This window comes from Podarcis muralis, chromosome 1, assembly GCF_964188315.1.
Source record: "Podarcis muralis chromosome 1, rPodMur119.hap1.1, whole genome shotgun sequence".
NCBI classification, from domain to species: Eukaryota; Metazoa; Chordata; class Lepidosauria; order Squamata; family Lacertidae; genus Podarcis; species Podarcis muralis.
Genome location: NC_135655.1, coordinates 85,256,322 through 85,373,891, shown reverse-complemented (window position 1 = coordinate 85,373,891; position 117,570 = coordinate 85,256,322). Strand labels below are relative to the sequence as shown.

General features: G+C 45.0%; 1 protein-coding gene across 5 annotated transcripts; it reads left to right on the top strand.

Annotated features, from left to right (window-relative positions):
- Nucleotides 1–402: 402 nt before the first annotated feature.
- Nucleotides 403–110,171, top strand: LOC114603139 (non-homologous end-joining factor 1). Of its 5 annotated transcripts, XM_077934174.1 has the most exons (10): nt 418–687; nt 1,256–1,374; nt 2,706–2,796; nt 3,280–3,469; nt 4,993–5,202; nt 7,851–7,989; nt 10,720–10,778; nt 101,859–101,976; nt 105,046–105,170; nt 107,089–110,171. In XM_077934174.1, the coding sequence occupies exons 4-10, from the start codon at nt 3,281–3,283 to the stop codon at nt 107,167–107,169; spliced, it is 921 nt and encodes a 306-aa protein (XP_077790300.1). In that variant the 5' UTR covers nt 418–687; nt 1,256–1,374; nt 2,706–2,796; nt 3,280; the 3' UTR covers nt 107,170–110,171. The 5 variants fall into 5 exon arrangements, with proteins under 5 accessions (XP_077790309.1, XP_077790297.1, XP_077790306.1 ...); XM_077934171.1 differs by lacking the exon at nt 2,706–2,796 and having other exon boundaries at nt 413–687; XM_077934176.1 differs by lacking the exon at nt 1,256–1,374.
- The last annotated feature ends 7,399 nt before the right edge of the window (nt 110,172–117,570 follow it).

Genomic DNA, 117,570 nt, shown 5'->3' with positions numbered 1-117,570 from the left:
CTTAAGCTGATATTTTAACCCTACCAGACAGGGATAGCCAGGCTTCAGTTGCTCATAGGTTTCACACCCCTTCAAACAGCAATGTAGGCTGCAGTTCTTGCCTCACTTTTACCTGCAAGCCCTACTGAATTCAATAGGACTGAGTCAACATGTAAACTATTTTTGTGGGGTTTTTTGTGTGTGTTTTTTTACAATCAAGCGCTGTGTGATTTTTACGAAATAAATAAATAGACAGACACAATTAAGATAGAATAAATAGGTAGACACTGTTAGGATCGCAAAGTCTTATTGTAAGCACCCTGAGGCAGAGAGCTTTTCGTTTTCGTTTGGACACTCTTTTGAAACGCCATGTTCACTGAAAGTGGCAAATATAATAATAATCTGTCAATTGTGTTATTTATATTCACATGATAAACAGCATTGCGTTTTATATTGCCACGGATATTTGGCTCTTGAAGCTTCGCTCTGTTTTTACTGCGATACTTCAGGAGCGGATGTCGCGCGCGCACCCACACGAGGGAAACTCCCCCGCTTTCAACGGTCGCCGACGGATTTAACGTAAATTAAATAGGTGGGAAACGGCTTCTGAGGAACAGCAGCCACAGGAGAGTTTCCGGCGCCGTCTGAATCTCCTCCCCCTTCCTCGGCGCGGCCTCACTTTCCTTGCTGTGGGAGCCGGAGGTCACGGTAAGGCGGGAACTAAATGGAGACAGAAAATATAATAAGGTTTTCCCCCAGCCTGTTTTCTACCGCTGCCCCAGTTACCTGAGGGATGAAAGACGGGAATTCCCGTCTTGGCCTAATTCCGGCCGGCGGCAGGCAGGCATTTCCATGACTACATCATCCGGCATGCCTTTAGAGACGAGAATGGCACGCTGGGAATTGTAGTTTACATGTGCTGTACTGGTCAGCGAGGCTATATATCGTGTTTATACCTATGAGGGACGAGGGTTGGGCTTGGAAAGGAGCTTAGAATTTCGAAGCGCCAAAGGCGGCCCTTTCTCTCCCGGGCCGAGCAAAACTGGTTGTGGGAGTGGAGTCGGAGCAGCAGGGCTGTTGTTGTTGCTAAATGCCTTTGGGTTCCGCCTTTTCATTGTATGACGGTGCTGCCAGTAGGCTTCCCCCTGCTTTTCTCTCTCTCTCTCTCTCACATTCACTCACTCTCTCTCTCTCACACACACTCTTCCTCCCTCCGTTATCCATTTACGCGCCAGCTACCGTTGCTATTTTTCTCGCCCCTATTTTGCCTTTGCAGGAGAACCGACCCCGATTTTCAGTTCAGTGGGATTTAGTCAGGGTTGGTTCCAAGGTGTAGCGCTGGGCTTTCCTCAGAACATTTCTCGCCTCCACAGCTTCCAGTCACAGTATGTTAAGGTACTTCGTAGCCCGGATTCAATTATTGTTCCCCTGATTCAGGTTGGAATCCTTACCCGCGGAAAATTCCGAGGAAGACCCCAGAATTTTGAGGCTCTGGAAGGAGGATACCAAATGGGACAATGCCTTCTCTTTTTGTATTCATAGGGTATTAAGCAACAAGCCCATTAGTAAATCAACAAACATACTCTTTTTTTCCTTTTATGCTTTAAAATGTTTAATAACAGGATGCTTGCAGCTGGAGCCTCTTCAGATTTATGCAGAAGTAAGAAAGAGGTTTTGAGCCACCCCTCTGCCCTCTCAAGACAAGTACAGTCATCATAACTACAGCCTTATACAATTAATTGGGGCTAATTGATGAGTGACTCCTGAAGAACTAGATGCAGGAAGAGGGGAGCGAAAGGGCAGCAAAGCATTGACTTCACTCTCCCTCTGTTTTATCCCACGTAAGAAAAGCCCTGCTAGCAAAAGAATATTGGTTTATAGTTTTTAAGGAAATAGAGGGAATGACAAGACAGACCATAGATATCGCCCCACAGCTTGCCTTACTGGATATATACATTGCATATAATTAGACCAAAAAAGTCAAGAACTTAAAGGACATTTGTTGATGGCAGCTTTTTAAACAGTGGCCAGGTGCTGGTGAAGCCTGAAGGGAGCCATGATAGACAATTGACTTGGAAAAGTTTGGTAAATGGGACTTTGTCGAAAACCTGGCTTACAAACTGAAGCAGGTTAAAGGTCACAACTGGATAGATGTATGCCAGTCTGGTATAATTTCCATCACCTATATGAACAAGAAAGAAGAACAGAAAGCCACTGAAACAGTATGGGAAGCCTGCAAACAAGATTTGAGTGCAACAGCATTCCTTCCACTTGTGATTCCCAGCAACCAGTATTCAGAGGCATACTGCCTGTGACCGTGGAAGTAGTATATAGCCATAATGGTTGCTAGCAATGGATAGTCTTATCCTCCACAAATTTGTCTGATGCCCTTTAAAACGACTGGTGACTATCACTACGTCTTGTGGTAGCAAATTCTATAATTCATCTATGAACTGTGTGAAAAAGTACTTCCTTTTCCCCATCCTCATCTTTTCCAACATCATCCAGCAACACTTTAATCCCCCTCATCTCATGAGAGTAACTGTAAACAGAAAGGCTGCCACATTCTTCACCTAGTACCCCTCCTCACCTTGGGCAGTAGAGGACCCAGGCGCCTAAGTTAGTTAAAGAAAGTGTTGGTTCTTCTATTCTGTTCTCTTCTCTTGTTAATCTTTTGTGCAAAATGTCAACAACAGATAAACAAAATGCCTTTTCTGCTTTCCCAGTGGCATTATAAGAAGGGAGAAGTAGCTTACAATCCACCTGAGAAGAAAGAGAGGAAAAGAAACTCTTCCACATTTGGCTGCTGTGGTGTAGGTGGGTACACACCTGGAATTCTTTTCATAGCAAATCACTCCTGGTTCACATGCTCTTTTTCCAGCCATCCAGCATGTTCTCCTGCCAGTGCTGCACTGTTAGAAGCAGTATGCCTCTGAATACTCATATTTTGAAATCACAGGTTGGGAGAATGCTGTTGTGTTCAGGCTTTGCTTGGAGGTTTCCCATGCATCTGGTTGGCCACTATGAGGACAGGATGCTGGACTAGATGGCTTTGGCCTGATCTAGCAGTCTGTTCTTATGATTGAGGTTCGTCTGCCACACTAGGAATGTTACATATGCTAGCTGATGAAGGGCCAAACTTGATCTTATGTGGGAGTTCCATGACTCAGATGCCCCTCATTTTTTTCTTTCTTAAAAAATGAGGATTAGGCATCACAGAAGGGCTTCAATTTGTTTACCATGTAGAAATAAGAAATAATGTGATTAAGTGTATAAAAGTGTATTTCATTATTGTTATAGGATGGAGAGCACTGAGGACCCAGAAAACAGACTCCTCCTGCAGCCCTGGACTTCAGTCTGCTTTGATGAGTCCACAAAACTGATGACTAAGGTTTGGTTTGGAGATGCTGGCTATGCCTTGCTCCTTTCTGACCTTAGCAGTATGTGGTACGAAAAGGTAGATACTGAGGTGATACAACAGAGATCAAAGGTAAGTAAAGAATTAGGGTTGTGAAATGTGCACATGGTATATCCGCCTTCTATCAGCTTGGGCTTAAAAGAAACCTTAACAAGGCAATTCTGCACAGACAATACATTCTTGTTTGTCACTAGCCCTGTTTTGTAAATGTTCTGCATTCTTACACTGTGACTGCTATCCTATCAGTAGGCACAGCCTCCAAATCAGTAGAAGCCTCACCATCCTTCACTAAAACTAAAAAGAATCTCAAAGTGGCATAGAGGGCTCATCCACACTTCTGTTTGTCTCATGATTTCTAGTCATGGGCCTAAGAGGTTCTTTTTTTTTTTGTCCCACTGCTTTCCGTGGGAGAACCTGCTGTTTACTTCTGAATTGGAACAAACATCAATTGGATTTTATGTGAGTTGACTTTCATTCCTAGGGAAAGTGGCAGGACAAAAAAAGAACCTCTTGGACCCATGACGGGAAATCACAGGACAAATACTGTAGGTGAAATCATGGGACAAAAGGAAGTGCAGATGAGCCCAGAGTGTGATTGGGGATTTTGTGTGGAATCATCACTTTTCGTAAATTTTATTTTTCATCTAACATTGCATTTATATCCCACCTTATCTCCAAGGAGCTCAAAGTGATGTTTATGGTTCTTTCTTTTCCCATTTTATCTACAAAACAACCCTATGATGTAGGTTGGGCTGAAAGAGAGTGACTGGCCCAAGGTTATCCAATGAGCTTTATGACTGAGTGTGGATTTGAACGTTAATCTTCTGGATTCTAGTTCAATGCTCTTAATGACTTCACCACAACCCATATGCAGTAGGTGTCTGTTAGCGCTCATACTTCCATATTCCAAGTTGCCAATGAGTAGAGTTGAGTTTTCTCAGGTACAGGTTATTGTACATTGAATTTTTGGAATATGCAATATCCTTGCAACAAGGGAAAGTGCTGCAGCTCAGTGGCAAAGCATCTGTTTTGCATGCAGAAGCTGCCAGGTTCAGTCCCCAATGGCTCCCCGTAGAGATGGGAATATTACCTGTCTGAAAACCTGGAGGGCTGCTTCCAGTCAGTGTACACAATACTGAGTATCTGGATCCAATGGTCTAACTCAATAGAAGGCAGCTTCCTAGCTTCCTGACAAAACTATTAGGAAATATGTGTAGTCTGTACAAAAGCAATTTTTGCAATATTAGGTCTTCCGTTTTTATTATGTATTTTCCCCCCAGTTTTCTTACTCATTCCATATCTCTAGAGATGGGGCACAATAGAAATAAACAGGAAACAAATAAGCCTCAGATGCACACATATTTTGCAGAAATGCCTTTAGTGTGGTTTCTGGGATCTTCTGGACAGCAGGTGTGTGCACACACCTTTCAATGGTATCCACTGGCAGGGTGGGGGTGGGGAAGAGGGAGGAGATAGTGGGGAAACTCCTGACCAGTCTTCTGTGGGCATAAGTAATTTTGCCCCATCTCTTTTTTTAAAAAATATAACTTTATTGAATAATACAATCTCATTGTATTTTTTGAAATCTAATCCAGGAGCTAAATAAGCGTTTGACAGCTCATGTATCCTCCTTCCTGAGTCGCCTGCGCAGTCTGATATGTCCCCTTCTGGAAGGAGAAAAGAGCAGTTCTACCATTTTCTCCTGCCAGCTCAGCTCCAGCACACTGACTCTTCGTGTGAAGAGTGAGCTCTCAGGGCTACCCTTCTACTGGGATTTCCGTTGTTCAGCAGCACCTGTTAAGATGGTGAGTTGGCTCTTGGATTGAGAAGGAAGGTCAGTGCTTCAGTGGAGTACTTCTTGGTTTCTGGATCTTCCAGGGAAGGGATAAAGATATTTGAGTGGCAGACGATAAGAAACTCAGAAATGTTTCCTAGATCTAAGAGGATTCTAGGCACAGACCAGCCAAATGGATCAATGGAATAATTCTTAGCTATTAGCTGAGATGTTCTGAGGATATAGCTTCCCCTTCATAGTCATGGTTTTGGTTTTGGCCCTGCTTATCAGTTAATTGGCAGATGCTCTGGATCTGCTTGTTATTAATGTGTAGGATTGTGTACAGTGGTACCTCGGGTTACAGACACTTCAGGTTACAGACGCTTCAGATTACAGATTAAGGTTAAGAACAGTTTCAGGTTAAGAATGGATCTCCAGAACGAATTAAGTTCTTAACCCGAGGTATCACTGTCCTTTCATCAACCATCACCTGCCAAAAAGCAGATCCTTGTAGTAGAGTGTGAGACCTAATACAATCTGAGAATTGGAGCCAATTTCTTGAACACCTTAATGCAGGGGTAGCCAATGTGGTGCCCTCCAGAATTTGTTGGGCTCAACTCCCATCAGCCCAGGTCAGCATGGCCAATGGCCAGAGATGATGGGAATTGTAGGCCAGTAAATATCTGGAGGACACCATGTTGGCTACCCATGCCTCACTTAAGGTGTTATGCTGGTGACACTACCACCAAGCATTTAAATGGTAAAACATTAACAAATGAGTCCATAATGAATATTTGGCTGAAAGTGGGCCCCAGGTTTGAAAATATTAGACTACTGTTTTTTAGGCTGCCTGGAAACTAGAAAATTGCATTCTGTTTTTTTAATGTTTGCTTTAGTGTCTCTGGATGGCATCTCATCCTATGCCATCCTCTGCTCAGTTGCAGAGTGCTGCCTTCCTGCTCTGTATGTTTTGTCTGTCTGTTTACATAATACTACTTAGAATGTGGAAGCAGATGTCGTCTTAGGACCAGCTTTGCTCAGATAAATGCCTAAATGCTCTGCTCTCATATAGTTTTTAGCTGACTGGTTACAGTTTTGCAGTGTGTGCACCAGGGGGCACTGCATACCCAGGTAACAGTCTCTTCTGACTGGCCTAGAGATACAGAATTTAGTTGTGTTATTTCACTTGAGATTTGTTATTACTTGCATCTCAGAGAGCATGAGAGACATACTTTTAAAAAAAGTAAAATAACAGGCAGCTGTATAGAACCTAAACACCTTTTTGAGATAATGTAGCTTTCTAGGCTGTTGCTATTTCAGAAGAGCACTAGCACTTGGGAGTTAATAGCTATTTTATCTATTGCTTATGCATCATTCTGCATCACTTGTCAGCTGTCAAGTGTTTGATGGACCTTGCACTTTTAGATATTCTACTGAGTTATGCTACTGGGTTACTAACTCAAGTATTTGTTTTTTGCACTTTTATGCTGTGAAATGTAACAGCTCTGCCTGGGGAAAGCTGCCTGGGCAGGTTGATTGAGTTCCCCTATGTGGCATATCTCTTCTTTCTTCCCTGTCTGGCAGGCATTGGTCCCTAAATGTTAGAATCAGTTGAGAACTGAGTGATCCAGGGCTGCCCAGCTGCATGCCATTGCTCTTCCACATCTAATTTTAGCTTTTTCACCACTTACTTTATGTCTCGGATGGTGTATGCAACCAGTATTTTGGCTGACAGTTGAGGTTCTTGTTTCCCAAGGTGGGCAAATTTTCTTTTATTCTGATTAAAACAGAGCTAATTAGGACTTTTTAGGGAGCAAGCATATTGTTCCAAAGTCCATATTCCATGATGGCAAGTGCAGCTCAGGAATCCATAGAGTATTTCAGACCTTGATGCCATAATGCTTTGAGGGTAAATATTTATTCTGCATCTTGATTTTAACATCTCTCTTTTCAGCTACAGTGTGAAATATATGTTTCATGTGCCTTGCTTTTTCTCATGCAGCTTTCTGGGAGGTGCTGGAACAGCAGAGACTAGGGGCTCATATAGACTTGCGCTTGCCCCATGCCTAGAAAGCATGGGTTTAGGTAGTTTTCTGCTTGTCCCAAGCTTTCTAGTCACGGATCCAAACAGTTTTGCCCTTGTCCTACTGCTTTCTCCCGGAAAATCCATTCTTTTGCAGTAAATCAGAGCAAACATCATCCAGAAAAAACTTGAAAGACGTTTGCTCTGATTCAGCACTAAACATCAGATTCACTCAGGGGGGAAGTGACAGGGCACAGGCAAGTCTGGATGAGCTCTAGGTCTGAATTGCACGTCCAGCATGAGCTTTTATTTTTAAATGACCATGTTGAAAACCTTGTTGCAGAGCCCTCTTGTGGCAAACAACAAAAAAGGCAGAGAACTCTGCTACTGTAGTCTGAGGACCGTTATTGATCATGGCAGTGTCCCAAATAGAGATTATGGCACATGGCGGAGTTGTTCCTTCTCATTTGCAAATATACATTTGCTGGTTCTTATAGTGTCCCTCTCTGAAGGGGATGGAGCGGAAGATAGTGTTTGGCTTCATTGGCACTTTTGTCATCCCTGTGCTTGGTTTAAATGACCATGGCTGGCACCAGGCCCTTTACTCTCATTGCTGCTTGTTGACCCTTACCCTTCTTTTCTGTGCCCTATGACAGGTGTTCCACCACCTTGTGCAGCCCCTGATGGCGATGAGCTTGGTGTTGCAGAGTCAAGTGCAGGAGCTGGCATCCTTGTTGCTCCGAAAGGATGCTGAGATCGAAGACTACCGGGAGAGTGGGGCTACTCTCAGTCGAGGTAAGGAGGGAGGGTGCTGCCTGCACTCTGCTCCTCTTTGGGACACAAGCTTCTTTCCTTCCTTCCTTCCTCATGGCTGGCACCGAGCATGCAGTCTTTGGCCATTAGCCATCCTGACCTGGATTTCACACACAGCTGCTCCAGACTATTAACCAGAAGCTTTGGGGTCAGTGCCCTGAAGGTGGAAAGAGCTGGACACTGACCAGTAGCTGAAATGCTTGGGGGCTAGCCAAAGGGCTCTTTCCTTTCCTTTGAGCATCTGGCTGCAACCCAGGAGGCTGGGGCCAGTGCCAGCTTGTAAAGGAGCTTGAGTGAAGTCAGGCTGTTCTTTCTGCTCTGTAGAAGCTCTGCAAGCATTTGGAGCAAATGGGGGCTCCACTGCTCTTGGAATCATAGAATCAAAGATCGGAAGGGACCACAAAGGGTCATCTAGTCCAACCCCCTATAATGCAGGAATCTCAACTAAAGCATCCAACCTTTGCTTAAAAAACCTCCAATGAAGGAAAGTCTACAACCTCCCAAGGGAGTCTGTTCCACCATCAAACAGCTCTTACCATCAGTTCTTGATGTTTAGTTGGAATATCCTTTCTTGTAACTTGAAGCCATTGGTTCATGTCCTACCCTCCAGAGCAGGAGAAAGCAATCTTGCTCCATCTTCTATGTAGCAGTCCTTAAGATATTTGAAGATAGCTATCATATCTCTTCTCAGTCTCCTCTTTTCCAAGATAAACATACACAGCTCCTTCAACCATTCCTCATAAGGCTTGGTTCTTCTTACCCCCTGCAAAGTTGCAGATAAGCCTACAGGTGTTCTGTTTCAGATACTTTTGGGGGTAGGGAGGGATTCCATTGCTGGCTGTTAAACCCCAGAGAATGGAAAGATTCAGATTAGCCAGACAGGGATTGGGTTGTGCCAGTGATGTGTGTTCACGGTTTAGTATGTACTCTGGGACAGCAGAGGAGGCCTTGTGTTGCCCTGCTCTTCCTCTGTACAACCATGTAGTGTGATTGATTGTCATATCATCTTAAGTGTCCCCTTTTCCCCACCCCACTTGGTAATTGCTGGGGAAAGTGGATCGGAACTTCTACTTTGGTATGGCTTGTTCTTTGCACAGTCTCTTTGAGCAGATTCCAACCACTGTTCTCACTGATTGTTTATACAGCTTGCAGATATCTGCCACTTGTGAAATGGGCCTTCACAATTATTCTTATTCTTATTAATTGAACGCATTACACAAAAAGGTATTCAAGTGATGTACAACATATATAAGAGCATGAGGTTTTATTCAACTGTGCTAAGAAGTAGTTCTGTCTGGGCAAGAATTTCTGCTTGCACAATAGAACTTCCCTCCCTTCCCCCTGTGTGCCTCAAAATCTGTTCTTGGGGTTCCCCACCCTCTGTAGCAGATCTGGGGAAAACAGGAGGGGAAGGGGGATGTCCCATTGCTCTAGCGGTAATCCTTGCATTACAGACAAATGAGTAGAATACCAAGCATAGGAAAAATACATTATAATAAAACACATTTACACAAAGCCACACACAAATCATAAAAAATATACAAAACAGCCACCAGTAACAGCATCTGAAAGTTTTGGCAGCACAGCTAACAGCAGACATTTTAGTCCATCAAAAACCACTGCTTCAATCAGACCATCCTGTGCTATAAGGGAGAAGAAATGGCAAGTTACCTTGGAAACCTAGGACAAGAATAAGGCTCTCTGCAGGTCATACATTACCAGGGTTACACCTTCCTGGCCAAGTTGCCATCTCTGGGTATCTGCTTGAACCTCATTTTGGACAGGGAAAGTTGGTCTTAGATTCCAGTTTACTTTTTTAATTATCAGGTAGTGCTAGATCTTACACCATTGGCTCAAAGAACAAGGGGTTTGACATGGTTCCTACATATGTGCATGCACACATGCATGCAGCTGTGCTTTCTTGCATTTATTTAGCTAGAGGTGGTATTTTGCACAGTTGGATCTTTTACAAAGACTGAACTCCATACATGTGACTTGTCATACCCCACTTCTATATTAGTCTAAAATGACAGGCTGAGTTGGGCCAGGGATTTCCTGAGGCACAGAGGACCGGAGATATGTTCTGTCCCCACAGGGGAGAGCTCTGTGTTCTCAGAGCTAGGAAATAGGATGTAACACAGATGTGTTACATTTGTCCTCAGTTACCCTAGATAGACCACTGACCTCAGGCCCCTTCCTGGGAGCGAGGTGTAAAGCGCTCTCTTCTTGGAGGTTTACTAGTCATTACCTATGTAGCATGGTCCTCTTATTCACCCTTTTCATTTTTCTTCACACCAACCCTGTGAGGTAGGTTGTCCCTATTAGCAGAGGAGTGGGCTGAGAGAAAGTTTTCCAGACTCCCTTGTGGAGCCTTTGTTTGAACTGGGGTTTGAACTTCAGTCTCTGGGGTTTAACACTATGCATCAGGCCATACATATTACATCATGTTGACATAGTTAGATGCAGTTGTCCCAAGGTATATACCAGTTGAACTACTCAGCGCCTAGCTGTGGACTTGACACAGGAAAAGGGTGTTGATTAATCTTTGTGTGTTCTCAGGTGGGAATGGGATAAGATTGCTTGAGTTATCTTTCAATAAGTGATATATAGCTATTTCCAAGGTAATGTAGCATCTGAAGAATAAAGAGAGCTTGTATACCTGGCCAGATTGGAGCACCGCTCACTCTTCTATTGTTGGTACTTCTCTTGCAGAACGTTTAAAGACAGAACCTTTCAATGAAGAATCTTTCCTACAGACATTTGAGACTAAGGTACAAGAATCTTCATGTTTTCATTAAGTTATTGTATAGGAGAAATTGCTTCTCCTAATTAATTTGGTAAATGGTAGTATTGTGGGCAGTAGTGACATGTACTCAGTGCTTCTGGTTGTGGTGGTCTGCCAGTGGGATATCTTGATTCTCCAATTCTTCACTGGTTTCCTTCTCCCCTTTCCTCTGGTTGGTTCTTCTTCTCCTTGAAAAGTTATACCAATAGGCATCATGAACTGCAGCTATACATGCATGAGCATGACTGTGCCATGTAGGTGTGCTTTGGTTTTGGTTAACTGTAGGCAGGTATGATTAGTTTAGCATAGGTTTGTGTAATGTTGTCTTTCCAATCTGTTGTACAGTCATGTTGTGAAGTGCCAGAGTAAATGAGCCATTGTTGTGTTGTGATAGATTAAGCTGCAGTTAGCATAATGTGTGATTGTGTCACGGAGCTTGGATTAATATGGCATCTAAGTGAGAATTTATTTAGGGCATATCTCTCCTGCAAATGTAAAACTGATTTATTAGACTACTGTGTCTCAGGGAATCCCAGGGACTGTAATTTTATGAGAGGAAGCTAGGGATCTCTATTGGAAATCCCTGTAACCTACCAGTTACCATTCCCAATAATCTCTGGGGGCAAACTGTGGCACTTAGTTTGTACTATACATTTGGACAAAGTGATGGCATCTGTACATCTGCCAAGTAATTTTTTTTTACGCCCTTCCCACCAGTGCTAGCACTGAAACTTCCCATTTCCCCTATGCAAACAATCCCATTAACCCTTATTAGCTTTTCTGCTGTTCTTGATAAAGCAGGTGTTAAGACTGTTTTCCAGTAGTCAGAGTTGAGAATCCTGAACATTCTTTATTGCTTTTATGGAGTGTACCCCTTTCCAACCCCATTCTTCCCATTTTGCCATTTTTCTTCTGGGCAGTAACTACTCCCCTCCCCCTTGCCATCTTATCTCCATGTTGGTTGGTTTTCTGCCTCTTCCATCTACTAGTTAAAATAAGCAGCAAATGAAGTCCTATGCTAATGTCAACATTTATAGAGTGCTATGCATTTAGTGGTGTCTGAAGTGGTTGGCTCTCGCTCTTAGGCCATCTTGGCCCATTGTGGATTGTCTACATTTTGTGTGTATCATTATCTGCTGATACCCAACCACCAGGGTTCTGATGTTAGTGTTTATGAGCTTGTTCTGTTTGGAGCAGGTCCCTTAGCAGCCCTTTTTTACTTATCTGTTCCAGAACATGGCTGCTGGTTTGAGCTCAAGGAGAGGTTATGCCTAAGCAATATGCACACCTGTCTGTCAGGGTTTCAGTATAGGAGCTTGCTGATTATGTATCAGAGCCCCCAGAGTTTCACCGCTCTTAACAATGTACAAGCTTGTAATTCATGTCATAGGAAGTGGCTTGTGGAATTTTCCCACGCTCCTACTCTTACCGGCTGCAGTGATTTCATGCTCTCTTTCCAATGCCACGTGCCGTGACTGAAAGTTTCTTATTCCCTGCAGGCTGAGGAGTGGAGGGTTATAGAGTAAGGTCTGTTGGCATGCACTTGAAAGAGATGGATGCTTAAGTAGTAATTGTTTTATGATAATAGGGACAGGATTCCAGAGTGCAGCACTAGAACCGGTGGGTGGATATTGCAGGGAAGCAGATTTTGGCTAAATATTAGGAAAAAATTCCAGATTGCCTCTGGAGATAATGGGCTTTCCTTCCCTGGAGATATTTAAGACACAAACTGGACTGCCATCTGTCAGATGCTGTAAGAATCCAACACTGAGCAGAAGGCTGGATTGGATTATCTCTAAGATCCCATACAACTTCATTATTCTATGATAACATTGCCACTTCCTTTAAATCAGGCCTGTGCAACTAGTCACCCACCAGACTAAAAGTAGGCCACCAGCCATGTATGGCATCCTACCAGGACCTTTGTAGCTTCTGGTTTTCCTGTCTTCCTTCTGGACAGCATTTGGTTTGGTGGGTCATACATTGTGCAGGCCTGTCTAGGGTGTAGCTGACAGCTATACTCCAGTGAATGTATAATGCTAGTTAGTGGACATCAGGGTAGCCTACTTCCAATATTTCAGTGGTAGAATGCATGCTTTCCATGCAAAAGGTCCCAGGTTCCATCACTGGAATCTCCCAAGTAGGGCTGGGGAAGATCTCTCCCTGCCTGAGACTCTGGAGAGCCATTTCCAGTCAGTGTTGTAAACAATGCTGAGCTAAATGAACCAATGGCCTGCTTTTTTTTAGTATATAGCAGTTTCCTTTGTTCAAATTCAGAGGATGAAGTTGCAGACCTCTTTAAATTATCGACTTAAGTTTGTGACACAATTGTCTGGGACACTTCCAAAAGTAAAAGTGGGGTGGTTTTCAGCTAAGTTTTCCTTGGAGTAGACCCACTGAAATGAATGAATATGACTAAGTTAGGTCCATTAATTTCAATGTGTCTGCCCTGTATAAAACTTAGTAGCTTATAAAGGGCTACTATACCAAGGGAGGAATTTAGTGTCACATTAAGGCTATCATTGCATCAGGGAAACATTTTGGCTTGCCAAAAAGAGCAATTTCTTCCTCTCCTCCCCCCACATGCTGTTGCAGGGGTTCTTCTGATCCCTCTGGACCATCTTTTTTCCCTTTTATTGAGGGAGGGACTCAGTTGTAGAGAAGTGGAAACCCCATTGCACAATCACACCCATAGTGTATACAACTGAGAGGAAAGCTGAGCTGAGAAAACAAGGATTGGTGGTTCAGTGCCCAATTTGGTAGGTGAGACCAGCTGGTGAGGGCCTGGTGCATTGAGAAATTGAAGACAAGTTGAAGAGGGTGCTGAGCATAGAATGAAAGATGTCAAGAGACTGGAAGGGCAGTTTCCCTTCAGAAGAGGGATGGATAAGAATGAATGTGTTTTCCTTTTTATGAAAGGTAATGAAAAAGAAAGAGGGAGCACCTGTTCTTTCCTGGCCCTAGTAAGAGTCCTGAAGAGAAAAAGGAGGCTATTCTAGGTGGCTTTATTTTTTTATTTTGACAGAGATTCTAATAATATGTCTTGAGGCTATTTGCAGACAGGGTTTTAGGAGTTCCTTTTGAGACTTAGATGAGTTGTTGGGCTATTGGAGAATGTGTTGATGGAGGAAGGTTAGGCAATACTCATCAATGCATGCTAATCTTTATTCAGTGCATGAATACTGTCTGAAGACCTCTACCTGTGTAACTTCTGTGCAGTCCTTAAGGGTTTTCATGCCAGGTGAGGGCAGCTGCTGTTCCCTATTCTACTTTTCTTATGCTGCTCTGTAGGAGGCTTTTTTTTTTTGGCATTTTGTGCTGCAGCCTGCTTATCGGTAGACACAAGTCTGGTCAGCAAAGAGCTATTGTACCTATAATTCCTCAAGCTGCACAGCAAGCCTGGACCTTGGTCTGGAACCACATTTGTCTTAGCTGCTCATTTGCAAGTAACTGTTGATTCAAATATAGCCTGTCCCCAAGAATATTTCCCCAGAATATTTTTGTGTACCATGGTCCTGACTTTTGTGCTGCACCTTTGTCCGTCTCTGCGCAGTTAGCTCCAGCAAACAGGATGTGGAGGGCTCATGGGTCAACCTGGGCTGGACCAGAAGGATGTGCCATCAAAATAAGCAATGCTGAAGAGGAAGATAAACAAACAGGCGGCTCCCCAGTGTGTCCGTCACTGCTGTAGCTGGGCAGGCTAAGTGAGTGATAGAGCAGGGAGTGTGGACATCTGCAGAAGTGCACCCTCCCACTGACGTCAGTAAGCACTGGGTCAAAGCTGCTGTTAGCACGACGGAGGGAGGAGGAGGGGGTTCCCTCCCCTGGATTAGGGTTAAGAGGGCTAGACAAGGGGTGCACTTCAGTGTCTTGAAAGTCTCCTGGGGATTGTGGAGGGAGGAATTGGGAGAACTGATCTGGGAAGTCACTTTGGCACTGCCATGCTTGTTGTAGGGGCTAGAAAGAGTGTGGAAGGAATGTTAGTGGCATATACATATATATGTACATATGACTTTTAATTCTTAGACTTCAGCTGCAATCTTAACACCACTTGCTTGGAAATAAGCTCCATTGATTTCAATAGGACTTCCTTCTGAATACACACATTTACAACTGTGCTGTTAAAATGATTGAATGATCATTCCCAGTGAACTATAATTTTGTGAGAGATACTAAGGATTTCTAACATCCTCAACACCTTTGCAAATTACAGTTATTTGGGGGAATCCATGACACTTATATGTTGGTTTTATACTATATAGTGGATAGATTATGATGATGATGATGATTTATTACATTTGTATACCGCCCTTCAGCTGAAGATCCGAGGGTGGTTCACAACAGAAAAATACAAAATGAGAATACAGAATACAGAATAAAACAAAAACAAACCGATAACCCCCTCCCACAAACACATTTTAAAAGCCATAGAATGTTAATCAGCAGAATGTGTGGTTGAAGAGAAATGTTTTTGCCTGGCAGCTAAAGATATGTAATGAAGGCATCAGGTGAGCGTCCATGGGGAGAGTTTTCCACATATGAGGAGCCAATGCAGAAAAGGCCTGTTCTCGTGTTACCACCCTCCGGACCTCTCATGAAGGGCCTCAGATGATGGTCGCAGGGTTTGGTTTGGTTCATATTGGGAGAGGCAGTCCTTGAAGTATTGCAGTCCTGCACCATTTAGAACTATATAGATCAAAACCAGCACTTTGAATTGGGCCCAGAAACTAATTGGCAGCCAGTATAGTCAGGTCAGGATTGGTGTAATATGCTCAAATTGTCTTGTCCAAGTGAGCAACCTGACCACTAAATTCTGCACCAGCTGAATTTTAGAGGTGGCCTTACATATAGCGTGTTGCAGTAATCTAACCTAGAAATGTTGGTGGTGATAACAATAATAAGTAATATAGACCTGTATGTTTTGGATGCTGAAGGCCCCCGTTTCAATCCCTGGTATCTTCAGGTAGGGCTAGGAAAGGCTGTTGTCAGAAACCCTGGTGAGTTAGATAATACTGAACTAGAAGGATCAATATGGGATTCCTCTGAGAGTGGCCTAAATTATTTTGTGCTGGGAAGTAGACTTGGGACAGCAGGGTGAGGGTTCTTCCTTTTTAGTTTGGGGCTGTCTCATACTGGCTTAGACGGCACATAAGTAGAAAACTCTGGGTAGGACAGTTCTGGAAAAAGCCCTGCTTCCCTGGATTTCCCAGGTCGCTGAAATGCTCAGCCTGGCCTCACCTAGCACCTGCCTGCTTGTTGCCCAGCTCACCACACTGTCATTTTTATTGGTGCTAAAAATATTCTCCTTGAGAGAAGCAGCTATTGTTTGGCAGGCAGCAGTGATCCTCCTGCATTACAGACGGCCGTGGCAGTGACCTTCACTCCGTTTGCCAGCTCCATTTGCAGAGGGAGGGAGAGGAAGCTACTGTTCCTGTCACCTCCTTCCTTCTGGGGAATGGTTTTCATTAGCAAAAGGTGGCTGTGGTTTGCAGCCTAGAGAAGCATGGGAGCTGGGTTTGCTGGGAAAACATGGCAATTTCCATGGCTGAGGGGCACCACCTGCAACAGTTGGCAAGCAAATGTCTTGTAGAATTTCTCTTGGCCATCTCCTGTATCACTTGGCTGTGAGTTTGGGATAAAGGGGGGGGGGGACTAGCTTTTAAAAATTATGATTCTACCTAACCCCCCTTTTTCTTAAAAAAAGAGTTATTAGCAACCTTTGCTAGGAAATTATCCTTGCTAGGAAATTATCCACAAGCTGAGAATTCAATAAATATTTCGATGCATCCTTCTTTGTGAACTATTATTATTTCTTGAACTTATTAGTTACTTTTAAAAGCAACTGAAAGCAACTTTCAAAAATAGTGGTACTTAACTCTAAAGCTTCCTGAGTGACTTTGGGCCAAATTCTGTCTCTCATCCTACTAACCTTCCTCACAGAGACCTTGTGAGAATAAAAATGGAGAAAAACCCTTGTATGCTGCTTTGAACTCCTAACAGGAGGGAAAGATACAAATTATTCAGACCGTAGACTGTAGTTTTCTTTATACTAACAGAGAAACAAGCAAGATAAATATGAGCTCTCAGTACAGGATGGCAAACATGAGCTAATAGGCATTACTGAAACTTGGTAGGATGAGAATCATGACTGGAATGTAGAAATTGAGGTGAATGACCTATTCAAAAGGAATAGAGGAGACAAGAGGGGAGGAGTAGCAGCATTATATGTAAAGGATGTGTACACTTGTGAAGACATCCATTTGGAAAATGGAATACAGATTGAGAGGATATGGGTAAAAATTGTAGGAGAGGAAAACAACAGTGACACTGAGGTTGTAAGCTATAGACCTCCAAGCTAGACTGAAGATTTGGATGATGCCTTCCTACAGCAGATTACCAAATAGTCAAAAAAGAAGAAATATAGTAGTGGTAAGAGACTTCAACTACCCCAGTATCTGTTGGAACTCAAACTCTGCCAAGAGTATAAGGTCCAACAAATACTCAAAGAGAAGAGTCCAAGATGGATGGGAGTTTCTTAAAGGTGAATTATTGAAGATACAAATGCAGACAATTCCAGCAAGAAATAAAAGTGGGAGGCACCTAAAAAAACTAGTGTGGCTGCATAAGGGGCTTGCAGGTGAGCTGAGATTTAAGAAGAGCATATATAAGAAACGGGAAACCATGAAGGAAGAATATACTTGAGTAGCCAACAGTTGGCAGGGATAAGGTCAAGTTTTCCTAAGCTCAGAATGAGCTCAAACTTGCAAGAGAGGTTAAAAATAATTTTTTAAAAAATCATTGGCTGTGTTCAAAATAAGAATAATAAGCAAATAGTTGGTCTTCTGCGTGGAGAAGATGGAAAAATTATACAGTATTGGGTGACAGAGAGAAGGCGGAACTGCTCAACCCCTACTTTGCCTTTTGAGAAAAACCTCAACACCAAAAGGAAAGCAATGCCCAATCTGATGATAAAAGAATAAACGATGCAAGGAAGGATCTGCAGCTCAATATAGGAAAAGAGGTGTTAGAGTAGTATAGTAGTAGTATATTCAGAAGAAGTATAGTCTAAAATGCATAGTACCACATGCTACTTCTACACCTTTAAATTGGCTCTAACATTTAGGACTGTGTGTGTTCTGCGATCCCACACAAGTACAAAATCTTTGATACTAACCTGATCATCATGGTTTGTTGGTTTGTTTTTTGAAGTTTCTAGATCCTATGGCTGTGAAAACACAGGAAGACCAGCCCATTTTGCATGCAACATTAAACTGTATGGTTTAATATGCAAGGGGGAGGAAACAGGTTGGAGTTGGGCAAAGGTAGAGCATCCACTTTGCAAGCAGAAGATCCCTGGTTCAACTCTCAGCATCTCCAGGTAAGGCTGAGAGGGGCTCCCTATCTGAAACCCTGGAGAGATGCTGCCTATCTTTGCAGGCAATACTGAGCTAGATGGACCCAGTGGTCTGACAATGCAAGGCAGCTTCCCATGTTCTATGAGTTCGCTTGTCGTGATGTGTAAACCGTGAGCAGTAAGCCATTGAATACGCATTGGCTTCTGCTTATGGCTTGTTTGAGGAGAAAGACACCACGAGCTCATGTTTGCACTTCGAGAAGCTGGAATCTGCCTTGTTTCTCCCCTGCACAGCATAGTCAGGCGCAAGGGAAGGAGCAAAATGCTTGTGTGTGTCAAATTGTAGTTAAACTGTTGCAAGTCAGACCTTGGGAAGTTGCCTTGTACCAATTGGTCCATCTAGCTCAGTTTTATCTACTGGGAATGAATTTCCAGGGATTCTGACAGGAATCATTCCCTTGAGATATTAGGGATTGAAACGGACCTTCTGCTTTCACAACAAGTGCTCTGGCACTGAACTTCAACCCAGCCTGGAAGTGTGTGGTCAACACCTGGTGAAATCTCAGAAGCGGAGCATTAAGCAATTAAGGGTTTCCAGTGGCCAGGGAGTAGGATTTCAGTGTCTTGCCTATGTCATTGTCCCACACAGCTAGCACTATTAGGCTGCAGAAGCCATCTTTTCTTTTTTCTTGTTTTTAAAAAAGCACAAAGCACACGTAGCCCTGCTTACACTTTTTCCACAAATGAAAAGATCCTACAGCTGGTCCTATATATAGGGCAAGTAGAAAAACAACCTTGGTGAAAGGTAGACTGACATGGAAAGGTGCAGGTAAGCTCATGAAATGGAACAGAAAGGTTCTGTCAATGCATAATATTGTCAATATTGTGGAAGGGTAATTATTACCTGCACCAGTGACTCAGTATAGAGTTGCCCAAGCTAGTTATGTACGGGGTTGTGTATGTATTCATGCTCCCACTTGGCATGTTCTTATGGCTCTCCTACCCCATTTGTTTGCCATCCAGGCGTCTTTCAGAGGGTGAGCCGCTGTATTTATTTATTGATTTAGGCATAATCAGGTGAGGAGGGAGTTGGCGTGGAGCAGGAACCACAGACCGTTTACCCTGGCTTGTGAGTCAGCTGGGCTGCATGCTGCTGAAACCAGACTGGGCACAGCAGCCCCTGAAATAGAGGCCAGACCACAAGCTTGAGAACAAACCCCAGTGGCAGGAGCAGCAAGGCCGCTGTTGGCTGCTGTCCTGGGGTGTACTTCTGCCAAACCTGGGTTCCTTTCTATGGGATCCATTCTTGAAATGTGGAGTGAATCATCATAGTGAGCATCTGAATGGGGTACTCTGCTTGTGTTCCTTGCAGGGTGGAGGATGTGCGGGCTGGCCAATTCTGGAGCTGGGGCAGTGGCTATTCCCCATGTGTTCAGCACTTACATCATTTAATATTTGAGGGCTTCTGGCCATGCCCCAGCTGCTAGTGCTGGCCAGGAAAGGCCTTGTTGCCTTTCTTTCCAGGGCATACCATGAATAGAATCCAGTCCTCCTACTCTTAAGGCACAAACATTCTCTCTGATGCAAGGACAGCTGATGAACTCTTAAATCTCCCTCCTTACCTCTCAATACCAGAGCATGAAAGTGTGTTGACTTTCTTGTTGTTAGATAAAGGAAAAAAGCATAGTGGATTAGATTGCAGGCCTGTACATATTCCCTCACTCCAATAAGCAATAGCTGGCCTTTCTCGGCTTAGAATAAGCTGACAATCTTATTCCAGTGCAGAAAAAGAAAATGCAGGCAAGAGGAACAAGAAGATCCTGATCTCTTGTGTGTAAGCATCCAGGGACAGATATTATTTGTGTTCTCTGCAGTGTGACATACGGGCTATGCTTCAGGGGGTAGTATGAAAATGAGCAGTCAGTGTTTTCTGTAAGGCTCAGAAATCAAAGGGGTCCTTGAGTATGACTTCCAGCAGCAGTCAAAAGGGAGAGAGAGAGAGAGATAGGTAGAGCACCCTTCTATTAGCTCTCTGCCTTTGCTTTCCTTGTCATTGATTATAACTTTCCTCACCTTTTTGCAATCTTACCAAAATGTCTAGGTAAAAACCCAGATGTCTAAATTATGTATAGAATTTGGATCTGGTGGGAGGGGCAGAATGTGCCAAGTTCTGCCTGGGGTGGATTAATTTGTAAAGAGGTATCCATGGCATGTGACAAATCAGAGCCATACAACATTTAATACCACTTTGTACTCATCTTTCTGCCAGTAATAGCTACTTGCTGCCACCTTCTCTGTGTTTGTAATGATGCTGCTTGTGTTCTTTATCTTAATGTAATGGTACAGCTTTGGATTCCTGCAGCAGGAAAACCAGTGAGCACATTTTGAAGCAGAAGGTTGGTTGAAGGCTAGTGGGACTGTGCAGGGATGTGTGCTGGGTGAACTTGGCTGGAAAAGACCAAATTGCCAAAGTGTAAAGATCTAGCAAATATGACTTCAATAATTTCAGGTTCATTGTCTATTGCCTGCCCTAGGGGGAAATGGATACAGGTCTTTAGAAATTGTTTTGCAGCAAAACAAATATAATATTGGTTTAATTTTATCAATTGGTGGCAGGCATATCTGTTGAAGTTAATTGCACTGTTTGGAAAAAGTTATTTGTCCACATTTGCTGTCATAAGTGAGTTCTGTGCTCGTGTTTGATTTTCATAGCTCTTCCATGAAATAGGACAAGGTCTGAATCAAGGCATAACAGGAAATTGTACTTCTTGCTAGTGTTTGAAACAAGAACCCCTCCATGTTGTTCTACCCTGCTTTTTGTCATTCCATTTCCCCATCTGTGTTCATTTGTATCTACCTCCTGAGACTTTATATGCACCTCTGTGGGTTGAAGGAAACACTGCAAAGAAGATGCTCTCCATATTAAAGAGGTACTGTCAAGTTGTCAGTGAATTAGGCCTATCTGTAGTGTGCTGTCCTCCATAGATGTCCTCAATAGCAGGAGACTGGGCCATTTGTGGGTTCCTCTATTTGTACCTCTACTTTTCCAAATGCGTGTGAGCTGCTCCACTGATGGTCTTGCCTGTGCGGTTGTGTGACTCCCCTACCCCATCCCTGGAATATATATGTTGAAGCCACCCAGACAAGGAATATTAGTCTGGCAGTGTACACATGTGTACAATGCATTATTATTTTTACAGCTTGCCAATATTTATTTAGAGGGAGACAGACCTGCATGCATGTACATCTGTAGTGTTTATATACTTTTACTGCTGTGATGTGTAGATGTAAATATGGTCAAGAGGTGGGTGCTGTAGTTAGCCTAACACCTCCATATCAAAGGGTGTTGTGGCTGACCAAGCTACCACTGGAGACAAATTGGCCTTCCACTCCCTTGGAACTCCTCTGGGGGATGAGAACATGTCTCCTTTCGTTGCTTGCCCAAGGATACTGACTCACCTGACTTTGCTTTTGGACAGGAAGGGTGTTGTAGGGCATTACTTGTACCCTTCAGACAAGCTGCCTGGTCTTAAGAGAATCAACAGAAGCCTCTTGTATGACTTGGTAGCCCACAGTTTCCTATAGATTGCTTAGTGACATATTAAGAACATAAAAAGAGCCATACTGGATCAAACCAAAGAGCTATCTTGTCTAGCACTATGTTTCTCCTAGTGGCCAACCAGAGGCCTCTCAGAAGCCCACAAGCAGGACATGAGTGTAATGTTTCTTAACCAATGATATTCAGAGGCACACTGGAGCTAATATTTCACCATCATAGCTAGTAGCTATTGATAACCTTGTCCTCTATGAATTTGCCCAATCTAATTTTTAAAGCCATCTAAGTTAGGGACGCGGGTGGTGCTGTGGGTTAAACCACAGAGCCTAGGGCTTGGCAGTCAGAAGGTTGATGGTTCAAATCCCCGTGACGGGGTGAGCTCCTGTTGCTCGGTTCCTGCTCCTGCCAACCTAGCAGTTCGAAAGCACTCAGTGCAAGTAGATAAATAGGTACTGCTCCGGCAGGAAAGTAAATGGCGTTTCCATGTGCTGCTCTGGTTTGCCAGAAGCGGCTTAGTCATGCTGGCCACATGATGCGGAAGCTGTATGCCGACTCCCTCGGCCAATAAAGTGAGATGAGCGCCGCAACCCCAGAGTCATCTGCGACTGGACCTAACGGTCAGGGGTACCTTTACCTTTACGTTAGTGGCTATCACCACACCTTTCGTTACAAATATACCTTGTGTGAAGAAGTACTTCCTTTTGTTTGTCCTGAATCTCCTATTATTATGCTTCCTTGGATGACACCCAAGTTCTAGCATTGTGAGAGAGGGAGAGAAAAATTTGGCCATTCCCAATTCTCCTGGCTTCACAGTAAGGTGACCAGCACATTTCTGAGGATCCGATCTGAGCATTTGACAAACCCTGCCCCCTGTCATTTGAAAACAATGAGGCAATACAAAGCCTATTTTCATATATTTCATATTTGCAATTATGAATATTATTTGGCTGTTTAGGAGATGGGAGAAGAGAAAGTACAAGAGGGCACTTAAAGTTGGGAGAGGCATCAAGCTAAAAGGTTTCTCTCTCCTGTATGGCAGAGGTGGCTAACTTTTTTTATTTTAGCTAGAGTTTCACACTTGCCCATGGCTAACTGGGCCACTTGCCTCTAGTGGGTGTGGCCATTCTGAACATACTCACGTTCTAACGGGCAGAACACCCACCCACACCCTACCAGTGCAGAGCAACTGAGGAATGAAGTTGCTCATCAAATGGTTGATCAGGTAACTAGGGAGGGAGCAATTTGCATCCTCATCAGGGTGCTGGGATCTGTCTTCCCCAGTGCTGTGTCTAAATTGGTCTCCTTTTTGCTACCCCTTCTGCCAAAATCTGTGGGATCATGGAGGTCCAGATCAGGCCTCTGAACTGATTATTAGCTCTAGGACATGCCTGCACAGGAAGCTTCCCAGGCTCCCAGCTGATGCAGCTACACACAATGAGAGGTGTTAGAAGCAGCTCAAGAGAAGCAGAGGTCTGAGGTGATATGAGATTCCTTGCACCAAAATCTTACTTCACTTATGTCCTGTTCACAAACCAGTATCTGACAATATTGATTGTGTGGACAGCCGGGAGATCAGGGCAGGCTGTATATGGGAGCTGTGGTGCTTTTATGGCTCTTTGGTATGTTGCCCTAGGAGGACACAGGGAATGCTTAGCCAATCGCATTGCAGAAGTATCTTTACAGTCATGAATTGTAAGTTTCATCTTCCAGTGCTATACATAATCACACCTGCTGCCAGGATTGGGTGTTGAATGCATACTTGTGGTGGTATCTCATTAGTGGTAACAAAGAGGCAGGTTGATGTCCAAGTTAGAACTTGGCATTTCCAGGTAGCAATAAGAGGTTACTGACCCAGACCCTGGGGAGACTTCTTCTGAGGAACACTGGGGAGTATCTCAGGATAAATGAGGACCTAGAGGAACCTACAGTCATCTCAAGACAACCTGATATCCATCCTGGACCTCAAAAGCAAAGGTAGTAGTACACCTGATAGGAAACTCAGAACTGCTGGGTTTTGTCAGGCAACTGTGATTTATTAGGGAGCTATAGCAGGTTAGCTAGTTACACAAATGATCTATAGTCTAATCGTTTTTGTTTTTCAGCATTGTAACATGAAGGTCAGTATGTTGATGTTATAAATGCCAAGCTTCAGTCAATGTTCTCATCATAATTACTTTCTGATCTGAATTGATATTTTGATATCATTGTTAAATAGTTGCAATAAAATCAGGAAATTGGCTTGCCTTAAAAATCCTCAATGTGCCTATTTTAAAAACAGTGTGGGCTTTATTTGTTTATTTTTCTTAATGTTTTCAAATCTGTGTTTGCTATTGCAATGGCTAGACTTAAGGGATAACCAACTTGCTAGCTGCTCAGTGATACTTTGGGGACTTCAAGCCATCCAAGACCAGACCCACATGTTACACCTAACCCCACCTCTCCAGACTTAGTGGCATATGTGAGTTCTCCATCTGATCTCCTATCTATGGTTTATACTGTAATCCCTGACAGCTAGCCTCCATCACAGGACTATGATGTGGTCTTTTGGGCTGCCCCTGGGATTGGGTGAGATGGGAGATGTGGAGATTCAGACCTGACTAAGCCAGAATTTCTGAGGCTCCTCTGTGCTTTCTGGGACAAGGATGGGCCCACTGGGGAGTGAGCTCTTCCAAATCCCAATCCCAGACAGGAGGATATTGGAGAAGCACTAGCCACAGACCCCATCCCTCAGAGGCCCTCCCCTCAGCCCCTTTGGCCAGATGAAATGCCCATTATTCTGCCAGTGTGCATGTGCCCAGACTGTCCCATTCTGTGACTGTACAGCACACATGGCTAAATATATATCCACATGTGGAGAGTTCAGAGGGTCTATGAGATGCTCTGTCTCTATGGCCCCTTTTCATGGCTGGTGCTAATGAGATTCGTGTCTTTCCCAGGCTGATGTTTTGTGGGCCGAGGGGCCTTTTCAACTGGATGGGCTTTGGCATAGTCATGGCAAATATTTACCAAAAAAGGGACATACCATATAAATTTAGAGTCCTGAAAATAGAGATTGAGAGAGAAAGAGAGAGACCAAACCAGAAAATACAGCCTAGTCTGTTCAAGAGCAAAGGAGTAAAAATGGAGAGATAAAAAGAGCAAAACCTCGGCAGTAAAAACAGCATCTTGGTAAATAGACTATTAAAAACCCTGCTGACCTGCTTTATGGCTTTCTTGGCTGCCATTCAGCAGGCACCGGGGGAAGGTAGCAGGAGCCGGCGGGCGGGCGCTTCGCTCCCCCCTCCAAGTGGGGCGTTAAATTTAGCCACATAATGACGGCCCTGAGGAAGCAGCCTCTTGTCGGCCACGCAGTAATTACTGCTTCCCTTATGCATTTTATTTTTCTTATTACGTTGCCTCCTCTCCCCAAATGGTGCAAGAATTGCCCAAGGGCAGTGATCTGCTGTGTGCCTCCACCAAGACTGCAGCTTTAGTGAAAGTTTGGGCAGAACCCAAGGGCAGTGCAGGGATCTCCCTGGGGCGGGGCTGGGGAGCATACATTTTGAGGCAGTGGGTTAGCGTTGTTACTTTGAGGGATGGTGGGTCACAGCACTGGATGAGAGTTCAAAGCACTCCCAGTCTACTTTGGCCTGCAAGCCCATATCCTTGAAACAAGGAATCTGGAATCCATAAGAACTGGCAGCAGCATGGATGGATTTAAATCACTACCCAAAAACCTGAGTTAAATCAGTTATTTAAATCAAGTTTCTTCATTTTGTATTTCACGTGTTTCCTGAATAAATGAGCACACTCTTTGGTTGCTGCTATAATTAAAACACATTTGCTTGCATTAAATAGAGCCTTTATACTGTACTACTAGGGGCATATTTCAAAATCTTTGATGGTGCAGCTGACACACCTTTTGTGCTACCCTCAGAGACAAGCAGCTAGTTGTGAACTTAATAGGTTTCTTAGTCCCATACACACATACCTGGGAGTAAGCCTCACTCAACATAGTAGAACTGACTCGTGGATAAACACTTTGGGGAGTGGGGCATAAAGGCAGGATATAACTGTTTCAGTAAATAAAATAAGCACACATAGGACTAGACTGAAAGGGGTGAATCCAAAGATACATGCGGAAGGTGCCTTCCAATTAGAACAAATTCTCACTAGAGCACCATTAGTAGCCTTCCAGGTGTTGTTGAACTCCACCTGCAGCATGGCCAATGGGTAGGGGTAATTGCAGTTGTAATCCAACAACATCTGGAAGGCCCCTGTTTCCCTATCCCAGCACTAGAGCTGTGGCAGGATACAAGGGGAAGATTCTGATATGTTATTTCTATATGTGCATGGACTTGGTGAACCACAAAAATGGCTATCAAATTTGCTGCAGCACTCTGTGAACACTTGTACACACTTTTTACAGCAGCATTTGCTGAGCAGTGTTTAATGGCTTAACCCTACCTTCCTTTCTCTCAGTTCCTTGTATCCAACGCATCATGTCCAGAACTTCTGAAAAGTTAATGGGGCAGATCTGTGTTTCTCCATGCAAGTAAATATCTATCCCATTTGTTTTGATAGTTATAATCATTCATAATTTGAGAAATGAACACTCTGCAAAACTCAGAGAGCATAAAATAAAAGTAAAGAATCCTATAAAGGGGTTAGCAGATGATCCTGATGGGAATCCGAATTGTGTCTCCTGGATCTTGCCACCTGTGCTTACACACCACTTCTTGGACCCAGTATGAACCTTGCAAAATGCATTTAATATTTTATCTATTATTTGACCTTTGAGGTCAAACATTACAAATATTTTTGCCATTTATCTTGAAAGAGGAGCATGGGTTCAGTTTAACAGATTTGATGCATAGGGACAGATTCACTAATGGTTTCTGTTAGCAAAAGCCCATGCAAGGACTTTCACTAGTGCAATGTGGCTTTCACCCCTCTCTTCCCTCTGTGCCCTGTTCAAAGTGGCTCTGGGGTGGTTGGAAGAACCCCAGAGCAGTGCACAGGTGGAGGAGAGGGGAGATCATTCCATCAGGCAAGTGGAAATGCTTGTGCTCACAGAGTAATCTCCTTAGCTTTACATTGAATTCTGCTCAGATACTTCAACATACTTTTAAAAATAGAACTTAGATTTATTTTGAAACCAGGTTATGCTTTCTCTCTTAAATAATATATAGTTGAAACATAAAAGTACTAGAAACCCTATCTTATTTTTTATCTATCTGAAATATATATATCATGACTTGTATCCAATTTTTGCTCTACTCAGAGCAGTTCCATTGCAATTAAATTAGCTCCATTAATTTCAGTTTGGTAGCTGGAAAATCAGCTGAAACTAAAGTAAGCACTTGGGGTGCTATCTTTACTACACAACTTCCTTAATTTTGCAGGCTGGTCATACAGCTGTTCTGTGGCCACTGCTCCACCATGAATGCAAGTGAGCTTAAATGTATGGCTTTCAGGTGAAGCCCCCTACCATTCTAAGAGAATGAGGCAAGTGATATATCAGCAGACACCTTTAGTTCTGTTTTTTCTGCTGGTTGATAATCCATCTCTGCGAAAGCTAGTTTCTGATTAATTCACTTGGAGAATAAGCCCATGGTCCTACTAGCACTGGCACAACGTGGTCGAGAGCTAATGAATTTTCTGCAGAGGTGCTAGGAAAGCATTTCTGCTTTAATTTTAACCAAGAGATAACTTGGTCAAATGCAACAGACCACAGCAGGGCAGCACCACTGCCACTCACCAGTTGTGTTCCAACAATGTTCCCATGTTTGTCTTGCATGATAGGAACTTTTCAATGCATGCCGAAAGGCCCTAGGTTTAATCCCTGACATCTCCATAAAGGGCAGGAAAAAAACTAAAACCTTGGACAGCTACTGCTAATCAGTGTAGACAATAATGAGTTAAATGATGACAAGGGCCCTTCCATATGTCCTTTTAATTGTATGGTCACGTTTATTTGTGTTCATGATGGTATTGGGTTGATTATACATGATGCTGTTCTCAGTAATGTTTGCACCTGCAATAGTTCTGGGGTGGACATACTTCCAGCCTGGAGAGACCCTAAGGCAGCTTTCTGAGTTCACAAAGACATCACAGTTCCCACTACAGTGCATCTGTGACCCAAGCTGGACATGGAAGACATTTCTGAGTTAAGCAGTTCTGTCTTTGCATGCATGCATGCAAATACAGTGAAACCTCGTGTTCTGTACTGTCCTCTCTGGGAACGATGGGTTACAAGCTCCGCTAACCCGGAAGTAGATGCCCCTTGTTGCGAACTTTGTCCCGGGATGCGAGCGGAAGTCGCATGCCAGCAGTGCAGCAGCAGCGGGAGGCGCCATTAGCAAAAGCGCGCCTCATGTTATGAGCGGTTTTGGGTTACAAACAGACCTCCGGAACAGATTAAGTTTGTAACTGGAAGTAACACTGTATTCTGTTAATGCACCCGAAAAAATGGCATTTACCTCTTTTTCTTCGTTTTCTTAAATATGTGCTGTGATCCCGTGTATTATCTTTATTAAATGGTCTTCTACTCAGACCTATGTTTTCGACCCATGTTCTGATTTATCATGTCTCTGCGGAGCTTTTAATCTGGTCTTGTGTAGTACTTGCAAACCTTCACGAGTGGGAACCCTTGCTAGCTGGTGATTTTTGTCTTTCTTTCTGTCCAGCAGGATGCCAGACCAAACTTGTTTCAGCAGCACTCTCTTGCGACTTCTGAATTCAGAAAGAAAAATAGCTTTTATGCTTTGCACCTTCCCCATGGCCAGTCTCTGTGAGCCTCCTTGGAAAAAAAAAAGACAAGGAGGGGGGAAAGGGTTCAGAGGGGAATGACTTGTGCTTGCACTGGTGCAATTGGGGGACACTTTTAGGCTGGGCAACGACATTCCAGGAAAGGTCTCATTCTTGGGCTTGTTTTCCCAAAACAAAGGAAGCAGCCTTGCATTGCTGGAAGTCGCGTGCTTTGGTTGTGCTGCCTTGTTATCATCCGATAACCTGGCGACCCTGGCGCTGCCCTTCTCCTCACCCGGCAGCCTCGGGCTAGGGGATGTGAACAGCTTCCGCACACTTGCCCTTGTGCACAGATTCACCTTCCTTTCAGTGCATAGCATAGCATGGTGTGTGCGTTACGCATGCAGGGATAGCATTAAGGAGGGGTGTCCCTGAACCTTCTCTATCTTCGCTTTCCTCAGCCCTGTGGTGATGTAATTCTGTGGACAGGCTACCATGGAAGGGTAGATTTCCCATCATGCATCAAACATCATCAAATGGCTATTTTACACTTGCAACCTCTGAAAGGATTTTATAAAATTGTGGGTGGCTATACAGTGGTACCTCGCAAGACGAATGCCTCACAAGACAAAAAACTCGCTAGACGAAAGGGTTTTTTGTTTTTTGAGCTGCTTCGCAAGACGATTTTCCCTATGGGCTTGCTTCGCAAGATGGAAACGTCTTGCAAGTTTGTTTCCTTTTTCTTAACACCGTTAATACAGTTGCGACTTGACTTCGAGGAGCAACTCATAGAACGCGGTGTGGTAGCCTTTTTTGAGGTTTTTAAAGACTTTGGTGATTTTTGAAGCTTTTCCAAAACTTTCCTGACACCGTGCTTCGCAAGACGAAAAAAATCGCAAGATGACAAAACTCGCGGAACGAATTAATTTTGCCTTGCGAGGCACCACTGTAATAGGAATGATGTTCTAATTTCACACTTGGAATGTCCCAAAGACGTCTGAAAGTCAGTCATAATGGCACAGTTCATTTATTTATTAGAAATATTTTTATACCGCTTTTTATAAAATCTCAAACCAGTGTACAGAGTTAACATTCAAAACACAACAATAAAATCATATATACAAGGCAGTAAAATATGATGTCTCTTGCCCTGTTAAATCATCCATTGATAGGTTGCTAATGATGCAGTCTCCATTGACTGAAAGAAAGCATATTTGGGCTGTGGGCTGTGGGCTGTTGATCTGACTCAGCCACAGATCTTGTTGAATGAGGGATATGAGGAGGAGATTGTTTAGCTTTATAGCTCAAATGTAGTATGTGAAAGCTGTGTGGGGTTTTTTTAATATAAAAAATGTACAAAGAAAAGCTGCATTACGCACCCTGCATAAATTATACAAATTAATAAATTGTACATATATTTATTATACATAATTTATTCTGCATCTCCAAAGGTTTTTCCTCATTCTGTAGTTAGAACACTGAAGTTTTACCCCTGCTCAGCTTCCCACTTTTCAGCAGGGAATATCTAAAAATACAAGCTGTGGCTTGTGGACTGTAGAGTAGATATTGCTCACACTTTCAAGCCAATATTCACAAGCCTTGAGTAATGGGAACTTTGCCTTATTAAAGATAATATAAACTGCTCCCTTCCTTGCTGCTCCTAGCTGCATGCTGGGGTGGGGTGGGGGGAGAGCCGTGCTGCGTTGCTGGTGGCCTTTCCCCTTCTGTGCTCTCTCGCTGGTCTTAGGGGTGAGGACAGGGGACTACACGCAGGGCAGGCGCTGCTTTGCCGTGCTCCTGGCACTGTTTGCCCCATGCTCCTGGCTGCATACTGTAAGGTTGTGAATATAAGCCGCACTTTTCATGGTCGGAATTTGGGGAGAAAGTGAGGCTTCTATTCAGGCCAATACGGTATTTGAGGATTTTATGCACACCTTGCACAATATGATTTCTGTACAGAATAGATGTTTCCAGAGCCTGAGACTCTTCAGCTCAGGCCCATGGGTTTGAACCTCAAGTTGGGCAAAAAGATTCCTGCATTGCAGGGAGTTGGACTAGGTGACCCTTGTGGGCCTTTCCAACTCTACCTTTTTATGAATCTTTGAAGCTGCCTTATACCAAGCCAGACGGTTAATCTTGCCCTCTTTCTTTTGGCTGGCCATGGCTCTCCAGGGTCTCTGAGAGAGGAGGGTCTTCTTGATGACCTCCCACCTGGGGATCAAGGCAAACGAGAGCCAGAGCATGTGTGTGCAACCCTGCCAGTCTAGTCTGTCGCTTTTTAGCTATAGTTGGACCAAGCTCACTCATGCCTTGTGCCTGCCACTAAGATTTCTGTGAGGAACTTGCCTATTTTAGGATCTCCTACAAATAGTTATCTACAACATAATGGCCTAGGGAATTTGATGCACACTCTGGATCCTTACCATGGATTTTGGTGTTCTGATCAAATTATTTTTAAGACTAAAAAAAATATCGTCCAAGAACTGTCAGAAAAGAATAGCACAGAAAGGAGGATTACCCCAACCCTATGGCACGCCCAGGAAAAGGAAAAGACGGCCAGTATGTCCTCTTTACCACAATCTGCACGTGTGCCAGTGTAAAGGAAGCTTGCGTCTGTCTATTTATTTGCTCATCATCACTTCTTACTCATTGTGGGTGTTTTTCTTTCCCTTCTCTTGGGTCTCCCCTCCCCACCCCCACACTGCTCTAGATCTGTAATTTGTTTTATGACTTTCCCCTCCCCCTCAAAATCTCTAGTTTTAGGAACTGAAAACAAAAAGTATTTTTAGCTACTCCCTGTTGAAATATCATGCTTGGTGCGTTGTTGCTATTAGTTTAAGCCTCCTTCCCACACATGCACATAAAGGAGAGTGGGGATGCGTGCTGGAGTGGTAAATGAGCACAAGGCATCTCCAATCTGGCCTTTATTGAGGTCTGGCCTGGTGTGGCACAAGAGGGATGTGCCCTGGAATGAGCCAGCCACCAGCGTGGGCCGTCCTTGTAATAAAGCAATTCTATATTTATTCCATCTGTTTATCCTTTGCCCTGTAATAGTGCAGGGAGCCTTTCAAACGGCCTTTCCCCATTTTGGGCTGGAGGGGGATTGGAAGGCAGCAAGGAATTTGTGGATATTCCAAGGACCATGTGTGCTTGCTCTCTTTTAAACATGTGCAGCTGAGAGACAGAGCCCATCTCTGAATTTGGATGAAAAGAATGGGAGGTCCTTCTGCCTTAAACCTGCCTTTGGGAGGGATCCAGAGCAAAAGGCCCTGTGCAAAACTTTTTTTTTACTTTCTTGTACCCTGCAACCCTATAAAGGTTTTTGTTTGTTTGTTTGTTTTTACCCTTCTATACAAGTTTTTCTCTAAAACGCTTTCCTTTCAGGTAATATTCTACGCTTCCATGAATCACAGATTTAAACAGGCATTTCAGTGTTTATCCTAATGTGCATTATGTGACTGGAAGATTCCAGCTAAGCCCCCGGGATCTCTGTGGTATAGTGGTTAGAGTGTCAAACCAGGAATGGAGAGGCCTAGGTTCAAATCCTGGGTGATCTTAGGCTAGTCACTATCTTTCAGCCTGAGCTATCTCACAGGGAGTTTGTGGTGATAACGTGTCTCTGTGTGGGAAGAGGCAGTGTATGCTGCCCAGAGCTCCTTCTTCCAAAGGCTGGTTATAAATGTAATAAATAATAAATTTCACAGGTAGCATGACATCCATACAAAGCCTGCACATGGACTATATAGCCAGTTCATGTGTTAGACTGGGGAAATAGCAAGAGATAGCTAAGGTTATAGGGAATGGATGTAAACAAACCTGTGCATTATTGCATTTGCTGGTTTTGGAAGCTGCTTTCTATGCTTCTGACTGCATCAAAGTACCAAATGGAGGGACTAGGAGGCTTGTGTATGAGCATGCTCTTGGAGCCAATTCAAACTGCATATGCATAGATAGCAGTGCCATAGTGTGAGAATGGAAGATGTTCATCTCCAAACTTGCAGCACCTATGTGCTTGGAAGACACATCAGTCACAGATCTGCAGTGCACATTCATGAGTGTTTTGTGATGCACACCTTCCCTTCATGCTGGGGCAAAACTTGTCTGCTATGTAAACCGTGACTGAGTTGTATAAAGTAGTTATGTTCTAGCCCTAGAAGCCCTAGAATTTCCTACATTGATTGCTATAAATGATGCCTTAAAATGGGATCTGAAACAACATTTGGTTTCTTGGATGGAAAATACTTATGTTGGTTTACCTTAGAGAATGAATAGAGCAAACAAGCAGGAAAGGAATAGCCTGAAGGTTGTTTTATCTGATTCCTTCTCTTTAATAGAAAGCATTTAAGAAATAACATGCAACCGACAAATAGATAACATCATGTCATATTTTCGATTCATGGTGTACTGTGTATATGCTATAGCTTCCCAGTGAATATACACTGCAGTCATTAAGACGTACTTGTGTGGCGAATTAGCACATCTGATTCTTGATTTCAGTTAGTGCATCTTGATTTCAGTAAAGCTTTTGACAAAGTTGCCTATGATATTCTTGTGGGGAAGCTGATAAAATACAGGGTGGACAAGATCATTGTTGGGGGGATTTGTAGCTGGTTGACTGATCAAACCCAGAGTTCTCACTAATAGTTCCTCATCATACTGGACAAAAGTGACAAGTGAGGTGTTACAGGGTTCTATCCTGAGCCCATTGTTGTTCAGCATCTTTTTAAATGGCTTGGATGAAGGAATTGAGGGGATGCTAATGCTACAAAATACAGAATCGGGATTCAAGATTACCTTAACAGATTGGAGAACTGGGCCGAAACTAACAAAGTGAATTTCAATAGGGACAAATGTCAGGTTCTACACTTAAGCAGATAGAACCAGCTACACAAATGTAATATGGGGGACACCTGGCTTGCCAGTAGTATATGTGAAAAGGCTCTAGGGGTCTTAGCGGACCACAAGCTTAACATGAGTCAACAGTCAGGTAGGTAGCCATGTTGGTCTGATACAGTTGAAATAAATAAATAAAGTCATTGAATGTCTGGTGGAAGGTGTCCAGGGTCTGCTGACCATGTGTCCAGATAATAAAAATATTGTCAGTGTATTGCAGGTACAAGAGAGGTTTGAGTGGGTAGGAGTTTAGGAAGCATTGTTACAAATCTGCCATGAAGATGTTGGCATACTGTGGGGCCATGTGGGTGCCCATTGCTGTGCCACTGTTCTGGAGGAACAGGTCACCTCCAAATTTGAAGTGGTTGTAGGTGAGGACAAAATAGCAGAGTTTGATAGCAAAGTCCACTGTGATTTTATCTGAAATGGTGTTCCTTATAGCTTGTAATCCATCGTTGTGTGGGATGTTGGTGTACAGGGATTGCACATCCATAGTGGCTAGTATAGTATTGTTAGGTAGATTGTTCAAAGATTGTATTTTCCTCAGAAAGTCTGTGGTGTCACATATGTAGCTAGGAGCACTGATGGCATACGGTTTCAGAACAGAGTCCATATATCCAGAAACACACACTGTGATAGTGCCGATACCTGAGATGATGGGGCATCCTGGATTTCTTGTTCAGTTCTTTTTTGTATTCCTGTGTGGGGTCTGAGTCCAATTGTTGTTGGTTTGTTTGTTTTTTTGGGATTTTTTTTGCTTTCTTTTCTTTGCAAAAGGTGGTATTGGAGAGTTGTCTGTGAGCCTCCTGGATGTAATCAGTTTTGTTCATGATGACAACAGCTCCACCCTTGTCTGCCTCTTTAATTATAATGTCCAGGTTGTTCCTGAGATTGTCTATGGCCCTCCTTTCAGCATGGTTTAGATTTTGTTGTAAGCGATGGTGTTTTCTGGTCACATCAGTTTGGATTCTGCAGCGGAAGCAACAGTGTGATACAGCAGCAAAAAAAGGCTAATGCTATTCTAGGCTGCATCAAGAGGAGTAAAGTGTTCCGATCAAGAGAAGTAATAGTCCCACTCTATTCTGCCTTGGTCAGACCCCACTTGGAGTACTATGCTCATTTCTGGGCACCATGATATGAGAAGGATATTGACAAGCTGGAACGTGTGTAGTGGAGGGCGACCAAGATTACCAAGGGTCTGGAAACCAAGCTTTGTGGGGAACTGTTGAGGAATAAGAGGAGGCTGAGAGGAGATAATACAGCCATCTGCAGATATCTAAAGGGCTGTCATATGGAAGATGGAGCAAGCTTGTTTTCTCCTGCTCTGGAGGGTAGGACCTGAACCAGTGACTTTGTTACAAGAAAGGAGATTCCAACTAAACATCAGGAAGAACTTTCTGCCAGGATAGCTGTTCAATGGTGGAATGGACTCCCTCAGATGGTGGTGGACTCTCCTTCATTGGAGGTTTTTAAGCAGAGGTTAGATGGCCACCTATCATGGATGCTTTAGTTGAGATTCCAGCATTGCTTGGGGTTGGACTAGATCACCCTCAGAGGTACCTTCCAACTCTACATTTCTATTATTTTATGTGGTGATCTGCACAGGGGTTGTGCTTTGTTTTCTATGCAGAAGCACTTTCCATAGGGAGTCAACTTGTTACTTTGCAAGCCATGCACTTATTTTGCAAGCCATGAGGGCTCCACTGCATTTTGAAGGGTGATAATCTGTGTTTGGATCACAAATATGTTCTAATGCTGACCTGCAGGTACCTTGTAGTTTCCAGCCTCATTGTTGACATCAATGTAACTAATATATCTATCACTTATTATATTGCTCAAAGTTCTATTGCCCACAATATCCTTATTGTATGAAGCACCCCCCTTTTTTAGTATTTCTCATATTTCCTTATTTTTTGTCTCCTACCCCCATTTCTACCACTATCTTTAAATCCTGACTCTCTTGATTATGCTTCATTCCTGACTTGCAGCTCCATATACCCTATTATTCCTTCTAAAAACATTGAACATTAACTAGCTTCATTAACCCGTGCTGGGCTACCCTTCCCCCTGTAAGTGTCTGAAGGCTGGAACACTGCTGGCCTGTTTGCCCGGGTGCCTGTAGGTCGAGTGCAATCTCTCGGTGAAAGCAACAATGTGAAAAGGCCAAATAATTCCTGGAGATACTGACGCCGAGGAGGAGTGTGACTCTGAGCAGCCCATTCACGCCTGGAATTCTATAAATACTTTTACTGTGTGGCACTAGGAAAACTTCAAGCCTTTTTATTAGTGCTGCATATAGTGTAGTAATTGTGTGTGGCTTAAGTGTGATTCCTGAGCCTTGTCTGGGGTTCATGTTCCTGGGTGTGACCCTGTGCCCTGATGATTGACAGAGGAAATCTACAGGGGGAAGGCGATAGTAGAGTGTTGGAAATGGGAGCTTCAGGGCATTTGGGGAGAGTATGATCAAGTGTTGCGGGGTTGGGGGGTGTCTCTGTAAGTTTGGTGTCCACAGTACCAATCTTCTATAGTACTCTTGCAAGAGCAACCTTAGAATCCCAAGCCAACTACACTGTTCTCCTCATTTAGTTTATCTTAAATATTCCATTTGCATTCTCTCCTTGCTATGTTCTTTCACATGGAGCCCGATTATCATTTCACACACACACAATTTCTCTAAATATCCTGTATATCCTTGCATTTGTCCCGCACTGTTCTTTTTTCTGCATCAGCTTCTGGTTGACTATGCGACTACCCTGATCTCATGCTTTTATATGCAAAGAACAAAAAGTTAACCACCAGGCTGATAGTGACTCAGATTCTGCTGGTTCTGGTCCTGTAGCAGAAATCAGGATGATTTAGGCCTTGACTGCAAAATAAATGTACATGTGCAAGAGGTTCCTCCAACCTTTCAAATGCTTTAAATGTTAGAATTGTAGAGTTGGAAGGGATCCTGAGGGTCATCTAGTCCAACCCCCAGCAATGCAGGCATCTTAACACACAATCCTCCATCCAATTTGAAACCGTACTGGACTCTGCTTAGCTTTGCAAATGTGCTAGCAGTTTTATGTTGTTTGGCTTGAAGACTGTGTTGCTGAATATGAAGCTGTATCCAACATTCTTGGATACTTTTTAGGCATTCTTGATTTAATGGAAGCATGGGGAACCTGTAGCCCTCCAGATGTTGTTTGTCTCTTATCAGCTTCAGCCAGTATGGCCAATAGTCAGGGATTGTGGGGGTTGTAGCCCAGCAACATTAGGAGGGCATTCCTCATCCTTGGTCCAGCTGTTTAACTCCCGAGTCCTCTTCAGCAGATGTAGCTGATGAGCTGTGCTTTCTTCCCCCCAAGTAAGCTACACTATTGCTCCCACCATTGAGTATGAGCGATACTTTTTGCTCTATCCCTTATCGGTCCCACTGGGGCTGTTCTCACCTGCAAGACAGCTGTGCAGCTGGCATAGTCTGGCATGACTTCCAGACACATCTTTAGGTCTGGTGCAAATAATCCCATCTGTGCAATAGACACTGATCATTTTGGTGCCACCTCATGGAGAGGTAATCAGTGTAATGGCCTTGTTCAGGCTTTGGGTTAGTTCTTTATGGTGCTGTCGGGGGGCGGGTAGGAAGGGAAAGTGGGGAGGAGGGGTTGTTGGGACTTCCCTGTTAACCCTGGCCGTGTTATGGAGCTTTCTCAGTTTCCCTGGAGTGGATATTGATATGCTCCCTCGCCAAGAGTAATATTAGGACTTCTTACTAGTCTTGTTGATATTTCTGCTGCCTACAGCATCTCATCCATATTCATGAATCCACAGAGTCTCATCCATATTCATAAGCCTTCATATATCTATGAGCGCGTACACAAGTGTGTGTGGGTGTGTGCGCTCACCCTTCTCACCTGTAAGGCACATACCAGCCCACAAAGTGACTCTGTCAGAGTGGGACCAAGGCAGGAGCAGGAATTGTTACACAGGAGTGAGTGAAAATGCAGATCCCTTTGCTGCCCTGTGAGGTAGATTTTGTGAAAAGCTTTCCCCCTTAGTAGCAACCTCAGCTCTTCAAGGATAAGCTTTGAAGATGAATGGGATAGAACGTCTGCATTCTGTCTCTTAACTCCCTCTTCTCCTCACCTTTCATTCACAGCCCCAAATACTGTAGTTTACCCTGCAGCTTTCCTTCCTAGAAATCTCCTCCATCACCCCTTGCCAGTATGCAGAAGTCAACAGACTACTACTTGAACTCAACACTCAGTGGAGTGGCGTTCTCTGGGTATTAGTAAGGACAGCATGGAGGACACAAAACATTGAGATACAGAAATATGTTGAGAGGCAATTGTTTTAGAGACTGACATGGAAGCAGGAGGGTGACCTATTGAAGGCAAGAATTCCTCCATCTCTCTTGGTAGCCATAGGCTACCAAGGAGAAGGAATTGCATACAGGCGAGTGAGTGCCTGTACCCAGCATAGAAATATAGTGTGCTGCTGCAGGAGGGATGGAGCTCCTAGTCTCCCTGCCTCCCTGCCCACTGTAGGCTAATAACACGTTTTGCAGGCTGGTAGCATTGCGAGGCTGGGTCCTTTGTAACTTTGTTAGCAGTTTTTTAATTTTTTATTTTATTACATTTATATACCAGCTTTATCTTCCAAGGATCTCAAGGTGGTGTACATGGTTCTTCTCCCCATTTCATCATCACAACAACCCTGGGAGATAGGTTAGGCTAAGAGATGGTGACAGGCCCAAGGTCACCCAGTGAGCTTCATGGCTGAGTTGGGATTCAAACCCTGCTCTCCCAGGTCCTAGTCCAACATTCTAACCATTGCACCACACTGATTGTTGGTTTTCTGCTGTTAGTGACACTGAAAGAGGAACAGATCTTTTTCTAATGCTGAATCTATGAACAGCAGGTGTTTAGGAAGAAAATGACCCCTAGCTCTGAAATAGCAATTTGGAAATACCGTATTTTTCGCTCTATAACACGCACCTGACCATAACACGCACATCGTTTTTAGAGGAGGAAAACAAGGGAAAAAACATTCTGAATGAAACAGTGGATGTATCATTTTTGTGCTTCATGCTGTGGCCACAGACATGTGATCTGATGGTGAATTTGGGGTGACCCAATGCAAAGATCCTGAGAATCCCTGTGGATCCATGCTTTGTAACCACGTTTTTGCACCATTGCAGCCCCAGGCAACAGTGGGTGCGTGCTTTTTTTGGTGCAGGCTGTAGCCATGGACATGCTATGTGATCTGATGGTGAATTTGGGGTGACCCAATGCAAAGATCCTGAGGATCCATGTGGATCCATGCTTTTTAACCACGTGTTTGCACCATTGCAGCCCCAGGCAACAGTGGGTGCGTGATTTTTTTGGTGCAGGCTGTAGCCATGGACATGCTATGTGATCTGATGGTGAATTTGGGGTGACCCAATGCAAAGATCCTGAGGATCCATGTGGATCCATGCTTTTTAACCACGTGTTTGCACCATTGCAGCCCCAGGCAACAGTGGGTGCGTGATTTTTTTGGTGCAGGCTGTAGCCATGGACATGCTATGTGATCTGATGGTGAATTTGGGGTGACCCAATGCAAAGATCCTGAGGATCCATGTGGATCCATGCTTTTTAACCACGTGTTTGCACCATTGCAGCCCCAGGCAACAGTGGGTGCGTGATTTTTTTGGTGCAGGCTGTAGCCATGGACATGCTATGTGATCTGATGGTGAATTTGGGGTGACCCAATGCAAAGATCCTGAGGATCCATGTTGATCTATGCTTTGTAACCACATTTTAAGTGGGGAGCGAAGGAAAAACAAAGAAGGGACATGAGAGGGGTGTGCAGAGAAGCAGCTGGCTAAGAATGCTGGAGAGGGATTTAACGGGTGGGAGGCAAAAGTTCCCCCCCAAGCCAGCCATCTCTCTCTCTTCTCTCTCTCTCTCTCTCTCTCTCTCTCTCTCTCTCTCTCTCCCTCCCCCCCTCTCCCTCTCCCTCCCCCACTCTCTCTCCCTCTCCCCCAGCAGTACTGGAGCACAGAGAAGACACTTTCCCCTCTGCTTGCCTGGAGGGGAGGGGCTTTCCCTGCTCTTTGTTCCGTTTGAGCAAACACAGCAACGAAACAGAGGAGGGTGGGCAGTAAGACCCTGAGGCAGAATACAGGAAAGCTGCCACTTCCTCTTTTCAGGTTTCCCTTCTCCGTGACTCGCGATTTGACTTTTGCTTGATTTTTTGGCTCCAGGGACCACACATTCGCTCCATAACACGCACAGACATTTCCCCTTCCTTTTTAGGAGAAAAAATCTGCGTGTTATAGAGGGGAAAATACGGTAGTTCTGGCTGCTTCTCCATGGCCCCTACTATTACCACAAAACTTAATCTTCCATGACTAGGTTTTCTGGTGGGACAGAAGCCTTCCTGTTGAGTTCTGAGGTTTAAGGCTTGTTCTGAGCTGTCTCTTCAGATCTTACTGAATCATCTTGAAAGTTTGACTGTGAGAATCCCTTTTACTGCTGAGAATTTAGCTGTAATAGGAGAGGCCTCTTTGCTCAGGGGTGTGATCCCCCTACAAAGAATTGATCTAGACAGAATCCCTTGGCCTCTCCCAAAGAGTAGAGCTACTTGTAGCAATGATGTACAGTGGTACCTCGCAAGACGAATGCCTCGCAAGACGGAAAACCCACTAGACGAAAGGGTTTTCCGTTTTGGAGGCGCTTCGCAAAACGAATTTCCCTATGGGCTTGCTTCGCAAGACGACAGCCCATAGGGAAATCTCCGGGACAGCGGGGAAGCGCAGCGCGTCTTCCCCGCTGTCCTTGGACCTCCTCCGAAGCCTGGTGGCGGGGCGGGGACACCTCCTCCCGCCGCCGCCGGGCTTCGGAACGATGCCCCGATGCCGGGCGGGGGGGGGGGAAACGCCTCCGCCGCCGCCCGCCATCGGGACGATGCCCCGATGCCGGGCGGCGGGGCGGGAACGCCTCCCCCCGCCGCCCGCCATCGGGACGATGCCCTGATCCCGGGCGGCGGGGGGGGGACGCCTCCGCCGCTGCCCGCCATCGGGACGATGCCCCGATCCCGGGCGGCGGCGGGGGGGAACGCCTCCTCCGCCGCCCGCCATCGGGACGATGCCCCGATCCCGGGCGGCGGGGGGGGGGAACGCCTCCCCCCGCCGCCCGCCATCGGGACGATGCCCCGATCCCGGGCGGCGGGGGGGGGGACGCCTCCGCCGCCGCCCGGCATCGGGACGATGCCCCGATGCCGGGAGGCGGGGCGGGAAGCCTGGGCGCGCTGATCTCAGCGCGCGCAGGCTTCGGCATGCTGGCACCTGTCCGCAAGCAGCGGCAGCGCTGCCGCTGCTTGCGGAGAGGTCCGCGAAGCCTGGGCCGGACAGCTTTTGAAGGCAGGTGGGGGGAGCAAAGACTTTCGCCCCCCGCCAGCCTTCAGAAGAGGTCCAGGACCTCTTCTGAAGGCGGGCGGGGGGCGAAAATCTTTGTCCCCCCTGCCTGCCTTCCCAGGGGCTTTTAAATCGCCCCGGACAGCGGAGAAGTCCTCCGTTGTCCCGGGTGATTTTAAAATGCCGCCCGTCAGCATTTTAAGATCGCCCCGGACAGCGGAGACGTCCTCCGCTGTCCCGGGGTTTTTTTAAAATGCTGGGGGTGGGAAGAAAAGCCCTTGTCCCCCCCCCCCCAGCCTTCAGAAGAGGTCGGGGGACAGACTGTCCCCGGACCTGGTCTGAAGTCGGTTTCCCTAGGAACGCATTAATTGATTTTCAATGCATTCCTATGGGAAACCGTGCATCGCAAGACGAAAAACTCGCAAGACGAAGAGACTTGCGGAACGAATTAATTTCGTCTTGCGAGGCACCACTGTACTCTCCCTCCAGGACTAGGGATTCCCACAGGAGGTTGCTGAGAGGACATGACTCTATTGGGAGATAGGATGGTGGGTAAAATGAAGTTCTTTTGTGAGTTTCTATGAAATAGGGAACTCAAGTGTAAACTCTCTGACAATCTTTGGACAGCATGGATCTTGGCTTCCCTGTAATAAGAGAGACAAGGATCCAGCTAGATTTGATCAGGGGAGCTGATTTCTCAATACAGTATGAACTGTTAGTTTTGTCCAAGAAGTAGGCTGATACTGTCATTTCCTATGGAGCCAAGAGAGAAACTAAAGCTGGGCAATAATGCTGCTCTGTCCATTTGCTCTATGTAGATGAGAGTGAGTGCACAGAGTACTGTATGTTGTTGCCTTGTGCTTTAATGGTGTTGTGGAAGAGTATTCTGCAACCAAAAAGCCCATGGCAGGTAGATGGCTGTCCCACTGACTCTAAGAACTGCCAATCAGTATGAGTGGAGTTCATACAGTCACTCACGTTACACTGATTGCAAAAGTTTAGGCTTGCAGCGTTTCCTGGATAATACACAAACACACCTGGCTTGACCATAGTTAGGGAAGAGTTAATCTTTTTGTTAAACCAGCTACCCCAATTTCCTTTGGCTCACCCCAAACTTCATAACTGCCATAGTGTTTAACCACAACCACCTCTGTCCCTCACTCTTTTGCTGTCCTGCTGGGAGAAATTTGCAGTCCATCTAGCCCAGACCCCAAGTCGCTTGTAAACATTTCTGGTATCTGCTGTTGTAAAGAGAGTTAAGTTGGCTTGCTCCTATTTTACAGCTACATACTACTCCCAACCTTACACTTTGATATTTTGTTTTGGCCCTGAGGCTATAGGCTTTGTCTTTTTCTCCTTACAACTGGGCAACTTTAACAACTGCAGCTTTATATTCTCCTTGGGCAAGCGACACCATATTGCATATGTGGGTTTTCCCTGATAACCATGCTTCTCAGAACTTTTATAGCAAGAATGGGGGAACCTCAGTCTTCTTTATCTGGTTCTTGAGACTCTTCAGGCCACACACCCTCCAAAGCACCACCCCTAACCAGCCCTGCTTTGTAGTCTCCCTTAATTTTTTTGCCTGGCTGGAACGTGTCCTTGAACTCTGATCATGCTCCTTGCTTGCCTGGGTAGAGGATAGAGAGCGAGCCGTGTGTGTGTTTGTGTAAATCAGCTATGCAAAGTTAAAATTAATATTTCATACTCTGCCTACTTTTGTCTGTGGCCCTGCCCACCACTGGCATATGGCCCCTAGAAGGTTGCCTAGAAGGGAATGTGGCCCCTGGGCTGAAAAATGCCCCCCCCCCCCGTTTTATTGTTTGCCTTAGTAATGCTGGGGCAAGAGGTGAGTGCAAAATGATTATAGGAATCCTCTTGGAGCAAAGTGGTGACAAGGTAGGCAGAGGATATCACCTTCAATTCCCCTTTGCCTGTCTGCTTCTATACTTCAGCCATATCCAACCCACAGACTTCTCCCATCAACCTACTGAATATATGCCTACCCCCTCACCTCCTCCCAATCCCTGGGAGCGCCTGGCTGTCTGAGCTGCTCCTTTTAGCTACTGGACGCAGTGACTTTGCTTGGCCTCTTGTTTGGGGTGTTTACGGCTCCGAGGGAAGCAGCCTTGCTGAATTCCCTGTGTACTCTTAATTTCATAGTTTTATATTTAAATATATATATATATATATATATATATATATATATATATATATATATCCATCCATATCCATATACTTTTTGATACAGGTTTTATTGGCATTTCCATACATTTTACAGACACAGCTGTTACAGAGACATGTTTCTCCCAAGAAAGCCCGGGGGAGATGGTGCCTGAATCGGCTCAGTCTTGGCCCAAGAACAAGGCTCTCTTCTCTCTCCCTCTCTATCAGTGTCAGAACGCGCTTGGGGACGACACACTGGCTGGCTAGGCCAGGCCTCAGGGGAGCTGTCTTGCTGCCACGTGGCCCATATGAGCTAGGATCTAGGGCCTTGCAGTCGTGAGATGCTTTTGTTTTCCTCTGTCCTGATGGAATATTTGCCACTTGTATGCAATGCCTAGAGGTTTTTGCTGGACCATCTCTAGTGCAGGCACCCACATATATTGTCTCCTGCCTGTCTGATGCCAGTCAAAAACAGAGTGATGGGAGTGTGACAGGTTTCAAACTTCTTGGTGATTTAGTTTGTTTTAAAAACCCCAGCTTTATCTGCATTGGTTACCAGTTTGTTTCCAGGCCCAGTTGAAGATGCTCTTGTTAGTGTTTAAAGCCTTAGATGACTTAGACCCCCAATTTCTGAGATACCGTCTCTTGGGTGTTATTGTCAACAGAGGGGGCCCTTTTGGTGGCTCCATTGCCCTCTGAAGCTTGGGTTGTGGTGGCCTGAGAGGGCACCTTTAGTAGCAGTTGCTAGGTTATGGAATTTCCTCCCCACAGTGGTGCATCTGGCACTTCATCATATCCTGAAGACACACCTATTTGACAACTGAGATATGTGTTTTGAGACCCACCTTATTCCTGTGATTGTGATTCGTTTTACCTGTTTTCAATGTTGAATTTGAGATTGTAGTAACCCATCCTGGGATCTGCTAGTGAAGGATGGGTAGTAAATTTAACATGACAATATCAATACAATTTTGGGGCAATGCCTTATGAACATAGGCAGTTACCTTATACTAAGTTAAACTATTTACCCATCTAGCCCAGTACTGGCAATACTTTGCCAGGATCTCGGGCAGGGGTCATTCCCTTCATCTGCTCTTAGCCTCATGCTGTAATGCCATAGAATGAAACTGGGATGTTCTGTGTGCAAAGCTATGGTTCCTCCACTGTCTCTTTTTTCTTCCAGGGTCTTGGCTCCAACCTATTGTTAGTTTCCTTCAAGATTTCTTGCAGCTCTTTATTTTGTCCAAAGAATGGTTTAGAGTTGATCACCCTTGTCGCTGTGTAAATAATACAGAAGAACGGCCTCTTTACAGGTTTCCCTCCAAGGATTTTCCTTGGTACGGAATTTGACTTCTTATGTGATCTTTAAGGTGCTTTCTTCTGTCATGCCCTCCTCCCTCTAGCTTATTATAAATAGGCCAGGTGTATATTGATAGTGTGAGCAAGAGATGTCTAGGGAATATGGATGGTAGAAGAGATGGTCGAATTCTGCAACCTGTGATGAGCAGCCAGCAGGAGGCTGCACTGACACATATTTTGCTTAGTGTAGAAAAAACCAGCCATTTCTGAATGCAATGTGCTTTGGGGAGGGAAACACAGGGGCCCTGAACAAAGAACTGAGAAAGTGAGGGTGGCTTTCTTTCTTGGCTGGAGGAATGTCAGGATGGGAGGTAAGGCCTTCTTGAATTCACAGTGCAGACCAGGCACAGCATTGTCTCTTGCAGGACCCCAAACTCTGCTTTGTTGTGAGGAAAGATAGGAGTCCAGCTGTGCCTTACCACAAAATTTCAGTATTTGGATCGCTCTCAGTGAACCTTATCTGACTATGGCTCCCTCTCCAATTTCCAGTCTCACTACCACCTCAGCTTCCTCTTCTTACCAGGTTCGGGGCCCTTGCTTGCTCAGGAATTGCCACCCATTTCTTCTATGGCTACCCACCCTCCATCCAAGCTATTCGCCTGGGTCAAGCCCCCAATGCATGGATTTGCCTTTCGGCTCTCAAGGTGAGCATGCCTCAGCCTGTCATGTCCCACCACATGCTATTCCCTGCACTGTTTACTGTTCTTTTGTGGGCTAAGGGGTTTCCATTATAGCGTAGGGTGCTGTGAGAGAAGAGGGGGAGGTGTATGGCCACATGGGGGTCAGGAGACCAAGCAACACAAGCCTATCCTTTATAGAACTGCATGGCTGCACAGCTCATAAAGCAGCCCCCGGACAGAGAGGGGGATAAATCATTTGGGTGCTGGCATTGGTGGTTACCCACGGTGAGATGCTGGCTTTGCATTGGACGGGCCCCAGACCATGAGCTGCGAGAGAGCGGAAAGACTGTGCAACCTCAGACAGCCTTTTCTCCCTACTTTCCGTTCTCCCTGCCTTGTTGATTGTCACTCTTCCAAATCTGATCTTGCCCCTCAAGGCTGTGCCCCATGATTCTAAGGCTTTGGGCTGGCCCCTTGATGCAGAAAGAGCAAACCAAGAGCAGCAAAAACGGTTGCTTTCAGGTTTAACCTCAACTCCCATTTACTGTGCCTGGGAGGTGAAGCCTCCTGCTGGTGATAAGAAGCATTTACAGATTGAATTGCTGGCAAGTAGACTTGGAGGCACATCCTTGAAAGGCAAGACTTCAAAAAAAGGGACTGTGACATGCATTTGAGCATGGATGGGGTACCATAAAACTTCCATGATATTTTGCTGACAGGGCATCCACACACACCAAGAATGCACAAATCGTTAGAAGGAGCATAGGGTTTGTGCAGTAGAAAGGGTAACTCCCCTCTGACTCTAACCCTGTCTTCTCCTTTACTGCTCTGGCTGTGTTTTCCTGTTTGATAGTAGAACACAGCTCCACACAGACAGGAGTGACTAAAAGGTGTGGTGACTTGATCGTTTGTGGTTGGGCCTGTCACACTAAAGCAGGAACTCCTGAGCCAGAAGGATGATTAGCCTGGGGACTTTTCTCCTTATAAAACCTAGTTTCACTGCTGTAGTTGTATTGTGTTGTGTCAGTTTAGGAACTCCTTTGGTCACTTTGGAGAGGTGGGTTCCCACCCACTTCACAACATGCGCCTCTGTTCAGATCATTGCCTTTTGTTGTCTCATTGTTACATTTTTATCCTGCCCATTCTCCTAGAAGTTCAGGGTGATGTACGTACATGGTTACCTCCAATTTTCACAACAAACTTGTGAGGTCTGTTATAATGGAGCCAAGAATATTCAGTGAGGTTCATGGGTGACAGGGATCTGAACGTGCTCTCCCTCTTCTATCTGCTGTGACCTTTCTGCCCTCTAAACCTAACATCAGGCTGGTAATTGCTTCAGGCTTGATGTGTTACTGTGCTCTAAGGATGTTGCTCTATTTTCTGGTTTTCACACAGAGAGTGGATGGGGGGGGGGAAGCTTCTCCTTTATTGATTCTTCACTGGATTCTTCAGTTGCCAAAAGTGACAAGGAATCCTAAGCTGCTATAAGTACCTTGTTATAGGCTTCTCTCCAACGTCCAAAGTTAACATTGTCTGCTCTCTCAGTGCACACTCTCACAAAGTGGTTTGGGGCTCATTCTTGCACCCTCCAGTCATGTGTCTCCCATGCTGCCATTCTGAACCCACAGCAGTACACAAAACAGTTTCTGAAGCCACAGCAGTCCACAAAACAGATTTTGAGGACTGCAGAAATTGTGCTTCTAACTGTACTACTTTTGTAAAGCTTTCGCTCACTTCCAGTCTTGATTTGAGATCCCTGGAAGTTTCTCCATTGAGTTAGTCTGGAGTCTCTGGACCTGCTGGCTGCCTTGACTGCAAACAGCTATTTGGTACCAGGTCCAATTTGGGGGGGCAGAGGCGCAGGGAGCTGGAGTAGGCCCTGTTCTCAACCCCCATGAGCAGAATGGCTAAGGCTATGCCTAATGCAAATAGACCTGACTCTCTCTTTTCCTTTTCCCCTGCCTGCGCTGCTTGTATGGCTGCCTTTTGGCTCAGTAATAGCTCCCGGGCTTTACTTTGGGATTAGTCTCTAATTGGAAGCCGATTTTGTTTCCCTTCTCCCCTTCACAAGGCTCACCAGTCCCAGCGGGACAAAGCGATTAAGTTGAGGTTTTGGAGGGGTTTTTTAATATGGCAGAATTATTTTGGAACGGCCGGGATCCTTACATGATGGACTCCTTGAAAAAAAAAATCCCCAGGCTTTGCCTTTCCTACGAGGCCCCTTTTCAAGTGGTTTTGCACAGTACATGTCTCTGGGCAGCATGCGTCTCAAACAGTTGCTGGTAATTATAGAAGCCTCTTTCCCGCACGCCCATTACTCAAAGGATTCTTGTGTGTTTCACAGAGTTTTGCTTCAGCCTGAATAAGACTCTATTCAGGATTTCCGAGGCCTGGGATAGCAAAGCATCTCCTCGCTTCATGCAGGCTGTATCTTCCTGCACTGCCACCCCCACTGGCTCTTGAATGGCACAAGGCCTGGGGCATGCTTAATGGGAGGAACTCCTCCTGGTTACACATACATGCACATGCCTTTTGTGCATGTGTTACATATGCACACATACATGTACACACCTTTTTGTAGGCCATATTACTAATAGAGGTCAGGACCTACCCGCTGGATTAGAGGAGTGGTGGTGTACAGGAGCTTTGCTAATGAGGTGGGGGAGCACATTTACTCCCTATGGATAGAAACTTTCTCCAGAGGCATAACTAGAGCTTGGTCTTGGGGAAGACTAGCGTACTACAAGAGGTGGGCTTCTTCTTCTGTCCTTTTACACCTACTGCTGTCTCTTTTTTTTTTGTCTCACTCGGTCATGGTTTAATGGCCACTCTGTTTGCAAAAGAGATTCATGCACTTGTCATTCATATACTCATTAGGAAACGATTTCTATTGAAATCAGTGGGGTTGCTCCTGCGTAAATAGGTTTATGTTTAGGGCAGGGGTAGCTAGTGGTGATAACCTCTAATTATTGATCACGCTGGCTGGGGCTGATAGGACTTGGAATCCAACAGCATCTGGAGGGCACACCATTGGCTACCCCTGGGTTAAGGCATTGAAAGATAATGGGCAGTAATTTTTTATATATATATGTGAGTTACGCAGCTAAATTATATTAAAGAGGAAATTGTCTTTGTTGCAGGGTGTGTCTGATAAAGAGTCAGTGTGGTGTAGTGGTTAGAGTGCTGGACTAGGATCACAGTTCAAATCCTCATTCGGCCATGAAATTTGCTGGGTGACATGGCCACTTAATGTCTCTTAGTCTAACCCAATGTTTCTCAATCAGGGGCCATATGGCCCCTGGGGCCCCCAGAATATTCTAACGGGGCCATAGGTGAAAAATGCATAAATGGGGGGCCACAGCACGAGGCTAGGGGGCCACAGTGGGAAGTGAGAAGTGATGGGGGGGGGAACACACGCACACTTTTAAAATCCTGATTGGCTGGCTATCTGCTTGGCTAATCACAAGTGGGTAAGGGAGTGGCCCACCAGGGACTAGCGCTTCTTTTTGCCACATGTGTTTTCTTGGAGCAGTCCTGGTTGGTTTCTGGCGGGAGAGGGCAATTGTTAAGGCTCCCATTTTGACCAGTAGAGCCCGCAATCCGGAACCAGGTCAGGTAGGTACAGTGGTGGAATGGCAATGGGTAGGGCTGGGTAAACAGGAGCTGCTTGTTGATGCTGCCAATGCTGGGCCCAGTGGGCCTAACTCTGCAAGGTGCAGGGTGCAGTTCACCCCAGCGACTAGTGGATCAGGGCCTTCGGATGTTGCCACGGGGCATAGGGCCTGCCGGCAGTGTTAGACTGGCTCTGTAAGACATGGGGTGAAATCTACCCTAGCACCTAGCTGAGCGGGGTTGTCTGGTGCTGCAGACTTGCATCTAGTAAATAGCTAAGTGTCTACTCAGAAGAAAGTTGCACTGAGTTCAGTGGGCCTTTCTCCCAGGTAAGGGTGTGGGGGGCTATAGTGCTTTATCTAGGCAGCCCGGGCTCCTCCAGATGTCAAGATCTTTTTGCAGCAGGTCAGTGAGGACCACTTGCTTTTTAAAATTCTCCCATATATACAGAACTCCCTGTGCGCCTTTTGGACTGTGTCTGTAGGTTTCCCCCTCTGTGTCAAAACACTGGGGTCAAATAAGTGTTGTTTACTTTTTATAATACATGGAAGATGAATCTCCCTTGGGAGGTTCTAGACTCTCCTTCCTTGGAGGTTTCTAAGCAGAGGTTGGATGGCCACCTGTCATTGATGCTTTAGCTGAGTTCCCTACATTGCAGGGGGTTGCACTAGAAAGATGGCACTTGGGGGTCCCTTCCAACTCCACGATTCTATGTTTTTCTGCTTCAACAATATTTCATTATGTTTTTATCATTTTATGTAATTGTATTTTGTATAAATTATAAAAATTATAAATAAAACATGTTCTATTTAGAAACAAAACATTTAAATACCTACCTTTCTACTGGTAGGATGGGGGGCATGGGCATATCCAGGATTTTTGTTGGGGGGGGCAGAACCTCAGATTTGTATTGATTTGTATTTATAGGGGGGCAGCTTCCCCCCTGCCCCCCTTGGCTATGCCCATGGGAGGCCACAGGAAGGAAACAAGGTCGGAAGGGGGCCATGGCCAGAAAAAGGTTGGGAAACACTGGTCTAACCTACCTCACGGGGTTGTTATGATAATAAAATGGAGAGGAAGACAATCACCTATGCCACCTTGAGTTCCTTGTACTAATAAATTCAATTTACAAAAAATCCTTTCCGTTTAATATGTTATATTAAGGTTCACTCAGCTCCAAAATGCCAGAAAATTACAGCTGCTAAGGACAACACCCTCAACAGACACATTATTTAGGCAATATTGATATGGCATGGAGTTCTGTGCTGTGGTTAGTTCCAGCTTCACCACTAGTTCCAGATGGCTGTCAGTGGGAGAGGAGTGGACCTAGCTCCCAGATTTGTCTATTTGCTTGAATAGACGTGAAATCTATGCGACTGAAGCTATCATGCAGTTGGATCTACTGTTCCACATTGCAAGAATCCAACAAGCAACCAGTACCATCCACACAGAATGATAAAAGTTAGAAGGGCCTTGAAGGTCATCTAGTGTACTCCCCATGCCATACAATCCCCTCTGTTGATTTCTATGTTGTATGTTTGCTAAATGTGCAGGAGCATGCCTAGCTGGGGGTTTTCAGATCTCTGGCAAGCCTAAAGGTTGCAATGGGGGGGAAACCAGGAAATCCAGCAGGTAAAGCACACACAATCATTTGCCCATTAGAAATCAGCTATGGTGCACCTCAGATATATTGCCATTTCTCCCATTATTTTTACTTATCTCCTTTGATTTCTTCTCCCCTTCTGCTTTCTCTTCTAACTTCTAACCTCTTGGCCCACCTCAATTGTAAATTCTTCAGGGCTGAGGACGCTATAGACTATCAAGAAAAAAGAGCTGGCAAATCCCTTATCCACCAGTGCTATAGTTTATTGGCTATAGCTAATAAGATTGATTAGCATATGGACTAGTGACTTTACCACTGGCATTGCCAGGGGTGGGACTGAATATTTTCCTTAGTGCCTGGGTATTTCTGGCTGGGTAATGAATTTTGGGAAATAAATGAATTTGAGATTATTTATCTGGAGATGCTGTGGAGGATAGTGAATAGAGGGAACTGAATTGATTTAGCGTCGGATCTGTTGGGAAACTGGGGAAGAAGAACTGACTTGGGATAATATGTGGTGGGGTGCAAATTAGTAGAATAACTTATCTGGGGTGATTTGGATGGAAAATTAGTTGGCATGCCTTCTGTGACATTTAAAGTCTAGATTTTCATCTATACATGGATACTGACATACACAAAATTGTGCTTATGCACCCTTGCCACAAATCTTTTAAGTTCCAAGCAATGCTTCTTGGTCTCACATTGACAACAGTCTGCCTTTGTCAGGCCCCAAGGACCTTTCAGTTTACCTAGCCCATGGGTAGGCAAACTAAGGCCTGGGGGCCGGATCTGGCCCAATCGCCTTCTAAATCCAGCCCGTGGACGGTCTGGGAATCAGCATGTTTTTACATGAGTAGAATGTGTCCTTTTATTTAAAATGCTATGGGTATAGGCATATGGGTAGGGCATAGGATTCGTTCATTTTTATTTTCCCCCCAAAATCTAGTTCGGGCCCCCACAAGGTCTGAGGGACAGTGGTCCGGCCCCCTGCTGAAAAAGTTTGCTGGCCCCTGACCTAGCTCCCTCCAGGTTCTCCTCCCCCTGGTTAATGTTTTGTCTGCAGGTCTTGTTATTGTTTCCCACCCTATCTCAGTCAGTAGCAAGGTATATCTCACCAGGATTAATAATAATGGAGTGCACTGGGAATAAATTAAGTTGCTGGGGTATTTTCATAACTGACTTGGGTAAAGCTGCTATATGGTTCACACCTTCCACTTTCGTGAAGCACTTCACCTCTGTGAAGCACTATGCTCACTAAGCATGCACATGCCAGAGCAGATGCAACGTTTAGTAGAGGTGCTTTTCATAAACTACTTTCCTGAGTTTCCCTGCACCCTCCACTGGGTACAGAGCTGCAAGGCTGGCCCACCCATGAGGCAAGATTAAGCGTCTGCCTCAGGCGGCAGGATCCACAGGGGCAGCAGATCCTGATGTAGATCTTTATTCCTCCCTTGTTCTTGTCGTAGATCATTCACCCCTTCTTCCCTAGTGAAGAGGGGAGCGGCATTTTGTGGTTCATCTTGGGTGCCAAAATGTCTTGAGCTGGCCCTGCATAGCTGAACAGTCAGCCTTATGTGGAACTACGCAGAGATCATAAAAATGTTCCATAAAAATGTTCCTAGGGTGAGCTCTCTGCAGGTGCAGAATCCACATGTGACACTGCAGAGATGACCACTAAAATAATACTGTATCAGTTTCAGATAAGCTACCTGTGTCCCTTTGCTTTCTTGTGTAGGGGTGCCCATTAGAGTTGTGGTTCTTTGTACGGTATGTTTATGTCATGAGTAGGCAGAATATATCTGTGAAGAATCTGATAAACTATATACTCTGGGTCCTGCACCATGATTGGCTACTGAGTTAGTTGAATCCTGTTTCCCAGTGTGGCTAGGGTGGAAATGGAGCTGGGGAGGGTAGTATCTGGAGCTTTCCATTATCTCCAATAGAATTGTTTTTGCTTGTAATGACCATTTTGTTAGTTTAACTTTGTGCTGACGAGAGAAACCGTAAGAGAACCTAGAAACTAGATTAATCTCGATATCTTTCTTTCTAGACTACCTAAACTGTCCATTATCAATGGACCTTTGTTGTGACAAACATTAACTGGATTGGGGACTTTCATTAGCACGTACACCATTTAAAATTTCTATAACTTCACTAGCATAACTTAAGGATATGAGTTGAATTGAGCTTCAGTGAAATTCCATTGAAAGCAATGGAACAAGTTGTGACTCATTTTATGTTGCTCATTTATCACATTTTTATCTCTCTCTTCCTCCAAGGATCTTAGGATTGTTTGCAAGGTTCTTTCCTCTGATCCCTTCAGTCCCTATAACAACCTTGTGAGGCAGGTCATAGAGGAGAATATATGACTAGCCCAAAGTTACCTAGTATGTTTCATGGCCAAGTGGGGATATAAACCTAGATCTCCACACTCCTAGTCCAATACTCTGTCTGTTACCATATTGAGTTTCTCCCAGTTGAGTTGCATTGCTTTCACTGGGCCTTAATCATGACTAGTGCTAGTTGGATTAGAGCCTTCCATTTTGCCTCTCCGGTCTTTCTCCACAAGTTTTACATCGGCCAAAATATATTGTATGCCTATTTATTGTATTTTATGGAATCAGGAACTGAGGTTTTGGGGTTTGCTTTTTTACGAGTTGGGAGAGCACATAGAGAAACCCAAAGAAACACTGGAAAAAGATTAAGTCTCTCCAAATTGCCCCATCTTAAAAATCCAAAACAGAGTTAAATGTTTTGAAAGAGTAAAGAACAGATTGCTACCTACTCACATTTCAGGTCTCTGCTTCTTGGAGGCAGCAATTTAATTGAGATGTTCTGTAGTCCAGTTCTAACTGGTCTAATCTATGGAATTCTTCACATTTCTTTTTCAAGAAATATCCTTGCCAAGTCCTATCCATTTTATGTTTTCATGGGGATCAACATATAGGTGGTGCAAAGCATCCTCTGATACATGGATAACAGCAAGCTGTACATATGAAGGCTGACAACCCATTTATGTTAGCTCCATTTCTTGCCTTGTCTTAGCAAGTAACAGTGACTTGGTTGTAGCATGTAGCTTCCAGTCATTACCTGATGCTGGTTTCAAGCCAGCTAGCAACTATTTGGGGCTTTGAAAGGGCAGATTTCCTGGAGATGGGTTTGGAAACATCACCAGCCAAATGCGCTGGAAAGGCAGATTTTCACTAGGGAAATGTGAACAATAATTGGGAGGGTTTACTAGACAACCAGAAAGCCACAATTGCAAAAGATGGTTGCTTTGGTCAAAATCCCATCCTGGTTCAGAGGGGAAGTGGGTAGCTACAATTAGAAATAAAATAGCCAGGCATAAAGCAAATACCTAAAGAAGAAAGCTGTCAGTTAGGGAGTTAAGTAGAACTAGAGACCTGTAGCCCTACATTTTGTCTGGGTCTTTAGAATCAATATGTGAAATGCAGCCCTCTTCTCCAATCTTCTCATCCGGAAAATAGCATACAACTCCCTCCTGTCCCAAAGCTATGTGAGCTTTTTATCCTCCTTCTTCCTGGCTGTGCAGCCCCCTGCAATACACAGTCCTGCTTGTCCTTTGTGAATCTTTCACCCCAAGCATCATCCTCTTGCCTCCATAGCCCCCCAATATCACTCTGAGATGTGCATTTTCTGTCAGAACTCAGTCTTGTCTGCCAAGAAAGATGAAGTTTTGGACCAGCTCACATGTTTGGCGCCTCTTCTGAAAGCTGTGATGACTTTTTTTAATAATAAAAAATGAGCCCTTCGTTGAGTGTGCTTTTAGCATAGCCTATCCCTTCTTACTATGGGACGCGGGTGGCGCTGTGGGTTAAACCACAGAACCTAGGACTTGCCGATCAGAAGATCGGCGGTTCGAATCCCCATGACGGGGTGAGCTCCTGTTGCTCGGTCCCTGCTCCTGCCAACCTAGCAGTTTGAAAGCACGTCAAATTGCAAGTAGATAAATAGATACCGCTCTGGCGGGAAGGTAAACGGCGTTTCTGTGCGCTGCTCTGGTTCACCAGAAGCGGCTTCGTCATGCTGGCCACATGACCCGGAAGCTGTACACCGGCTCCCTCGGCCAATAAAGCGAGATGAGCGCCGCAACCCCAGAGTCGGCCACGACTGGACCTAATGGTCAGGGGTCCCTTTACCTTTACCTATCCCTTCTTAAGGAAATCAGCCCTGAGTGCTCACTGGAAGGACAAATCTGAAAGCTGAGGCTCCAATACTTTGGCCACCTCATGAGAAGAGAAGACTCCCTGGAAAAGACCCTGATGATGGGAAAGATTAAGGGCATAAGGAGAAGGGTACGACAGAGGACAAGATGGTTAGACAGTGTTCTCGAAGCTATCAACATGAGTTTGACCAAACTGAGGGAGGCAGTGGAAGACAGAAGTGCCTGGCGTGCTCTGGTCCATGGGGTCATGAAGAGTCGGACACAACTAAACGACTAAACAACAACATGCAGCATAGTGGTCAGAGTGTCTGACTATGATTGGGAAGTTTCATGTTTAAAGCCCCACTCAGCCATGAAGCTTATTGGGTGACCTTGGGTCAGTCATATTCTTTCTCTTTCTCAGGCTAACCTACTTCACAGGGTCTTTATGAAAATAAAATGTATGTGTCTTGGTGGAGAACTGCGTACATCTCTGTGGGTTCCTTGGGAAAAAGCAGGGTTATTGATTGACTGATAGACTGAATTTATGTCTTGCTTTACCTCTAAGGAGCGTAAGGCAACAAATGTGGTTATTTCCCCTCCTCCTCTTTATCCTTGCAACAAACCTGTGAGGTGGATCAAACTGAGATAGAAATTTGCCCAAGGTCACCTCATGAACTTCATGGAAGGGTAGGAATTTGAACCCAGGCCTCCCCAGTTCAAATCTGAGGCTCTAGCCACAACACCACCACTACACCTATAAATGTAATAAACAAATAATAGCCTGACCCCTCCCTCCTCCAAGAGAATTGGCGCAAAATGAAAATGTGTCCTAAGTGATTGTGTGAATCAAACCTCAGACCCCAGGTGCTTTGGGGAGGTTGGATCCAGCTTATTCTGATGCCCATGAGATGCCTCTGCACTAGGGGGCAGGAATCAGAAGAAGAAACTGTGAAAGCCTCACTTTCTTCAGTCAGTTAGGGGGGCAGTAACCCTAGAACTGTCTCTCTCTGTCAGTGTCTAAAGTTCAAATTAGAGCTGGAAGGATGCAATATAAAAACGGGTGGTAGTGATTTTCATACATGTTCAATGTTATTCAAAAGCTGAGCGTGGTTTGCTTATTAAACTTTATTCAACCCAGAGCGTCCTTTGTTTCTGAAGTTCTGTTCTGCTGTGACTGGGCAGATATGCGGAAGGCAATTTACATTTTTTAAAAATGCATTTTTATATATCCTGTCATACTTAGCTCAAAAGCTTTTTTTCCACAGTAACTTACAAAACGAGGCTTATTTGTTCAGTATTGCAGTTATGATATATTGATAAACTACAATAGAGCTCTGTGATCAGGCTAGAACCACTCTTGGGGCAAAATGGTACATTTGCAGAAAGCTACTCATAAGGCTCCAGTACTTTGGCCACCTCATGAGAAGAGAAGACTCCCTGGAGAAGACACTGATGCTGGGAAAGATGGAGGGCACAAGGAGAAGGGGGCGACAGAGGACGAGATGGTTGGATAGTGTTTTCGAGGTTACCAGCATGAGTTTGACCAAACTGCGGGAGGTAGTGGAGGACAGAGATGCCTGGCGTGCTCTGGTCCATGGGGTCATGAAGAGTCGGACACGACTAAACGACTAAACAACAACAACTCATAAGGTGTTGAGATAATTTTGTCATCTATGGCAATGGTTCCCAATTAGGACCCCCTATTTTTCAAAGCCAAACCACTGACCCCCTGCTTTTGAAAATTTTAATAACTCTATGGTGATTACCTCTGCAAAGCATTTTTTTGAACAAAATGTGGGGTAGCCCCTAAAAAGCAAAGGATTTTACGTATGCTAAAAAACAGATGAGGGCTGAACGATATCTGGTTTTCAACATCGTGATATATCAGCAGCTAAACATGGTGATATTCAGATATATCATGATGTCTGAAATTGAAGATCAGGCATGGGGAGGAGGGAAGGAGCAGCCACGGAGATTGGATGGGTGGGGGGAGGAGAGGAAGCAGAGTAGAGTAACCTCCACCACATGGTTTGAGTGGGTGGGGATGGGGGGTGCATCAAGCCACCATGGTGGCACACCAGCGAAGATGCACATCCACTGTGGCGGAGGCTGCTTTCCTGCTGCCTAAGAAAAGGTGGTCTGCCTCAGTGCCAGCGGAAGGTAATGCCACGGTACCTTGAAGTGAGGGCAATCAGCTGCCCTGTTCTCTGTCAGTGTGAGGGAAAGGCAGCACCTTGCAATTGGCTACCCTGTTTTCCCTTAGCCTGAGGGGAGGCTGCAGTGTTATTGGCTGCCCTGGTCTCCCTCAGCGTAAGGGTAGGCAGCTCAGATCAACAGCATTATCAGCTGAGATCATCATGCGATATCAGTGGTGCCTTGAAATCAGCTGCCCTGCTTTCCCTTGCGTGAGGAGCAATATGGTGCTGTGTATTGCTGGGTCAAAATTGTTATCACGCTGTGAATTCAAAACCGGTTTTGGCCAATACAGTCAAACCTTAGTTGTCGAGTGTACTGTAATCCATTCCAGAAGACCATTCGGCTTCCGAAATGTTTGACAACCAAGGCGCGACTTCTGATTGGTTGGGGGGAGGAAAGGAATGGTGTCACAGACCCCTTGGGTGCATTTTGGGAACCACTGATCTATAGGAAAATATTTTCCTGATCTGCTTCAGGTGTGGCAGGGGTGGTGAACCTTCTGCCCAGGAGCCAAATGTACCCCCTCGCTGGCCTCTCTGTCCACACCTATGCACTCCTCTTGCCTGCATGGAGGATGAAGAGTGGTGTGTGTAGCCACACCCACTTTTGCCACTCCCACTTCTGGTATGCAGTCCCCATGTGGCCCTTGAGTTTAAAAAAGGTTCCCCACATCTGACGTGTGGGGTGAGGAATATGATGAAACAACCCTAGGGCTGTGATGTCACTGAGTCTTCCACAGAACACAGGGTAATTTTTCTTGTTGGCTCAGCCCTTCTGCAGCATGTAACAAAAGTTGGAGGTTCTGCACCTTCTCATTGCCCAAAGGAAGGATACACTGACCTGCAACTGAGTAGGCTGCTGCTGTCCTCCTGCACCTCACAGTCCCTCACACTCTCACCATGTGCTGGTGGCACTTCAGCCTTTGCCCAACCAACTGACGAGGCACATAAGGCAGATATGGTCATCCCCATTTATAAAGCTAGTAAATATATTGCAACCAGTTTGTTTCCCCTCCAAAGGTCAATATTTGTGCAGAGTTTAATTTTAACTTAACAAGCAGCTATTTGCTGAGCTGCTCTCTTGTTTTAGTTTCTTACGCACTCTAGTGTGTGCCCAAAGTTTTTGATGCAGACTCTTAATGGTGTGAGCATAGGTGTACCATGGGGTCAAGTGTGATGCATTTTGTTTTAATGTTATACTATTAATTCAATAAAGTACTTTAAAAAGTGAACATTTGCAGGCATGTGTTTTACTTGTCCATTGCCAATTAACAATTATTGTAAACCCTGGAAGTATTCATAATGAAAAGTGGCATAGAAAGTAATAAAGTGAAAATCAATAAAATGCATCTTCCCCATTTGCACAGAGACCACTTACTATTCATTGACACATTCAGCTTAACAGTTGATCACTACTGAGAAAGTGCTGCTCCCTTGCTTTCTTCACCTCTTCCCACCAACACACTACTACTTTTGTTCTCTAGCCCTTTGTGCTGATATGTTTACCCCTTAGCACAGAGCTTTCCAGACTATGTGTCGTGACACACCTGAAGTGTGTAGGTGTGTCGCGCAAACACTCCCCCCGCTCCTTCCAGGACTGGAAAGCGGTTAGTTTAATCCCTGGTTTGCTAGTAAAACTGAATTACTGTGTCTCCAAAAGATGTAAAACTGAATTACTGTGTCATGAAATGATGCATGTCTAAAAAGTGTGTCACCAACATGAAAAGTTTGGAAAGCTCTGCCTTAGCACTTGGAATGTTGCTGAATATTCTGTAATACCACAGGAGCTCAACCAATGGCTAGGAAGGTGCATGGGCATCCAAACACCCCCCCCCCAAGTACATTTACTGTGCTTGCATTGCATTGCAGTGGCATTCTTTCAAATACCGTATTTTTCGTCCCATAGGACGCACCTAGGTTTTTTGGGGGGGGTGAATAAAGGGGGGTGAAATTCCTTTCCCCCCAAAAAAAACCAGGTTAGGGAAACCGAACCAGGTCGAGGAACAGCTTGTGGGGCTGGCCGATGTCTGTCCGGCACGCAGGGCGCGCCGGGCGGCAGGCTGCTATCCGCAGCGTGGGGAGCCCTGCGGGGAGCAGAGCGCCCGGCGCTTCGGGAACACGTCCGCAGCCTAGGTAGCCCTGCGGGAGTTCTGCCCGGCGGGCGGGGCGCTCTGCTTCAGGGCGCCCCTCGCGCCGGGTGGCAGGCTGCTATCCGCAGCGTGGGGAGCCTTGCGGGGAACTCCCGCAGGGCTCCAACACGCTGCGGATGTCTGCCTGGCGCGAGGGGCACTCTGCTTCAGGACGCCCCTCGCGCCGGGCAGTAGGCTGCTATCCGCAGCGTAGGGAGCCCTGCGGGAACTCCCGCAGGGCTGCCTAGGCTGCGGGTGTGTTCCCAAAGCGCCGGGCGCTCTGCTTTCAGCGCGCCCAGCGCTCTGCTTTCAGCGCGCCCAGCGCTCCGTGAAGCAGGCTGTTATCCGCAGCCTAGACAGCCCTGCGGGAACTCCCGCAGGGCTGCCTAGGCTGTGGGTGTGTTCCTGAAGCCTGGAGAGCGAGAAGGGTCGGTGCGCACCGACCCCTCTCGCTCTCCAAGCTTCAGCGAAAGCCTGCATTTGCCCCATAGGACGCACCCAGATTTCCCCTTCATTTTTGGAGGGGAAAAAGTGCGTCCTATAGGGCGAAAAATACGGTAGTTTCTTAGGGAAACTGTCTAATCTGCCTTAGTCACCAATTTGGGATGCTTGCTTATAAGTAAATGCGCTTTTGGGGAAAGTGCAGAAACTAAAGAAAGCCCCCTTTTCTCATGAAGATCACCTTATGTAGTGGTCTTCCTTATTTGACAGTCATTTTTGGCAGTCTCTGGTGTAATGCTTACTCCCTGGTGTTAAAATCTTATAGATCTGTGGGTGCTAAATGCTTGGGTTTAATAAATGTTGGAATTTAATTAGAACTGGCATGTTAGAACCAAGAAATAGCCAGACCCAAGTGTATATTAGAGGTACTAAGAGATAGTACCTTACTAAGAGGTGGTAGACCCACTGATAAACCTGTTATTAGTGCATGTAAAAGCTAGTTAAGTAGGCACACTTCCTGGGTTGTGTATTGGTCATGTAATCCTGCCAAATCGACAAGTGCTCATGAAGTCAGGCACACTTCTTTGCGAGATGACAGCCTGTGAGGATCAAAGGGAAAAGGTGTTAGAATGCAAATGAATGAAGTCCTCCCTCCCTCTGTAGATAATGGGGCTTAGTTTAGGGAAGGGGGGTTGGAAGTGATGTAACCAGGAAGCAAAGAGGAACAGTTGAGCTGGGATGTGCCCTGCAAGGTAGAGGATGCTGGTGCTGCTACTATGGAATAAGCTGGCATGTTTTGGGGTGCTCCTGCTGTGAGCTCCTCCATTGAAAGCTTCAGGTTCTATATATGTATAAAGATACTGTAGCCTCCGCTGTGCCTAATTTTCTGAAAGAAAGACAAACTCTTGTTAAGTGCCAAGACCCCTGGAATCTCGCACACTGCTCAGCAGAGATTCAGGTGGCCCGTAACAATATTTTGCTTGCAACAAAGCTGAGTATGTTAATTTTGATGTAGAAGCTAGATGTGACATAGAAATACTAGTAAGTTGTAGGATAGGATTGTTTTCATTTGTTTGTTTTTGTTAGGAGGTTAGTGGCCTTGGTTAACACAGGCTCTGAATTACTTGTCTTGTGCATCAGGGAGCAAATTCACTGAAAGTATATACAGTATCGTAGTGAAATTTTGCAGGTAGTATTTATTGCCTGATGCCATGCTGCACACACCATATGGAGCAAACCCTTCCCACTTCAGTCTCTATATCCATACAAGACTCGGCACCATGCACCAATGACATACACTTGGAGATCCATTTGGGGCAGGAAATTGTCCCATTTAGTTACTGATTGCTGTTGGTTGCTTGGCTTTCTAGCTAGCAGATGAACAATAAGCTCTAATGGATGAGTAGGAAAGTCTTTTCTCTGCTGTCCCATGTCCATATTGTAAAAGTTATTTTGTGAGGAGTTTCTGTGAGGTTGAAGGGTCCGTTCTCACTCTCCACACCAAACCCTTCATAGCAGGTTGGGGAGAAAATGGTTGGGGCAATGAGGAAGGTTCTGCTTGGGGATTGTTCTCCTTGCTATTTCCAGTGTTGCCGTGTCATCATTCACCAACTATATAGGGTGGAATTGCAGGGTATTGGCTTGAAGGTTGGTCTTGGCAACCAGTTGAGCAGCAGAAGCCACTATCGTATCCGCATTCCACAGGGAAAAACAACAAAGTGTCTTGTGGCACCTTAAAGACTTAACAGAGTTAATGCAGCAGAAGCGCTTGTGAACTAGAGCCCACTTCATTAGGAACATGGAGAAGCGTAAATTGTTCTTCTTGGCTGGCATGGATGCATGGCTACAGAGAAAACAACAGCTGTAAACAGCAGAGCGAAGAAGTTGGTAAATGCAGATCTGTGACACTTCTGTGCAAAGCACAGATACATAAAAGATAAGGACAGTGACCATTTACAGCAGCAGTAAATGAGCAGGGACAGGTTTGTTAATGAATTGTAGTTCAGCAACAGGTGCCTTCTTTTAAATGAGTTTTGTTGTTGCTGAAGACTGTTGCCTTTCTGATATCAGATTTTGTCCATTTATTCATTTGTGTAGAGTAGAGGCAGGGAACCTTGTGTCCAGGGAACATATGTGGCCTCCTAGACCAGGGGTGAACCTAGGGGCCTCAAATTTCAGCGGTGCGCTGTGCGATGCCAAAATCCGTCACTTCCCCCTTCTCACCTTCTATTCTACATCATAGTTACGGTGAGATCTGTCTCTGCCCAGACCTTGCCCTCAACATATTTTTCGATTCATTATATATCATTTCCCAGTAAGCTTTAACGTTATTGCATGACTACCACATATGGAAAAAGGTACCTTCTTTCTCCTTACATTTCCAACACTTCTTCAATTTTGAATTATACATTTTTGCCAATCTACTAGGTGTCAAGTACCAGCTGTATAATATTTTCATAAAATTTTCTCTTAAACCATAAAATGCTCTAAATTTTATATCTATATTCCACAATCGGTCCCATGCCTCCCTTTCTTTGTTATGACCAATATCTATTGCCCAGTGTTAGGATATTTCCGTTCCACCTTAAAAAGGGGACAGGCTGTTGTGAGTCACAGCCTACGTATTTCCTGCTCACAGGAAGTTTCTTTTTGTATATGCTTTCGTTTTCTCTCTGTGCCTGAGACATCGAAGCAGGCAGTCATGTTTTCTCTTTGTTCTGACCAACGCTGAATAAATTTATAAATAATGCTCTCCTGAGTGCGTCTTTCGCTGTACGAACTCTGCTGATAGAGTGTGCACGAGCTCTGGAATGTGGCAAGCTATTTCTGAGGCTTCATGTCGCTAATTGACTGATACTGTATCTACGGGAGATCAATGGATCGTCCGGAATCGACGTGGGGGCCATGATGGCTTTTGTCTCCCTGGCAGTATCCCAACATGTATCACTGAAGATTTCACTTGTTCATCTTTTGTCTCCCATACCAATAACATTTTATACATTTTAGACACTACTTTAGCATTACAGTCTAGTAGGTCTCTCTCTAATTCAGTGTTTCCCAACCTTTTTTGGGCAAAGGCACACTTGTTTGATGAAAAAAATCTCGAGGCACACCACCATTACAGCCCCGTGACGTCAGCGCGCAGCGTCATGCCGGGAGGGACGCACGAGCTCCTTCTCCTGCTCGTTCAGGGCCGGGTCGCCGCCGTGAGGGAAGGGCGCCGGGGCGCTGCTGCTGCTGCTGCCGCCGCCGCTCCCGGCAGGCATGGGCCCAGCTGAGGCGGCGGCGGCTGTTGTGGTGGTGGCGGCGATAGCGGGCGGAGGAGGGGGCGGCGGCGGGGCCGAGGTGCCCGGCGGCGGCGGGGGAGGCGGCGGCGGCGGGTGGAGCAGGAGGGCGGCCAAGGCCGGTGAGGGAGTAGGGTTGCCCGGGGCTTGAGGAGCCGTCGCCGGGAGTTGCTGCTGCTGTTGTTGCTGCTGCTGCCCGGACATGCCGGCCTCCTCCTCGTCCGCTGTCTCGCGCTCCTCCCTTTTGCGCGCGCTGCCCCGCCGCCGCCCCATTGGCCGGGTCCTGTCAGCTGATCCTGTGTTATTTCCTGTGTGTGTGTGTGTGAGGGGAGAATGGAGAGAGAAACCTCGGCACCACCACCGCGGAGCCGCCCCCGGCTCGACGCGGATCCTCGCCGCCACCGCCCCGCCTCTCGCCGCCCGACTCGCCCGCCTCCCTCCCACGGCACACCAGGCAAGGTCTCGCGGCACATTAGTGTGCCGCGGAACACCGGTTGGGAAACACTGCTCTAATTGACATATTTGTCCCCCAAACCACCATTTCACATCTTTTAAAAATACTTCATTCAAATGATGATATTGTATCCATGTTGTTAACATTTCTGATAAATCCTTAAATCCTTTTAATTTGAATTCTCCATCTTCCTTTCTTTATTTTTTTTTTATAATTTACTACATTTTCCACTATATTCTTCTTCTTCACCTCTATGGCTTCCAATGGTGAAAGTCAAAGTGGTGTTTTTGGCTGCAATAAATTTTTTATTTGTCCCATACTCTATACAAATGTTTCCTAATTACAGTTGTACTTTGGTTCTCGGACGAAATCCATTCCGGAAGTCCATTCGACTTCCGAAAATGTTCGAAAACCAAGGTGCAGCTTCCAATTGGCTGCAGGTGCAAACCAGAACACTCATTTCCAGGTTTGCAAACCCACTTGCAAACCAGAACACTCATTTCCAGGTTTGTGGCGTTTGGAAGCCAAAACGTTCAAGTCACAGGGCGTTCGAAAACCAAGGTACAACTGTATTTGATTTGTAAATTCTTTATGTGGTTTCACCTTTTCATATCACAAATATGTGTACCAGCCAAATATATTATCATCCCCTTCCAAGTCTAAAATATGTGGATTCTTCAGGGACAAACATTCCTTCAACCACCACAGACAGGAAGCTTCGTAATATAATCTCATGTACGGCAGGGGAAAACCTCCTCTCTCTTTCACATCTATCAATATTTTATATTTTATTCTTGGTTTCTCCGCTTGCCAGATATATTTAGAAATATATTTTTGCTATTTATTGAAACAATCTGCCTTGCCGATCACCACTACTGTTTGAAACAAAAATACCATCCTTGGTAATACATTCATTTTTATGGTCAACAAAGTTACATTTTATTCTTTGCGCCAAAACTTCTAAAACTAATATAAACAATAAAGGTGACAGTGGGCAGCCTTGTCTAGTTCCTTTGGTTATTTTGCAGTTCTCCGTTAACACCTGCCTGCTGCTGTTAACTGGCTGGAAGCTTCCCATTGCTGAGAATCAACTTTGCATCTACAGACTAGTTTTGTAACAGTGAATGGGTGCCAATCACAATTACATTACAGTGGTGCCTCGCAAAACGAAATTAATTCGTTCCGCAAGTTTTTTCTTCTTGCGAGTTTTTCGTCTTGCGATGCACGGTTTCCCATAGGAATGCATTGAAAATCAATTAATGCATTCCTAGGGAAACCGACTTCAGACCAGGTCCGGGGACAGTCTGTCCCCCGACCTCTTCTGAAGGCTGGGGGGGGGGGACAAGGGCTTTTCTTCCCACCCCCAGCATTTTAAAAAACCCCGGGACAGCGGAGGGCTTCTCCGCTGTCCGGGGCGATTTAAAAGCCCCTGGGAAGGCAGGCAGGGGGGACAAAGACTTTTGCCCCCCGCCTGCCTTCAGAAGAGGTCCAGGACCTCTTCTGAAGGCGGGCGGGGGGCGAAAGTCTTTGCTCCCCTCCGCCTGCCTTCAAAAGCCGTCTGGGACAGCGGAGAAACGCGCTGCCTTTCTCCGCTCTCCCGGGAAGGCAGGCAGGGGGGACAAAGACATTTGCCCCCCGCCCTCCTTCAGAAGAGGTCCAGGACCTCTTCTGAAGGCTGGCAGGGGGCGAAAGTCTTTGCTCCTCCCCGCCTGCCTTCAAAAGCTGTCCGGCCAAGGCTTCGCGGACCTCTCCGCAAGCAGCGGCAGCGCTGCCGCTGCTTGCGGAGAGTTGCCGGCATGCCGAAGCCTGCGCGCGCTGAGATCAGCGCGCCCAGGCTTCGCGGACCTCTCCTGCCTTCAAAAGCCGTCCGGGATAGCGGGAAGTGCTTCCCTGCTATCCCGGACTGCTTTTAAAATGCTGGCAGTGGGGAGCAAAGCCTTTCGGCCCCCGCCAGCCTTCCTGGACCTCTTCTGAAGGCCGGAGGGGGGGGAAAGGCTTTGCTCCCCACCGCTAGCATTTAAAAGAGGTCCCCGGAGATTTCCCTATGGGCTTTCGTCTTGCGAAGCAAGCCCATAGGGAAATTCGTTTTGCGAAGCGCCTCCAAAACGGAAAACCCTTTCGTCTAGCGGGTTTTCCGTCTTGCGAGGCGTTCGTCTTGCGGGGTACCACTGTATTAGGTAAGCTTGGCAGTTTCAAAGTGCTTAGCTTAGCTTACTGAATACAAAAGGTAAAATGGACACGGGTGGTGCTGTGGTCTAAACCACTGAGCTTCTTGGGCTTGCTGATCAGAAGGTCGGCAGTTCAAATCCGCCCAGTGGGGTGAGCAGCTCCATTTGCTCTGTCCCAGCTTCTGCAGCTTCTGTCAACCTAGCCGTTTGAAAACATACCAGTGCAAGTAAATAAATAGGTACTGCTGTGGCAGAAAGGTAAATGGTGTATCTGTGCACTCTGGCACTCGTCACAGTCCTCCATGCACCAGTAGCGGTTTAGTCATGCTGGCCACATGATCCAGAAAGCTGTCTGTGGACAAACACCGGCTCTCTCAGGCTGAAGCAAGATGAGCGCCACACCCCATAGTCACCTTTGACTGGACTTAACCGTCCAGGAGTCCTTTGCCGTTGCCTGACTAAATACAAGTAAAACTGGGGAACCTATGGTCCTCTGGCTGTTGTTGGACTCCAGCTCCCATCAACTCCAGCCAGCAGGGGCAATTGTCAGGAACTATGGGAGTTGTAGTCCAGCAACATCTGGTTGCTCATCTTTGTTCTAGGGCATGAGAAAATTTCCTGATGCAAATTCCTTTATTTGAATTTGCTTAATTTGCAAATAAGCAAATTCAGAATTTCCCAAAAACTGATATCACTTTCTCTCCCCCCCCCCATTAAACTGAGTTCTTATTTCTCATTTATCCTGTCCTTCATGAGCTCTGCTGCCCTTGTCTGCTTTGCCTGAAGGTCACTCACTTCGTGTGTGTGTTTCTCTAACATACTGTATATTGTGTGGGAATGCAGACGTAATCTTGACACCTCCCAGTAACCTATGATATCTCTGTGTTGCTTCATTCATTTTTCATGGAAAGATAAGGCAAGAGAGAGAATGAGGCAGGTAGAAAGACGGAATATAAGAAATGCAAGTGTGGGGGAGGCTGTGTCCTCCGCTTGAGGCTACTCGTTGCATTTCTCCCCCTCCTCCAGTGCTCTGAGGTTGACCTGTGGGTGCTGTGGTTTGTGGGTTTGTGTTCAACTCTAGTATTCTTTGTTGCTTGTTTTTCTCTCCGTGCCAAGTGCTAGACTGCCAGCCCCAGTGAAGCTGCTTCGGTCAATGACAGCATGCAGGGGGTGGGCAGCTTGGGTGAGTAAACAGAGGCTTCTTGATGGCTAGTGAACTCATCTCATGACAGCCGGCCTGTGGCTGCTCCAGGGAAAAGCAGTGGTTAGCCATTCCCAGAGGAGCGGCTCTGTTTTCCTGCTGTTGATGGTTTGCTCTCGGTGCCCGTCTAACGTATAAACTTTAATGGCCAGTTTAAATGGTTCCTGCCATGGGCACTTTGGTGCCAGATTTAGTGTTTTAATTTGGAAACTTTCTCCCTTTGTGGTCATGCGGAGGAAAAGGTCTTAGGCCGCTTGGGGCCAGTCATTGGGATTTGTGGGTGCTGAGGAGACAGCACCTCCGGCTGCTTATGACGTTGGATGGGGTGGCTGGGTTGGAGCAAGAGCCAGTCCAGGAAATTCTTGATCATTGTCATTGCCCACCCCCACCCTCTACTCCTGTACATATTGAGGGTGTTCACCTCCCACTGCATCATTTGGATGGAGAGCCTCGCAGGGGAGCCCTGCGTTGTCACACATGAATCATCTGGGCTATTTTGTCTCAGCTATAACTTTCAGTGTATGTATTTATGTGTATGTGGACACATATATCTTAAACCATTATTGTCTGTGTTGATGGACCACATTTTCTTACAGCTGAGAGGGTACTGGACATCCTCATCCCTATTTTGGATACCTGAGATTATAGAACTGTCGAAATGCTAAGGAGTTTAGTCCAAACCCCATGCATAGAAGCTGGATGTTCCATAAGCAAAAATACGCCCATACCCCTATTACATTTGGCTAAGATCATTCATATTTAATGGTAGTTCAGGAAGATGGTATGAGTGAACAAGGTATGCCATGCCAAAAGCTTTTACATGGCAAGAAATAACTTCAGTAAAACAGACCCAGATGTCTTCAGCAGCTTTCAGTCTCCACTTGAGGCAAAGAAACAAATTACTCCTTTCAAGACTAGAGGACAGTAACCTTTTCGATCAAAAATCTACAGTGGCAACCAGTAATAACCCAATTCCACAATTAATTTTCATATTCACATGCAATTAACTTAATTTGGACATCATGAGCTGTGGCTTGTGCATACTGTTCTCATTCGATCCTCTAGTCTCTTTAAGGAAGGCTCCCCTCTGGGAATCTGCAGAATGTGGGGACTAACCTCTTATTTCTGCCATGTCTCTGTTTTGCTCACATCAGTGATGTAGTGGTACATTCAGTCTCCATAGTATGTTCCCAAGTAGAGTGTATAGACACCCCCCACCCCTAGGGGAGTCCTAAAACACAGGCAGCTGTGTTGTTCCAGAGAGAGAGAGAGAAGGGGAGGGAGAAGCAGTATATAACATAATACTTGTTTTATTAGGATCAGGATACCAGCAATCCTATGCATCCTGGGAGTAAGCTTCATGGAACTAATTGGTGCTTATTTGTGACTGCATAGTTCAGATTATTATTTTTTTAAAGAGCTTTAATACAACAGATCTTCAGCTAGCAGAAATGCAACCTTTAGCTTTTAATTATAAATGTAACCAATCTTGCAAAGAGGTGTTGCCACTTCAACTGCTGGCATAAAATAGGAACTCCATCAAATTAAAGGAAAGAAGTACCTAGCCTTTGCTTTGTTATTTTCCTTATTCTCTGACTTTCTCCATGATAATCTGTCACAAGCAAACTTGAAAGTCTTATTCCCTTGTCAGAGCAAGGAAGGTTTGCCAATTACCATAGTGCTCTAGGAGATGATGTCATTATTCCTGCTCTGACAAAAAGTCATAGTTGCATTTCCCTTCCATTTCCCCTCATCTACATCATTGGTGCACAAAGTGAAAATTTGCTAGTTTTGGTCTGGTTCTGTTAAAAAATACTTCTCCTTCACTCAAGGCTGAGCTGCTCCACCACAAAAAGGATACCCCAAAATATGTTGGTTTATATTTGCTATTTTGTTTTGTTCACTTCTGCATGTTTCAGGAGCTTCTCACCCCTATTCCCATGAGCCTGAGTTTGCTACTTATGTGGTAGAAGCTTGTTTCGCCCTGAGCCATATATCACTTACTCCTTTCCAGGTTGGCTCAAGGCTATACCCACTGTGCACATATTAGTCGAGTTCCCACCTTATGGCCACACAATGAAGTTGTGGGCAGGACCATCAAGCATAATCCGCCCCATGTGTTCATTGAATGTGTGAGTGTGAAAGGAGGAACAGGGTTATGATGTGTTGGTGTCTGATGTGTTTGTGATAGTGATAGTGCTATGGTGTAGGTAGTTGGGCATGGGAAGAGAAGGAGGTGTGACTTCTACCAGGGTTGGGTTGGAGAAATGTCCCAGGGATTTGAAGCAGAGCCTTGGAAAAAGTTTCATATCAAGACAGCCCAAGAGGTCATTGTAGAGGCAAAAATCTAAATTGAGGAGTGTTGCTGAAGAGGGCTAGAACAATGGGAGAAGGAAGCAGCAAACAGGAGAGCTGGTGGCCAGATATAGGAAACCAGCAGACTGCAATAGCAGCATGCACAGATAATAATAATAATATAATAATAATTTATTATTTGTACCCCGCCCATCTGCCTGGGTTTCCCCAGCCACTCTGGGCGGCTTCCACAGAAACCAAAAATACACTAAAATATCACACATTAAAAACTTCCCTGAACAGGGTTGCCTTAAGATGTCTTCTGAATGTCAGGTAGTTGTTTATCGCTTTGACATCTAATGGGAGGGCGTTCCACAGGGCGGGCGCCACTACCGAGAAGGCCCTCTGCCTGGTTCCCTGTAGCTTTGCTTCTCGCAATGAGGGAACTGCCAGAAGGCCCTCGGCGCTGGACCTCAGCGTCCGGGCAGAACGATGGGGGTGGAGACGCTCCTTCAGGTATACCTAATTAGTGCCCAAGGAATCACACAGAGAAGACTAGAGTCTGGATGTTCCCAAGGCAAAGACCCAGATCTGACCCAGAAGCATTTTTTAGTTGAACTGAGTCAGGAGGACCCTGTGAGCTGCATGGGGGTAGATGGATATGGATCATGTTGGGTGGGACACAGGGAAGCAATACTTCCCTGTCTTCTTCAATTACACTTCTGCACAAATCAGTTTGATGGATTATGAGAACACTTTGGATGAAATATCAGGTGTGCATACAGGTAGGCATTTAACCTCTTTAGATTCTCCCTAAAAATCCCAAAGTTGTTCTGAACCAGCTGTGGGTTCATGTCACTCCCTTTCAGTATCCTAGGCTTGTCCAGCAGCAGCTGTCTATGGTGGGATAAACTGCCAAGGGGTGGGGGAGATTATTTGGCAGAAGGCTGTGCCACAATGGTTGAGGGAAAACCCAGGGTGGGCACCAGGATCTCTATTTATAGAGTTCCCATCTTGAGAGGCAGAGGAGTGGCCATGCTTTCATACCATGCTCCTTTCAAGTGGTTGGCATGTTCCTTCCACATCAACCATTTGTACAGCTGCTTCCCTTGGGGGAAGGGGGGATGGAGTGGGGTGTGGCTGGAAGGGAAAATGGTTCTGTTCTTAGCCATTCTCAGGGATGGAGAGAATTGGATGCTTTCTCTGAGCTGTCTGCATTTCACTGGCACACAGTAGCATGAGGCTGTATTCTCCTGTGGTACACACACACACCCAGCATGAATTTTGCTAAAGCTGCTAGAAAAACTGAGAAAGCTTCACTTAATTTGAGACCACAAATAAACTGTAATTGTGTAATATTCTGCCATGCTCTTGATGGGAATGAAGTATTCTTAGATGCAATGAGGTGTACGGGTGAAATGCTTAGTATAATAGCTACAAGTTCAACTGGTGTGAACCTTTTGGAACCCCAGGCCCTGCTTGGCCCCACTTCTCCCACACACAACTGTAAACCAGCTCTCAGACCCTAACTGCACCAAGCTGAAAGCTAGTTCCTCTGGACAGTTAACAACCTTGCATCTGTTCTCTAGGGGATTACAGAAGTGCTTATCCCCAAACCACAACCTTTCAAGGTGCATCAGGCTTCGGAAAATTGCTGCCTCTGTTGAGCAGCTCGTCTCCAGTACACTAGTAAGGTGCTTAAGAGATCAATCCCCCAAAATACAGACTCTTTTACAAGCCAGAGTCCAAATATGTTTGTGCAGATAATAATAACTGCTACGTGTCTCACTGTGGAGTTAAGATTAAGAAAGTGGATTTGCAGCACAATTTTGTATAGTCTACCTATGGACATCAAAATGTGAATATTGTTGTGAATTATGTTGTGAGCCGTCCTGAGATCTACAGATGAAGGGCAGTATGCAAATTTAATAGATAAAATAACAATAAGACTGCCTATAGTTCTCTTTCAAAGTCCTCAGCACAAACAGAGGAGTCAAGTGTTGCTGTGCCTTGTGGGTAGTTGTGGGGAAGGGGTGTAGATTGGGGGAATGGTAGTGGTAAATAAGTGTTGCATTCGCAGCTGATTGGTGATTCAGCAGTGAGGCAATGTGGCCAAGTGACTAAAGGTTTTTCCGCATTTCTAAAGGTTGCATGGCTGAACCTTATTTAGTCAGGATTCGTGTTATAACAAGCTTTGGCTAATTCATCTCTGTAAGACTGTGCCAATCTTCATATATTCCAAGTATTAGGAATATTTAACACTTAAGATGCACATAAGTTTTTATTTATCAAATTTCAATCCCACATGTTCATCTAAGTAATAAAAACCACAGTCAGCCGCTAAAACCATAATCAATAAAGCAATAAACAGCAAATGCAGATAAAAAAGCAGCAACAGCAACTCATATTAGAAGAAGCAGAAATCCACCAATATGTTTTAAGCTCTTCCTAAAAAACAAACAAGGGGTGCAGGTGGCGCTGTGGTCTAAACTACAGAGCCTAGGGCTTGCTGATCGGAAGGTCGACAGATTGTTGTTCGGTCCCAGCTCCTGCCCACCTAGCAGTTCAAAAGCACGTCAAGTGCAAGTAGATAAATAGGTACCGCTCCGGCAGGAAGGTAAACAGCATTTCCGTGCGCTGCTCTGGTTCACCAGAAGCAGCTTCGTCATGCTGGCCACATGACCCGGAAGCTGTCTGCAGACAAACACCGGCTCCCTCGGCCTATAGAGCGAGATGAGTGCACAACCCCAGAGTCGTCCACGACTGGACCTAACAGTCGGGTACCTTTACCTTTACCTTTAAAAAACAAACATCAAAGGCTTTGTTCTTCATTAACACTCACCCCACTTCAGAAGGTGGGTATCATCTAAGCATGTCCTCTGAAGATGATTTTAAACGCTGGGCAGGCTTGTGTGGGAGCAGGTGTGGGTCTTTCAACTATCCAAGTCCTCTTATTTGTGGGATGGTGTAAGGAAAGAGGCTTTCTGGGAGATAGCAAATTTCTTCCAAGTAGCTGTGTCTGTTGCAACACTTTGAGTTGCTGATACTCAAGCTTTGGCACAAGGGAGCACAAGTGAGAAGAGTGCTGTTGTCATGTCCTGCTTGCAGGCTGCCCATAGGCATCAAGTTGACCACTATGCAAATAGGACCCTGAACTAGATGGGGCTTTGGTGTGATCCAGCAGGGTTGTTCTTATGTTTTACGGCTCTGTGACCTGCCACATCTGTGCTTTGCAGGCTTGAAGCTTAGAGTTTTGTTAGAATTGCAGTATCTAGAAAAAACTTCTGTGTCTGCTGTGCTGACTACTTTCCCCCCATCTTGGGTTGTCTGACATTGTATTCTGCTCCTGGACCCTGGGTTTGGGCCCTGTCTTGTCTGTTCTTGTATCTGGTCCTAAGATCCAAGTTTAGTTTCTGTTTCCTTGCCAATCTTGGACTACTTTCTGTTGAACTACCTCCACATCCTGATCTTGTCAGATGCCAGTAGCTTAGTTTGCACATAATACTAAACCAAGTTTAATGTTAATTTTAATCACAGTTAGTAAACCAAAGTTAAATCTAAGGCATCTGGCACACATCCTTTAAGCCTTGGTTTATTGAGCTCTCCCTCTTTCCTCCTTTAAAGGAGATACATGCCAGGAAGATGCTCTTAACACAAAACTAGGTAGCTTTGCAACCACTGTCATAAGGCAAAGGCCTGTCCAGGACTTTTGAGGGGGGAGACTAAGGAAGAGGATTCCACAGCTTCTCTAGGTAGTCTGCTTCACTGCTGATATGCTGTTATAATTGGATTTTGTCCACCCTTTATGATTATCTTGATTGTACCTCTCTGAAAATGTACCCATGGGCATGGCTGGGCATTAAGAGTTCTCTTTATTTTCAAAGTCATTTAAAATATTTGAAAAACTGTCAATGTGTTCTCTGTTCTCTATCCCTTCAACATATTTTTTTCTTTTTCATATGCTTGATGTATCTAATTTATTCACTGCTTGCTCATATAACTCCTCCTTTTGCACTGCAAATCCCTTTTAGTTTGTCAACATCCTTCTTGAATTCTGGTTCCCAGAACTGAATGCAGTGCTTGCAGTTCCTGTGATTAGAGGAGTGATACTATTGCTCTTGAAGTCTTGGATGCAGTGTTGCTTTTGGAATCACTGCATTTCATTGTTGACTCATGTCTAGTTGATAATCCACCATAACCCCTAAATCCTTACTGGCAATGCTACTTACTGCTAGTCACTTATTCACCCAGCTTAAATACCTGCATTTGATGCTGTAAGTCAGGGTTGGGTATATTTTTCCTCTCAAGGGTCAAACTCCTTTGACAAAACATGGCTGGAGGAGGAGGTATATGCCCAAAGTGGCCGCGGCTAGCACACGTACACACCATTTACACACACACACACACACACACGCACACACATAATTGCAATGCACAGAGTGGTTGTTGCCTTCTGTGGGTAAAAAGGAAACTCAAATCAGGATCCGGATCCATTTGCAAGTCTGGACATTCAATTGAAGATCTTGTTGAGATATATATGTGCCACCTTTGCAAATAGCAGAAGCAGGCTGAGTGAAGGAACTTTTTTCACTTAATTGAAACTGGTAAAACTGCAAAACTCAGATCTCTCTCCCCCACCCCCATCTTTGCTACCTGCAAATATAGCTGCTCTGCAAAGCTAAGAGTCATATCCATTCTTCCACCACTGGCATGTACTTATGGAAGGTTGCCCAGAACAAGATGCAACCCTCCATTGGTGCTGCCTTTCCCTCACGCTGATGGAGAATAGGGCAGCTGACTGCCCTCATTTCAACGCACCGTGGCACTACTTTCCCCGGGCACTGAGGTGGAGCACCTTTTCTTAGTCAGCAGGAAAGCAGCAGCAGCCACAGTGGACGTGCATCTTCACTGGCTGCCCTGCTAATGGCGCCTTGATGCACCCCCCCATCCTGGTCCCCTCTCACTCAAACCATGTGGTGGAGGTTACTCCGCTTCCTCTCCTACCCCCACCCATCCCATCTCCACAGTTGATCCCCATGCCTGATCTCCACTTTCAGACATTATGATATATTGGAATATCGTGATGTTTAGCTGCTGATATATCACAGTGTTGAAAACCAGATGTCACTTGGCCCTAGTCTATTATTTTAGTATACCTAAAATCATTTGCTTTTTAGAGGCTACCCCATATTTTGTTCAAAAAAATACTTTGCAGAGGTAGCTACCATAGAGTTATCAAAATTTTCAAAAGTAGGGGGTCCGTGGCTTGGCTTTTGGAAAATAGGGGATCCTCAGAGATTAGCTACCGTATTTTTCGCTCTATAACACGCACCAGACCATAACACGCACGTAGTTTTTAGAGGAGGAAAACAAGAAAAAAATATTCTAAACAAAACAGTGGATGTATGATTTTTGTGGTTCATGCTGTGGCCACAGACATGTGATCTGACGGTGAGTTTGGGGTAGCCCAATGCAAAAATCCTGAGGATCCATGTGGATCCATGCTAAAGTCGCCCTAAAGTCGCAGGGGCGCTGGGGGAGTGAACAGGAAGCAGGAGGAGGAGAACAATCCCTCTCACACACAGACACACACACACACACACACACACACACACACACACACACACAGTATCAATCCTAAAGTCGCAGGAGAGGCAGAGGCGCTGGGAGTGGGAAGCAAGAGAAGGAGAACGATCCCCCCCCCTCTCTCTCTCACACACACACACACACACAGTATCAATCCTAAAGTCGCAGGAGAGCGCAGGGGCGCTGGGAGAGTGAAGGGGAAGCAAGAGGAGAACGATGCCTCACACACACACAGACACACACACACACAGAGTATCAATCCTAAAGTCGCAGGAGAGCGCAAGGGCGCTGGGAGTGGGAAGCAAGAGAAGGAGAACGATCCCCCCCCCTCTCTCACACACACACACACACAGTATCAATCCTAAAGTCGCAGGAGAGCGCAGGGGCGCTGGGAGAGTGAACAGGAAGGAGGAGGAGGAGAACGATGCCTCACACACACACAGACACACACACACACACACACACACACACAGAGTATCAATCCTAAAGTCGCAGGAGAGGCAGGGGCGCTGGGAGTGGGAAGCAAGAGAAGGAGAACGATCCCCCCCTCTCTCTCTCTCACACACACAGTATCAATCCTAAAGTCGCAGGAGAGCGCAGGGGCGCTGGGAGAGTGAAGGGGAAGCAAGAGGAGAACGATGCCTCACACACACACAGACACACACACACACAGAGTATCAATCCTAAAGTCGCAGGGGCGCTGGAAGTCGCAGGGGCGCTGGGAGAGTGAAGGGGAAGCAAGATTAGGAGAACGATGCCTCACACACAGAGAGACACACAGAGTATCACTCCTAAAGTCGCAGGAGAGCGCTGGGGCGCTGTGAGAGTGAACAGGAAGGAGGAGGAGGAGAACGATAGCTCAAGCACACACACACACACACACACACACACACACAGCCCCTACAGTGGCTGATCCAAAATCGGACAGCAAAAAACTGCAGGCAGGGACACGGGGTTGTTTTAAAGCAACCAGCCCCGATCTGCTTCTCTCCCTCCTCCCGGCTAGGCTGGCTGAAAAGCTTTGCTGCTACTTAGCAGCTCAGTGGAGAAGAGAGAGGGACATAGAGCACGGGGCTGTTTTAAAGCAACCAACCCCGCTCTGCTTCTCTCCCTCCTGCCCGGCTCGGCTCGCTGACAGGAGCCGCTTACACCCGCTTTGCAGTTTCAAAGAGAGCCACGGACTGCTCACAACTGCAGCGGATTCCCCTGCCATCTGTAGGCATTCGCTCCATAAAAAAACTGCGTGTTATAGAGCGAAAAATACGGTAATTGGGAACCATTGTCCTACAGGATCTTTTCCGGAAGTACACTTATAATCTATAAAATTTAAAAAGTTACAAAAGTTTTTAGTCTTTAAGATACCACAAGACTTTATGTTGCCTTTTCTTCAACAGACTAACATGGCTATCACTGGAAACTGATATAAAACATGTATTTACCCTTTTGAGCCACCTAAGATTTCTATGAAAAATAAAAATTCTGCAGAGAGGCATACATAATTGCCATAATAATCAGATGCCAAATTACCCATTCCTTTTTTTCCAGTGACCTCTGGGGAGATACACAGATTTATCCAGATCCTGGATATAGGATGTAATCCAAATAACTGTACAAGGAACTCCTGACTTAGGCACGTCAGAATGACACACAGTCACACACACATGCATGGCATTGAACCTGGAAGTAGCCCCAAAAGTTATAAAGACATCGTGAAAAGGGTCTGGGTGGAACAGAACCCCTGCGCAAAACAAGGATTGCCTGCACAACTAATGCTACATGGCCAAGTGGGACTTTTGACTTGGTAATAGCCATTTGCAACTTGCTGTGTGGCAAGCTGCTTTGGAAAGCTGAGGTAATTTCCAAAGCTGTTTGTGACATGGCACAGAGAAGCAGGGTTCGCTACTGTTACTACAAAAAAAGGATTAAAAATCCTGTTGCATAAGTGTCAGCATTTATGCACATGAAAATGAGCTCTCATGCCTCTGGGTGAGATCCAACATAGTGCAAGTGGGCATTTGCTTAGGTAGTGGGGATTCTGTTTTCTTGTGTCCCTCCTGCAGCCACTGGGTGCCCCTAAATCCTGCTTTGGAGAGTTTCTCTAGAGCAGTTTTGGTGGGTACGTTGGGGAATGGAGCAGGAGAAGAGAAGCCGAAAGTCCTGTTGTGCAAGCAGATTTCCATTGCACAAGTGGGCTGACATCTTTGGATATTGCCTGTATCCATAGCCACAGAATGTTTCTTAGACGTTATGGAAATTATTAGTTCTAGTGTTATTTTCTGTTTAGGTACACAGCGTATAGAATAAACTGGAATAAATTGCTGTATACAGGGTAAGTTAAAAAATTAATAAACTTACCCTTCCCTCAAGAAGCTCAGAACAACATCATTACCCCCCCCCCCGTTTTTTTTTTTTTTAATTCTCGGCACAACCTTGTGAGGTGGGTGCAGGGTTTGTTATGGTAAGGAGGCCTTGTCAGGTTTTGAAAATCTCAATCTTCAAATGTTGTCCAGGAACAACACATCAAAATAGTAAAGCATGGTGTCCTTTCCATCTCCAAACATGGAGGATCATGGGGATGGGGGAGATTTTCATAGGCTGCTTGCTGCAAATGAGTACTCCACTGGCTATGGAGTCACCTGTTTGGGCCCACACTTGTCATTGAAGCACCCAACAAGGAGAGGATTTACTAATGAAAGAAGATGAGAAGGCATCAGAATGAAAAGGAAGAACAGTTTCAGTGTCCAAGGGTGTGATCACAGCCATGCGGATTTCAAAAATCTGTGTTGTAGTAATGTGTGCTTTGTTAATCTTTCAAAGCACTGTTACTCTGGAAGAGATTTCTTTCATTCCTCCCTACTTATGTATGTATTCATGTAGGGGTTTGAAGGCAATATATGAATTGGCTGCATATGCACATATTTCAGTACCCTTTCTTCATGTTGACTCACAAAGGTAATGCTTCAGTTGTGCTATATTTTCTCTCTCCCCGCCCCCGTCTAGTCCTTAGTTCAATAAAGTCTGCATGTCACACCTTTTAGTGCTCCACTCATCAATTAGATTCCCTGGAGATCAGCTCTGTGAATGACTCAGGCGAGGCACTGACTCTTACCTCCCAAAGTGGCCCAACCTAGCTGTGGCAAATGCTGTTGTCATGCTTACCATTCCTTCAACACCCTTTTGTCCCTAGATTGATAGGTGAGGAGGGACCATTATTCAGTGGTAGAGCAAATGCTTTGCATAGAAAAAGGTCCCAAGTTCAATCCCTGAAACTTCCAGTTAATATGGAGTAGGTAATAGGAAAAGCCTTTGCCTAGTACCGGGACACGGGTGGCGCTGTGGGTTAAACCACAGAGTCTAGGACTTGCCCATCGGAAGGTTGGTGGTTTGAATCCCCGCAACAGGGTGAGCTCCTGTTGCTCGGTCCCTGCTCCTGCCAACCTAGCAGTTCAAAAGCACCTCAAAGTTCAAATAAATAAATAGGTACCACTCCAGCGGGAAGGTAAACGGTGTTTCTGTGCGCTGCTCTGGTTCGCTAGAAGTGGCTTATTCATGCTGGCCACATGACCCAGAAGCTGTACGCCGGCTCCCTTAGCCAATAAAGCGAGATGAGCAATAAAGCGAGATGACCAACCCCAGAGTCGGTCACGACTGGACCTAATGGTCAGGGGTCCCTTTACCTTTTATGCCTCGTACCCTGGATAGCTTCTTTCCAGTCAAAGAACAATAAGAACATGAGAAGAGCCTGCTGAATCAGGCCAATGGCCCATTTAATCCAGCATGTTCTCACAGTGGCCAACTAGATAAATGCCTTTCCTGAGACTGAGTGCAACAGCATTCCCCCTACTTGTGACTCCCAGCAACTGCATTCAGAGGTACACTGCCTCTGACAGTGAAGGTAGAACATAGCCATTGTGGCTAGTCACCCTTGATAGCCTTGTGTTCCATAAATGCAGAGAATACTAGAATATTAGGCTAGATGGCCAACTGATGTGGCGTAAAGTAGCCACAGAAGAAATAGTTCTGGGAAGCATATTCTCTTACATAGAACTAACCTTTTCCATTTTTTGTACTGAATGGAGACAAATAAGAAATACAGGAGAATGGATTGAGCTCTAAGAGCAGCTCTTTTATCCTCTTGGTACTTCAGTAGAGTGGATATTACTTAGCTTTTTAGTATATTGTATTTTAAAATGGGGTTTCAGAGTTTTTAGGGGGTTTTGAAATAAAGATATTGTATCATATTTTAAAGTATAATCTAAGTTAAGCCAGTGGTGGTTGTCCTATGTTCAGCACTGGAGGTGTGGTCATCGTTCCATCTCCCTTTGATGTTAGAAGCAGCAGGAGGATTGTTGGTAGTGCAAACAGGCTATAACTACACACAAGTGCATTTTTATGTCTCTGTTGTTCTTTTGGAGCACAGATCCTTGACCTTTGCTGTGTTGGCATCATGCCTACCAATAAACAACAATAAATAAAAGAATTAATAGTGCTATTGGAGTGGCAAAACTGGGCTTTAGTGGTGCACAAGGGAATTTCCTGTGCTAATGCAGTGTTGTTGGATTTATTCCGGGGGGGGGGGATTCCCTTGAAGGACTAGCTGGTGGGGTGTGCATTAGCGGCAGGGATGGGTTATAAGCAAGGTGTTCAGTGTTCTTCTGCCACCTTGATTACTAAGCAGTCTCCACTGAGCCTGAGAATGGAATGCAGAGAGCAATACCAAACCGTTTTCCATAGTGTCTAGTTGGAGCCAGTATGGGTCCAGGGGTCACCTTCTACTGATGAAGCTGAGCTAAGCTAAGGGATGGCAAGATTCCCACAGCCACTTGTGGCTTTCTCTCAGAGATGTATTACTGTGAAATGAAATACATGCATTAAGGTAGTTCTTTGTAGGAAAGAGCTCCTTTTACACCATGGTCCCTCTGTGTGTACCTGAAGGTGTCCAGGTGAGGACAATATTTTCTGCCTCTCATGAAGTAGCCTCTAGTCCATGTTCATCTTTAAGGTGCTTTAGGACTCTTTTTATTGTTTTTGCTACAACAGACTACCCCTCAGGGTGTTACATGTGAAGGTAGCCCTGATGATGATGATAGGATTTGGCTTCATGTTCATTCAGGGGTCTGTATTATGTGAACCCCATAGCAAACCTTTATATATGGGTCACTTCTGGATTTGACCTTGGGGGTCTTGAGTTCAAGTGCCAGCTCTGTTGCAGGCCATGGGTAAATTGCCACCTTTTGTAAATTAAACATGATAATGACTTGTCTCAACAGGTTTGGTGTTGATGTGAATGACATAAAGTTTGTGAAACACATAGTTCTTCACAAGTCCTACAGAAATGACGACCCCTTTAAGGAATGCTACTTATGTGGCTGCTCCTGCTCAGTGCTATGGTTATTTCTATTATTATTTCTATCTTCTATCTCTTATTTCTATCTCTCTAGAGGCTGGAACCAGAATGATGGTGATGGCGCCATGCTGTTTCCGTCAGGAAACTGTGCCATATATATAAAACCCAGGGATCATCTGGAAGCTCTTTAAAATCACCAACATACTCTTTTTGCCCCTCTGTGCCCTGTGGAAGGTTCCTTTGCCTAGAGCCTGTAAGGGTGATCCCATGACAGTGAGTGTTTTATTAGTAGCAGGTGTCTGAGTATCCCTTGAAACCTGAGCTCTCTCTGTCCCCTCACCTGACAATGAACTCAGGACCAGGGCATCCCTGCCCGGTGCCAGAGATTATTGCTGCCCATAACCTGACAGCATCATCCTATTGGTAGGGACAGGCGTGTAATGTGCAATTTCTCAGTGGCATGGCGTTCTGTTTGCTTGGTGCACTGATCTATCGTGGCCCTCCCCATCCTGTAGCCCTGGGTGCTGTCAACTTGGGATTAGGACCACGATTTAGTGGCTGCCACTAATACCTCTTCAGGGACTGGATCACTGTCTGGCAGGAAGCGAAAGGGAAAACCACCCTTGGAATTCAAGTGAAATTGCCACTGCAGACAGAGAGGCCTACCCAGTGTGAGAGGTGAGGGTAATCCTCCTAAGAGCAGGAGTAAATCTGCAGAAAACAGACCCTATCTAGTGACATTAATTCTCTAACGCTTAAGGTTAATTCAGCAGTCCTATGAGAAGTAACTGGACTTGGGCATTAGCCATTGGAGGCTCCACCCATAATAAACGTGGTGAAAAGTGCTCTTATCAGTACATGGTGTAATAGAGAGACGGGCTATTGACATTGTCTGAGAATCTAGGCAAAGGCTATTAGATTCAGGCCCTCGGTTCATGTCTCTTTCTAGAATGGAGAGCCAGTGTTCTCCACATTTTCCCCAATCTCCTGGAAATGTTCCTAGTCTGTTTAGAATAGTGAGATAATAGGCAGAGAGGGAACAGGACCAGAAAGAATTTCTTGGAGATTCTCAGTTGCTTTGACTTTGCAAGACAAGAGGATTGTTTTGGAGACAAATGAGAGACTATTGAGATTGTTGAGGCTACCTGAGTTGCAGATTATGGTGTCCTCTGAATTATTGAGCTGTTTGCCATGCGCTGCGCTGTCATTGGGAAGTCTTGCTGAATAATGTGTGCAGTGTGCTATATCAGCTGTGTGTCTTTTAATTTCATAACTGCCCCCATACAGGCCTGATCAGCAGGCTGTCCTGTGCCATGTTAGTGCACTCTGTGGCAACCGTAAAACAATGTCATTGTTGTTCTCTCCACCATGTCAAGCCTGACATTATGTGCTCTGAGGCATTGTGTGTGACAGTGTAACAGTACTTACTCTTCCAAGTACAACTTAGCCTTAGAGCTTGCCCTCCCTCTTCCTCTGCCAGGCTTTTCCTAAAGTGTCACTTCCTCGCTGTTTCTCTAGATCCAGCACTGCCGGCTTTGTTGGCTGAGACATTTAGCCTTGACTGGAATGCAGGGCCATGTTGGCCCCCTGCCAGCCCAAACATCCCCACCCTAGTGCACGACACAAGGTGATAAGAATGAGTGCTCTGAGTGGGCTGGGATCCCTCACGGAGGGGCAAGTATCTTATGCCCAGCCCATAACCCTCCCACCACATGACCTTAGAGGCCATCGTTAATCATGTGTGTGTATGTGTGTGTGTTTCTTTTCCTTTAGCATCCCTATGAAATGTTCTCAGCGTCTCTGTGGGCCAAACCCACAGTGCCTCATGCCCGAGACCGACTACGAGCAGACTGCTTTGATGGGTAGGGGCTTGACTATATATTTGGCATTCCAGCTGCAGCACGCAGAGGGTGTGAAAGCCTTTGCTTGACAAACTCAGAGTGCTGTCGCCTCCCTGCCTGCCTGCCAGCCAGCCAGCCAGGCCACGGATATTTTTAGGCTCCAAATGTCAAGGAATTTTTCACCTTCTGTTTTTTGTTTTTGTGTTTTCAGTTTGTTTTGTTTCTTTTCCTTTTTAAAAGGAATTTTTAGCTCAGGCGGTGAAAGGTGCCCCTGACTGACAAGCTCAGAGACTGAATCCTCTATTTATCGCCAGGCAGGTAACGGTTTCCACATGCCACCCACCCTGTCTCCATGGCCCATTCAGTCATTTTGGTAGCTACAATAACCCTTTGCTTGCCTGCTGTACCCACATCCTTACATGGGATGTCTGTATCAAAGCTGGCAGAGGCAGTGAGGGATGCAAGCAATTTCATCTCTACTGTGATTACGCTCCTTTTTTAATTGACTCCAGAATCCTGGGATTCAGATAGTTGCTCCCATCTCAGAAGCACCACCTCATAAGAGCACTTATAGCCATCCTTTCCAAGTCTGATATCCCTCCCCTGCTCTCACATCTGAGCCCCTTTCGAAGTTCCCAACAGGGTGATTTTTGACACTGTCTTAGCTTCTGTGCTGAATGTGACTGGAGGAAACTACCTATGGAAGCTTGATGGAGGTATCTTGATCAGGGTGATTCCTTCACAGTGCGGTGGCTCCCACCAGGGGGAGCCAACAGCCTTTTCTTTGGCCTCAGGTTTCTGGTATTTGATGGAGACCAGGCTAGTCAGGCCCTTCTTGGCTGCTCAGGAAGGTGTATGAAGTTTGAAGCATGCCTCTGTCAAGACTACAACAATTACAGTTTTTAGCTTCACATAGCTATCTATCTTATTTGGGGGCAGGAAACAAGGTCTTGGGAGTGAAGTAATCTTGAACCCATCATACCACCATCTTTGGGGTTGGGCATCTGAATCATTAGTCACAACATGCGAAGCCAAGATTCTGAGGACAGTATGGGTATGGTGGAACTAAAATTAGTAGGCCCCATTCTTCCGTCTTAGGCCTACCCAGAACATAATGGTGCCTGAATCACACCTGACACTGCTTGTCCACCAATGGACTCTTCACCATTACTCCCTATGGTGTAGCCTGAACTTTGCTAGGAGATCCCTCCCTCCCCTAAGTGCTGACTTAGCACTTCCTAGTATCATATGCCATCTTTGTTGATGGGAAGTTCCTATTCATTTGGGAGCAAATTGTTTTCAAAGTTCAAGAGGCTATTCCCTGGAATAGAGTGCTTCCTGGAAGAATACTTCACTGTGTAGAGATTGCAGTTTAACCAGTTTACACCTTCCCTTTTCCATTACATCTGTAGATTCTGTACTTGGATAGCACTGTCAGCATCCAAAGTGCATTCTGTGTAAATTCCAGATTTGCACTTTCCCAGTGCCATATTTGTAAGTTGGCTTTACCATGATTGCAAGGGTAGGTTTGGTGGGGTCGTGGGGTCGGCAGAAATGTATTTTAACAAGGGTAGACAACCTGGTGCCCTCCTGATGCTCTACTGCAGCTCCCATCATCACTGATCATGTTGGCTGGACCTGAGAGGAGATAGGAGTCTAACATCATTTGATGGTACCACCTTGGCTACTCCTGCTTTATAACAGTCCCTTCTGATTCTGGGCAGTGCCTCTGGGCATTAGTTTCAGAGCACTATACTATCTTCTAGCAGTATAGTCCTGAACTTTGTGTAGAGGGGAGAGCTGTGCATGGGAAACAGGAGAAACCTTTGTTAGGATGCAGGGTAAGGAGTGTTCCTTTAGGGTGGAACCCTTGTTGTTGGGGAGATCCCCTTAGGAAACAATCTAAGGTATTTGCACTTGTGCCAAATGTTTGGCCGGGTCTTGAGCAGGGAGAGAAGCCTCCTTTTTCATGTGGCTGCTTGCAAGCTTTTGTTGGCATCCCTAGGACCTGCCCAACTCACGGGCCATTCAGAATTTTTACATCACCTTTCTCGTCCTGTGTTATGTGTGTTTTGGCCAGAGGAGAATCCCACTGCAACCTACGCAACAGAAAGGGCCATTCTGCCTGAGAGAATCCAGGCTAGAGGAGATGTGGGGGCAGGTGTCCCAGAGCCTGAATAAATGGGGAGAGGGAGGGAACTGGGCCAAAGACCATTGGCTCTGTGGGCTATGAATGAGACAGCTGTGCACTCGTAGGCCTACCTTTCTCCTCTGTACCAAAAGCACTGAACTAACATTCAATGCAAGGGACCAGGCAGATGGCCAAGTACTGCCTGGATGAGGTCCCCTCTCCAGCAATCTAGGAGCCAAATGCCTGTGCAGATTCCATTCCATTCTCAATGCAGACATCCAGGTAACTGGACAGCAACCCTCTCCCAAACATTAGCTGCAAGGTGCTTTGGGTAGTTCTCCTTTTCTGAAGATTGGAAGCCAGTTGGTCAGGTTGTACTGTCTTCTCACATTTTGATAGCTGAGAGCAGAGGGTACTCCAAGGGCAGCCAATCCTGCACTGGCTGGATATGTGTCTCTTTGGAGAAATGTTTAGGCTGTGCCTTCCTTCCAGATGCTAGGACAGGTATTCACTTAGAAACTCAAATGTAGACTAATGTCTGGTGTGCCAGAGTCCTGGGTGTTCATGTTCTTGGAGAACGGAAGGTGCCTTGGAAGATGTATATGGGAACAAGGAAGTTGCAGGCAGATATATGTTTCTATGGTTAATCCATTCTCTCCTTCCTGTTTTTGTTGTGGCTGAGACACTTGACTCAGTGGTAGACTTATTGGTGTATCCACTATTTCCTGCTGAAGTTTTAGGTCAGGATGGGACAGTGTTCCCGCATGCTTTCTACTTCCTGTGATGTTTCGGGCCAAGTCACTGATAAAGGGGAAATGGGTGCTCTGAGTTTACCCAAAAACCACAAATCCTTCAAACCGGCCTACATGGTTGGTAATCAGCTGTGCCCACTTCATTCTCAAACGCACCCAAGTTCCCTCCCTAAGCCCATAATCTGCGTTGATTCCATTGGAAGCCTCTGCATTCTCCATCTGTGTTGTCTTGCCTAATCCTGATAGGAGGTGTACTGGCTGTTGCTTAGCCCATCCCCATGGCCTTTGATTGCTCTCTGCCTCTTAGGCTCCTGTCTCGCCAATCCAGTCTCTTGCCAGCATTCCACATCTTCAAGAAGTTGCAAGATGACGCAATGCTACTATTATGCTTCTTGTTTACAGAAGGGGTTGATGCCATGCTGTGGTCTTCAGCCCATCTTTGCTTAAACCAGTGAACAAAAGTAATGGGTTGTGCCTTACCAGCCTTTGTATTGCAGGAAATATGAAAGGTACCTGGACTTGAGAAGAATGGAAAATTGTAGCACTATATAGAAACATTGGTGGTCAGTGTCGTAGGTTGCCACAACTCTCCCTCCGTAGTTGAACACTGGTCTTCAGTTGAAAGGGCTCAGTTCACAACTGGGATTGTTTTTGTCCTAAGGCGCAACAGCAGCACTATTGCCACTTTCTTTACTTTTTTTTTTTTTAAGGGTGGAATTCAAGGTGATTGTTTTAGCAGTGCAAGCATTTCTGCTTGCCAGACAGAAGGATCTCCTCTCTCTTCATCCCATGTGTTGTTCCAGGGATTCTTCTGACACTTCTGAGAAAATTTGGGGAGGGTGCAGGAATGAAGAGGAGGCGAATAGTCCCATTGTGCTAGCACAACTCTTTGCACTGGCTTCTGCTAGCATAACAACTTAGTTGAATCTGGCCCTTTATTTTTAAAGTGGAGCCTCAGCTTCCTTTCTGATGCAGTCTAGCTGATGCCTTGGTGTACATTTCTGCTGTTGTAGTTTCTTCTTCTCAGCCTGCCTCCCTATGCCTCCTATTGTTGATGAGGGATAGAGGAAAAGGAAGGAGCAGGGAGGTTGTCTCTGTTGCTGCTTTGATCCTGGAAGGAAGACGCAAGCACTAGGAGTGATATTCGGTTGTCACTGCAAAGTCTCCTCCTTACTGTGTCCAAATTTGCCTCCTGGCTTGCCCAGAAGAAGAAAAACAATGGCTGAATGAAAAGCTGCTTCAGGAGCAGCATCTGAGGTGCAGTGTGCCTGCATACAACTGGCCGCACATGCAGCATTAGCAATGCTAGAAGCCATGCATCAGCCCAGGCCTCCGTGTTAAGTTTCTCTGCTGTTTCAGACATTGCCTATTGAAAATTGCACTCCATTTTTGTTTTTTTGGAAGTAAGTTCAACTTTTTATTTTTAAAAATAGGGATGGGATTCACCTAACCCAGTATAGGGACTACCACTTGTGGAACAGGTCTTCTCTCTGCCTGCCCCCATTCCCCCCCCAAAAAAAATTGGCTTGGGGCAGTCAGGAGAACCCCCAGAACAGTGCACAAGGGGAGAAGAAGGAGAACTGTCCCAACTGGCAAGCTTCAATGCTTGTGCAGACAGAACGATTGGAAGAGCGAGACATTGAATTCCACCCATAGTTCTCCATTGAATATTAGGGTTTGTGGTCACTTCTGGGTCTGGGAAATTAAAGAACTTCTGTAGAATACCTTTCACCTCAATCAGATGTATAAAAGACAGTCACCAAATATAGCCTGTGACTACAAATGAGAGCTGCAATCTGGGAAGCATAAGGCTCATTTGAATGCAGAAAAAGAGTGACCACAATGTCACATTCATGACATGAAAATTAAGTCAAAGAAATATGGGTGTATTTTGGTGCTTTGAAAGGAAAGCTGCAGCCTCCTTATTGAACACTTATAAGACAAAATGACATCTAAAACAGAGTTGTCATTAGCTTTGTGTGGCATTTCAACCTGTGTGTGGATCCACAACTGAAATGGACAGAGAACGTCCCTTCTAGGATCTTCCCTCTTTATGTGTAGTTTCTTCCTGTCTTGCAGATTCCATACTAATCATCTAAACTCTTATGTTTTGGTAACCCTTGGATCATTTATAAATAGTCTAAAGTGTCTTGAATAATATACTTGGGTCACACAACTACCAGAGAATGAGCAAGAATACCCAAGTGAGACTGAAGCCATGTCCAGTGAAGCTTGGTACAGCTTGGCACTGTAGCTGATATCAGAACTTGGGCATTGCCTACTGCAAACAGTGGAGCAGTGATCAATAAATCCATACAGTCTCTGGCAAACATCAATGTGTTTCATGAGAACTCGCTATACTTAGAGATGCTGGTACCCTCTTTCCTGTGCTGTCCCTGGTGATAGAGAGTAATGCTACGGTTCTCACTTCTCACTGCTTGCTGGGAGCTGCCTTTGGATGCTATTGACGCTATGTGGTTTGCAGAGTGACTCAGGGTGGGCAGCAGGATCAAAGGTTTCTCTCCTGGCTCGGGTGGGACGGATTCCACCGGCTGCTCTGCAATGTGTTTTCTTTCCACTGCCCCCTCGCCAGCCACTTATTTACCTTTTGCTTTCTCTCCTTGTGCAGCATGGAATAACCCACTCTCTGTCCTCCCTACTGTGCATGTGCAATCCCCTCCATTGCTAGTGGCTTTTCACAGGCACTGTATGGCATAGCACTGTGCATGAATGGCTCTTTCTTTACAAGGCTTCTTCTAGATTAGGGGTGAAGAGCAAAACAACACCCTTCCTCTCCGCTGTCAATTCGTCACTAGATGTGTTTTGTACCTCTCCTGTGCTTAAGGATCTGGCCAGCCCCACCAGGAGCCAACTGGCACAAGCGAGTTTCCACTTGAACGTATGATGCTGCCTTATAGTCAGTCAGACCATTGGCTCATATGGTTCATACTGTTGCTAGTGGTAGCTTTCCAATGAGATCTCGTTAGCTTGAAATGCCAGGAATGGAACCTGGTACCTTCTGCATGCAAAGTGCACACTTTGCTAATGATCTGTGACTCCATTTGCTCTCTCATGGGTAGAAATGCTCTGAAATACTACAGTGTTCCTCTTGGGCAAGAGAAGGGGGCTCTGGTAGTGCTTTCCCTGAGCCAAGAGCCCTTAAGAGTGTAAAAGAAGAATGTAAAAGAAGAATCAGAAGGATTGTTAGCTCTGAAGAGTTAGAACCCCAACAAGTTTACTAGTTCACTTCAGCATTTCACTCTGATGTCATAGTACTTTGATTTACTCTTTAGGAACAAGAGCCAGCTGAAGATGAAACTTAAGAAGCTGCCTTATAGCAAATCAGGTCAGTTATTTATCTTGCTCAGTATTGTCTTCATTGTCTGACAGGAGCTCTTAAGGGTTTCAGACAGGAGTCTCTCTTAAGTCCTACCTGTAAAAGCAAGAGATTGAACCAGGGAACTTCTGCATGCAAAGCAGATGCTCTACCACTCACCTATCCTCCTCTATAGGGAGGATAGGGAAGGTAGTTGTAAGGGATAAATAGGATATGCAACGCTACAAAACAAAATGAATATAAATGCAAACCTCTAGCCTACTTCCTAGGGTAAAAGCATAAAGGTTACCCAATATGCCAACGTGAGATGGGTTGTGGTCTTCCTGTCATGGTGAAAACTCCCCCTGAAGTTTCCATCCTAGATGTGTGAATACCTAGTCCAAAATCTTCATATTTTTATGCCCAAATTTCCAGACTTTGCTAATGAGTGTTGCTTTCTCTTTTCTTGGAAAACTGCACCATCCATCTTCCCCCAAACCAGTTAGTCCAGCATCCTCTTCTACATGGCCCATTCCAAAGGCAGGCTGAATTTTTTCTAACATCAGATCAGAGAGGGCCAGTTTTTAATAATGACCACTTAGCTGAGCTGGATTCTTGAGCAGTTAATAATGTTTGAGGATGACAGGGATGCACATGGAGAATCCAGAAAGTGTAGCATGGCATATCATATCGCATAGCAAAAATCCTACACTGAGTTACCTGAAGTTAAGCTATACATATGTTTTCAGAATATGGAGCAGATCTTGCAGTGACAAAATGGCACATGTTGAGTTGTGCAGATTTAACTGGCTCTGGGCAGTCACTTTGGTCACAGCACTTCCTGCAAAGCTGCTTGGATCTTTAATTGTGTGAAGGCTTGGAATCTTCTATCCTATGCCCTAACTGACACAACCCAAGCCTCCCATAGGCCATTGACTGTTACATACTGGCCTGCCCAGAAAGCTGTACGTTAAAGGTTCTGCAGCTTCCTACAGTTTTGGACCTCAGGTGTTTGTTTGTTTTTGGCATGGTTATAATGCAATTCTGCCTTTTTCCTCCCTTGTTGTAAAAGGAAACCCAAACTCCCCTGTTTAACTTGTAATGAAAACTCCACTTTCTTTATGAGAGAGATAATCAGAACAGGGTTTGTGCTGTGCACTTTTATCCAATACTCTCTTAAGCCTCCACTCACTCCTCTCCGTCATACTTTTAACTGGAGGTCACCATAACAGGGCCTTTTCAGCAGTGGCACCTACCTTATAGAACTCTTCCTACAGGAAATAGGGTTGGCCCCTTCAGGTATAGTGGTGATGTTAGTATAATTATTTATTATTATTATTATTATTATTATTATTATTATTATTATTATTATTATGTAGTAGTAGTATTTTGATTTCTTACCCATGCTTCACCATAATGTCCTAGGACAGGTTATAGTAGCTTAAAAATCTAATATTAAAACACTTTAAAACAAATTACAGCCACAAGAATAGGGTGAGTCCTAACAATCTTTATCTTGGGTGTCAAAGCCCACAGTAAAAAAAAAGTGTGTCTTCAGCATATGATGGAAGTTGTATAATTAAGATGCCATACCTCTATGGGAATGGAATTTCACAACTTTAGGGCTGACACAGAGACTGCCCTCTGATGGGCCACCCCCCAAAAAAAACTTCTGAGGGCAGTGGAACTACAAAGAGGGCCTCCTCTGCTGAAAAAAACATCTGAGAGGTTCTATAGGGCAGAATACTGTTTTTCAGATATTTAAGGCAGCATTTGGCTACCATATCTTGTCAGTGCTGGGATTTCTGTTTGCACAATGGGACTTTCCCCCTCCCCTCCCCATACACCCTCACCAAATCTGCTTCAGAGGATTGGGGGGACCCCTAGGACAGATTTCGGGGGTGCACGGGATAAGGTAAGGGGCATAACACTCCATTGAGCAAGCAGAAATCCTTGTGGTGAATTTTTACATTGGATTCTACCATTGGGGCGTAAGTCATTTAGGTCTTTAAACACCTTGAATTGGGCCTGGAAACAAACTGGCAGCCACTACAGCTGATTTAAAACAGGGTTTATATTTTTTAAAGACTTTTAAAGGTCTTTCTTTTAAAAGGCTCTTAACTTTTTTGTTGCTTTTCTTTTTTTGACATTTTTATTTTACTGCTGTGCCTTTGGAATGGTTTTATACTGGCATGTTTTAATGCATTTTGATGGGTTTATCTTTCTTAATTTTGAAAATTTTGTTAATGCTGTTTTGTTTTATTGAGTTTCATTGCTCTATTGCTGCTCGCCACCTTGGGTGCATATGGTCCAGAAATACAGCTTTGAAATGTCTAAAATCAATAAACCAAGTAGGAAAATTAGCTAAAACCATGCAAATTGACATAGTTTTATTCTGATTTTGTAGTTCTGAACTTCAGCCAATAGGGGGTTGCTGTGGGCACCAGGGCACAGTGGACACATGTGCACCCATTGGCAACTCCCGGCCTCCAACTCAAGGATGGAATGCACACTAATGGCAATCCCACACTCAACATAGCAGACCTGACCCCAGAAGTGCTTCTGACCTGACGTGCAAATAGCAACAGAACAATTGCTCAGATGACCATGTCAGTCTGCTCTGCCAATTTGCACAACTTTCAGAACCAAATAACTATTAAAACTATGCATCTTTATGGATGTCAGACCCCTGGCATCTTTCATAGTCTTAAAAGGCAACAAGGAAGTATTGTCCAAAGTTAGTATTGCATTGCACAGGAAAGAGTTAAGATGAATGTGAGGCATTTCAGCTCAAGGGTGAAAGGGGCACTAATGACAATCTCTCTCACACACATCCCAAGTCAGTTTATTTATATACTACATTTTCCACAAAAACATTGTGCTCATAGTGGTTTTTAAGTACAAAGCACAAAAGATGAATTCCATGTTAGGGATCGTTAGGAAAGCAGTTGAAAATAAAACTGCCAGTATCATAATGTTGTTATACAAATCTGGTGAGACCACATTTGAAATATTGTGTTCAGTTCTGGTTGCCTCACCTCAAAAAGGATATTGTAGAGCTAGAAAGGATTCAGAAAAGGGCACTTAAAACGAACAAGGGGCTAAAGCAACTTTGCTATGAGGAAAGGTTACAACATTTGGGGCTTTTTAGTGTAGAAATGAGACGAGGGGGTAGGGATGTGGAGGTGTATAAGATAATGCATTATGTGGAGAAATGAATAGAGAAGGGTTTTTTCTGCCTTGTTCCTCATACTAAAACTCAAGACTATCCAACAAAGCTGAATGTTGGAACAATCAGAACAGATAAGAGGAGATACTCATTCACACAACATATAGTTATAATGTGGAATTAGCTCCCATAGTGATGGCCACCAACCATTAGACAAATACATGGAAGATACGGCTATCAGTGGCTACTAACTACAATGACTATGATCTGTCTCCACGGTTGGAGGCAGTATGCCTCTGAATACCAGTTGCTAAGAAGAGAGGGGAGAGTGCTATTGTGTTCAGGTCCTGCTTTTGTAGTTGTTGTGCAGCAACATCTGGAGGACTAAAGGTTCCCCACTCCTGCTTTATGGTAACACTTGCCATTCTTTATTGAAGAGCTTTGGTATGATTATTATTCTGTTCTTGGCACTGTTTAGTCAAAACTGGAGTATTTCTTTTCAAAAGCCTTGCTGTTAAGTGTCACATCTAAGGTGACACAGGGTCTCTGTGGCAGAGCAGCAAACATAACTCATTTCCTCTAAACTCTGGGCCAGTGTCTGACCTAGAGGGCTACCCCCTTCCCCTTGATACATTTTCCTGCAACTCTGTCCCATTTCCTTTGGCCTTATTCCTGGGGCAGAAATATTTCCACCTCTCCTGTAGACTGTCCAAAATTGCACAAAGGGGAGGGGAGGGGTCTGTGAGTGGAGATGATTCCACATAGGGCTTTCACAATGTTTCTCTCCCCCACCCCCACATGCACACCTCAAAATGGAGAGCTGTGAGAAAAGGCCTGTAACCCAAGCCAGGAAAACAGCAGCAAACGGGGAAAGAAAAGGTTATTGAGCAGCAGGCCGGGCTGCTGTGGTCTCAGAGCGAGCATAGACTGTCAGTTGTTAGGTGGGTGCCTCAGCGGGGAAAGACTGCCTTGATTATGTGTTATGCGGCAGTTACACAGGGACAGCGGCCCTGCATTCCCCGTTCCACAGTGCCGGCCTTTATGTGCCTGACATTTACTCTCTAAGCGTCGGGGCTACAGGGGGGAAAGGAAAACATTGTGTGCAGCGCTCGGCCACGCTGGCCTGTCACGCTCCCCACTTCCGCCCTGCTGGCTTCTTCCTGTTTGCCCCACTGGCCGCCCTGCCTACGACCCCTCAGTCCCCCTCAGCCATTGCTTGACCCTCCTAGAGCTTTCCTGCCTGAAGGGGTCCCTGGGATGACCTGGAAGCTGAGAGTTGCCTGTACATTGGCCTTCTGAGCAAATCAGTCCCTGGCTCTCATGGACACGTTTAGATGCCTAGCAGCTCAGCCAACACTTCTACCACCCCTCATTTGCTTTTGCTGCCCCCTTCTGACCCATATGCATATGGGGCACTGGGCCAGGATGAAATCAGAGCTTCTTTCCTATTCCTATTTGTTACCTCAAGCCTTGATTACTTCTAGCTCTTTCAACCCTGCTTCTCAAAGTTTTACTTAATCTCTCTCTCTTTAGAAACATCAATTTCCTTCCTTTATGGAGGCCAGACCTGTAAGGCTTTTTGACTCTAGCTGTGCATGTAGGACCTCTCCTGAATGTGTCAGTTAGCTTATGTTTATCCTCTGCACCAAAGGCAGAGGGAAATCTAGAGTCGGGGCTCTGTGCTGCTTTGTTAACTGAAAGTCCTGCAGTCAGCAGCTTTTCCCAAACACTCTCAGCTCTCGATGAGTTGTCTTACAGGGGTGTGTGCAACATGTAGTCTGATAGCTGCATGCAAAGAGCAGGAGCCCAGTACTTTGCCTTCTTAGGATACATGGACTCAAGTTCAGCTGTGCCATCCCCTTCTAGCACGGCTGGCAAATTCATGCCCAATCTTCTTTACAATACAGTGGCTTAAGTGGCAAAAATTGAATAAATCTGTGTTTCAGTAGGATTAAGTTAAGGCAAAACACTCCAGGGAGCAGTAGCCCTCTTCAATGGTCCCAGAGTGCCTTATTGTCACATAGTGGTTGAGAAGAAGCTTTATATTGAGTCTCTTCTGTCATGCCAAAGTTGAGGATACCTCCAGTTCACTCCCTATGGTTTGTCATGGGTGACACCAGTCTTGGGTCCTGGGTTCCACACTGCTCTACCATGAACCAGTGCTCAATGCCTTATGCCTTGTTTCCCTTTCTTTCTTTCTTCCTTCCTCCCCACACCCCTCCCCCCCTCTCAGCCCAAACCCCTATGCTCCCCTGGCCACAGGGTGATTTATTAAGCATGCCCTCCCTCGATGGAACATGTGCTGAGGTTGCCCACGGGAATGTGGGCAGATCTGACAGTCGCACCGCCACAGCCCAGGCTATAATTTCAAAGCCAGCCCCAATCAGTTAAAAATATATTAAAAAATTGGAATATGGGCTTTGCCAGGGAAAATGTTTGTAACCACTTGGCAAGCTCTGGTGTGATAATGAAAGGGTCCAGACTGCTCCTGGGGAATGACCGATTTAGAGACTGCGCTCACATAGGGACTTGGTCATTGGGCACTGCAACCTTAGCCAATATACTCCCCCTTCCCACCCCCAAATATATACACAGCACTCTGAAACCACTGCACAGTGCTGCTAGCAGCTTGTTTCCTATTTGAACATATAGAGGAGGGGAGAAAAGAACACAAATCATGGAGGGGAAAGGGTTAGGAATGGGCTTTTGCCTTGGGACTTACCAGGCAGTGGTCATCACAGCCTAGTCACCTTCTGGTGCTGCAGGCTGTGTAAAGTATCAGTGCCTGTTGTGTTCAAGGGAGTCAGAAAACAGCTATATAGGCACAATAAGAAACTCCATCCATAAGTATTGCAAGGAGGTTAGATATGAGAGTTTCTGTTATTTATCTGAGGTAAGCAAGTGGTCATCTGTTTGCCAAACTCAGGCTACCAGTTTCTCTGACATGTCTGTGCTGGTATACCATGCTAGTATACCATGTTGCTCAGAATCCTAGTCTCCCTGCACATCTAAATCCTTTCTCTTTAGGTGTGCTTGATTAATTTCCCAAAGTCAACTAAAACACTTTTTGAGGCTAAGCTTTAGTAGAATGTGTAGCACAATCCTATGCAAAGTAAGTTCCATTAAATTATACCCAGGCAGATGCAGCTTAAGACAAGCCTAAATTAACAGTTATGTTGTGAACTTATTACAGATAAGGTTGCTCTGCATTTTCTCTCATATTTCTCTAACCCAGTTTTCTATCTGTTGAGGGGATTTCTTCCACACCAACTTGCCTTCCAGTGAACCCTTGGATGCTGGGGGCATGTTCAAGGCTGTACATTCACTTCCTGTGGGACACAGGCCAACTCTAATCACCTTTGCAATTCCACTCGATGAATTTAGCTTGGGTCAGACCAGGCCCTTATCCCCGCTCACTCCTGTACATTGAATGGAGACTATTGCTAATGGTGGTCAAGCTTTCTTTCTTTGCTGGTTTTCTCATTGAATAATCTCTATAGAACTTGCGAGGAACCCAAGGCTTCCTGAAACACAGTTGGAAAAGTACTGCTCTAATCCAGGAGTACCCAATGTACTGCCCTCCAGGTGATGTTGGTCTCCTATCAGTCCCAGGCAGCATATTCAATGGTCAGTGCTGATGGAAATTTCAGTCCAACATTATTTGGAGGGCAGTATATTGCTCCCCTGAATCCAAAAAGACATCCATATTTGCTGTCTCCAAAAAGTATTTTTTTCTTCTGACTTATCTGCCCCTAACAGGGCAACACTGTGTCAGCTAAGATGCAAATGTAGATAAGATTACCTTTCTTTGATCATCGCTTCTGTTCAACACATTAATGTCTTTGCTGTACCTCTAAATATTCCTTCCTGGCCAGATAAATGGCTTTAATTCACCATCATAAATAATCCCTGCAAGGTAGGATGTGGTCCCTCCTAGATCATTTCCTGCAGAGCAAATGTATATTGTCTGGTGGCCTTTGCTACCCTATCTGCATGCATTAATTAAGTTGCTGACTTCAGAAGGAAACGGAAGTTTGCTGCACATATGGCCTATAGGTAATGTGCTCTCTGATCATCCACAGGCCCTTGATTCTGTGGTGCTGGAGACCCAGACAACTATGCTGTTTTTGCTCTCATTGCTGTTTGGTCCCAACCTTGTTTCGTTATTTGCTTGACTATCAATTGTCTCAAGTCTTTGAAACTCATGCTATACCTGGAATAAAGTAAGGAGATGTTTGCCTGACCCCTGGCTTAGATAGAAGCTGTCTGGACTTACAGACTTTACAGGTAACCAGGCCTGAGTGCCTGCCTTCTAAATTTGTACCATTAAAAAAAAAGTGGGGATGTTTCCTAGCTAAAATAATTCTACCACTCATTCATTGGCTCCCTAAAAATCCTTCTATCTGCCACACCATGTCTTGCCCATAGAAGCTCTTATTAAATGATGCCTTGGAATACTGGATGCTAGGGACAAATAATAGAGGAGGCGCCTTCAAGATGTTTTGGCCTATGGGACCCATCAGCCCAGCCAGCATGGACACTAGTAACGGACAATGGGAGGTATAGTCCCTAACATCTGAAGGGCACCAGGTTGAGGAATGTTGCTACAGATCAGCCTTCCACCCAACCCCTCATGAGATCTAACATCAGCCTGTCCATCCCCCGGGGGGGGGGGTGTATCATGACTATTCTACACCTTTGTCCCACAGAAAGGAATTCTGACATGTCCTTCATAAAGTGTTGCCTATCTCACAGCTGCAGAATGGATTGTGCTGTGGCTCCCCTGTTCCCTGGCAAACCTTACTTCTGCCCTCTTGGCCTAGGAGTTGAAGGCTCAGAATCTCTGCCCCAGTGCCCTGCAGATCACTGAGTTCCTAGATGGCCTACTGTGTAAATCCTCTAGTCCTCCTCCCAACCTTAGCCTTGAGCTGCTGGCATCTGATACATACTTGGCCTTGTCAGGTAGTCATAACACAGGCAGCAGCATACCCCCATTTAACTCATGCTGGCGAGCACTCTGCATCCGTCATGCTCGGCTGAGACGCAACTTTTTTTGCTGATTTTGTACAGGGACAATCCAAACCACCCACCCACCTCAGCAACAGCTCCCAGGCAAGGGAATGGCATGCACACTTTTTGGCATCTTCCCCAGAGACTCCCTTCTGGACATTGCTTGGTAGCGATTTTGCTATCTTTGGGACATTTTTTACTGCAGTGTCCTAGAAAGCTTTGGTTATCTTGTGAAGGAGCTGGTGCATTGGATTCAGGCACATGGAGTCCATAATAAATTATCTGTTGGGGGGGAGAATGAGCAGAATACTGAGGCGACAGTTTAGGCTGCTTGGGGCAGTTTCTGGACTGTTTAAGTAACCTATTAGTAATGAACTAGGTGACATTTGTAGGTGGCCTAAGGTTTCATAAATCATGGCATTGTAGAGTAGTTATAACCTCTCTTTTAGACAATGATTGCTGTGGAAATCCTGAGTTGAATGGGGCTGTGGACCTATGTTGTTCATTTGTAAACAATGCAGATTTCTGAAAATCTGAACAACACATTCAGTTTTGAATTCTGACAGCCTTGAAAAATGTCTCCTTGTTTTGTTTTGCCTTGAGGAGGAAGACATGATGACATCATGTGAGGAAGTATAATGTGCCTTGTTAGCCAATTAGTATTTGTGTCTTGGAATGGTTCTGTTTGTTGAGAGTTAGCTTGTTTGATTACTCGCTTGACTATTTTATATAATAACTTTACTCCAAAAGTTTTGCTTAGGAATTTGTGACATTTGAATATGCTGTACTGGACACATTTTAACATGGTTTTACATATTTGGTCCTTTGCTATGAGAATCCAACTTGCTTTAAGAACTGAGGCTGCATTCCTATTCCCACTTACCTGGGAGTAAGTCCCACTGAATTCAAAAGTACTTGTCTTCTGGATAGATACAATTAGGATTGCAGCAAATTGAGATTGAGATTGAGATGTCTTACAGTTAACCAGCTGCCACCAACAGTCTGCTGCTATCCTGGGATATTGCAGGAATTAAACTAAATGCAAGACTAGAATGATGTGTGATGATTAACACATCTAGCAGCTTGATGTAACCCCCACTGGGGTGATTACCCAAACTGTGTAGATGCCACTTGGGTGCAAAGAGTGGCTAGCCATCTGAACAGGGCTCAGATACTGGACAGCAAAAGCAGATGTTATGTTGTGTTCCGTTACGTTACAAAGAGGAAAGAAGGTATTTTGTGCTCTCCTGCTCTCCCTTTCCCTCCAAATGGGTTAAAATGCACTATAAGGATGGGCTTCCTATGGAAACAGTGAGTGCACAGGTGCTATGAATCCACTGGATGGGCAGTTTTAACAGAGGGAACACCAGTTTCTGAGATTTTGGTGTGTTGTTCAGTCTCTGCCATGCTTGGTTCATAGTGGTCTGTTACCTAATGAGGATTGAGCCTTGAGACACTTCTTTTAAAAAACAAATCTGGAGCATTGTCAACACCAGATGGCACCAGAGCTTCCTTAGGCAAGATGACCTTATTTTGTGTTACTTAGGCAAGTTTCTGCTCTACAGAGACATGCTAATAACCCCAACTCATCTTTGCTGCCTTAATAGCCCCAAGGGCATCACAGTGGAATATATACCTACTGATCTCATGGACAGGGCTACAGCTTACTGGTAGAACACATGCTTTGCATACAGAAGGTTCCAGGTTCCGTCCCCAGCATCTCCACATAGGTCCAGGAAAGACCCCTGTCTGAAGCTCTGAAGACCCACTGCCACTCAGTGTAGACAATACTGAGCTAAATGGGATAATGGTGCAGCACTGTATAAGTTTCCTATGTTCCTGTTATTTATTTATATACCACTTACATGCCAAAATGGGTCTAATGGCTCTCCTATGAATATGTGGAGAATCCCTTTCTAGAATGACAAGTGCAGAGATTTTGCTCATCCTCTGCAGTCATTGCCATAATGTCCTCTGCCATCATGGGGCTTACAGTCCAGAGTAACATGGGGCACTTGAGCCTTAGCTTTGTGCAAAGAATCAGTGCTTGTCTTAGTGAGAGACCATAGGCTTTGAGATACACAGAGCACAATTTCTGGCAGTGGCTTAGAGAAAGCAGTGGGGGTCACCATGCCCTGGGATTTACTACCACCTTGATTTCTGCCAGTATTACCATTGTAGGGGGGAGTGAATGGATGGGGAAAGCAAGGAAGGGTGGCAATGACCCGCCACGGTGCCTGCCCTGGGTACACTGTTTTTGTTCTGTGCCGGTCCCCTGCTGTTTACTTTTCCTTGAGTTATGACTATGTCTTTGCCTTTGATCTGGCACCTCCAACTGCCTGTTGGCTATTCTTGCCCTACCTTTGGGGTTCATTCACCTGCCAGTTTTACAACTCACTACAGGGTGGACTTGATGAAAATGCTGATCTCAATGGTTATAAGCAAAACCTTTTGTTTGCGGTCCCTCTTGTGGGGTATGAAGGGGACAAAGGTTTATCTAAACCTAGGCTCCTCTCAAAAGCAAGTCCACCCACTACTCCCTCCCTGCAAACAAGTCCACTGTTCCTCAGAAAAAGAGCAGGGGTACTGCAGGAAAAAGCATCTACAGAGGAACAGATTGAACAAGATGGCTCAAGCAAGCAAGCCAAACCATGTGCTATAGAGAAAAGCACAGTTTGTAGATGCAGTGACCATTAACAATTGCTCAAGTCCCTGGCAATCCCTTCCTTTCATTTTCCTTAGTGGTATACCTCTGGCCAATGTGTTTGCCTTCTCCTTTTAGAGACATGCAGGAAAACACACAGTAGTTCTGTTCTGTTTCTGTTTTGAATATGGTATTCTGGACCATACTGTATCAGTGAACAGGGTGAACGCTCCCTAAAATTGCTGAGGTACTGAATTATACTGGGTGGATATAATCACACTGTCACTATGAATAGGTCATAACACTAGGTTTCATTTGAAAAAGCACCTCCTTCTAGCCTTCATGGCTGTAAAAGGTGAATGCAGCATTTGCCAAAGACTCCATGGGCCTTTCCAGTGGTTGCACATATTATTCTGGATGCTTGTCAACTCAGTGCCATAATGTACAACATAATGTGTGGGGTGGGGCAGCTTTATTTCAAAGGAGCAGCTTTTCATTATGCTCGTATTGGTAAAATGAGATATTTGTGTCCTCCTTTGCATAGCCTCCAAAGAAAAGAGAAACAAAATCATAAAGTGTAATAAAATGGTGAGAGGCTGTGCTGCAGGCACAGTTGTTAAAGGGCTTCATGGAACAGCAAATGAGTACTCAAAACTTCCAAGTGGTAAGGAGAAACAAAAAATATGATAACATCGGCATGGCAAAGGGTTGTCACTCATCTCCAGTCATGTTATGGGCCATAGTCAGTAGGTGCCCACAATCCTGCAGCATTTGCAATCCAAATGTGTGTATGATTAGGGGAGACGAGTGGTTGCATTTGCTGTGTGGCATAATATTATCCTTTCAGTACTGGGAATATGTGATTTTCCTGCAGCAGAAGCATTTTGAAGGAAAGTGACTGGATTCCTCAGAAGAACCAAGTAACATAAGCACATACAAATAAAAGCATTTTCTGTGAAGGCTTTGGTTACACTGGAAGGGCCTTTCATTAGTAACTGCAAGAATAAGTCTTTTCATCCTGTTATTCCCTGTCATAGCCTATAGGTTCATTTCCAATACTCCTTAACTGCCTACCCTTGGTGATTATATCCTCTGCATCCCAACCTCCTTGCTTTCTTTAACAGTACTTTTGCCATCAGGACAGCTTAATTTGGTGTGTGTAGTCATCTCCCAACTGTGTAGTTGCCTCTTCTGTTGATGTGGAACCATTTACTTCCATTGAACCCAAAGTGATAGATCAAAGAGCAGGTGCATTATTTATATCATTTGCAGAATGTGCTCTAGTCACAATGCAATGGCAGAGCCTTTCGTCTGAACTTGTAGCAGGCAAATGTCTGCTCATTTTGGTGAAGGAGAAACACACGCTTGCATTACAGTGAGAGTGATTCATATGGACCCAGCTTCATGTCACAAACCTCATGTTGTAGGGAAGGGAGTTGATAGGCAGAGTCCCACTATTCTGCATCGTGAAGCTGAGGCTTCCATTCAGACTTCTGTACGCAACAGAAATTGATGACGTCAGATTATCCCCAGATTATTTTACATGACTTCTGCCACTCAGTAGGATATCTCCCAAATTAGTGATCCCAGCCTCCTTTAGTTCCTTGGACCTCACATTAATATTTTCTAGGATGTTGGCATTTGGATAGAAAAGGAAGATCTCCACATCTGAAGAATAAGCTCCCCTCACCCCGCCACATGTAGCGGAATATCCTTGTAGCTCAGTGACAGATCAGCTGCTTTACAGGAAGGTTCTGGGTTCAGTTCCTAATATCTCATCTTGCAGAGGTGGGGAAGACCACTGCATGAAGCCTTGAAGAGTGGTTGCTAGTCAGAGCAGACAACACTAGGCTATACTGGAGCAATGGTGCAACCCAGTATAAGGCAGTTTAACATGTTTAATCTAATATATGCAAATGACCAGTTGCAGAGGGAAGCTGGAGCCCTACTTGATGCTCAAATGGTCCTGAAAGAGTTTAGGGTGGTTTGGGAGTTGTATCAAGACCTGTGTGACATTCCTCTCTCACTCCCCACCCCTTTCTGCCAGCCTGCTGTCCCCTCTACTATTAGTTGGGAGCCTTGTGCCACTCCTATGGCCTGGAGTGGGAGGAGTGGGTGACAGGCACTGCCTTTGGACTCTGGCCTTGAGCAGCTCAGTGGGTGAGTGCCTGGAGAGGAACTGCCCTGTTATCTGTTACACTTTGTTCTCCCGACTGTTTGGGTGTGGAGCAGGCACAGTGCACAGAGAAGTTATCTCTGGAAGCCTTTGAAATGCAGGCAACAGGCTGGGCTCACTGTGTTCAGGGGTGGGTGTAGGCCTTGTGCCCCTCACCCTGTGATGATAGCTCTCCTCACCATTTTGTCATAAAAGAGAGGGGGGGGACTGTTTCACAGCTCTTCCTCATCAGTGTGTGTATCTGGGTGCCCAAACTTTTTTCAAAGTGAACATGTGTGAGGGCCGGCCAAAGTTGTTGAGCTTTTTACAATTTTCCCCCAAAGTTGTTCAGCTTTTTTAGGATTGAAGTTTACCTTGAAGTTGCTGGGCTTTTTTTAAAAGGATTTTACCCCAGGACATATACTCCCACGGGGGCTGGATTAAATTGATCAGCGGGCTGGATTAGGCCCCCGAAATGGACTTTGCACATGCCTGGTGTAGGTAGCAGCAGCAGCAGCAGCAGCTGGGATCTCCTCCTCCAAACACTGTAGCTACCCCCTTTTGGATCTGGTGAAACTGGGCATCTTTCCCATTTCATTCTAGCTTCCAGATTGAAAATTGGAAATCCTTTCATGTATAGTGAGAATTTCCCCAGGAAGTGATACTCAAAGCACTGATTGTTTCGCAGTGAGAGCCATTGCAAGAATTAATCTATGAGGCTCCTTATATCAGGTCAGTGTTTTTGTCCATCTAGCCCAGTATTGCCTGCTCTCCTGAATATCAGGCAGAGATCGCTCCCCTCACCTGCTACATCACCCATTTAACTGGAGGTACCGAGGATTGAACCTGGACCATCTGTATGCAAAGCATGTGCTCTACCACTAAAATATTATCTCTCCCCAATTACGGCTGTTTAGTATGCAGTACAACTACTGAGATGCCTTTCCTATCACACACATTATTGGTAACACTGTAGTACAGAATCAGCATCCTTCTAAGTGCCTATCTGGTGAGCTGCACAGTGGTAGCTTGGTTCTCAAACTTAATCCATTTCGGGAGTCGGTTTGACTCCCGAAACCAGTGCTTTTTTCTGGGGGGATGCAGGGGTACGCATACCCCTAAACATTTTGTGAATCTAAGTTTGGCCTCATTGAGGGGCAGTATTTCAATATCAGTAGGAAAATGAGAGTACCCCTAAACAATTTTTGAGAAAATACTCTGCCCAAAAACATTCGAAAACCAAGGCTTCTGATTGGATGAAGGAGCTTCCTGCACTCAAGAGGAAGCCGTGTTGGATGTTCGGCTTCCAGAAAACATTTGCAAACCAGAACATTTACTTCCTGGTTTGCGGCGTTCGGTAGCCAATTTGTTCAGAAGCCAAGTCATTTGAGTACCAAGGTACCACTGTAGTTGAAATGAGGCTGTCTTGTGTTGTGTAGTCTAGTTTCTTGTATTCCCACCTCTGACATGCTTCATAGCTAGCTTGACATGCTCCCCTTTTGCTTCACAGATTTTGCCCCAGGCTTGCTGCCTGGGAGATGGGCACCAATTCACTTCTAACCTGAAAGAGCTCTATGTGTCAGTGTCCCAAAAGCAGGCTAGGGCAGCTTGCAAACGGCACTGGGAAGGTGAGTAAATGAATCATGCAATGGGAAGGATGTGTCTACTGCAACACTACTCTTGTGAAGATAGGAATACATCTGGCAATGGCCATAAACAGGAATAATCTTAACTTTGATGTTTTTGAACTGCCACAAAATAGCCATGCAATTTTCCTGATGCATCTCCAGATGGGCTGCTTCTAGCTCAAAAAAAGAAAGAAAGCTAGTCTACCCACAAGAGAGTGAAACAACCTCTTGATGTGCCATTTTTATGTGTATTATTCTCTTGTACACCCTTGCCATTTCTCCTTGCAATTCCTGCTCATCTGTCTTAAGCACTGGCCACTCTGGCCATTATCGTTCATGCTTTAGTACAGGGATGAGGAACCTTTTTCAGCCCCAAAATCACATTCCTTTCTGGGCAGTCTTTCAAGGGCCACGTTCACATGTATTGCTCTGTTCACTTTTGCCTTTGGCTGCTGCCCACCACTGGCACGTATCTTTGTACAATAGGCTAGAATCTATACCAGGGGGTGCCAACCTTTTTGGACTTGTGAGCACATTTTGAATTTTGAAGAAATACTGGGAGAGCCAGTCACAAAATAACTGCTGTTGGAGGACATGACATAACACAAAATTTGAGAGCCAACCACCCCCAACAACCTGATGCTTACACAGTATCGTAACTAAACACTGGAAGAACCTATCGGGAGTGAACATAGACCATGGGTACCAAAATGTGTGGGAAACCACGCTACTAGAGAAGCTAACCAACAAACTCAAACTAACACAGGGACAAGCAAAGGAGGACGCCTTCACCTCGGTGCATAGCTGTCAACGTTTCCCTTTTTTAAAGGGAAATTCCCTTATTCCAAATAGGATTCCTTGAAAGAAAAGGGAAAAGTTGACAGCTATGTCCCGGTGTGGTTCCCCTTTATCACAAACACAGCACAACGGGACAATGACCTATCCCCCCACAACAGCATAAAAATCAATATGGCTTGCCTGACCCAACAACCTAGCCCTCCCCCCAAAAAACAAGCCACACTGCATGCAGCTGAATGAAATCAACCAAGCTTGGGAACCCCTAACCCAGGCTTCCTCAGCCTTGGCCCTCCAGATGTTTTGAGACTACAATTCCCATCATCCCTGACCATTGGTCCTGCTAGCAAGGGATTATGCGAGTTGTAGGCCGAAAACATTTGGAGGGCTGGGGTTGAGGAAGCCTGCCCTAACCTCTCGCATTATCAATAATAAATAAATACATAAACAAAGGACCTACCCATGTGATGCTGACACAACCCACCTAAACTAATACAGTAATAGGCAATAGAATAAAAGAACAATACCCCCCAACTCTCTCTCCCCCCCCCACTCCTTTCCCCCAAACTGCAATATGTCTATGACAAAAGGGTCTCTCACCAAACATAAACGAACTGTGAAAAAGACTATGAATTGAACGTGGAGACAATAGATGTACCTTTCCCTGTTTATCTGTTTGCTTTCTAAAACAAAAACTCCTTCATAAAAACTAATTTTTTAAAAAGGAATTTGCACATTCTGCCCCATAACCTTCTTTCTAGAAGAGCTAGAGACTTACTTTAAAAAAAAAGAAAAAGTGAAAGCTCAGAGTCTGTTGCACCTGCCCAGGCACACCATTGGAAACCTTCACAGACACCATGGTAAAGACCCCTAATTTATACACACTTGCACACCCTTCTCTATACTCCATGTAGGCAAGGAAGAGTCAATCAGTGTACAAAGAGACATTAAGGCCAGGCAAAAAGACTTGATGATCTGAAGGAAGGCCAGCAAGGGTTATAGCCTGGGGAGGGAGTGTGGTCTGGAGAGAAGCCTGGAGAGCTGCATTTGGCGTTAGACATGGGGTTCCCCATCCCTGCTTTAGTTATTCCAAGGTTGGATTGCCATAATGCACTCCATATGATGCTGCCTTCAAAGTCTATTCAGAAGCTTCAGCTAGTACATAATGCAGCTACTTGCCTGTTGATTGGTGCCTATCAGTATGGTCCTATATCACCTGTTTTGAGGCTTCTGTGCTCATGGGAGTAGCCAGGGGGCGGGGGTGTATGTGTGTGAAGCTGCCTCCCGCTTAAATCAAGTAAATAATAAAAATACTTAACTAACTGACCTATCACATTGCAGATAGCTCAGTTCTGCCCCCCCCCCCCATAAATCCTGTTCCTGCTAACATAAATCCTGGCTATGCCTGTGTGCGAGCTACCTGCCTATTTGATTCAAGCCCCTGTTCAAAGTGCTGCTTTTTAACCCTTTAAAGCCCTCAAATGCTCGGGTCCTGATTATCTTAGGGAAAGTCTCCTTCCCTATGCTCTCTCTCCTGGCAGTTGAGATCTTTACAAGGATCAGTGCCTTTTCAGTCGCAGTCCTAATTCTTTGGAATTATTCCAAAAAAGAGACACACATATTTTCCCCTTCTGTCCTTTATGGAAGCCAATAAAAATTATGTTTCAAAAAGTGATCAAGGACTGATTTCTTCTATGACTGCTACTGTATGTACACTTGCTGACTTTTTATTCTTTATTCTTTTATTGTTGAAGCTTTTAATTTTGTAAAATACTATGAAATTTAATGAGCAATGCTATACATTTGGATAACTAAATAAAATGTGGTCATATTTGCCTTCCCTACTGTTAGTGTTCCCCTGCACATTTCAGTATGGCCCAACTCCTTCCAGCTGTTTCCATTTACAAGTTTTAAACTTATGTAAGTGGTATAGAGTGAGGATGTGAATTATCTTCCTTAGATGTTGGAGGGAGGATAGACTTGTGGGTTAGTTGCTGCTGCTACCCCCAGAATCACATGAAGCCAGAAGAGATGGCCTCTTGTTAAACTAAAATTATCCTTTCCCGGGACACTACTGTTGTTACTCTACAGCTCTGTGATCTTAGGGGGAAGGATTTATATTTCTGTATAGGTAGGTACCTAGGTAGATAGGAGATGTCAATTTACAAAAATATATTTATTTGATTTCTATCCCTTGCCCCTGCTCTTTCTTATGTACATTGGCCTACTGAATTCCTCGCTCCCATGTATGTTGTTTTTATTTGACACTATCAGGAGACTGTGAGAGTCCTGAACATGCCAGCTTCCAGGACCTTGCCCAGAAGGCTGCAGATTTGCCAACTGAGGAGAAGAAGACTGAATCGCAGTCAGCAGCTGCACAGTGTACACAAGACACAGTGGTGAGAGGAGCCCCTCAGTGTACATGTGGGAATGGGCCAGGGAAGGGATAGATGTATGAGGATATGATTTGGGGTAACCATGCCGTGAATGTGGATGGAGAGACACAGGAACTTTCCCAGAGATCCTGATGCATCTACTAGATTTTGCAGCTCTGTTATGTTATATAGTGGTCTGACAGCTCCACAGAGGTGTGGCGGAGTAAGCAAACCATAGGTTGCCAGCCCATGTATGTCCTGCAATCTTGGGATAGAAAGGGGCAGGTGAATGTCTACAGTTTGGCAACAAACACAAGAGAGTGTGAGGTGCTGTTGCTCATCGCTTACTGAATACCAGCTGTGGGTTGGGGGTGCGTGGCAAAAGGCTTGTCAAGGTATATTTGTAATGTAAATAGGAGAGGAGGAGAGCTCCCTAGCAGCAGAAGGCATGGGAAAAGTGGTGCCTTTTTCTGACTCATCCCAATGGTCCACCAAGGCCAGTGCTCTCAACTCTGACTGGCAATGATTCTCCAGGGTTCTTGGCCAAAGGTTTTCCCCATTACTGCTACCTGATGCCAGGGTTTATATCTGGGGATCATTTGCATGCAGAGCATGTGCTCTACCACTAAGCTATGGTCCCTTCACTTAGACATTTTAAAATGTACATCTGCCTTCATCCTTCTGGCAGCAGTTTCATAGGGATTCATACTGGGAGCCACAGGAGCTGTGCAGTCACCCATCGAGGATGTGACCAAGGATGGCAGTGCAAACAATGTTATGCTGGGGGAGAAATGAAATAGGAAAAGTGTTGGGAGGTAGCTTAATAGATTAGAAGGAGGAGGTAACATGCTGTTGGTAGAAGAAAGACTTAAAAGGGTAGATGGGTTTTACAGAATAAGGAGAAACTAATGAGAAGGGGAGAAAACAGGAATTGAAAGCAGACCTAAGGCCTAGTTTGCTGAAGCAATATGGTTGCCACTTTCATATTATTCTATCCCGCAGTGCTCCAGTGATATGTGAAGTAGCAAAGTCACATGGGAAGAGAAGATCATGTACTGACCCTGCCAGCGCATACAAATTTTTGAAAGCTCATAAAATGAGGATGGCATTTGTGTGTGCGAGGAGTTAAGTCGTTTGCCAGTAGTGTTGTTATAGGCACTAGGCAATAAGTGTATGTGACATTCATACAACTGCATTCCAGACAGCATTCCAGATTGCAGTGACTGGGAGAGAGAATTACATTTCCCCAGTGATTATATATTGCATTTTGAGTGCTAGAAAAATATGATGTTCCATCACAGCGGAGCTTCCTAATGGAAAGGTGTCTATCCCTGTTACAAATGAGTAAAAATTGCACGTGTTGTATAAATAAGTGAATATATAAGTTTGGCCATGTGGAAAAACAATAGTACTAAAATGTCAGTGCAAAGCAAAATCAAGATTTGATTTACTGCATGAAAAAGAGTAACTAGAGAGTCCTTAGGAATGTAGTTTTCATATAAACAAAGGGGAAATGGCATAGGCAAGGGGGTCTTGGTCAATCCAAACCATGCTTCACCATCCCCTTACTGAGTGCCCTGCATCAAGAGGACTAGCTGGTGTCTGGAGTAGGGACTTCCCTTGTTCACTGTGAGATTGTGAAACTCATGGATGTCCTGTGGACTCCTCCAGCTTCTTTTTGCCCCACAGATGTAACCTTCATAAGTTAGATATACAAAAGACACATTTATCCCATGACCAACCAACATTACCATGTGCTACTGCCAGCTACTTGCTACTGTTCACAACCCATGCAACAACTGTAAGCTCTGTGTCTGGATAGCCAAATGCTCGAAGTGAATATACCAGAGAGATCCTGTGCGGCTGTAATTGTTTTTGTTTGTTCCTACTGATGAATTGATTTGTTAACTGATTGGTTCTAACTATTGCCTCTTCTTTCCAGGTACCTTCCTCCCAGACTCAGAAGGTTCATTTGCCCATTGCCAAGAGCAAAAGGAAGAAGGCAAAAGGGCTATTTGGCTGATGCAAATGACTCTTCCACAGAGACAGAAATGCTGTTGTTGTATTGAACCTCTCCCTCTTCCTGGAACAACTGGAAGAGAGATGGACTTTTCTCCTCCAGAATACAGCTATGCCACTCTGTTCCTTCCCTCTCCCCTCTTTCTTGCCATGTTGGGCACCATAGTGGGCAGTATCCCCTTCCACACTACAGCTGTCTATTGCCCTACCTCTGCTTATTTTTTTCTTATTTTCTGGAGTACAGATACTAGCCTTGAAACTTGGAGATGATGCATTCAAAGTAAAAAGCAGGGGAAAGAAAGTGGGCAGTGATAGGAATCCAAGATTGATAGTTATCTGGGCTCCTACTACACCTATTCTGTCCATAAAATCTATACCCCACTTTGTTAATGTGTGTGTAATGAAGACCTTGGATAAAAAAGTTAGGCTTACTGATGCAGTGTCTTTTACACATGCACTATACAATGCAGCATTGCCAGCATCAATCAGCTGAACCACATCTTCTTTTTTCTACAAGCTTACAGCCTTCTTGGTGGTAGATAAATGTTTAAGAAGGATGTGGACATCGTCTAACAAAGGTGCAAAACCCAAAGCAGGGCATGGGTTGGGGTTGAGTTGGTCTGTGTGATTTGCATGGTCTTTCTTCTGTCTCTGCACAGAATCTATGTCTCTTAATCTGTGTCTTCCTTCTCTTCCACTCAGCACTTGCTTCCTCTCATCCTTTGTTTAGTTCTACTCTATTTTTCACAAAATATACTGCAGAGGATTAAATTTTGATGAAATGAAGGTACATTATACTGATTCAAACAAATTCACACAAACATAATTTTAGCCTGGGCTCCACTTTCCTTGATGCAAACATTTGCTTTTTTAAGGCACAGAATATTCTCTTCCCTAAATATCTAATGTTCAGTCTGTGAAACCTTAGTCCTTTGACTGATCAGACTTTTCCTGGCCTTATAGCTAGAGATAGGACATAACCTTCTACCTTTATTTTTGCACAGAGGCAGTCCAAGGGATGCTGGTGCCTGAGGTAGAAAAATGACACCTTCCCTAGTAATAATAATGATAATAATAATAATTTAAATCTTTTGCTGCCTATCAATATTCCAAAACTTGCCATATACAATGTCTAACAACAAGTTTAGAACTGCAGCACCCAGAACTCAGAGCACATATGGGGTTCTCTTGGACTTTTTGTTTAATATCATCATGTTTGTAAGCTGAAGTTCCACACATCCTGAAATATTTTCTGCAACATAGATCTACACAACTTTGGACTTGCCAAGCTGAATGACATCTTTCATCTGCGGATCGCAGGGCAGTATTTTTAAAAATCACCTTTCTGCCCCATACGAGTATAAGGGCTCACTGAGATCTCAGTACATCTATTGCTTTTGCTATTTGAGACCACAAGAACAGTGGGCTTGTATAGCACCTGGCAATGATAGCATTAGGCTTCTGGGCTCTGTTTGGCTTGTGCGGTCATGAGTTGTACAGGACTGTGCTGTAAACCCTTCTTACTCATACAGTTCATTACTACATAGTCCTGTCTTCACTGGAGTACAGTTCTCTTCTTGTACTGACATTTACTCCATTCTTATGCCCTTCTTCTATCCTTCAACTTGCAGAACTTCACTATACCAAACCTCCAGATTTTTATAGCAAATGTTGTGTCATTTGATGCCCATGAAGTCCTAGTGTTGTGAAAGGAAGCAGTTTACTGTAGCTGCAAAGCAGGCTTCTAACATACTACCCCCTCATACCTGCTTCCAGGATCAAAAGGCGAATAAAAACAGATTGCTCTTGGCCAAAGGAATTACAGGCTATCATTGCAAGCAAGCTGGAAAACCACATCCTAGAGGCCAGAAGGGGAAGAGGCTTCTGCCATAGCAAGTGATGCTAAAGAATTACCTTCCCCCAAATGCTGTCCTGCCCATTTTGGCTGTCAGTCAAGTAGTGCTCATGCTGTCCTGCTGGGCCACACCCAATAGCCACAGAACCATTCACAATGAAATTAACTCCTCTGACCTTAGAGGGAATTAAGCTAAAAAGTCTCTTCCTTTTCCTCCCCAGTGAAGCCAGAATACTTCAACTCTGCTGCCTGTTAACAAGATACTGATATGAAAAATGAAGAAATAGTAGATGCAGAGTTCTAGAATTATCTAAAGATTCATCCTAACATATTGGGGTTTGTCCACTGACATAGTGCGACACATTGTGCTATGGTTCCCACTGCAGAAACAGAGGGACAAAAAGGTTTCAGTGAACTGATTGTAGAGTCTTAAATTGTTTAACCAGAACAGTACAGTTTTACATTACTGAATGTTTTTAAAATGAAATTTGGAGTTTCCCTGTTCAGGGAAGTTTTTAATCTGTGATATTTTACTGTATCTTTGGTTTTTATGGAAGCCGCCCAGAGTGGCTGGGGAAACCCAGCCAGATGGGCGGGGTACAAATAATAAATTATTATTATTATTATTATTATTATTATTATTATTATTATTATTATTATTGAAATCTGGAGTCTTAAATTCATATTTTGAAACATATAGAATGAGTGATTAGTGGTCTGGGAGGGCACATGCTTTGTATGCAAAAGATCCCGTGTTCAATCCCTGGTACCTCCAGATAGATTTGGGAAATGCACCTGTCTGGAACCCTGGATAGTCAGCCACTGCCTGTCAGTGTACAATGTATTTGCAGTCAGTCTTAGCTCCCTAGTTTATCTAACACTAATTTTATACTCAAACTTCATACCCCTCCATTTCTATTGTTGACATATCTGTCTTTTTAAAGTAATTAATATGATTATGTTTATTACATCTGAATATATATTGGGGGGAGGGGGGAAATTGTTGAAACATAGAGCCCCTCCAGATCTCTTTTTTACTGCACAGTCATCATGATTTGCCCCCAATGTGTTAATGGTGAAGTTGTACATGATTGCACTTTCAATAATGTGCCTGTGAATGTTCCAGGGTGATTAAACTAGATTAGTTGCAATTGATGCTTGTCCTGCGCTTTCTTGATAATAATTCTGTAACTTCTTGTACTACAAAAGTACCAACTTCCTGTCTTCATCCACATGGGTAACATACAGCACATAAAACTCCAAACATAACAAACAAAACCCCAAGCCCTAAGCCTACAATTTCAGGCAAAGGAAACATGCCTGTAGGGGTAGTGTGCAAAGATTTGTACTGAGACAGTAAGGGACAAAACTGCACATCTCCTGATACAAACTGAGGAGTCAAACAAACATCTTTCCCCCCCTCCCCAAGAAGTTGGGGGCAGCTTGAAAGAGTGAACACTTCTTGGGTATGTATACTCATTCCACTGTTATCTTTGATCCAATAAGTTTGGCAGGTTTTTCATTTTTGAAAAAACCTGCACAACCTGTTTGAACATAAGCAACAACATGACAAAAGGGACATGTTTGTACACCACAAGAAGCAAAGCCTCTTTCAAACCACTTTCAACTCTCTTTAAAACAATCATCTGGCTCCTGTCTGAGGATGTCCTAGAGGCTGTCATTCCAAGCAAACATGCTACAGGCAACAAGCAGAATGGGTGTGAGCTCTGTCTGCAGAACACAGTCCCTGACCACCACACGGCCCTGCCCAAGTGGTGCAGCCCAGACAAGCATCTGCATTTGTCATTAAAGAGACATCATCAGCATAAGGAGAAGTGAAAGAGTTTTTTGTAATAAAAAAAAAATTGAAGTAGTGGTGTTCCTGTTCAGAGACTACTCCTGGCTGAGCTACTTTCACCTTTGCATTAGACATTTCCTGCTGGGAAATCAGGCGGCAAGTGACACTGGGAAGGGTCCAAAAGCAGCCATTGCAATTAGGACTTGGTGTATCGTTAAGAAGGAGCATTCTTGCTCATCAGGCTAAGTAGCAGAGAGAAATGACACAGAGTATGCTGACAAGACTATGACATTGTTAATTTGTTTGACAAGAGTTTAATGACAGCCACTACCATGACACAAAGTAATACGTACTCAACTACTGTGTCTGTGCCAGTCACTCTAGTTTCATGTTAAAATATTATATTAACTGGTTTTACTATTAGCAGTGGAAGCCACTTTATGGTAAAACATCACCTTATCCATATATGGCACTTGACCAATCTGCAGAACTGGCACTGTTACAGGTGTCGCATGATACTCATCTCACAGTGTAAGAAATAGATATTTTACTGTGGCAGCACCCACACTCCCACCCTGTTGGCATCAGGCAGGTGCCTTCACTGTACTCTCTTTGGTGCCTGCTAAAAATATTTTTGTTTAGGCAAGCCTATCCAGATATGTAGACACATGTTTTAATCAGTTTTTCAGCTTATCATTGATTTTAATTATTTTTAAATAGTTGTTTTTACTACTCAAATGAAAGCCCTGTAGAATTTGTATATAGAATAGTAGCCTTAGGGTCCAAAGCACTGTGTTCTGCCAAAATTGCATGTTTGTACAAGGTGTTTTCTAGTGTGTATCTTTTATATATATTTTTATTGCCACTTGTTTATTTTTACTTCTTGAAACAATTATTTTACAACTTAACTACAATTGTCTCTAAGTGGTGTACAATAAATGAAAAGGTAAAGGACCCCTAACCGTTAGGTCCAGTCACAGACGACTCTGGGGTTGCGGTGCTTATTTCACTTTACTGGCCGAGGGAGCCGGCGTTTTTCCGCAGACAGCTTCCGGGTCATGTGGCCAGCATGACTAAGCCGCTTCTGGCGAACCAGAGCAGCGCACAGAAACACCGTTTACCTTCCCGCTAGAGCAGTACCTATTTTTTATCTACTTGCACTTTGACGTGCTTTCGAACTGCTAGGTTGGCAGGAGCAGGACTGAACAATGGGAGCTCACCCTGTAACAGGGATTTGAACTGCCGACCTTCTGATCGGCAAGCCCTAGGCTCTGTGGTTTAGACTACAGCACCACCCGTGTCCCGTGTACAATAAATACAATACAGAAAATATTTAAAAATTGTCAACATGATAAATTCATATTTCTATTAAAATTCCTGCTGGGATAAAAGAGGTGCTTGAAGTTCAACAGAGTGGAGGCCTACCTGATCTCAACTGGGAGTTCCATAACATTGGGGGCACAACACTGAATGCACTGCTTCTGGTGGGTAGGAGTTGTGCAGCTGAACCATGGAGACCATTAACAGTGATTCCCCCAAATACGGTACCTCTGTGACTGGGCAGGGATATAAGGGATTCAGTAGTCCTTGAGGTATCCTGGACCTAAGTTGTTAAGGGCCTTGTAAATTAATACAAGAACCTTTAACCTGGCCTGGTAGTGTAGTGTATGGGCAGCCAGTGCAAGTTTTTAAATACCTGAATTATGTGCTGGCCATAGTATAGTCAATGTGTTTTGAACCAGCTGGTGGAAATGTACCCACAAGTAAAGGAACTATAGGACCCCCTACTGCAATATTTGTCCCCTAAAATATGTCCACACTCAAATCAGAAACAGTTGGCATAGCTTGGGATGGTCCAGGGTTTATTTCCAAATGTAAATCCTGCTGTTTCTTATGTTTATTAGTTTATTCATATGTTTATGAGTGACAAATTGCATGGAGAGACATTATTTGCACAAAGGTGAAGCTTTTGGTTTAATGCAATACTAGGGCACCTTGCAGGGGGAAAACTCCTGGTGTATGATTTACTTTATGGAAGAAATCTCCCCTGCCCCGATTTCTTCAGGTAGTAGAAGCACCTCTCTTAAATGAGGAACTGCAAACCCAGGAACCAACTTCAGTCTCCACCCTTGCCTTCTAGTCTCCACAGCATGGGTGGGGAACCTCAGGTTTAGGGGGTGTCAAATAGAGACCCTCCAGCCCTCTTACTATGGCCCACTGAACTCTCCCCAGGACCCTCACTTATCCTGCTTCACCCCCTGAATGTTACTGCCTGGCTGGAATGTGTCATTGATTTCCCTGGATGGAGGATAGAGAGGGGTGTGTGAGTGCATGCAGAAACTAGCCTGCTGTACAAAGGCAAAGTTTACATTCATTGCTCTGCCCACTTTTGCTTCTATCTCTGTCCACCACTAGCATATGGCCCCCAGAAAGATGTCCAGAAGGGAAATTCAGCCCTCAGGCTGAGAAAAATCCCTACCTCTGGTCCACATTGGTACCTGAATACAAAGATTCATTCAAGAATACAAAAATAGATTTCTGTCTCCATAGAAATAGTACCCCATATTGAAAAACTTCCTTCAGTGTCCCACCCAATAACTATACAGCTCTTCATGGCCACTTATGCTATTACGGTGAACCAAGGAAAACATTAATGAAAGATAAGGGAAGCAGTTGGGGAGGGTAAAATTAGTTAAGCTGCAGAGCAAAGTTATACATACGCTTTCCTAATCTACACTTGTTCTCTTAGTTTACAGATGCAAGAGTTGCCTTCCAGTGTTTAACTAACTTGTAGGGAGTCTGCAAAACTGCCTATATATTTTTGTGAGTGATCTCCATTAGCTCCTGCTTGTATTATAAAATTTTATAATGCTACAGTCTTCTAGTGAGACAGTAACCTGAGCGTGAAGGCCCTGAGAAGAGTATGCTAATGCACTTCATACCATTCTTGGGTTGATGTCCCAAACTCCCATCAGCCTTAACTCTTCTCTCTCCACTTCTTCCTCTTAAGTTCTAGCCCCCAGTCTTCCACCTAGTGCAGGGCATATACCTTGTTATTTACTTGAGGTGTGTGTATTCAAAGTGAACACCACACATAAGAACATAAGAGCCCCATCATAATCAGGCCAAAGGCCCATCTAGTCCAACATTCTGCTCTCATAATGACCAGCCAGATGCCTATGGGAAGTGCACAAGCAGGACTTGAGTGCAACAGAGCTCTCTCCACTTGTGATTTGCAGCAGTTTCAGGAGTCTAAACTTTCTTTTCTAATGCATTTCTGTCCCTTAAGACTGACAATAGGACTATGTATGGTGTGTAATGATGTCTCAGAAGCCCAGGAGAAAGGGGAGGGTGCACTGAGCTAAATTTTCTGGTATGGATCTTAATTGCCCAGCATAGCATATCTCTCTCATATAATCTGGTATGAGCTGATTGGTGCAAATCTGCATAGAATGGTTCATTTTACAGTGATAGTTTTATCTGACACATTTTTAGTAATATTAGTTTTACACACTGTAAACAGGTCTTATTAAGTATTGGCACTCAGCGTCTATTAAAAAGAAAATAGCATGCCCTCCAACTTTACCTGGAGATACCACGAGATAGCAGCAATTCTGTTTACCTCTGGATACCTGCTGCTTTTATCTGTGGGCAGAGCTATTCAGTGGAAGCCAATGGAAACTCATAAACCTGGAGCAGATAATCTCCCGCGCATTAGATTTGCAGTGACTATACCGAGAACTTGTGCTGAACCCAACGCGCACGTGGGACCCGGACAGCGTCCAAGTAGGCAGCCTCGCTTTGCAAAAATTCAATCTGGATGGTCAGTAATGCAAGGAAAATTCCCCCTCTCCTGTCACAGAAGTGCGCCTCGGTTTTAAAAAATAAGGAAATAGTGCCCCCTGGACTGCAATGCCAGTTGTGATTATGGGGATTTTTCCGGCTGCCCTTTTCGTGTGCCAGCCTGAGGAGGGAGGGATCCATTCAGTACTGCTACACCCTCCACGTCTCTTTTCGAGTCAGTCAACGCCACCACCCACTCCCTCACGTCAGAACCAGAGAGGCCCCCTGCATCCAAGGCAGAGGCTGAAGAACCCAACTCTCAAACTACTTGGGAAGCACAGCTTCTTTCTTTGGCGATCACTCGTAGCCGAGTAAGATTGTCTTCCATAAACACGGTTTTAACAATGAGTCCGTAAGTGACTGTGGAGGCCAATTCTGGACCCACACGTCCTTCCACAGTGGGGACATTGGTTCCCAGGCATGGTAACCCTGTGGGCCGTGCTGTGTTAAGCCCGAAGAAGTTGATCAGGGGCCGTTTGGGAGCAAAGAGGAAGCGTTTCAGGGCGGGAACTCTTGGCTGTGTAGGCTCTTTGTCGATTCCCCCTACAGTGTGGAGACAAACTGACCCCCCTCTTGCGAGGCGGGGGGAGAGAAAGGGAAAGTTGGATTGGCATAATTGGCTAGGACGCAGGGTAGTTTTCAGCCTATCTGCTATTCTTCACTCCCACTACCCACCTCACGCTTTGATAGAGTTGATACAGTCCAGGGAAGGAACTACAACCTAGACGGGGTAATAATCCCTAAATCGCAAGGATTATGCCTGACCTCATGGGAACAGCGAACGAAGAGCCAGGACCTGTTTCCTCATGGTTGGCGCTCTGTTGCCCTGAAAGTTTGTACCAGCCCGTGCTTGAAGGTGCTCAATACTAAAATCAAGTGGTTGTTACTACTTCCTCTGCCGATCCTCCCCTGACAGGTTAACTGGACTGCTGGCCTCTGGGTGCCGGCTCAAGGGACAGGAAGTTAGGGAGTTGGTTTATACAGAATCAGACCATCCACTTGGTCCACCTTAGCTCCTTACTGTCCCCACTGACTGTCAGCAGCTCTCCGTGATTTCAGACAGGGGATATTGCCAACCTTATCTAAAGATACGTATTAATGTCTGGAATCTGGAACCTTCTGCATGCAAAGCAGCTGCCCTCCCCTAGAGATGAATGTGCCAGTTTTGAAGCCCCCCCCCCACTGTAAGTCCACACATCTCTTGCCCGTCCTAATAGCCAAAACCACTGACTGCCCCATATGCCTTTCTGTGGCTCCTTCCTTTCCATCCTTTTGCCTTGTTCTTGCTTCCACCCTACCTTAGCTGTCTGCCACAGCAGCCCAACAAGGGGGGCGGGGGCAAGCTGGCTGCTGATGTCCTCTTCGCAACAAATGCCCCATGGAGAGTATCCAGTGAGTGGATAGAGTTGCAACCTCAGTACTGCCCTCCATGCTGCATCCCATCCAGTCTCCACTGAACTTGCAGGAGACATGATTATTTCATAGCCCCAGCATGGACGTGCACGTGTGTATGTGTTCAACCAAACCCAGGAAGCCAGTGTGTTCCTGGTGCCTAGATAGTTGGAGCTGGCTCTGAGGATTTGGATTCAAATCTCTCCACCACCACTGCGCTTCTGCCATTGATTCAGTGAGTGACCTAAGGCGAGTCATAAGCTCACCCTGCAATTTTCTTTTTTTAGAGCAAATTCCACATTGGCTGCAGAATGGCTGTGCAGGCACCAATAGCTATGATATGCTTATATTTGCAGTAATAGGTTGCCATATTCAAAAAGCGACCTCTTCCTGCACCCTTCTAGGGTAATATTGGATCAGATCTTGGTTTAGGGTCACCGGATGGGTTGCAAACACTGGTAAGAAGGCCCAGCCCAGGAAAAGCTTCCCGTACAGCTCAGTATGGCTGTAGCTGGTTCTCTCTCTCTCTCTCTCTCTCTCTCTCTCTCTCTCTCTCTCTCTCTCTCTCTCTCTCTCTCATATAGGGAGCCTGGTGATAGAATGTAACCCAGGTGGGTGTAGGTCGAGGTGGTGCCATCAGAGCAAATCCAGGACCCCACTCAGCAAAAGGACCAGGAAGGGATGTCTTACTATGGGTTGAAAAAGCGAAATCTATTGGTCCAGAGACTAAAATGGACCTAAATGCATCAGTGGTGGGTAGGACAGAAAGCAGTAAGTAGGTGGCAGATGGATAATCGGCAGATGTTTTGTGATTGTGAAAGGAGGGAGCGGGCGTTACTAGAGGTTATGGGTAGCCCATTCGGGTTTCCATCAAGGTAGGTCTGAGGGGTCCTTCAGATACACTCTTTTGCATTGGTAGTTAAGACGGGCACCCTCCAGATCCAGTTGGACTACAACTGGAATGACCCCTGACCAGTGCAATCTCAGGTTGGTAAGGAAAGGGAAAACTGGGTAGTGCAGAGAAGTGGCAGAGAACTGGATGCATGGGCGTAGCCAAGGGGGTTCAGGGGGGCAGCAGCAGCCCCAGATCAAGTAAAACAATAGAAATACTTAATTAACTGACCAATCACGTCGGTCCTGCTCACCCCGTTAACAAAGTCCTGCCCCCCCAAAAAAATCCTGGCTACGCCCATGGCTGGATGGATGAATTAAAGGTGAGGAGCAACAGAGTCCAGAGGAGGGCAGACCTCAGGGAAGTCCATTTATTATATAAAAGAAAATCGATCAAGCCGAAGCTCTTCAGTATGTTTTGAGAACTCTCTTCTCCCCAAGCCCTGAAGCACAAGTCTGCCTCTGACTTCTCGATTATGAGAGAGAATCCGAAAAGAACTTTTCACATGCTCGGGTTCACGCTCTCTTCCTCCCTTCCTCCCTATCACTTTGCATGTGCTCTGAAGCTAGGTACACGGCCCCGGGACTGAATAAGAAAGCCCTCGCTCCTCTCCAGACAGAGGTGC

Excerpts from the sequence above, each read along its gene's own strand:
- LOC114603139 (XM_077934171.1), top strand. Across the intron at positions 3,470-4,992 it reads TGATACAACAGAGATCAAAG|GAGCTAAATAAGCGTTTGAC; the intron begins GTAAGTAAAGAA and ends AATCTAATCCAG. Across the intron at positions 105,171-107,088 it reads AGTGTACACAAGACACAGTG|GTACCTTCCTCCCAGACTCA; the intron begins GTGAGAGGAGCC and ends TCTTCTTTCCAG.